Source organism: Fundulus heteroclitus, unplaced genomic scaffold, assembly GCF_011125445.2.
Source record: "Fundulus heteroclitus isolate FHET01 unplaced genomic scaffold, MU-UCD_Fhet_4.1 scaffold_134, whole genome shotgun sequence".
NCBI lineage: Eukaryota > Metazoa > Chordata > Actinopteri > Cyprinodontiformes > Fundulidae > Fundulus > Fundulus heteroclitus.
Genome location: NW_023396546.1, coordinates 359,930 through 504,108, shown reverse-complemented (window position 1 = coordinate 504,108; position 144,179 = coordinate 359,930). Strand labels below are relative to the sequence as shown.

Genomic DNA, 144,179 nt, shown 5'->3' with positions numbered 1-144,179 from the left:
TTGGTGCTCTGCACGCGAGGAATAAACAGTGGGAAAAATGGATAAATAGTTTAAACGGGTCCTTTAGAGGGAAGAGGAGGAATAATGGGTCTGAGCTGAAGCCCCTGATGTTACAAGTTCCTTAAAATGACCCTTAAAAGTCCACACCTAAATTACATTTAACGTAATTATGCTCACCTGAATTAAAGAGCAAGGCAGCATTCCACTGAAGCACCGCTGGTTCTGTGTCGTTAAAAACAAAATAGCATGAAACACAGCTACTGACTCTCCTATTGACTTTAATTGGGACATTTTGGTACGAGTGGAAGGACATTAAACGTAGTGATTCACGTTTTGAAGGCTGGCTGCTGATAAAAGCACCTGGGTCTGAGGGAAGGGAGGAGAGAGGAGCAGTAAGAGCGTTCAGGCACAGAAACACAGCGCATGTAGTTAAATAATGCAGAATTAATAAAAAACAAACTTATAAAGCAGGTGGCCTAGTATTGGAGTCAGAGCCGTGACTGTGGGAGCTGAGTTTTTTCCACAGGAGAGGAGGACTAAACGGAGCAGAGCGTTTCTGTTAGGATTATTATTCATCTGGCACAAGGGACCTTTTTAGTTTATTATTTGCTCTTTGACTGAAGCGACCACTGAGTTTGGTCTCCATATTCACAAGCATGGAAACAGGCCTGCAACGTAGGGTTAGCTTGGTGTTTGCTGGTTTTAGCTTTAATTAATAAGCATTTAAGCAAATATTATTGAACTGTGATTTTTAGATTGACATCCTGAGTGTTTTTATTTTACTGTTTTATGCAGAGAAGCACTTGTTACTTGTCTTTATTTCATTTAAAGGTCCTAAAGTAGATTTATTTTATTCACCTTTTTATCTTCCTAAATAAAAGGAAGAACATTAACACTTTATACCAGGGGTGTCATAACTTTTTTAGTGAGGGCCAAATCCAGAAAACTAAACAAAGGGCCACACTAGAGGTGCCATATTGCCACATGAATACTGTGTGTATTTCTAAGTCAGCTATAAAGTGAAGAACATTGCAGTCAGTGGGAGCAGTGATGCTGTCCTTTGATTGAAGGATGGCTGACATGTCAGCAGAAAGTTTGGTGGTTGAGACACGAAGGACTTCACAGAGATGCTCTCAGTCATTCTGCTTCTCAGTCTGCTTTTGTTCTGATTTAACAGAGAAAATCTTTGTTCACATCTGGATGTTGAGCCCAACAGGCTCATCATTGTTTCTGCGTGGCGTCTCATCAGAGGAAACTTGGCATTATCCAAACTCTGAAAGAATTCAGGGAGGGAGAGAAGCTGATGTTGACTCTGCAGAGAATCATCACATTGCATTTCAATCAGTTCTAACTGCAGACTCTCTTCCACTTCTTCTGCATCCACCAGGAAGGAGGTGGAGAACAGCTGGATTTGTTTTTCAGTGACAGAAAAGTCTTGGAGACGCTGGTTGAATTCTGTCACCAGAGATGCAATCACAGACACATATTTCTCCTTTTTAGCAGAAAGGTCAGCCTTTGGAAAAGCAGACGTGATTTCAGACAGAGCAGGGAAGTGTGCAGCATTAAAGCCTCGTAGTTGTGTCTCAAAGAGGCGGAGCTTTACCCAGAAGGCTTTCAGGTGTGCATACAGGTGTGGCACCAGCTGTTCTTTGCCTTGTAGCTTCTTGTTCAGTGTATTCAGATGATGCGTAAGATCAACTAAAGATGCCAGGTCTGCCAGCCACAGAGGGTCACTTAGTTCATGAAGAGGTGGGCCCTTCTCTTTTAAAACCTGCTCCATTTCTGATCTCAGCCAATCAGAGCGCTGCAGCACAGAGCACGTGAATTTCCCACAGCGACATGTTTTCATCATCATCATCATCATCATCATCATCATCATCATCAGAGCCCAGGTGTCTGTCTGCTCTCAGCTCTTCTTTCTTTCTCTGGATTTTTACAACAAGTGGACGTGTCCAAATGTTGGACTGGTCCTTTCTCAGTGGAGGACAATGTGTGTCTGAGAGACATGTAATGTCCATGTTTGCTGCTGAAAGAGACTGATGGTCTGACCCCCCTCCTCCTTTCAGGGTGGAGCCTGCTGGAGTCCGATGGTTGACACCAGGTCTGAGGAAGTGTAAGTGTGTTTTTCATTTGATTCATGACAACAAAGCAGCTCACATTCAACCATCTTCAAACTGTCCATCACTCATTCAGGAGTCATCATCAAAGTACCAATAAATGATCAATAACTGCAGCTGGATTGTCTTTGTTCTCTCCATCAGATTCCTGTCAACTCACAATCGACACAAACACAGTGAGCAGAAAACTCAAACTGTCTGAAGACAGCAGGAAGGTGACACTTGTGGAGAAGCTTCAGTCATATCCTGATCATCCAGACAGATTTGATTATCCTCAGCTGCTGTGTAGAACTGGTCTGACTGGTCGCTGTTACTGGGAGGTCGAGTGGAGAGGAGACGTTTATATATCAGTGAGTTACAGAAGAATCAGGAGGAAAGGAGACAGTAGAGACTGTTGGTTTGGATATAATGATCAGTCCTGGAGGCTGAGATGCTCTGATGATGGTTACTCTGTCTGTCACAATAACATAGAAACATCTATCTCCTCCTCCTCCGTCTCCAATAGAGTAGCAGTGTATGTGGACTGTCCTGCTGGTATTCTGTCCTTCTACAGAGTCTCCTCTGACTCACTGATCCACCTCCACACCTTCAACACCACATTCACTGAACCTCTGCTTCCTGGCTTTAGGTTCAGGTTCTATGGTTCCTCAGTGTTTTTGTGCTGAGTGAGTCTAAAGAGTCTCCTCCTGTCAGAGAAAGCCTCTCCCTGTCTCCATATTTAATTTCTATGAATTAAATATGGAGACAGTTAAAGGGTCCTGGCCGTGGAACACTGGACCAGCTCTATACCCTCAGCAGGATTCTGGAGGGGGCATGGGAGTTTGCCCAACCAGTCTACATGTGCTTTGTGGATCTGGAGAAGGCATTCGACCGTGTCCCCCGGGGGATCCTGTGGGGGGTACTTCGGGAGTATGGAGTACCGGACCCTTTAATAAGGGCTGTCAGGTCTCTGTACGACTGGTGTCAGAGTCTGGTCCGCATTGCCGGCAGTAAGTCAGACTCGTTTCCGGTGAGAGTTGGACTCCGCCAAGGCTGCCCTTTGTCACCGATTCTGTTCATAACTTTTATGGACAGAATTTGTAGGCGCAGCCAAGGTGTTGAGGGGATCCGCTTTGGTGGCCTTAGGATTGCGTCTCTGCTATTCGCGGATGACGTGGTCCTATTGGCTTCATCAGGGCGTGATCTACAGCTCTCACTGGAGCGGTTCGCAGCCGAGTGCGAAGCGGCCGGGATGAAAATCAGTGCCTCCAAATCAGAGACCATGGTCTTGAACCGGAAAAACATAGAGTGCCTTCTCCGGGTTGGGGAGGATGTCCTGCCCCTAGTGGAGGAGTTCAAGTATCTTGGGGTCTTGTTCACGAATGGGGGGAAGATGGAGCGGGAGATCGACAGGCGGATTGGTGCAGCGTCTGCTGTGAAGCGGGCGCTGTACCGATCCGTTGTGGTGAAGAGAGAGCTGAGCCAAAAGGCGAAGCTCTCGATTTACCAGTCGATCTACGTTCCTACCCTCATCTATGGTCACGAGCTTTGGGTCGTGACCGAAAGAACGAGATCCCGGATACAAGCGGCTGAAATGAGTTTTCTCCGTAGTGTGTCTGGGCTCTCCCTTAGAGATAGGGTGAGGAGCTCAGTCATCCGGGGAGGACTCAGAGTAGAGCCGCTGCTCGTCCACGTCGAGAGGAGCCAGTTGAGGTGGCTCGGGCATCTGGTCAGGATGCCTCCTGGACGCCTCCCTGGAGAGGTGTTCCGGGCACGTCCCACCGGGAGGAGGCCCAGGGGAAGACCCAGGACACGCTGGAGGGACTATGTCTCCCGGCTGGCCTGGAAACGCCTTGGGGTTCCTCCTGAGGAGCTGGCCCAAGTGGCTGGGGAGAGGGACGTCTGGGCCTCCCTACTGAAGCTGCTACCCCCGCGACCCGACCCCGGATAAGCGGAAGAAGACGGACGGACGGACGGACGAATTAAATATGTATTTAAACTGTTCTACCTCTGATCAATGATTCCTCACTTATTGTCAAATCTTAAACCGGGGTAAAAATGGGCCTTTAGTAGCGAAGCAGGATTAGGCCAATAATACAGAAATCACAATAATTCACATGTTAAATCTTCCTTTTGTATATTTGCTGCAGTTCTACTTCATGTGTTTTAATGAGCAATAAACAGATTTTCATCTTCTGTGTTTGATTCATTTGCTGCTCATTCTCTTCTGTTCCTCTGATCAATTTTCAATATTTCAATAAAACTCTGACACTTATTAAAGTTGCCGGAAACAGGTGCTGTGCTAAATTATGTTCCCCTGTGTCGGGAGCGCGCACTGCAGACAGGCGGGTTTTCACGGCGCTTCTGATCGATTTCTCGGTAAAACAGCTCATACAATCATGTCAAGGTTGTAACATTCAGTTTAATCGGCAGCTGTTTTCAAAATTGTAAAATAAAAAGTGTTTTTTAAAACCACTGCAGTGGTTTTAAAAAACACTTCTAAAAAACAGTTTTCTACCATTTTACCAGAACGCCAGTCAAGCTTCAGAAAATGTTACACATTTACAGACCAGCATTGTTGCCTTTATGTTGTTGATCATCACTTTTTATAGATCTGTCAGGTCTGGATGCTGCTTAGGACCCTCTTCTTAACTTCATTAACTCTTCCTCTTTTTCATTGACTCCTCCTCTTTAATCATCATATCCAACAGGTTCTTCATGTAGTACATTACAAAATTAGTCTATCGCAGAGCAGAAATAATCCAGACTTTTGCACATTTTACTGTGATATCACCAAGACCTGCTGCGCTAGAATAGCACAGGTGACAGGTGTCGTTGTGCCAAACGACTTATCCACGGCAGAATTTGTATCCCCTGCGTCGGGAGAGTGTTTGAAATCAATAAAACTTTTAACCTCCAGCATTTTATTAGAACATCACATTCTAATGAAATTAAATAGTTATTTTAAACTCCTACATTGTTCTAGCTTTAGATGTGACATATCTCATTTTCTTAATATGGTTAATATCTCTATATGGTTCTTGGTTGACTTAAAATCTTATTAAATCTGATAATTTTGGCTGTACCTTTATTCAGTGTCCATTTGATCACACGTGAAATCCGCTTTATATGATTCATTCATGCAGGTTTAGCTACCAAAAAGAAAAAACAGAACCAGCAGACAGCTGTGATGGACTCAGGAAGGAGGATTTAAGGTTTCAGCAGACATGCGACAATCTAATAACATAAAGCTGATATTTTGGTGACACATCAGGAAATGACCACAGAGCCGTTTACTTTCTCATAACGTGTTATATTGAGTGATCAATTGAGTTTTAACCGTGTTGAAGCCGTCTTGCTTCCTCCGGGTTTGTTGATTCGTTGTGCAGGATTTAAAACAATTAATCAGCCATGGACGCATAATTCAGGTTTGCCTTTGCAAAGGGAGAGATGCACCAGCCAGACTCTGCGGGCAGCAACTCTGGCTCTCTCTCCTGTTCAGGCTAGTTTTATTTCATTTTCAAAGGATAATTTCAGAGTCACACAAGCAAATGACGTATACAGTATCGGTTTCTATTCCCTAACAGCTACTTTTACCTTTTATGAATTTGTTTTTCTCTCCGTTGAAACATTCTGTTTTGCTAACTGTTGACCTGGCCTTAAAACCCTCTCTTCTGCTCACAAACAGCGCTTTTTACCCTAATCTTCTCACATTCTACTTTAAAGCATATAAACGCATATAAAAACATGTTAAACCTTCATAAAAGTGTATAAAAACGGATCAAAGTTAATACATTCCACAACTGACATAGCAATCCCTTACGATAGCACTAAGAAGTGTTACATTTTAATTTTTTTTACACTAACTGAACGATAATGTAACGACACCATTGCTATATTTCATTAAGAAAAGTAAAACATCTTCATTTCCACTCCTAATAGGTTGAAAATGAGGCGGGGTTGACTGGATTCTTCCAGCTGAATGCGCATCACATCACCTTCCTGCATTTGATCTCATGCTGTCCCTTTAGACGCCATGAAGCGCGGCTAACACCAGGCCTGAATCAGTCACCAGCTGGACGGCAATATTTCACACTCATCATGTAACAGAGGCTGAAGTTGTTAAAATAAATGAAATAATCACTCAGCCAAAGTGGTTCCTGCTTTACACTTTCAGGTCAGAGCCACAGATGTTAGCCTGAACAGGAACTAGGATCTTACTTTAATCCTGGCTGCAATAAATACAATAAAATCATCTAAAGTCCTCAGCAGTAGCTCCTCTAACTGGACCAGACGTCCTGGGTCAGCGACCAGAACCTGAGGACATTTAATTGTTAATTATAGTTTTAAACCACAACCTGAGGACGTTTAAATGTTAATTCTAGTTTTAAACCACAACCTGAGGACGTTTAAATGTTAATTCTAGTTTTAAACCACAACCTGAGGACGTTTAAATGTTAATTCTAGTTTTAAACCAGAACCTGAGGACGTTTAAGTGTTAATTCTAGTTTTAAACCAGAACCTGAGGACGTTTAAATGTTAATTATAGTTTTAAACCAGAACCAGAGGACGTTTAAAATGTTAATTGTAGTTTTAAACCACAACCTGAGGACGTTTAAATGTTAATTCTAGTTTTAAACCACAACCTGAGGACGTTTAAATGTTAATTATAGTTTTAAACCAGTTTTAATCCTCATTATTTTATTATTATTATTATCATCATATAACTAAGTAAATAAGATATCAGAGGCTGGGACCTGGACATGCAGAGCCGACCACAAGCTGCTTGGTTTCCTGCAGAAATCTGCAGCAGCAGCTGATGAAGAGGAGGAGGGACGAAGCTGCGGTTCTGACGTCAGAATGAAGGTAAACGTGGCGCCGCCTCCAGCAGGAAACCCAGCAGGTGGATTCATGTCAGGAGAAATGTGGAGCAGCTAAAACCACTGACCTGGTGAAGCCTCTTATTAATGACGACTTCTTCACCTTGTCAGCCGTCTCCTCCATGCTGTCCTCCATCAGACTGGAGTCTTGGTCTTCACCCTGCTGGACGGATGTTTTAGATATCAGGGATGACTGAGACGTCAGCAGCTACACGGCTAAAGGCGACTCCTTCCCACCTGAAGGTCTTCCAGACTGGCTTCCCAGCCGGTCAGGGAGCTGCTGCTGCTCTGCAGCGTCTTCCTGCTGCAGGAAGCAGGAGGAACGACGGGGAGGAGCCTGGAGATCACAACCTCCACCTGAAGCAAAGCCAACAAACTACCTTTCACATTTCTCTCTGTTCTATCCACCTTATTTTTGAACAAGGAAGTAACTCTGGGTCCAACTTCTGTTTTTTTTGTGCTCCACTTCCGTTTCAGCGCTTCCCTCGGCCAAATAACATCAGCTTGACTGAAATGATAAACTGTTGCAGCAACATTTCCAATAACTGCAGAGCGATGGAAGTGGCAGGTCAGCGCCGCAGCCTTAAACTATTCATGACTGAGAGGATGACATGAAGAAGTGGCCTCTTAGAACTTACCAGGACATTTTAAACCATCTTGGGTCGTCACTTGGTGCGGACGGCTCTGCTATGTGAATGTACCAAGGCGAGCCTCCACAGTGGAAAAGTTAGCACGGTGTTAATGAACAGCAACATGGATGACCTGGTATTCATGGAGGCTGATGTCCGTTCAAGCCAAAGCAAGTCCAGCGTTCACTCTGCTGGATCCTGACTACATCAAGCGGCTCTACCGAGACCTCAGAGCGCTCTGGTGCTGCGGCTCCAGGGGAAGTTCTTCAGTCATGCAGCGGTGATCTTAGGGAAGGTAGGCTGATGAATCGTCTGAGTCAAAAACATAATGGCTGTTTCCCCGTTGTGATTAGATTGCTGCTCAGTTCATTTTACAAAGACAGCAGTGCTAAATGTTTGGGAGTGAACTGATGTTCTAACTGGATATCAGAACTTAAGGCTCAACAACTTCAGGACGTTGAGGGTCTCGTCGTAGATGGAGGCACACTGGCTGACGTTGACCACCATGCAGGCCTTGCTGCTGCTGCAGAAGAAGCCCTGCAGGTAGTGGGTCAGCTTGCTCTCCCTTAATGGGACGTGCTGCAGGAGCCTGGAGGCAGCAGACAGCGGGTCACTCAGGAGGCTCCAGGGCCAGAACTGGTTCCCAGAACCATGAAGGTCCTACCTGGTGTGCTGGTTGTGCTGCAGAGCCTTGATGCATTTGCCCAGAATGAGCAGCGAGGCGTTGATGTTTCCAGCCTCCTTCAGGTCCTCTCCTTTGTTCTGGGTCCTGGAGCTGCGCTCAGAGCCTGCCAGGTGGCACAGACACAACCTGCGGGACGTTAACACCGTTAGCACAGCAGACGCTCAGAGACGCTGAGGTGGCGCCGGCTACTCACGCGCTGACGGCGTGGACTGGTGGCGGCTCGCCGTCCTCCACTCTCAGGATGCGGATGGAGAAGATGCTGTGGCTGCAGCAGAAGCTCAGACTTGGAGCCCAGCAGGACCAGAACCTGCAGCCCCATAAATACAGATAATCCCCATAAACACATTTAATTATGTAGCTTTTATTAAAACTAAATTTGTTCCATAAAGAAATGTGATTTTTAGCACTAAACTACACACAGTAACATTTGATTTTATTTTTCAGTGTAGTGACATTTATTGATGACTTTCTCAGTACTTAAAGGTTTTAGAACATAACATAAAAGTATATGGCATTTGACATTTTAAAAGTTTTAAGCCCCTCCTGAACATGAGAAAATCCTCGTTATTCGATGCATAACGCACATATTTCCTAGTTAATGGAGGAAAATAGGGAGTACCAATATGGCGGCTGGTGGCTTCACAGCAACTCGTTCTAACAGCGGCCAGCGCCATAGAGATGGAAAGAGTTGCGACACTCTTTGATGTCACCACCAGGGCAGTTACGTGGTTCGTGTAAACCGCTATAGTTCCAAAACATACGCTGGCTGTCATGTTCTTCTATGGGACAGACAGCAGCGATTGCGTAATTTAACGGTAAATATATATATAAACATACACCCTACTACTTTTTCAGCTGTTATTGCATGATTACATATTTGTTAATGTCAGTTTTCCATTTTGAGAGACAGGGTGACAACAAAAAGCTGTAAATTACTTAGATACGTTTTACATTTTTGGAGGAAAAAGCTTATGTTCATGTTCATATGGACAGGCTAGAACGGCTCTAACTTAAGTTTTCTTTTCCATATCATTCATGTGATGACAGATGTCTTATGATTTTCATTTTATCGCTAACCCTATTGATTACCGTGATTTTGCTTATAAATTCAGCCATTAGCTTACCTTCGTGGTAGCATTAGGTCTGCCGTGGTCCAATCAGCATTCGCCTAGCAGCTAGCTCACTTCTGATAAGTGGTCACCCCCAGACCACAACGTGAAACATGATCATGTTAAAACTAAGAATCTAATTTTAAGATTAAGCCATTTACATATTATCAAAAGCATTATGCTTATATGTTTGGGTCTATAGGTAAGTGCAGAGCTATTAAGATATATATATAAATTGCACTGTGCACATACAAATAAATATAAGCATATGCACCATAAAGGGCCTATTTATATAATGTACAGAGTTGACAATTCAAAAGAGGTAGCTATTTAATCAATTTACCCTGGATATAACGTTAGTGCTACCTTTACAGAGGGCAAAGTCAAGCTAACAAACTAGCAGGCAATCGGTGGTCTACCAAGATAAAACATATATATAAATACGCTGTGTACATACAAATAAAGATCAGTATATGCATCATAAAGGACTTCTGATAAAATATAGACAGTTGACAGTTCAAAATAGGTAGCTATTTAATCAATTTACCCCTGGATATAATGTTACCTTCACAGAAGGCAAGTCAAGCTAACAAACTAGCAGGCAATCGGTCGTCTACAAAGATAAGAGAAATATATATAATTATGCTGTGTACATACAACAAAAGATCAGTATATGCATCATAAAGGACCTCTGATACAATATAGACAGTTGACAATTCAAAACAGGTAGCTATTTAATCAACTTACCTCAGAAGTTACTCGACAGTCAGCAATGGAAGTGAATGATGTCCGACGCTATAGAATGGCTTTTTGGAACTATGCGAGGCTGCATACCCCGGAAGTAGGCGGCAAAAAGCGTACAACGGAGTCCAATGGGAGTGTCGCAACTCTTTCTCTCTATGGCTCTGACAGCGGCTATTAGCACTCCAGTGTATAACTTAATAGAGATCAGTGATCAAAACCGACTCATACAAAAAAAACCTGCATTGAGCAGCAGCTTTTATATTAATCTCTTTCTCTTTTTATACATTTACCCAAATCAACTGTATAGTATTTATCCTCTTTTTAATCTTAAATCAATGAACGTGAACCATTCAAATTGACAAAGTATCACATAAAGCTATAAAATTAATTTTTAAACAGCTCACACACACAAAATGGTGTATATGAATTATTTTAAATCACATTTCAATCATGTTTGTTAATCATTCATCTAATTACTGTCTCTCAATAACTCAAAAGCACACTGTTGCTTGTTTTAGCTCATAAAACCAGCTCGCTTAACTATATAGCATTAGTTGGCATATAGTAATAGTACAAATCACATGCAGCAATAGCTCAATTAACACAGATAATTTACACAAAACAGAATTTTTTACATCCTCAATTCACTCATATACCTTCATCTGTCTCCAGCTGGTTTTAAACATCGTCTCCAAGCATAACAATATAACAAAGATACTTTCTCCATGAAATCAGTGAGCAATCAGCCAGAATCAGCAGTAGTTAGCATGCTATGCTAAGCGCTAATCATCATTACTCACCGCAGTTTTCACTCGACAAAACACAACAACACGGTGATGTCCCGCAACCAGAAACCCTCCTGGCAGGTGCAGATAATCTCCTAGGATCAATAACTCAAGATATAACACAGTTTTAATCAGTATTTACTTAGTAACTAGTTATATTGACGCCTCCTGTTCTAACTCTCTCTAAACTGCAGTAACGGCATCAGCGCAAAGAGAAAAAAGACAAAAGAAGAAGCGCGTAGAGCTTGTAGTTGTGAATACGCTCCCTGCTGGCAGAAATATGGAACTACAACAGAAACAAACTATTGAATATTACAAATAATACAAAATTAATATTCTGCCTTTTTTTAGATCACAAGGGAAGTGAGGAAAGCTTTTCCAAATATTCCAGCCATCAGCTTTTCTACATCAAAAAGAAGATGGAAAAGGAAAGAGTTGCTCTGGGTGAACAAATACTGACGGCATCAGGTAGGACCAGGCAGGGATTTTAGGGCTAAATATTGCCATGTAGAGCTAATATATAGAATATGCAACTAGAGTATATTGCAAAGTGGTAAACCTTGTTTCAGTGTCTAAGCTCTGTTTAGGGAGATGCTACAAAATCTGCTGGCCACGCCCACATTAAGACATTTATGTCATGTGGAATATGAAACGCATGGAAGTGATAAAAGCCGACTATTTGATGACATTTATAGTTACATAGAGACAAAGAAAAAGAAACTTCATGTCCTGTTAAATCCCCAAAGAATGTTTTTTAGCCTGTGGAACAAGCAGTGATCAGGTAATGCTCCACAATAACCACACTAAAATGTTTTCACTTCAATTAGATTTTATTTCTATAGCGCCAGTTCACAACACGTCATCTCAAGGCTCTTTACAAAGTCACATTCAATCAGATCCTAAAAAGTAGCTCTCAGTGTTTCCAGTCCAGAGTGCATGTAGGAGGGAAACATTTGGTACTAAAACGCCTCTCACTGCATGGCAGAAATTGTGGCATTAAGCACATCTGTGGTCAGAAGCTTTGGGCATTACGCCATCCAGTTGAGTCCCAACAGAAACAGTTTATGAAATATGGAACCTGGCAACTTCTCCCCTTCATGAAACGCCTTCACTCAAGGCTTTGGATGCAAGCATAGAGACATATGCAGCAGCTTCTTATTATTATTTGATTATTATTCTGCTTCCACACAAACATGAGTGTCAGCCGCATCTTGGCTGAAGGAAGAATGATGAGGGCGGACTGCAACAAGTTTGGAGTTAACACGGTGAAATCTAGCCAGAGTTGAACTAAACTGGAGCATTAGAAGACAAAAGGGCAGCTAGAGAGAGTAACGGCAACGACATAAAGCAACTGGAATCATTCTAGAGCTCCGTATACGCATGAGGTGTTCACTGTCAACATCTGGTTGAAATCACTAAGGTAGTTGAAAAGATGGCCCAGACAAAAAAGAATTTAAAAGGTGCACCAAGAGGTAAAAAGCTGTTTATTCAAGGATTCACAGCACACCTTCATAAATATGAAACCATTTACTATTTACATAAACTGCATTTATTTCACATTTCAAACACACATCACTGTCACATTTAACTCTTCCAAAGAATGTCAAGAATCTTCTTCAAAATGAGCAGAGCTTAAAATGTTGGTCTCTATGTAGTAATAAAGATTCTGTGCATGTGTAACAAAGGCAGGTTTTTAGGTTGGCCCTGAAGTGTTAAGCTTTACTGTAAATGTCCCAGCAATAGGTTGGATGATGTGGGCAGAGAAAAACAGCGTAGCTGCATCCCTGTTGCCTTGCTGGCCACATCTAGCTTCAGCAGATCATTTGGTTTTCACAAACTCTGTCACACTTCATTGGGATTGTCTGCAAACTGCATTGCTTCATTATAAATATGATCTGGATGTTGACAGATAACAATGATCCTGTAGTTTAACACATAGCAGCAAAAGAAAAGGATGGAAGCTTGTTTTCTATGAAGATGTGGTAGTGTGACCTCTGAACATGGAGCTGATCTTAGTGGATGGAACACATGGAACCATAAAGGTGATGTTACCTATTTTCTGCCATTGTAGACTTTGATTCATGGAACAACTGCTCCTTGTGTTCTATGGTAAAAGCAGCCAGAGCCTCCAGTTACAAACTGGCTGAGTAAATGTATTGTTTGCTGCTGATTTTCTGCCGTTTAGTAACTGAATCCTCAGCATGTGGAGCATTTCATGGTGTCATAATGGACGTGTGATCATGCTATATTCAGCTAATCCTCAGCAGGATCTGCAGCATGAAAACAGTAGACGGCTTTCAGATTGTCTGCAGGTAACTAAATGCCAGCTTAATCAGCTACTAAGTCAGATGAAGGCCTGATTGCTCACTCGCATTAGCATTTGTAATTATTTAGTCATTTGTATACCTGTACCTCAGTAACAATGCTTATTCAGAACGTTGTGAATCTGTGAACTGACTTAGTTTTAGAGCATAAAGTAAAAATACAGGTCTAACAGTCACTGAGGGAAAGCAGATCATCAAGGGTTTTAAAATGAATAAATAATATTATTACCTTTAATTGGATGTTATTGGATGTACTGTTTTAGTGGAATATGTGAAATGAAGCGATTTGTGTTCACATGTTTTATGTGCCATTGTTATAGATATATCAGTATTTAGAATACACTGTAAAAAAGATAATGATGATAATGATGATGTGGTGAGGGAAAATCCCCAGGGATTACTTCAGGAAAGTTTCCTATGAACATATTACTGAGATAACTTCATCAAAGAAGCAGCTGTGACTTTTAAAAGTCATTTCTCTGTGTTCCAAAGGTAGTAAAGTGATTGGCTGTAGAAGTCAGTGTTTGGATGAAGAACATTTACCTCCACAGAAATCTAGAAAACAATACATGTGAAATTCTTTGAGTTCATTTCATTAAGCTTCCCAGTAGCTGAGCTGATGTGGCGGCCATCTTACCTGGGGCTGACTCCCAGATTTTAATCATTTATTGATTTGATAAAAACTCATTTTCTGGAACATAGCTTGACCCGTTCTGTAGTTGTTCAATAACCAAATGTGACGATGAAAAGATAGTATGAAGCCAGCAAAAGCCACCTCCTTGTCCCCTAATGTGTATATTCTGTAAGTTGTTGTGCAGATCCAGGGACACGTGTGGCAGATGGTTCCATGAGCCGTGCCTAGGCTGACAAGAAGATGTCCTGAAAGCTCTGAGGGAATCCAGCTGGAACCGTCTATTGTGTTGTTGGAACCAAAGTTCTGTGGCAGCAAACTATGGAAATGTTCTTCATCATTTCAACATTTTATACTTACCTGTTTCTATCTCAGCTTTTTCTGGACCTTGTTTTATTTTCTGTGTAATTAGTATGTACATAGTGTGGCAATGTAAACCTCAGCAGTTTTGATCAATAGAATTGTAAAGTCACATGTTGATGAGCTTTAAATGTGAAATTCCACATCATATCTTAATGAAATGTGTTGAGTAACATCTGGAGGTGTTCTCCTGTCAAGCTGAATCCAAATTGTCCACTGAACACGTACTAAAGGTTTACTAGCAACATTGACAGCAAGCTAACATGTGAACTGTGGAGCTGGAATGTTCCAGATGCTGGAAAAGTGCAGAAATCAACGTTCCAGAGCCGTTGTTCAGGAACCAGAAGCTGCTCTCAGATCAGTTTTAGTCCAGATGTTTGTGTTGCACTAAAAGCTGAAAAGATGAAAGCCATGAGTTGCTTTTAAAAGCAGAAGCTTCATGTTTCTACTGTGCTGTGTGTGATGTGTTGCCAACAATCAATGAGCTTCATGGAAGGAAAGAACGTCTGAGTCGCTGCTTTGATTTTCTTTTGCAGCTTTTCTCTGACTTCTAACTTCAGCTTTAAGCAACAGTTCTGGTTGCTGCTGAAGCTCAGAAATCTGATCCACACTTGGAGCTTTTTACTAAAAGCCATTTTCCATCAATACACACAGAACTGTTAGAGGCTTTTTCTTTGTGCTTAGAAATCAAATGGAGTTGATTCAGATCAAGTCCTGCTGGGTGCGCTCCATTGAGCCCACCTGAACACCACTGGATGGGAGGAGTGAAGATTTCAGAGCTTTCCCTCTAAAGAAGCACAGCTCTTCACAGCTCTGAGAGACATTTTCTTCACAAATCCCAGTCAGTGGCATCTGCAGACCTGATCACATCCAAACATCCCATTTTTCAGGACTCAATCATTTCATCTGTGCAATTGTTCCAGCTGCTGTGGGAAGAATCCAGCTGTGAACATCTGGAGCTTTAATGTGCCGCTTCTCTCCTCCCAAACATCCAGCCTCCACCTGTGGAGAACAGCTGGAAAACAGCTGCAGGTGGAAAGAAGGAGTTTGGACCAAGCTGCCTCCTCTCTGCTCTTTTCTCTGACTCTGACTTTAAATTCACTTTGATGGTTTGAAATGAAATCAGGGTTTCAACCTGGATCTTCAGAACATCCTCAGCTGATGCTGATTTTAACCAGAGACTGTCGACACTCTGCTCAGCAGCACTAAAATAAGGAGAAATAATTCTCTAGGAGCTCTAGTAATAATCTGCATTAGAACAACGGCTCATTTTAGCAGCAGCAGTGTGCTGATATTAAGGACTACAGTTTACTTTGTTACTTTGATGCATTTTTATCATTATTTGGTGTGAGTTTGTATTTTTAGTGGATTCTTGGTTTTTATCTTGTTTTTCTGTTTCTGTTCTGATGCCATAATTCCACCAAAGCATCAACTAATTGTTGTTTAGTGTTAAAGGGCTAAAAATGGTTAAAGTGCAGATTGTCATGTGATCAGCAGCTCCTTGCAGCTACTGAGCCTCTGACCTGCTGTGGAAGCAGAAAGGATGGACTTAGTTTTTCACTCACTGCTTCAGGGTTCTGCTTCTGGTTCTGTTCACTAAATAATGACCCAATGGAATCTGTGCTGCTGTTGTATTTCCCTCATTTTAAGAGCTGCTGAGGAACAGATGATCTTTTATTCATGTCCTGATAAATGAAAGCTTAGAACTGACTGTGGTTCTGCTCACTTTTACCATCACTGACATGTTTGGATCATTTAAAAACGCAGCAAATGGGTTTAATAATCAGACATCATGCAGTTTACATTTTTACCACCAGGGGGAGACAAATCTCCACTAAAAACATAATTAGTTGTGTTCCAGAAACATTCCTGATTGACTGATGGAAAATGTAAAAGGAAAAGTAAATTGTTGTGGAAATTTTAATGCTTACAGTCACTGTGGGGTGGAAATGAGAGGTGGTGGTAGAAATATATGATTTTAGGAACTTTAATGATGGAAGTGGTACCAGAGTTAAGATCAGAAATAGATCTGAATCAGCTGTAGACCTAAGTCTTATATCTGAAAACTTTAGCAATTAGAAAGATTTAAGAGAATCAACCATTCAAACTGATCAATATCCAATACTAAGTTAAGTGAGTTAAGAGACAGGAAGATATGATAACAAGGATCTTGATAATTTAAATGTTTATGTCTGTGAAGCCATTTTAGGTGCAGCATGACAATCTATCCAAAGAAAAAAAGGTAATATAAGAAAAAAATATTACTAGTGGACAAACAATTGTAAATTTGTAATAAAATCTTGAAATAAAGCTTTTAGATTTTAATTTTAACTCAGAATTTATTGAATATGAAAGGTTACAAGCTCTTGTTAAAAGAACTGTTAAAAGTGCCATAAAAAGGTCTATTGCCGTAATTTTTGTAATTCAGTTGGCAGAGAAACCAACATTTAAAATATCTATAGAATGTCAATTTTTATGTCAGCACGTTTTCTAAGTCTCTCCTTTTAAGCTTCTGACTTGCTGACAGCAGATGACTGTCACTGTCACAAAAAGTGAAAATATTAAAAGCTTAGCTTCCTGTTCCAACGTTACTGTTTTCAGTCTATATCTTGTGTTTTGAAGCCATAGGCTGTTATAGACTGGTCTCAAATATTGTTTATCTATTCCTGTTTTAATTCTGTTTTGCTTTTTTTCTGGGTTGTGTTCTTGACTTTTGAAATGTTAACCTTTGGACTAATTAATCTGTGTTTACATATCATCAGAACTGAGGAAAGCTCTCAGGAAAATAAAAGCATATCCAAGTAAAGATCAAATCATCTCCATTATGATCAGTCAGCTCAGTAAATCATCTAAACTGGTTTTATTGGAATAACAGAATCTGGGAAGAAGGTAATTTACCTAAAGCTTGGAAAGCAGCGATCATTGTACCAATCCTGAAAGCAGGGAAAGAGAGATCTGATCCAGGAAGTTATAGATCCATAGCTTTAACTTCTCATGTATGTGAAGTGATGGAGAGAATGATAAATGAATAAATGACAAAAGAAGATTTCAAAGCAGATTTAGAAAAGGTAGAAATACCATGAACCCTGCTCTGTTTGGAGCAGGAAATCAGAAAATCACCATCAGGAAACATTTTCAGCAGAACTTCTCTCCTTTCTCATCAAGACTTTATCAACCTGCCTCTGATATCACTGCAGACGCTCTGCTGACTGTTTTAGTCTGAAAGAAAAACTACAAACCAGGTGACCTGTGACGTCATGGCCCCGTTACATTCGTTATTTTTACTTTCAGTTTGAACGGGAGTAGGTTCTGGTTCTACGGTGGTTCTGTTTGGTCTCAGTCTGTTGTTCAGATCTTGTTCTTCAGCACTTTGGACCGTCTGAACAAACTGTAAGTTTGCTTTGTTTCCTACCAGAACTTTGTCTTGAGGAACTTTCCTCTTTGTTTCTGCTCTCTGATGTCTGGAGAACATGTTCACTTCTGATTTCAGCACAAAGTTTCATCTCTGCTGTCTGAAGACTAATCTACAGGATTATTAGATTATTGATGAACTGGAACCAAACAACATGATGAACAGCTGATGTTTCTTTGTTTTCTTCACTCAACAAACTGCTTCATGTTTTTATTTCCTGGAATCAAACTCTGGTCTCCCATTAAAGTCAGACACAACAGCTTCCTGCTGCTTCCTGTGAGTCCTTTCAAAATAAAATGACATCAATGTTAAAATGTGTTTGATTCAGTCAGATTATTAAATAGTTCAGCTTTGATGCAGCAGATAATCCACTTGTAGAGTTTGATGATTGTGAAATAAAATAGTTGCTGATGTTCAGTCAGAGTGAATCAGTGTCAGTGGATGAAATGTTGCTCCATGGCTCCATCTAGTGGACTGATAGTAGAAGTACAGCAGCTGATGGCAGCTTCCTCTGCCTCTCACTGCTGTCTGACTGCATTCAACTGACACTGATATGAAGCAGAGAAGAAGAGCCAATCAGAGGAGGAGCAGCTGATCTTTTTCCAGCACTAATGATGTAAAGGATGATCAGAGTTGATGTGCAGATGAATGATTTGTGTTTCCTCTGCAGGTGAAGGTAGAAAGTGTGTGTGAGCTGATGTGGATGTGAATTCAGCAGCATGGATCAGTGTGAGGACAGAGAGGAGGGAGTCCCTCCCTCTAAAACCACTCTGTGTGGGGAAGCTGACAGCCAGAGCCACGCTCAGAGGTGAGATCAGCATCTCTAAGTGTCCAGAGCCCTTTTCACACAGCGTTCTCACTATATCAGGCCAGAAGAGACCAAGTGGTCCTGAAGCTGCTGCTGTTCCTCTTTGCTGCTTCATCCAGACTGAACAGAGCAGCTCAGCATGGTACCAGTGGGTTCTGACAAACAGCAAGTCACTGTTGCACAACCAGCTGAGTGACACCAGCCTGTTGCTTAGAGCTCTGGGTTCCAGCAGGACACATCTGGAAAAACTCACCAACTTCCAGAACATTTCCTGGACCTTGATGACCAACATGTGTTCAACATTATTCATCCTAGAAAGAAGAACGGCTGATCAGACATTTATGGAAGAATCTTTACATTTATTTTCTGTCTGAATACGAACCAGATCTACAGAACCAGCTGGACCCTCTATGTATGTGTTAAAAATAAGTTTTCTTCTTACAGGATGCTTGACAGTATAACATATACACGTGAACCAGAACCCAGCTGTGTGTCCTTTAAGAGCGACTGGTCAAAAAGTCGTCTCATTGACTTCAGATCTTCTGGACCTGCATCCTCAGAGAGGTGAGCTGTATCTAACTGCTGTAACTGTGGAAACTGAGTCAGTCTGAAATGTTTTTATTCCAACATGTGTTTAACGTGAGCTCAGCTCTTTTTCCCACATTTCTATGTTCATATGTGAAGCGGTGTGTGTTGGATGTTCTCCAGAACCACAGCAGTGAAAGTGGAAAGAATGGATGTTGTTGGAGGCGTCCTGGATGCTGCTACATCATGTTTAACAGCTCTGATCTGTTTGCTTTTGGGCCTCATTGATTAGTCGCCATCATTAAACACTTTTCTCTGCTTAAAGTCAAAGATTTAGTTTGGACTGGAGCTCACTCTGATTGGTTCTGTTCCATGTTAATGAGCTAACTGGACTGTTTAGTCCCTCTCCCATATTCATAGTGATTGAATCAAATCCAACATGGAACCAACTGGACTTTCTTTCTTTGTTCTTGAACCGTTTTGTCATCGTATCTGAAAGTCTTCCTCAGTTTTAGTGACTGAAGAGTTTCAGTTCTTCTCAGCTGGAGCTGGAACAATCACTGGGATCAGAACCAGAGACTTGGTGTTGTTCCCTCACAGGAGTTTAGAGCTGCAGCTGTTCTTCAGCTCTTAAATATCTCAATGGATTTATTACATTTCAGTTGAGCTTCAGACAAGTTAGCAGAACTGCAGCAACTCATTAAAATGGGTCCAGAAATGCTCTGGTCTAAAAGCTTCTCTAGATTTTTCTTCAACAGCTTTATTGTTACTTTGGGAAACTAATAAAATCCTGATTTCACTGCAAGGAATCATGTTGTGATATTTTAGCCAATCACCACCCCTAGTATGGACCGGTCTCCTCAGTCGGGGTCTGAGGTTCTGGAAATGACCCGTTACATTTCTTTAAGAGCCAAGAACAGAAACCCAGTTCCTCCCAGTGAGCTCTCAGATGTTCCAGTTCTATCTGCAGACAGAGGTTTGATCCGTTATCTCCAGAAATCAGCTGCCCTGTTCTGATGAAAACACCTTCATGTCTTCATGTCTGGAGTGTTGATGCTAATCAGGAGGTTCTGCTGCTTCCTGGCTCCATGTCAGACTAACAGTGGATCACATTTCCATGACCCGCTGGGAAATAGCTGGTAGAGCCAGTCTGACCCATCAAGACTTGGTTCCTGTGTGCGTTGTGAGAGCAGTTCAGCAGGAAAGGAAAGCTTCATCATGTGGTTGGTGGAACCAAGCTGAGCTGAAGTGGACCATCAGAGGTTCTGCTAGTTCTTAGTGGATCAGCAGGAACATTAAACATCTCCAACTACCTGGATCCTCTGGTTCTCTGCTCACATCCAGATGTCCTTCATGGACCTTTACCTTCTGATTGTCTCTGTGTGGACAGATATAATGTGAGCTCACTGGCTTCCAGGGACCTACAGCATCCATTTTAAAATACTCACCATCACATCCAGGACAGAACCTTACATGGACACACAGCCACATATCTCAGACCTCCTCCACATGTTTTCGTGCTGCTGGGCGATCATAAACAGCAAAGAACAGGTTGTAGGTGAGGCCGGCAGTTCCTTGGCCTCTAGGCAGGGGGCGCTCAAGGAGCACCGCTCTGATCCTAAAACTGTAGAGTAACAGCAAGTTCTGGATTTATTATTAGCGAGTTTTGCTAAACAAGTAAAGCACTAAAAAGACTCTAAACATCCAGCTGGAACAGGACTGATGAAGGAAGGCTTTCCTCCCTGGCAGTGAGCTCCACTGAGACTGAGAGACTTTTAAAACTGAAGAAGATAAAGAGAACTTTTACCGGAAAATTATGATATTTTTGTGCAGAAAGAGCGCCGCAGGGACTTAATTTATAAGTAGAGGTAAGGCAGCGATACTTATTCATGTATTTTTGTAATAAAATGTGTGTAATGTGTGTTATATTTTTAGAATGTGTTACAAATGCAGAAATCCATCATAACTCATAAACTGTTACCAATCAAATGACAAATAATTTAGTTTTATTTTTTTTCATCAAAGAATCAATATTTTTTTCATGTCTCTTGGTGAATTTATTTGGCTCAACCAGTCTCCTTCAGCACTTTGCATTGAGTCTGCTCTGTAGAGTTTATATATTTATAAATCTGACTCTGATGACGTCAGTGCCTCACCAGCTATGAACCCTACCGCACGTCACTGATTATATGATTCATTCATGCAGGTTTATCAAGAAGGGTATAACTGCAGAGCGTAAGAACGCCCCCACTGTCGGAACGGAACGCCCACACAGCTCTGCAGTTACTCCTTATTGGGTTTATCTAGCAATAAAAATACAGGAACAAGCAGAAAGCTGTGATGGACTCAGGAAGCAGGATTCATGGTTTCAGCAGAGAGAAACGCAACAATCTAATAACACAAAGCAAATATTGTTTTTGTGAAACATCTGCAAATGATCACAGAGCCGTTTACTTTCTGAGAACAGGTTATTGTGGGATCATCAAGTTTAAAGAGAGGAGATTATCCATTAGCCAAACATCCTCGGTCTGTTCAAACAACCCTGTACTGATGTGTTAAATCTTCAGTTTTAACCACTAACTTAATGATAATGTAACAACCCTCTTCTTTTCTCAGCTAACAAAAATAATACATCTCTATTTTCACGTGTAAATGTTTGGAAATGAGACGGAGTGGACTGGGTTCACTTTCCCTGCTGCCTGCTCCCGACACGGAGGACAGAGATTCTGTTGGGGATAAAGGCCGGTTCTCACTGCAGGAATTTTAGCCTGATTTATGACCTGCTAGTCCCTTCAGAGAGGCGCTGATTATCGATGTGTCTCTTAAAATAATCTTAAGAGAATATCCTGCCATGTGTGGTGTGTTCATAGCGATCAGTCCGCTCAGCAGAACGTCAGGACCGCTCAGACCTCAAGATTTCCCGTCTGACATCTGAATGATCTTCAGCTAAACCTTTAAAACATTCATTAAACAACACAAAGAAGAGAGAAAACAGGGTTAAATCTTGAAAGGAGACCAGCAGAGAGATGAATTCCTTTACATCTCTTTCCTGTTCTGAGATCCACTCTGATGCTGCTGCTGTAGTTTTTATCATCTCAAAAAGCGAGGGGCCCTAGTTTCATTGCAGAACTTAAGGAAGGGGGAAACATATTTTAGTGTGACCTTTGACATCGTAAACTAGCAGTTTCAGGTATGCAGAACAACCTTAACAGTTAATAATTCAGTCCTCAGGAAAAGGAGTGACCACAGATGGCTGGGTGTAAGCCACAGGTAAGACGGTGCTCACAAATTTATGGTGAGGCTGTTTCTTGCCCCAGACCTCCCTCTGTAACATAGGAGAGATATCAGTCCTCTGAAAAACACTCTGATGTCTGAATAAACCCAGACCTTAAAACCTCAATAGTAATGAGTAAATACATGATAAATGCAATAAACGTAAAACATGTAGAGAATAATAAAAATAACTGTAACAGCTTGTCGTCTGACCGGACACCACACACTGTGTGACCAGGATTTTTATCGTTACGTGTGGTTTCTAATCAGCAGACTATTTTAAAATCCTGCTGTGTGAGACCCAGGACACGCTGGAGGGACTATGTCTCTCTGCTGGGCCTCCCTACTGAAGCTGCTACCCCGCGACCCGACCCCGGATAAGAGGATGAATGGATGGATGGATGGATGGATGGATGATGGATGGATGGATGGATGGATGGATGGATGGATGGATGGGAAACTGGAGTTGATTTCTGGGGTGGAGCTAATCAGACTTATTTAACTGCTTTGAGCAGCCGACACACAGTAGAACACGTGACACTGAAACCTTTGGCAGAATAAAGATTGTGTACCTTCCCTGAATGAAGATTATAATTATCATAAATACTTTTCCCTAGAGGTGTCATCAAAATGGAGGATCAATGATCAGGAACATGATGGGGGATTGGATCGGTTCTGATGGGAACCATTTAGAATATCAAGTTAGGATCTGGTTCTATTGTTTCTCACAGCTCGTTGTTTAATAATCAGTCATATTTAAAATGTATTTAAGTAAAATTCTACTAAATGTGTTGTAATAAGTTTTTTTCTGACAGGATTCCTAAGAGATGGACACGTAAACATCAACCAGAACCAGAACCCAGCTGTGTGTCCTTAAAAAGCAACAGGTCAATGGGTGCCTACGTTGACTTCAAATCTTCTGGACCTGCATCCTCAAAGAGGTGAGCTGTATCTAACTGCTGTAACTGTGGAAACTGAGTCAGTCTGAAATGTTTTTATTCCAACATGTGTTTAACGTGAGCTCAGCTCTTTTTCCCACATTTCTATGTTCATATGTGAAGCGGTGTGTGTTGGATGTTCTCCAGAACCACAGCAGTGAAAGTGGAAAGAATGGATGTTGTTGGAGGCGTCCTGGATGCTGCTACATCATGTTTAACAGCTCTGATCTGTTTGCTTTTGGGCCTCATTGATTAGTCGCCATCATTAAACACTTTTCTCTGCTTAAAGTCAAAGATTTAGTTTGGACTGGAGCTCACTCTGATTGGTTCTCTGTGGTTCTGTAGAACCCGGTCCTTTTGCTGTTTACCAGTAAAAGTCCCTAAACCTAAAGCTTTTTCATTATGATACAAAACAGTCATTATAATTTTCTCTACATTGAAGTAATTGAGTTTGGAAAATAAACCATTTATTCTACTTAGAGATCAGAGAATTGTCTTGAAGATGAACCTTTCCCTGAAACCTTTATTGTTAAACTTTTCTGTAAAATTACTAATAAAGAATTTATTTACGCATACAGAAAGAAATACACACAAATGAGATAATCCTCTTATTCTCCTTTTAACATTCTGTGCCAAAATATCTAAAATGGTCATAAAGGAAGGAGGCGTGTGCTGGAGATGATTCTCAGTCATCCAGGTTAAGATCAATCCAGAAAAAGGTTAAAAAAAAAACAACAACTGGGCTTCTATTCTGAATCCGTAGATGTTCCCATCCAGGAATCTTTATCAGTTTATTTAAACTTTATCTAAAAGTCTGGACTAGTGTTGAGTTCCATGTTTTATAGACCTGCTGGTGAGGCGTCATTAGAGCTCAGATTCACATGAGATCCTTCCTGCATGCAGCCAATCAGCTCATTGAAGAAGCTCCAGTTATACCAGCATTTAATTTCCCTTTGGAATTAAGAATGTATTTTCATTAAATGTAATAATTAAATGTAAGCAGTAAATATACATTACAGCGATTGTTATTTTCACACAATAAGTGATTAAAAACTAATCCTTAATTCAAAATGTCCCATTAAATGTGTCAAGCACAGATTTATCTGTAGCAGTTGTGGAGCTGACAGAAATTCAACATGTTACAGTTTCTGCTGTTTGCTGGTTAGAAGTTAACATTAAAGCATAATCCTGATAATAAAGTTATACCTCCAGCTATTTTACACATTAGAGTCTAACTTTACACATTTAGCATGTAAAGCTAATAATGATTCTCAGACATTCATCAGCCTAAGACAAAAGCACAGATTCTCCTCCAGACTCCCAGTGGTAGCTGGGAAGCCTTCACACAGACACCAATGAGAGCCACTACCACTATGTTTATATATGAGTGTTAAATTAGACGTAACGCTCTCCTGACAGGAATTAAATAGATCCAGACCTAGTATGGTAAAGGTTGATTTTGGGATATATCTGCTAGCACATTACTAAAAACTGTTTAAAACCACCTTAGAAGTCAGGAGGGGAAAGTCTAGGTGTCTCACATGCAGTTTGGCCAGATTGAAAAACTAGACACACTCTCCACTAGACAAAGGCTTCTCCACCCATCTAAATAGAAATCAGATGTTCTAACCATATTCATGACCACAGGTGTATAAATTCAAACATCAGGTATGCAGACTGTTTTTACAAGCTGCTTCTTATGATTTTCAGTAAAAGTTTTGAACATAAAAAGTATGGCAAAAAATATGGCAGCCTCCATTGAAGCAGTAAATGGGTTAAGGTTAGGAAAACCAGTAAATAAATATTATCTACACGTTCTGAAAGGATAATGTGAAAATATGAAGTATTGTTCTGCTACAAATGTCATCAAAGTGTAATGAATTGCAGAGCGTCTTTAAATGTTGCATTTCCCTTTATAAGTACAGCGGATGGATTAACAGTAATAGGGCATTCCTCAAATGATGTCAAATTACTAAACCTAGAACAGGCAGTGTGTCTGATTCACGGCCATGTTGTGGTCAGACAAGCTGTGCAGAGGTGAAGCAGACAGCTCTGTCCTGAATATTGCATCAGCAAATATAAACGTAACAATGAAACTGCTGCTTCAGAGTCTGCTGGAGTGACTCTCCATATGACCATGGTGACCATTTGACAGGAGTTTGTTTCATTCCCTTTCATAAAACCCGAAAGACCCTAGTAATGAGTAAATACGTGATAAATGCAATAAACGTAAAACATGTAGCGAATAATAAAAATAACTGTAACAGCTTGTCGTCTGACTGGACACCACACACTGTGTGACCAAGCATGTTTTATGTAGGATTTTTATCGTTACGTGTGGTTTCTAATCAGCAGACTATTTTAAAATCCTGCTGTGTGAGACCCAGGACACGCTGGAGGGACTATGTCTCTCTGCTGGGCCTCCCTACTGAAGCTGCTACCTGCGACCCGACCCCGGATAAGAGGAAGGATGGATGGATGGATGGCTGGATGATGGATGGATGGATGGATGGATGGATGGGAAACTGGAGTTGATTTCTGGGGTGGAGCTAATCAGACTTATTTGACTGCTTTGAGCAGCCGACACACAGTAGAACACGTGACACTGAAACCTTCGGCAGAATAAAGATTGTGTACCTTCCCTGAATGAAGATTATAATTATCATAAATACTTTTCCCCAGAGATGGCATCAAAATGGAGGACCAATGATCAGGAACATGATGGGGGATTGGATCGGTTCTGACGGGAACCATTTAGAATATAAAGTTAGGATCTGGTTCTATTGTTTCTCACAGCTCGTTGTTTAATAATCAGTCATATTTAAAATGGAGCTTAAGCTAAAATTCAAACTGAAGAAACTCTATTGCCTACCTCCATCAATCAGAGACTCATCCGCCTCCGACGCAAGCCAATCAGCTTTAAACTGCTCCTCCTAGAAGCCAATCAGCATCTTGGGTTCATCTTAAAAGAACTCCACATCCTCATCTCGGCCTTCTCCTCAGCGAGCAAGCGGTGACTGTGCGTGTCTGGTTTGGACTCTGTCGACCGGTTTCAACCCACCTCCATCCCCTTCTCCACCATCATAGCAGCTCCGCCTGGCTTTCCTACGATCCTACTTCAACCTCGTCCCTATCAGAGTGTAATTCCTCCTGGACTCTGTCACTCCTTAAAACGGTCCGGCAGAAGACCGCCATGTTGAGCCTGGTTCTGCCAGAGGTTTCTTCCCAGAGGGGAGTTTTTCCTCTCCACAGTCGCTTCATGCTTGCTCATCATGGACAGTTCATGCAAACCTGTGTTTATCCAAGTTGGACATCTAGATCAAACAGATCATCATATGGACTGAACAAACTTTATTTATCTCCACTCCACCACCAGTTTCAGGCCCGGGGGAAAATATCCCTGTTCTCATACGCCTGCTTATGCATATTGAAGTATAATTCAGCGTTAATGTTTCCTGCCGAGGTCTGAGCGCCAAACTCTTAAAATATTGTATCAATAAAATTCTTCTAATTGCCTTTTCTTTCTGTGTGAGTTTTTCAGATTGAAATGTATTTAAGTAAAATTCTACTAAATGTGTTATAATAAGTTTTTTTCTGACAGGATTCCTAAGAGATGGACACGTAAACATCAACCAGAACCAGAACCCAGCTCTGTGTCCTTTAAGAGCGACAGGTCAAAGAAAGCCATCATTAACTTCAAATCTTCAGGACTTCCATCCTCAGAGAGGTGAGCTGTATCTAACTGCTGTAACTGTGGAAACTGAGTCAGTCTGAAATGTTTTTATTCCAACATGTGTTTAACGTGAGCTCAGCTCTTTTTCCCACATTTCTATGTTCATATGTGAAGCGGTGTGTGTTGGATGTTCTCCAGAACCACAGCAGTGAAAGTGGAAAGAATGGATGTTGTTGGAGGCGTCCTGGATGCTGCTACATCATGTTTAACAGCTCTGATCTGTTTGCTTTTGGGCCTCATTGATTAGTCGCCATCATTAAACACTTTTCTCTGCTTAAAGTCAAAGATTTAATTTGGACTGGAGCTCACTCTGATTGGTTCTGTTCCATGTTAATGAGCTAACTGGACTGTTTAGTCCCTCTCCCATATTCATAGTGATTGAATCAAATCCAACATGGAACTAACTGGACTTTCTTTCTTTGTTCCTGAACCGTTTTGTCATCGTATCTGAAAGTCTTCCTCAGTTTTAGTGACTGAAGAGTTTCAGTTCTTCTCAGCTGGAGCTGGAACAATCACTGGGATCAGAACCAGAGACTTGGTGTTATTCCTCCTCAGAAACTCAGAAAGTCGCCCGTCGGGTGTTCCTCAACAGTCGGGAGCGCTTGCGGCAGTAGAACGGGAACGGGGCTTTCTCTGAGCTCAGAAAATTTATCCCCACGCACCCGCCTGACAAGAAGCTCACCAAGAACAAAATCTTGCATCTGGCCGTGAAGTACATCAACTCCCTGGTCACGCTGCTCAACGACCAGGCCCAGAACAGGAGCAGGGACTCAGCTGACGACAAAGCCGAGTACGGTGTCAGTGCGGCTCGCTTGGACGGCAACGGTCAGAGGACTCTGTTCCAGAGGGACACACCGTCTGCTACAGCCAGTCCTGCTGCCATGCCATCAGCCCACATAGATTCAACGGACTTGTCATCGCCTTGGTGAACTCTCCGGCAACCTCAAGCTGCTTCGGAGACACAGACAGTGAGGAGAGCTATAGGGCTAGGTCGTCTTTGGTAACGCATGAAATCAAGGTTAAAGGCCAGATGATTGCTGCCTCTAATAATGAGCGGTGACTGTAAGAACAAAGACAATTGCCAAAATCTTGTACAGACACTGGGAGACAAACACAATATTTGACACACCAGATGTTCCCAAAAGTGTTAGAATACTGAGTGTGGTGTTTCCTTCGATCATCAGCTTCGAAGCAGTGTGTATAAAATTTGGATTTTGGTGGCAAAAGAAAAAAAAAAAAGAACAGAAACCCAGTTCCTCCCAGTGAGCTCTCAGATGTTCCAGTTCTATTTGCAGACAGAGGTTTGATCCGTTATCTCCAGAAATCAGCTGCCCTGTTCTGATGAAAACACCTTCATGTCTTCATGTCTGGAGTGTTGATGCTGATCAGGAGGTTCTGCTGCTTCCTGGCTCCATGTCAGACTAACAGTGGATCACATTTCCACGACCCGCTGGGAAATAGCTGGTAGAGCCAGTCTGACCCATCAAGACTTGGTTCCTGTGTGCGTTGTGAGAGCAGTTCAGCAGGGAAGGAAAGCTTCATCATGTGGTTGGTGGAACCAAGCTGAGCTGAAGTGGACCATCAGAGGTTCTGCTAGTTCTTAGTGGATCAGCAGGAACATTAAACATCTCCAACTACCTGGATCCTCTGGTTCTCTGCTCACATCCAGATGTCCTTCATGGACCTTTACCTTCTGATTGTCTCTGTGTGGACAGATATAATGTGAGCTCACTGGCTTAGGGTAACATGAGCCATTCTAACTATAAGCTTTGTCAAAAAGAAAAGTTTTAAGCTTAGTCTTAAAAGTAGACAGGGTGTCTGCCTCAAGGACCAAAACTGGGAGTTGGTTCCACAGGAGAGGAGCCTGATAGCTAAAGGATCTGCCTCCCATTCTACTTTTAGAGTAATAGTAATATCATCTTTATTCTCATTGAAACATACATTACAACGAAAATTGTTCTCTGCTTTTAACCCATCACCCTTGGGGAGCAGTGGGCTGCCATGTGCGGCGCCCAGGGAGCAATCTGGGGTTAAGTGGGGACGTCGTGGCCAAGTGGTTAGAGCAGTGCGTTTGCACTCAGAGAAGGATGCAAGTACCCGGTTCGATCCCCAGCGCCGGCACTCTGGATCCCTGAGCAAAACGCTTAACCCCAGATTGCTCCCCGGGCGCCGCATAGTGGCAGCCCACTGCTCCCCAAGGGGATGGGTTAAAAGCAGAGAACACATTTTGTTGCTTTGTACTTGTGACAGTGCAATGACAAAGGGGTTGAATTCTATTCTATTAAGTCTCCCACACCGGAATTCGATCCCACGATCTTATGCATGCAAAGCGTGTACTTTGTGTCTGAGCTACTATAAAGAGACACTAGGAACCACCAGTAGACCAGCAGTCTGAAAGCGAAGTGCTCTGTTAGACACAGAAGGGGTAATTAGAGCTCTGATAGTTGAAATTATATAATATTAGGACTTTAGACATTAGAAGAAGAATTTTAAATTCTATTCTTTATTTAACAGGAAGCCAATGAAGGGAAGCTGAAATTGGAGAAATATGATCCCTCTTGTTGATTTTCATCAGAACTCTTGCCGCAGCATTTTGGATCAGCTGAAGACTTTGAACTGCATTTTGTGGACTTCCTGATAGTAAAGAATTACAATAGTCCAGCCTTAAAGTAACAAATGCATGGACTAGATTTTCAGCATCACCCCTGGACAGAATCTTTCTAATTTTGGTGATATTCCTGAGGTGAAAAAAGGAAACTCTGGAAGCCTGTTTAATATGGGATTTAAATGACATGTCTTGATTAAAAATAACACCAAGATTTTTTACTTTATTACCAGAGGCCAAGTTAATGCCATCCAGATTAAGTAATTGATTAAGAAGTTTATTGTTTGAGGTCAAGAAGTCAAAAGATTACACCTCCGTCTTTTCAGAATTTAACTGCAGGAAATTTGAAGTTATCAAGCTTTTAATGTTATCAAGACATGACTGCAGTTGAAGTAATTGATTGGATTCATCTGGATTTATGGATAAATGTAGCTGAGTGTCATCAGCGTAACAGTGGAAATTAATCCCATGCTGTCTGATAATTTTGCCGATCGGAAGCATATATATAGTAAAGAGAATTGTTCCAAGGACTGAACCCTGTGGTACTCCACAGGTGACCCTAGAGTTTGAAGAAGATTTATTATTAACATGAACAAACTGGAATCTGTCCGACAGATAAGATTTAAACCAGCCTAATGCTTTCCCCTTAATCCCTACAGTATGTTCAAGTCTTTGTAGGAGAATATTGTGATCAACTGTATCAAATGCAGCACTGAGATCTAACAGGACAAGTATAGACACAAGTCCATTATCTGAGGCCATGAGAATATCATTAGTGACCTTCACCAGAGCTGCTTCAGTGCTATGATGAGCTCTGAAGCCTGACTGAAACTCCTCAAGTAGGTCATTGCTTTGTAAATGTTCACAAAGTTGATTAGCAACTACTTTCTCAAGAATTTTAGATAAGAAAAGAAGATTAGATATAGGTCTGTAATTTATTAACTCATCTTGATCCAGAGAATGTTACTAAGGATAGATTAATCATGTCTAAAATAGTGCCATTGATCAAAGGAAATATCTCTTTAAACAACTTGGTAGGGATTGGGTCTAACATACAGGTAGAAGGTTTAGATGAAGCTAAAATTTTAGATAGCTCAGAAAGCTCTACTGCTTCTAAACAGTTCAAACATTGTGCAGGTTCTAAAGATTCCTCCAATGCTGCCTCACTTACTGAGGATGAGGTAATCATGTTTGGGAGATGCCAATTATTTTATTTTTAATGGAGTCAATTTTATTTATGAAGAATCCCATAAAATCATTACTGCTAAGAGCTAAGGGAATGGATTGATCAACAGAGCTGTGGCTCTGGGTAAGTTTGGCAACTGTACTAAAGAGAAATCTAGGATTATCTTTATTCTCCTCAATTAATGATGAAAAATATGCTGCTCTAACTCTGTGAGGGGTCTTTTTATACAACAATAGACTGTCTTTCCAGATTAGGTAGGATTCATCTTGGTGTGTAGAGCGCCATTTTGTCTCCGATTTCCTAACATTGTGCTTCAAGGAACGCAGCTCTGAATTAAACCAGGGAGTCAGCTTCCTCTGAATAATCACCTTCTTTTTAAAGGGAGCTACATTGTCTAATGCAGGACGGAATGAGGAAGTCATACCGTTAACAAAGTCATCTAACTGCAAGAGGTATGGAGTGAGAAGGACTTTCTCTACTTGAAAACGAAGCTGGCCTCTACTCATCGTAACTCTCATTACTTCAAAAGCGGAGTCACAGGAAGTGGACTGGCCATTCTTTCCAAACTCCAAATCCTTGACATATCCCTTTATCGCTACTCTTTGAACGGTTACCCTTACATGGCTCACCATGGGGACTGGTTTGGAGGCAAAGCCGTTGAAATGACCATTCTGAATCTGGCGGCCCTGACTGCAAACGTCTATGTCACACAACTGTATGCAGAATTCAGCAGAGAGAAGGAGTCTTACCTCTCCAACAGAGTGGTCCAGGCCTGGGAGCCGCAGCAGTTCATCCACCATACGTCTACAGGAGCAGATGTAGTCATTGTGGGAGGTGACATCAAGATGCGCCCTAAAGACCTCGGCTGCAGACTACTGATGTCTTACACTGGACTGAGGGACTCTTGTGTAGAAACAGCTAAATTTGATGGGTGTGAAAATGGTATGACTTTATTTGCAGATGACCTCTTCATCAGTAAAAATTAGCTCGTCCCCTTTGAGAAAGGTATTTGGATCGACTACATCTTGTTCAAGGGTTCCTCCAAAGCCGCCGTTTATTGTGATTTCATGTCCACCACCAAAGGCTCCGTTCCTGGCCATCTTCTCCCATATTCTGATCAGGAGGCTCTCACTGCCGAGTTACCGCTAGAATCTCACATTCCAGGTCAGACTGGAAGTGACAAGACTCAGGACAGTCCCGCAAAGAAGCTAGCTGAGCTGGTTGAAACTCTAACCGAGGCACGCACAGACGTCAAAATGGGCTTGCACTGCGCTGAGAGGATGCCCTACACCACTGCATGTACTGGATTGATGGGCTTGGCTCTGCTCTTCCTGGAGCTGGCCATAGCAGTGGTTCCCTGCTTCGCTCTGGGAGCCCAGCAGCCTTTCCCTCGTATATCCTTCTACCTGCTGGCCGCCCTGTGCTTCTCTACCCTGTTGATTGCCTCTCTGCTGTACATCTTTTATACCATGGATCTGAAGTCTCTCCAGGGGGCAGAAGACCAGATGAGGTTGGCTGTAGGTAGTCTGTAAGAAAAGCATAGAGGGTTCCCTGTGGCACAGCCTCACAATGTTCCACAAAGGTCCACAGAGGGACAACAGCCCAGTGCTTTGGATCCAGAGGAATAACTTCAAAGTAGAAGCTTATAGCAAAAAGGCTTTGGAGTCAGCTTTAATCTGCTCCTCTAAATTTGCTTTTGAGTTTAAGAATAAGGCCCCAGAATGAACTGTGCGTAGGAAACCTTTCTGTAGGTAGTGCAGACACACGCTTTGAAATTTTTGTACTTTTACAAAATCATCTGCAAGCTTTTTTATTTCTTCTTCCTCTTGTTGACTTCTTTGTGACTTGTTCATTTCAGTTTTTCTGTTTTAAGGACTTTTACTGTGAAGCTCTTGGTGATTTCATCTGTGAAAACTGCTGGATGAATATTTCCTTCCTTCCTAATTGTTCTGGTTCCTCCACAGAGTGGACCAGCAGAACTCAGAGGTTCCCAGAGGTCCGTCTGCCCGGCAGCATCAAACCCAGCTGGACTCCATATTTATGGTCTGTACATGTACAACAACTACTTTTCCATCGGTTCTGTTCAGTCGTCTCCATGCTGGACTTTGTGGACCAGTGGACCGTCAGTCTGTCCAACATGGTTCTGATGTTTGGATCCATGATCTCAGTCTGATGTGTCCTTCATATATTATTCTGTTCCAGCTGCTGGAGGACAACATTGTCACTTTTGTGAAGAAGGAGCTGAAGAAGATCCAGAAGGTTCTGAGTCCAGATGACCCAGACTGCTCAGAGAGTCAGAGAGATGATGAGGAGGTGTTGGAAGGTGAGGATGAAGAGCAGAGGAGGAGCAGCAGAGAGGCACTGATGAAGATCACTGTGAACTTCCTGAGGAGGATGAAGCAGGAGGAGCTGGCTGACCGTCTGCAGAGCAGTAAGAGGATTTCTACAAAGATTTAACCTGATGGATAAATCACACATTTACTGATGTCTGAAGAGATGGAATCACATTTATTCACATCATCTTCAGAAGATCATTTGGTTTCCTTCCTGATTTCACTTTTTGTGTTAATTTAGAACATCTTGCTGCAGTTTGTCAACATCAACTTAAATCTGGTCTGAAGGAGAAGTTCCAGTGTGTGTTTGAGGGGATCGCTAAAGCAGGAAGTCCAACCCTTCTGAACCAGATCTACACAGAGCTCTACATCACAGAGGGAGGGACTGGAGAGGTCAATGATGAACATGAGGTCAGACAGATTGAAACAGCATCCAGGAAACCACACAGACCAGAAACAACCATCAGACAAGAAGACATCTTTAAAGTCCCACCTGGAAGAGATCAACCAATCAGAACAGTGATGACAAAGGGAGTGGCTGGCATTGGGAAAACAGTCTTAACCCAGAAGTTCACTCTGGACTGGGCTGAAGACAAAGCCCACCAGAACATCCACTTCATATTTCCATTCACCTTCAGAGAGCTGAATGTGCTGAAAGAGAAAAAGTTCAGCTTGGTGGACCTTGTTCATCACTTCTTTACTGAAACCAAAGAAATCTGCAGCTTTGAACACTTCCAGGTTCTGTTCATCTTTGATGGTCTGGATGAGAGTCGACTTCCTCTGGACTTCCAGAACCAGGAGATCCTGACTGATGCTACAGAGTCCACCTCAGTGGATGTTCTGCTGACAAACCTCATCAGGGGGAAACTGCTTCCCTCTGCTCGCCTCTGGATAACCACACGACCTGCAGCAGCCAATCAGATCCCTCCTGAGTGTGTTGGCATGGTGACAGAGGTCAGAGGGTTCACTGACCCACAGAAGGAGGAGTACTTCAGGAAGAGATTCAGAGATGAGGAGCAGGCCAGGAGGATCATCTCCCACATGAAGACATCAAGAAGCCTCCACATCATGTGCCACATCCCAGTCTTCTGCTGGATCACTGCTACGGTTCTGGAGGACGTGTTGGAGACCAGAGAGGGAGGAGAGCTGCCCAGCACCCTGACTGAGATGTACATCCACTTCCTGGTGGTTCAGACCAAAGTGAAGAAGGTCAAGTATGATGGAGGAGCTGAAACAGATCCACACTGGAGTCCAGAGAGCAGGAAGATGATTGAGTCTCTGGGAAAACTGGCTTTTGATCAGCTGCAGAAAGGAAACCTGATCTTCTATGAATCAGACCTGACAGAGTGTGGCATCGATATCAGAGCAGCCTCAGTGTACTCAGGAGTGTTCACACAGATCTTTAGAGAGGAGAGAGGGCTGTACCAGGACAAGGTGTTCTGCTTCGTCCATCTGAGTGTTCAGGAGTTTCTGGCTGCTCTTCATGTTCATCGGACCTTCATCAACTCTGGTGTCAACCTGATGGAAGAAACACAAACATCTAAGAGGTCTTTATTTTCTAGGAAACCTAAACCAAAGTCTCTTCACCAGACAGCTGTTGATCAGGCCTTACAGAGTCCAAATGGACACCTGGACTTGTTCCTCCGGTTCCTCCTGGGACTTTCACTGCAGACCAATCAGAGACTCCTACAAGGTCTGCTGACACAGACAGGAAGTAGCTCACAGACCAATCAGGAAACAGTTCAGTACATCAAGGAGCAGATCAGTGAGAATGTGTCTGCAGAGAAAAGCATCAATCTGTTCCACTGTCTGAATGAACTGAAGGATCGTTCTCTAGTGGAGGAGATCCAACAGTCTCTGAGTTCAGGAAGTCTCTCCACAGATAAACTGTCTCCTGCTCAGTGGTCAGCTCTGATCTTCATCTTAGTGTCATCAGCAGAAGATCTGGATGTGTTTGACCTGAAGAAATACTCTGCTTCAGAGGAGGTTCTTCTGAGGCTGCTGCCAGTGGTTAAAGCCTCCAACAAAGCTCTGTAAGGACACAGATTGTTGCTGCTTTTATTTCTGATAGTGAGAAATCTGCTAATGAGGTAAATATTGATTCATGTTGCTTCAGTTTATTTATAATGAACCAGTTCACAACAAAAGGCAACATAAAGACGTGTAAAATCAGACAGATCCATCAATCTTTCCAAGGAGAACATTGGTGACTGTAAAGAAATCAACAATATTTCTGATGAATTGTTTAATAGCAGATTTTTCTCCCTGTCTCCTCAGACTGAGTGGCTGTAACCTCTCAGAGAGAAGCTGTGAAGCTCTGTCCTCAGTTCTCAGCTCCCAGTCCTCCAGTCTCAGAGAACTGGACCTGAGTAACAACAACCTGCAGGATTCAGGAGTGAAGCTTCTCTCTGCTGGACTGGAGAGTCCAAACTGCAGACTGGAAACTCTCAGGTACAAAGTTCTCCATCCTGTTGAAACCAGATTTCTGTCCATTACCTGCTAAAACATGATGGAGATGTTAGTTCACTGATAGATTTGTTAACTTTTGTCTGCTAAAAAGTTTATGTAAATATAAGTTTATTGACATTATTCATCATTCAAAAAACTGTAATTTTGACACTGTACAATATTTACAGTTTCTGTCCTGAAATATTTACACACATATTTAACAATCTATACAGCAACATATATTATATCTCTAATGTACATAACACTACTGTATATTGTACTGTATATATTTTTGATTATCTGGCATTTTGATATTAGTGCACTGGTTGGAGCTGGCTTTAATCTCGTTGTACATGTGTGGAACATGATGTACAATGACAATAATAAACATTCTGATTCTGTTATATTATTCATCTACAGACAACTATACGTTACCTCAATGCAGAGAAGCTGAAAACAACCACCTGGGCCCCCACCAGTAAGGGGACCCACTGGTTACCCAGCCATTTAACAGTACCCATTAATTATTTATGTATGTTTAAATAAAATAATTAAGATTTACAATCACAAAGGTAACAGAAAAATGTAACATAATGCATCATCAACTTCTGCTCCCCTTTCCATTTACTAAAATGTACTATTCTGTCTGAGCACATAAAGATCCCAGAATGCAGTGCGCTGATTGAGCAGCAGGAGAGATGAGAACAGAGAAAGATGAAGCAGAGCTATCAAAGCAGAGCTGGAAGCAGAAATATTGAGAGAAAAGAAAAAGCTGTTATTCTACCAAAATGGTCTGAAGCCCTGGATGTTTTCTAAACAGCCCCAGATCTCATGAAGAAAGACATTTAGATGTTTGTTAAAAAGATGGATTAAACCCAAAAATGACATTTGGATTAAGTAATTTAAAAACAATCACATTCGTTTTTATTGTATTCCATATAGTCACTACCTGCTCCACCATAATCTGACAATGAGTCAAAAGAAAAAGACAGAAAAGATTATTTGTGCACAGGCAACACCACGACTGCTCAACTACTCCCACAACCAGGACCCAGTGTTTTTGAAGGTGAAGTTGTTTGTTTGGGCTTGACTTTCTTTCTGAGAGAAATAATTTAATTATCTCTCAGTTTCCCACAATAAAGCGGAATATTAGTGGTAGATAGTTTGTCCTTTCCATGTCCCAGTTTCCTGGTCATCACGTCTGCCAGAGTTGATTCAGCACATCCCAAACACACGCAGGCCAGAGCCCAGAGTGACAGGGAAACTAGTGATGAGACAGCAAGAGAATGAGAGGCAGTAAGTGGGGAAAATATGGGAAAAAGTTTAATAAAGAGTAGAAGAAAGGGAGCGCACTGAAAGACTGGATCTGACCTCAGATGGGAGATTTCTCAAAGACATTCTGCTGATTCTGCAAGTGAGAAATATGTGTTCACCATACGCTGCTAATGCCACTGATCCAAACCACTGCTTTATTCTTTATCTCAGCTTCAATTATTGACTCCAATTAGATTAAAAAATATTAAAGCGATCTAGACACCAGAACAATGGTTCTACTGGGACAACCAGTTTATCTTTGGTATTTTAGGTCCAGTTTGAATTTCCCTTAAAGCCAGAACCTTCTGCAGAGTTTGTGTCAGTTTGCAGTTTCCAACCCAGTGAAGCTCTAGTCAGGATTAATCCGTTTAAATGTGTCAGATGTTACTTTTTATAACCTACAGAACAAAATACAGTTTGATTTCTATTTTTTGCTTATTAAAACAACATCTTGTGTTGAATTGTGTGTCTGCAGCTTGTCAGGCTGTCTGGTCTCAGAGGAAGGCTGTGTTTCTCTGAAATCAGCTCTGAGCTCCAACCCCTCCCACCTGAAAGAGTTGGACCTGAGCTACAATCATCCAGGAGACTCAGGAGTGAAGCTGCTGTCGGCTGGACTGAAGGATCCACGCTGGAGACTGGAAACTCTCAGGTATGGAGGAATAACGGTATAGAGGAACTTTTTGGCAAAGTTTGAACTGATTTTACAGATCATAAATCAAACCTCTTCAATTAAATCCCACCTATCCCTCTCCTACTCCTCTTATCACTTGCAGTTAGAATAATTGGAGTTTATTTAAATAAATCTAATGGTTAATTAGGAATAGTTTAATGCAGCGTCCCACAGTGGGAAGATTCAAGATGATGATGCAAATCCTGGCAGGCTCAGCATGATGCTCTCGTAGTGGATATTAATAATTATCAATTAAGTAAGCACACCACTAATTTTGTAATCAAGAGAAAAGATGCATCTTTGTCTTTGAATGTTATTTAATTCAAAGGCGAGAAACGTCTGAATGTTTCTGTCCCTTAATGTCTCCTAAATGCTGACAACCCAGGGTCCAGACCAGGAAGCAGAGCCGTAGTTTAACACTCCTCTCTGCAGCTTCTGTACTGTTACCCACCCATTACCCTATTGAGACGGTGTCTTTCCCATGGCCAACACTTAATAGATCAAAGGCGGATTTAAAAGCAGCAAATCATAAAAATCTAATAAACATCAATATGACTCAACTTGAACCAAAAAATAAAACAATTAAATGTGGTCTACTGAATATGAGGTCTAAAATTTTAGCTTCATCTAAACCTTCTACCTGTATGTTAGACCCAATCCCAACCAAATTGTTTAAGGACATATTCCCTTTGATCAGTGGCACTATTTTAGACAGGGGCGGTTCTAAACAGGGGCCAACAGGGGACCATGCCCCTGTAGAACTGGTCCTGGCCCCTGTTATGGCCCCTGTACTAAAGACATAACATTAAATACACTTCTAATAATTACTTACAATGGCAAAGAAACCATAACTGGTTGGTCACTTTGACCAATTTTATTTTTTACCTACACAGTTTTACTCTAAGAAGGATATACAAATTAAGATGTTTCAAGTTTAGCTTTAGCTGTATTGAGCTGGGACCAAAGTTTTCAATTGCTAGATCAAGGGTCTGAAATCTGCAGTTCCAGAGCCACAAGTGCCTCACTTAATATTATTACACAGTTAAATATTGCCATTTCATTGTTTCATTTTTTTGTTCTGTGCCCCTGTGAAAAAACACTGGCCTCACCTTGATCCCCCTGGTAAATTTGGTCTAGAACCGCCACTGATTTTAGACATGATTAATCTATCCTTAGTAAATGGATATGTACCATAGGCTTTTGAAGTAGCTGTTATTAAACCTTTACTTAAGAAACCTTCTCTTGATCAAGATGAGTTAGTAAATTACAGACCTATATCTAATCTTCTTTTCTTATCTAAAATTCTTGAGAAAATAGTTGCTAATCAACTTTGTGAACATTTACAAAGTAATGACCTACTTGAGGAGTTTCAGTCAAGCTTCAGAGCTCATCATAGCACTGAAACAGCTCTGGTGAAGGTCACTAATGATATTCTCATGGCCTCAGATAATGGACTTGTGTCTATACTTGTCCTGTTAGATCTCAGTGCTGCATTTGATACAGTTGATCACAATATTCTCCTACAAAGACTTGAGCTTACTGTAGGGATTAAGGGGAAAGCATTAGGCTGGTTTAAATCTTATCTGTCGGACAGATTCCAGTTTGTTCATGTTAATAATAAATCTTCCTCAAACTCGAGGGTCACCTGTGGAGTACCACAGGGTTCAGTCCTTGGACCAATTCTATTTACTATATATATGCTTCCGATTGGCAAAATTATCAGACAGCATGGGATTAATTTATGGTTCTGCTGGAGGTTCTCCTCCCTGTTAAAGGGGAGTTTTCCTCTCCACTGTCGCTTCATGCATGCTCAGTATGAGGGATTGCTGTAAAGCCATCAACAATGCAGACGACTGTCCACTGTGGCTCTACGCTCTTTCAGGAGGAGTGAATGCTGCTTGGAGAGACTTGATGCAACCTGCTGGGTTTCCTTAGAGAGGAAACTTTCTGACCAACCTGGAGGATCTGATGGAGTCTGACTTTGGAAAGTGCCATGAGATGACATGTTTCATGAATGGCCGCTATATAAATAAAATTTGATTGAATTAAATTAACGCAGTCAGGAAACAGAGTCAAGAGAAAAAGAAAACAATAAACTTTTACACATTCTGGGTTAACAAAGAAAGAGGGAGTAATCTTCAGAGGAGTGCAGCCACTGGTATGATCCAGTTCCTATCTAACTCAAATTCTCTCTGTGTCCTTGGATGTGGAAACACAGTAAATCTGTAAGCATGTGAGCTTCTTTATCACAAGAAAGTTATGCAGGTGCATCCAGACCAGATATGTCGGAAAGATTTAAAAATACAAAGATCACTAATCATAATCTGAGGATCTGTATGTAAATTAAACTATCTGCTATAGACGAGTGATGTTTTGAAGGCAGGACTGTGGTGCAGTTTCCAGGCTCACCACCAGGACGCGTTTTGAGTCGTGTTAGAAGAGATGTAAAAATGGTGTTTCTGGAAGCAGTGAGGATCTTTACAAGCTGAATTTTAGAAGCAGTCTATGTTGTATTTCCTGACAGCGTGTGTCCTTGAGACTGCTGAGTTTTTTTTTTTTGTCCTATCAGAATAAGTAGGTTTATTGTTCTGTATTTTTTTCTATCAGCTCATTTTAGCTGACAGCAGATATGGCTAACTAAGCTAACTTGTTCTCTTCAGTTGGTGATTCTGATCATGTAGTTGCCTTGTTTGCTTGATCTCCACATTATCAGTGATTGAAGCACAAGACTGGAAGAACATAAAACAGTTTTTATTTGTTCTCAGATCTAGTTTGGGCTCCAAATAAAGGCCTGTTAGGTTTACTAGACAGCATGTGGCTGTAATGATTTGTGTGATGTACTAATATGAGAGTTGTGATAACATCAGATTATAATTTTTGTTTTTATTAGTTTATTATAGTTTGTAGAACCACACACATACAGAGACCTAAATCTGCTTATTAAAGAAAGCAGAAAGCATCACTTGGCATGCTCATTGGATCTGGGGTCATCCAGGCATTTAACCAGAGCCCACCCTGTGATCACCACCATAGTGAGCTGGAACTTAATTTTAGAAATCATCATTACAAGTGGAGTAGAGGATCCATATTCTGAAAGTGTAAAAATGAACTAAGAAACCTGATGTTAGAACAGACACTGAGGTGGAAATGATGGTGATGGTAAGAGGACTTCCAGCCTGCAGGACTCTGAGCTCCAAAGAAAAATGTCAGAATAACCTTTAAAAGACGTAAAAAGCTGCTAAGCACTAATTATATGTGTTCCAGTGCTTTAAATTCAGTAAAACTTTTGACATGCATTATTAAAAAGTCTACAAATAATTTTCAACATGCCATTCTAATAAAATATAAATTAAATAGATTCTTAACTCCTTATACATCGTTATATCTTGAAACCTACCTGCCTCATTCCCTTCCTACTTCTTGGTTGAATGAAAATATCTTTAAATCTAGATGAGCCAGAGTAAAGAATCATTTTGGTTGTAACTTTATTCAGTTTTTATCTTATCACATTTGTGGAGCTAAATCTGGAGCTGCTGAGATTTGGTTCCTTTCTTTCCCTTTGACTCCAGACTAGATGATCCAGGTACGGAGCTGAAAGCAGCAGCTCAGAGTTCATGTGTGATTATGGAGAAAATGTCACATCATTCATGGTGACTTTTCCTCCAAGATGGCAGGAGGTTGTTGTGATAAGAGGTGAAAACGTGTTAAATGTGTTCAAAAAAAGCACAGATGGATAAAATGTATAAAAGATAAAATAAAACTGTAACTAGTTTTCTGAATAAAACTGATCTAGAATATGTAGTAATAGAGAGAATAATAAATGAGGTTAATTAATTATAGTTAACTATTATAATCCTTGTAAAAAGTTAGATCCGAATCAGTTAATGCAGATTAAAGGTGGAGATAATCAGTAATATGTGGTGACTTTAATGCACATGGAATATTATGGGGAGGAAACAGAACAGATGGAAATGGAGAAATGGTAGAAGAAAATTTAGAGGCTAATAATTAATCCTGTTGAATGATGGAAGATGGACCAGAACAGATGTTCATCCAGGAAATGGATCAGTGCTTGATTTAACACTAGTGTCCAGGAATATTTCAGCTGGGTGTGAAATGGGATTTATTAGACGACTCGTCTGCAGGCAGAGATCATTACCCAGTTTTCTGTAATATTCTCCTCACTAAGAACGGCTCACAGGGAAAATTAAAGGGCCGAGGGTCTTTAATGGTGTTGAATAGGAACTCTGAATATATTTGTGAAAGAGAAGTTCACCAGTTAGATTCACATGATGAAACCCATTTTAAATTAAATTTTATTGAGTTTTTTAATTTTCTAAACAACAAAAAGAGAAAAAGAACAACAACCAGATCATCAGTATTGGGTCAGAGCTGTGTTGTCACAAAGTCTCAGATCCTCCATCTAACAATGATCCAATTACTAATTACTACCTTTAGTTTTATTGCATCAGTAACATTACTACAGGTTCCCAACGCCTATTGAACACATTCATTTAAAGTCTGGTCAGGTTGGTTCTTCTCTCCATTTGGTACCTGGCCCAAACTTTCAGCACCACCAGTTGTAGGATGGAGGTTCTGCCTTCAACCAATCAGTTGATCTGCATTTCAAGGCTGCAGTGAGCAGCAGATTGAAGAGGTAGAACTTTGTTGGTCCCTCTGACCGTCTGAGTTGAGACCCAACAATGCAGAACTGGGTTCTGGTGATATGTTGGCTTTAAAAGCTGCTTTAAAGCCTCAGATCCATTCAGAACTCATCCAGCTTGGATCAGGACCATGTAGCCTAGATCAGTGGTTTTCAATAGGTGAGGGGCACCTCCCCTGGGGGGCGCCAAAGAGTCGCAGGAGAGGTGCTAAGAAATATAAGACAGCGCTGCCGCTCAACTCTGAGAAACCGGTCATCAGCATCTGAACGGGCTGAATGATCAGTTCTGAGAGTATTTTGGAGAGGAGCCACTGGGAAACCAGTGGGTCAGGAACCCCTTCTCTTTCCCACCCACAGTCTGCAATGAACTGAGCGTCCAAGAGGAGGAGGCTCTTGTTGAGCTCAGCTCAAATGTGGACTTAAAACAGAGACTGGTGGAAATGACGATTACGCGATTTTGGTTGAGTGTCGAGAGCGAGTTTCTCCATGTGTCCACCAAAGCCATGAGTCCTGATGCCCTTCACCTCCACTTACCTGTGTGAATGTGGGTTTTCCACTCTCACCCTGATCAAAAACTAAAACCGGTCAAGGCTACAAGTGCATGATGACTTGCTGCTGTTTCTTTCTTCTCTACAACCGAACATCGAACAGCTTTGCACATCAAAGGTGTGTCCTCATTGTTTGCATTGGGAATGCTTGACAACATGGTTGTTAAAATAGAAACAGGTTTAAATTGTGTATAATTGGCCTAAAAAGTAAATCACAATATGGAATATGTTGACGTCTGTTAAATTCAGGTTATTTTTTTATTATTATTATTTCAGTTGATGTCTGCTGTTGACGTCAGTTCAGTTTGACGTTGGCGTCTGTTTAGTTCAGTTTGTCTGCTGTTAAAAACAATCGTTTATGAATTTGCTAGTTATCTTTACCTATTCCAAGGGGAGGCTTTAGTTTATTGACCGTATTATTACACTGTTACACATTAATCTATGGGTTTGTTTATCGGTGTAGATCTATAACCTCATTGGTGAATCAGGCTGAGTTTCATCAAGCCTGTATGGTCTGACATTTTCCCCTCAGCAGGAACACTTAAAGCACTCAGGGCTTCACGCTGCGTCTTTATGCTGATCCAGCTGCTGATGTTTCCCTCTTTTCAGCTCCATGAACTTCTAGCCTGTTACAGTTTATAACCATCATCACCTTTCACAGCCACAGGTTTATCATCTCAGTCTCTTCCCTCATCTCAGTCTCTTCCCTTTAGAGGGAAGAGGAGGAATAATGGGTCTGAGCTGAAGCCCCTGATGTTACAAGTTCCTTAAAATGACCCTTAAAAGTCCACACCTAAATTACATTTAACGTAATTATGCTCACCTGAATTAAAGAGCAAGGCAGCATTCCATTGAAGCACCGCTGGTTCTATGTCGTTAAAAACAAAATAGCATGAAATACAGCTACTGACTCTCCTATTGACTTTAATTGGGACATTTTGGTACGATTGGAAGGACATTAAACGTAGTGATTCACGTTTTGAAGGCTGGCCGCTGATAAAAGCACCTGAGTCTGAGGGAAGGGAGGAGAGAGGAGCAGTAAGAGCGCTGAGGCACAGAAACACAGCACATGTAGTTAAAATAATGCAGAATTAATAAAAAACAAACTTATAAAGCAGGTGGCCTAGTATTGGAGTCAGAGCCGTGACTGTGGGAGCTGAGTTTTTTCCACAGGAGAGGAGGACTAAACGGAGCAGAGCGTTTCTGTTAGGATTATTATTCATCTGGCACAAGGGACCTTTTTAGTTTATTATTTGCTCTTTGAGTGAAGCGACCACTGAGTTTGGTCTCCATATTCACAAGCATGGAAACAGGCCTGCAACGTAGGGTTAGCTTGGTGTTTGCTGGCTTTAGCTTTAATTAATAAGCATTTAAGCAAATATTATTGAACTGGGATTTTAGATTGACACCCTGAGTGTTTTTATTTTAGTGTTTTATACAGAGAAGCACTTGTTACTTGTCTTTATTTCATTTAAAGGTCCTAAAGTAGATTTATATATTCACCTTTTTTATCTTCCTTAATAAAAGGGGGAACATTAACACTTTATACCAGGGGTGTCCAAACTTTTTTAGTGAGGGCCAAATCCAGAAAACTAACCAAAGGGCCACACTAGAGGTGCCATATTGCCACATGAATACTGTGTGTATTTCTAAGTCAGCTATAATGTGAAGAACATTGCAGTCAGTGGGAGCAGTGATGCTGTCCTTTGATTGAAGGATGGCTGACATGTCAGCAGAAAGTTTGATGGTTGAGACACGAAGGACTTCACAGAGATGCTGTCAGTCATTTTGCTTCTCAGTCTGCTTTTGTTCTGATTTAACAGAGAAAATCTTTGTTCACATCTGGATGTTGAGCCCAACAGGCTCATCATTGTTTCTGCGTGGCGTCTCATCAGAGGAAACTTGGCATTATCCAAACTCTGAAAGAATTCAGGGAGGGAGAGAAGCTGATGTTGACTCTGCAGAGAATCATCACATTGCATTTCAATCAGTTCTAACTGCAGACTCTCTTCCACTTCTTCTGCATCCACCAGGAAGGAGGTGGAGAACTGCTGGATTTGTTTTTCAATGACAGAAAAGTCTTGGAGACGCTGGTTGAATTCTGTCACCAGAGATGCAATCACAGACACATATTTCTCCTTTTTAGCAGAAAGGTCGGCCTTTGGAAAAGCAGACGTGATTTCAGACAGAGCAGGGAAGTGTGCAGCATTAAAGCCTCGTAGTTGTGTCTCAAAGAGGCGGAGCTTTACCCAGAAGGCTTTCAGGTGTGCATACAGGTGTGGCACCAGCTGTTCTTTGCCTTGTAGCTTCTTGTTCAGTGTATTCAGACGATGCGTAAGATCAACTAAAGATGCCAGGTCTGCCAGCCACAGAGGGTCACTTAGTTCATGAAGAGGTCGGCCCTTCTCTTTTAAAACCTGCTCCATTTCTGATCTCAGCCAATCAGAGCGCTGCAGCACAGAACACATGAATTTCCCACAGCGACACTAAATCCACTGCAGGTTGTAATGTTTCATCATCATCATCATCATCATCATCATCATCATCATCATCATCATCATCATCATCAGAGCCCAGTTGTCTGTCTGCTCTCAGCTCTTCTTTCTTTCTCTGGATTTTTACAACAAGTGGACGTGTCCAAATGTTGGACTGGTCCTTTCTCAGTGGAGGACAATGTGTGTCTGAGAGACATGTAATGTCCATGTTTGCTGCTGAAAGAGACTGATGGTCTGACCCCCCTCCTCCTTTCAGGGTGGAGCCTGCTGGAGTCCGATGGTTGACACCAGGTCTGAGGAAGTGTAAGTGTGTTTTTCATTTGATTCATGACAACAAAGCAGCTCACATTCAACCATCTTCAAACTGTCCATCACTCATTCAGGAGTCATCATCAAAGTGTCAATAAATGATCAATAACTGCAGCTGGATTGTCTTTGTTCTCTCCATCAGATTCCTGTCAACTCACAATCGACACAAACACAGTGAGCAGAAACCTCAAACTGTCTGAAGACAACAGGAAGGTGACACTGGAGGAGCTTCAGTCATATCCTGATCATCCAGACAGATTTAGTTATCCTCAGCTGCTGTGTAGAACTGATCTGACTGGTCGCTGTTACTGGGAGGTCGAGTGGAGAGGAGGAGTTTATATATCAGTGAGTTACAGAAGAATTAGGAGGAAAGGAAACAGTGATGACTGTTGGTTTGGAGAGAATGATTAGTCCTGGAGTCTGATCTGCTCTGATCATGGTGGTTACTCTGTCTGTCACAATAACAGAAAAACATTAATCTCCTCCTCCGTCTCCAACAGAGTAGCAGTGTATGTGGACTGTCCTGCTGGTATTCTGTCCTTCTACAGAGTCTCCTCTGACTCACTGATCCACCTCCACACCTTCAACACCACATTCACTGAACCTCTGCTTCCTGGCTTTGGGTTCTTGTGGTCCAGTTCTGGTTCCTCAGTGTTTCTGTGCTGATTGAGTCTAAAGAGTCTCCTCCTGTCAGAGAAAGCCTCTCCCTGTTGAACAGATAGTTCAGTCTGTTCATGTCTGTCTCTTTCACTCAGAAACACGTTTTCACATTCATGGATTCAATCTGTTTCTTTGTGAAACTCTTCTAAATGATTCCTTGGAAACTTCTTCCTCTTCCAGTCCTTTAAAGATGGAAGCTGGGATTATTCCAGGATCCACGTGTTGTTTTTCTGCCTGTTTCCAGTCAAAGCTTCACTCTGAATATCAGCATGTTGACTTTCTCTCTTGGTTTTTTACTTTCATTCATCAGTCAGATTTCATTGAAATGTTGGCCAGTTTTTCTCAATCTCTGGACATTATCTGTTTCTGTCAGCTCCTATTTTTCTAAACACTTTTTAGATTCAGATGTTAAATCTTCCTTTTGTAGATTTGCTGCAGTTCTACTTCATGTGTTTTAATGTGAAATCAACAGATTTTTTTATTCATTTGCTGCTCATTCTCTTCTGTTCCTCTGATCAATTTTCAGTATTTCAATAAAACTCTGACGCTTGTTTCAATAAAACAGATTTTTCTATCAACACTGACTTTCAAAATGTCCTAATTTACAGTAAAACATTTCCATCTTCTTTCTGACTTTTTTTTTATGACAGATTTTGTTCTTTAGTTAAATAAATCAGCAGCAGAAACTCAAAGCAATGATGAAATTATATTTCTGCTCCATCTTTCCAAACCTCGAAAACATGTTGAGAATGAAAGAAGAGCCGACGCTGACAGTCTGGGACTAAAATCAGCTTCTTTACTTCCAAACTGCTGACTTGGACAGACTGAAGACCAGTTTTTCATTTTCTAGCTAAACTCCTGCGGCACCAAACCAGAAGCTGAACCAACACCAACAACAGAACCACATGGAACATTTCCACATCACTTCTTCCTATTCTGGACTTTTATTTTGTCACAGGAAATGTGTGAACGCGCGTCCTGCTGCTCCTCTTAAAGGGACAGTCCCACATTTTCAACTTCAGGTCCCCCCCCCCCCCCCCAGTGTCCTTTCTAGCAATGTGGCAATAGGAATTGATTTCTCAATGCCAGATAGAGCTCGACAGATTTTGCTTTTACAAGTGCAGGGAATAGCTTTCGCCATAGTGCTCCGCTTGATTTATGCATGCAAATAGCTTTATTGTGATTTCTGCAGGGAGAATTTCAAATTATATGGACACTAAAATGGGAGAGTAAAGGAAGAACAACGAGAGAGAGAAAAAAAAAGAAAGAGAAGAGGTGAAAGAAAGAAGAGATAAAACGGAGAGTGATAAAACGTCACCCGTAATGCTGAAGCGTATCTTTACGTTATTCTCCAACCGGAATTTCAGACAATTTGTGAACCGTGTTGCTGTAGCAAAGTTAAACTGGGGTTAAGATCAATTAGTTTATTCCATTTGTGGGAATTAGACGCTTCTGTTACTCAGCATCCTGTAACGGACTTTAAAACCCAGAGAGACGACATGAAACCTGAACTAAAACCTTTAAACGTCTGAAAGCGGACCCGGCTGGACGAGTGAGACCCTGCTGACCCGTCTGGGTGGTTCATGGACCTCAGCGTTTAGTCTGGAGGAGGTTAGTAATGGATGCAGATGGTGAAGAGGAAGGCAGAGCAGCTCAGACGGCACAAAGGGCCCAGATGTGAGGGAAGTGATGCTAAAACTGCATCATGGCCGCCTCTCCATCATTCACACCACACATCAGCACTTCCTGCTTCATCGCCGTTCTCAAAGACTTCCTGAGCTCCCACATGGATGAGGCCCACTTTCACCGCCACCCTTCCTCTCCCTCATCTTCCTCATCCTGTGGTTCCGCTCGTCTCTCCTGCATTCATCCTCTGTTCCTGATCACGACGCCTCAGGACGACGGCCTGCGCTCTGCTGCAGAGATCCTCCAGCAGGTGGACGTCCAGCAGCGCCTCGTCCTGTTAGTCATCAGGATCGCTAACATGGTTCTGGATCTGGAGGACCGTTTGGGACCCATCAGGTCAGACTGTGGGAGAAAAGCTGCTGAGGGACTCTGAAGGTGGTTTTCTGGACCGGTGGACAAAGCTGGACCGGCTCTGTAATTCACTGACCATTGATCCAAAGAAGTTATTGAGGTACTGGTTGGTGAAAGAAACTAGGTGTGGACAGCGTTCTAAAGATAAATTTAAGAACCTCATTAGCTCCACCCACAGGTGATGATGGGTAAAGTTCACTGGTGAAACTATTCCATGGTGATTCGTCTGCATGGTCGACATTGAAAGAAATGTGCATCTATTAGCAAGACATTAGAGAAAGACTCAAGTATGGATTTTATTTTTTTAAATATCTGTTGATAGTGTAATTATTTATGTAATTTAGAAGATGTTGTCCATGGGTATTTTTGTCCTTTTAAGTCAGAAATGACAATTGTTGCATTCTAACTGGTATTTTTACAGGTGGATTCTGACAAATACAGGAGCATTGTGACATTTGTCAATGTCAACCAGAGTAACTAGAAGCTTCTGGTTAGTAAGCAAAAGTTTTACCTAAGAAACACATTGTGTCATTTCACAATGCTGTGATGTCAGGAACTAAATAGCTTCTTTCTATCAGTCCATAAATCAGGAGACAGAAACAGTTTGTCTGGTGGATCAAATCCGGCAGAAAAAGATGAAACTCAACTGGCTGCAGATAGATTTACGTCAGTATTTAATAGAAAGAGGACTAAAGTAGATCAAGTCAATATGTTTACAGAGCTTCACTGACAGCCAATCAGAACTGCTCTCTGACGGTCTCATCAGGTCAGGGAAGTCTGAGGCCAAAGGTCAAGGTTCAAGGTCGGGTCCAAAATCTCTTTCCATCCATCGGGTCCAGCAGGAAAAGCCCAGCCTAGAAACTAGAGACGGGCTTTTATCGGACCGCTTCCTTTAAACAAGAAATTATTTTGACAGTCAGAAACTTGATTTTAAACTAAAACGATCGTTCTTCCTGTTTTCTCCAACCGAGCAGCAACAGAATCAAACATCAAAGCTGCGTTTGGAGCTTTAATCCATCGCCAGAGAAAACTGGGATGGAGTTTAAATAGGATTTGTTCTCGTTATTATTATTATTATTATCATAACTAAGTAAATAAGTAAATCATCAGTCTCATCATTATCACTATAACTAAGTAAATACGATATCAGAGGCTGGGACCTGGACATGCAGACTTGACCACCAGCTGCTTGGTTTCCTGCAGAAATCTGCAGCAGCAGCTGATGAAGAGGAGGAGGGACGAAGCTGCGGTTCTGACGTCAGAATGAAGGTAAACGTGGCGCCGCCTCCAGCAGGAAACCCAGCAGGTGGATTCATGTCAGGAGAAATGTGGAGCAGCTAAAACCACTGACCTGGTGAAGCCTCTTATTAATGACGACTTCTTCACCTTGTCAGCCGTCTCCTCCATGCTGTCCTCCATCAGACTGGAGTCTTGGTCTTCACCCTGCTGGACGGATGTTTTAGATATCAGGGATGACTGAGACGTCAGCAGCTACACGGCTAAAGGCGACTCCTTCCCACCTGAAGGTCTTCCAGACTGGCTTCCCAGCCGCTCAGGGAGCTGCTGCTGCTCTGCAGCGTCTTCCTGCTGCAGGAAGCAGGAGGAACGACGGGGAGGAGCCTGGAGATCACAACCTCCACCTGAAACAAAGCCAACAAACTACCTTTCACATTTCTCTCTGTTCTATCCACCTTATTTTTGAACAAGGAAGTAACTCTGGGTCCAACTTCAGTTTTTTTTGTCCTCCACTTCCGTTTCAGCGCTTCCCTCGGCCAAATAACATCAGCTTGACTGAAATGATAAACTGTTGCAGCAACATTTCCAATAATTGCAGAGCGATGGAAGTGGCAGGTCAGCGCCGCAGCCTTAAACTATTCATGACTGAGAGGATGACATGAAGAAGTGGCCTCTTAGAACTTACCAGGACATTTTAAACCATCTTGGGTCGTCACTTGGTGCGGACGGCTCTGCTATGTGAATGTACCAAGGCGAGCCTCCACAGTGGAAAAGTTAGCACGGTGTTAATGAACAGCAACATGGATGACCTGGTATTCATGGAGGCTGATGTCCGTTCAAGCCAAAGCAAGTCCAGCGTTCACTCTGCTGGATCCTGACTACATCAAGCGGCTCTACCGAGACCTCAGAGCGCTCTGGTGCTGCGGCTCCAGGGGAAGTTCTTCAGTCATGCAGCGGTGATCTTAGGGAAGGTAGGCTGATGAATCGTCTGAGTCAGAAACATAATGGCTGTTTCCCCGTTGTGATTAGATTGCTGCTCAGTTCATTTTACAAAGACAGCAGTGCTAAATGTTTGGGAGTGAACTGATGTTCTAATTGGATATCAAAACTTAAGGCTCAACAACTTCAGGACGTTGAGGGTCTCGTCGTACATGGAGGCACACTGGCTGACGTTGACCACCATGCAGGCCTTGCTGCTGCTGCAGAAGAAGCCCTGCAGGTAGTGGGTCAGCTTGCTCTCCCTTAATGGGACGTGCTGCAGGAGCCTGGAGGCAGCAGACAGCGGGTCACTCAGGACGCTCCAGGACCAGAACTGGTTCCCAGAACCATGAAGGTCCTACCTGGTGTGCTGGTTGTGCTGCAGAGCCTTGATGCATTTGCCCAGAATGAGCAGCGAGGCGTTGATGTTTCCAGCCTCCTTCAGGTCCTCTCCTTTGTTCTGGGTCCTGGAGCTGCGCTCAGAGCCTGCCAGGTCGCACAGACACAACCTGCGGGACGTTAACACCGTTAGCACAGCAGACGCTCAGAGACGCTGAGGTGGCGCCGGCTACTCACGCGCTGACGGCGTGGACTGGTGGCGGCTCGCCGTCCTCCACTCTCAGGATGCGGATGGAGAAGATGCTGTGGCTGCAGCAGAAGCTCAGACTTGGAGCCCAGCAGGACCAGAACCTGCAGCCCCATAAATACAGATAATCGCCATAAACACATTTAATAATTTAGCTTTTATTAAAACTAAATTTGTTCCATAAAGAAATGTGATTTCTAGCACTAAACTACACACAATAACATTTGATTTTATTTTTCAGTGTAGTGACATTTATTAATGACTTTCTCAGTACCTGATAGTTTTAGAACATGACATAAAAGTATATGACATTTGACATTTTAAAAGTTTTAAGCCCCTCCTGAACATGAGAAAATCCTCGTTATTCGATGCTGTAGCGCACATATTCCCTAGTTACTGGAGGAAAATAGGGAGTATCAATATGGCGGCTGGTGGCTTCACAGCAACTCGTTCTAACAGCGGCCAGCGCCATAGAGAGAAACAGTTGCGACACTCTTTGATGTCACCGCCAGGGCAGTCGCGTGGTTCGTGTAAACCGCTATAGTTCCAAAACATACGCTGGCTGTCATGTTCTTCTATGGGACAGACAGCAGCGATTGCGTAATTTAACGGTAAATATATATATATATATATATATATATATAAACATACACCCTACTACTTTTTCAGCTGTTATTGCATGATTACATATTTGTTAATGTCAGTTTTCCATTTTGAGAGGCAGGGTGACAACGAAACGCTGTATATTACTTAGATACGTTTTAAATTTTTGGAGGGAAAAGCTTATGTTCATGTTCGTATGGAGAGGCTAGAACGGCTCTAACTTAAGTTTTCTTTTCCATATCATTCATGTGATGACAGATGTCTCATGATTTTCATTTTATCGCGACTGGGCTGTATTGTTGATTACTGTGATTTTGCTTATGAATTCCCATTCAGCCATTAGCTTACCTTCGTGGTAGCGTTAGGTCTGCCGTGGTCCATTCAGCATTCGCCTAGCAGCTAGCTCACTTCTGATAAGTGGTCACCCCCAGACCACAGCGTGAAACATGATCATGTTAAGACTAAGAATCTAATTTTAAGATTAAGCCATTTACATATTATCAATAGCATTATGCTTATATGTTTGGGTCTATAGGTAAGTGCAGAGCTATTAAGATATATACATATATAAATTGCACTGTGCACATACAAATAAATATAAGCATATGCACCATAAAGGGTCTGTTTATATAAAGTACAGAGTTGACAATTCAAAAGAGGTAGCTATTTAATCAATTTACGCCTGGATATGACGTTAGTGCTACCTTTACAGAGGGCGAAGTCAAGCTAACAAACTAGCAGGCAATCGGTGGTCTACCAAGATAAAACATAAACATAATTACGCTGTGTACATACAAATAAAGATCAGTATATGTATCATAAAGGACCTCTGATAAAATATAGACAGTTGACAGTTCAAAATAGGTAGCTATTTAATCAATTTACCCCTGGATATAACGTTACCTTCACAGAAGGCAAGTCAAGCTAACAAACTAGCAGGCAATCGGTCGTCTACCAAGATAAAACATATATATAAATACGCTGTGTACATACAAATAAAGATCAGTATATGTATCATAAAGGCCCTTTGATAAAATATAGACAGTTGACAGTTCAAAATAGGTAGCTATTTAATTAATTTACCTCAGAAGTTACTGGACAGTCAGCAATGGAAGTGAATGATGTCCAACGCCATAGAATGGCTTTTTGGAACTACGCGAGGCTGCATACCCCGGAAGTAGGCGGCAAACAGCGTACAACGGAGTCCAATGGGAGTGTCGCAACTCTTTCTCTCTATGGCTCCAGTGTTGCCAACTCAGCGACTTTGTCGCTATATTTAGCGACTTTTCAGACCCCTCCAGCGACTCTTTTTCAAAAAAGCGACAAATCTAGCGACTTTTGGAGACTCATACGTGAAAGCACGTATCGTTCCTACTCTTGTCCTCCAGCGGCAGGTGCTGCCGTGGGGCGCCTCCCCCGTCCCAACCCCGTTCTCCCGCTCCCGCAGGAGTCCCTCTCAGCGCTGCAGTCAGAGCAACAGCATGTTTACCCTCAGCGTCCAGACTGCAAATGAAGCGCGCATGCGCCGGGATTGACGGCGCAGGTTGATCATAAATAACTGAATTTGAAATATTTTATCCTAAATAAATACCCGGCATTTCATTCACACAACCACATGTTCGTGTTTTACCGTGATTTGTAGGCTCCTTGGTGGACCACAAGGGAAAAAAGAAAACATTAAACAAAAGTTGAACTTTTTTTTTTTGTAACTCCGCCATGGTGTCTCTTTATGGTTCATTTTGCCGGTCTCAAACCCGGGTACAGGAGGAGGGTTAGTATTGTAATAAAATAAACATCAATAAAAAATAAAAATAAATAAATAAATAAATAATAAATAAATAATCATTAATGGACAGAAAAAAGTAGCTTTATATATGTTCTGAGTGTTTTTACTCACCTTTTGTCTTTCTCTAACAACGTTATTTCTCCCACAGCGTCAATAACATGCACATCACATCATGTGGTACATTATCCAAATTAGGCGATGACGTCATTCAGCGACTTCTAGCGACTTTTAGCACAGCCAATAGCTACTTTCCTTACTGAGGAGTTGGCAACACTGTATGGCTCTGACAGCGGCTGTTAGCACTCCAGTGTATAATAGAGATCAGTGATCAAAACCGACTTATACAAAAAAAAAAAAAAAACCTGCATAGAGCAGCAGCTTTTACATTAATCCCTTTCTCTTTTTATACATTTACCCAAATCAACTGTACAGTATTTATCCTCTTTTTAATCTTAAATCAATTAATGTGAACCATTCAAATTGACAAAGTATCACACAGAGCTATAAAATTAATTTTTAAACAGCCCACACACACAAAATGGTGTATATGAATTATTTTAAATCAAATTTCAAACATGTATGTTAATCATTCATTAAATTACTGTCTCTCAATAACTCAAAAGCACACTGTTGCTTGTTTTAGCTCATAAAACCAGCTCGCTTAACTATATAGCATTAGTTGGCATATAGTAATAGTACAAATCACATGCAGCAATAGCTCAATTAACACAGATAATTTACACAAAACACAATTTTTTACATCCTCAGTTCACTCATATACCTTCATCTGTCTCCAGCTGGTTTTAAACATCGTCTCCAAGCATAACAATATAACAGATACTTTCTCCATGAAATCAGTGAGCAATCAGCCAGAATCAGCAGTAGTTAGCATGCTATGCTAAGCGCTAATCATCATTACTCACGCAGTTTTCACTCGACAAAACACAACAACACGGTGATGTCCCGCAACCAGAAACCCTCCTGGCAGGTGCAGATAATCTCCTAGGATCAATAACTCAAGATATAACACAGTTTTAATCAGTATTTACTTAGTAACTAGTTATATTGACGCCTCCTGTTCTAACTCTCTCTAAACTGCAGTAACGGCATCAGCGCAAAGAGAAAAAAGACAAAAGAAGAAGCGCGTAGAGCTTGTAGTTGTGAATACGCTCCCTGCTGGCAGAAATATGGAACTACAACAGAAACAAACTATTGAATATTACAAAGAATACAAAATTAATATTCTGCCTTTATTTAGATCACAAGGGAAGTGAGGAAAGCTTTTCCAAATATTCCAGCCATCAGCTTTTCTACATCAAAAAGAACCTGGAAAAGGAAAGAGTTGCTCTGGGTGAACAAATACTGACGGCATCAGGTAGGACCAGGCAGGGATTTTAGGGCTAAATATTGCCATGTAGAGCTAATATATAGAATATGCAACTAGAGTATATTGCAAAGTGGTAAACCTTGTTTCAGTGTCTAAGCTCTGTTTAGGGAGATGCTACAAAATCTGCTGGCCACGCCCACATTAAGACATTTATGTCATGTGGAATATGAAACGCATTGAAGTGATAAAAGCCGACTATTTGATGACATTTATAGTTACATAAAGACAATGAAAAAGAAACTTCATGTCCTGTTAAATCCCCAAAGAATGTTTTTTAGCCTGTGGAACAAGCAGTGATCAGGTAATGCTCCACAATAACCACACTAAAATGTTTTCACTTCAATTAGATTTTATTTCTATAGCGCCAGTTCACAACACGTCATCTCAAGGCTCTTTACAAAGTCACATTCAATCAGATCCTAAAAAGTAGCTCTCAGTGTTTCCAGTCCAGAGTGCATGTAGGAGGGAAACATTTGGTACTAAAACGCCTCTCACTGCATGGCAGAAATTGTGGCATTAAGCACATCTGTGGTCAGAAGCTTTGGGCATTACGCCATCCAGTTGAGTCCCAACAGAAACAGTTTATGAAATATGGAACCTGGCAACTTCTCCCCTTCATGATACGCCTTCACTCAAGGCTTTGGATGCAAGCATAGAGACATATGCAGCAGCTTCTTCTTATTATTTGATTATTATTCTGCTTCCACACAAACATGAGTGTCAGCCGCATCTTGGCTGAAGGAAGAATGATGAGGGCGGACTGCAACAAGTTTGGAGTTAACACGGTGAAATCTAGCCAGAGTTGAACTAAACTGGAGCATTAGAAGACAAAAGGGCAGCTAGAGAGAGCAACGGCAACGACATAAAGCAACTGGAATCATTCTAGAGCTCCGTATACGCATGAGGTGTTCACTGTCAACATCTGGTTGAAATCACTAAGGTAGTTGAAAAGATGGCCCAGACAAAAAAGAATTTAAAAGGTGCACCAAGAGGTAAAAAGCTATTTATTCAAGGATTCACAGCACACCTTCATAAATATGAAACCATTTACTATTTACATAAACTGCATTTATTTCACATTTCAAACACACATCACTGTCACATTTAACTCTTCCAAAGAATGTCAAGAATCTTCTTCAGAATGAGCAGAGCTTAAAATGTTGGTCTATATGTAGTAATAAAGATTCTCTGCATGTGTAACAAAGGCAGGTTTTTAGGTTGGCCCTGAAGTGTTAAGCTTTACTGTAAATGTCCCAGCAATAGGTTGGATGATGTGGGCAGAGAAAAACAGCGTAGCTGCATCCCTGTTGCCTTGCTGGCCACATCTAGCTTCAGCAGATCATTTGGTTTTCACAAACTCTGTCACACTTCATTGGGATTGTCTGCAAACTGCATTGCTTCATTATAAATATGATCTGGATGTTGACAGATAACAATGATCCTGTAGTTTAACACATAGCAGCAACAGAAAAGGATGGAAGCTTGTTTTCTATGAAGATGTGGTAGTGTGACCTCTGAACATGGAGCTGATCTTAGTGGATGGAACACATGGAACCATAAAGGTGATGTTACCTATTTTCTGCCATTGTAGACTTTGATTCATGGAACAACTGCTCCTTGTGTTCTATGGTAAAAGCAGCCAGAGCCTCCAGTTACAAACTGGCTGAGTAAATGTATTGTTTGGTGCTGATTTTCTGCCGTTTAGTAACTGAATGCTCAGCATGTGGAGCATTTCATGGTGTCATAATAGACGTGTGATCATGCTATATTCAGCTAATCCTCAGCAGGATCTGCAACATGAAAACAGTAGACGGCTTTCAGATTGTCTGCAGGTAACTAAATGCCAGCTTAGTCAGCTACTAAGTCAGATGAAGGCCTGATTGCTCACTCGCATTAGCATTTGTAATTATTTAGTCATTTGTATACCTGTACCTCAGTAACAATGCTTATTCAGAACGTTGTGAATCTGTGAACTGACTTAGTTTTAGAGCATAAAGTAAAAATACAGGTCTAACAGTCACTGAGGGAAAGCAGATCATCAAGGGTTTTAAAATGAAAAAATAATAATATTACCTTTAATTGGATGTTATTGGATGTACTGTTTTAGTGGAATATGTGAAATGAAGCGATTTGTGTTCACATGTTTTATGTGCCATTGTTATAGCTATATCAGTATTTAGAATACACTGTAAAAAAGATAATGATGATAATGATGATGTGGTGAGGGAAAATCCCCAGGGATTACTTCAGGAGAGTTTCCTATGAACATATTACTGAGATAACTTCATCAAAGAAGCAGCTGTGACTTTTAAAAGTCATTTCTCTGTGTTCCAAAGGTAGTAAAGTGATTGGCTGTAGAAGTCAGTGTTTGGATGAAGAACATTTACCTCCACAGAAATCTAGAAAACAATACATGTGAAATTCTTTGAGTTCATTTCATTAAGCTTCCCAGTAGCTGAGCTGATGTGGCGGCCATCTTACCTGGGGCTGACTCCCAGATTTTAATCATTTATTGATTTGATAAAAACTCATTTTCTGGAACATAGCTTGACCCGTTCTGTAGTTGTTCAATAACCAAATGTGACGATGAAAAGATAGTATGAAGCCAGCAAAAGCCACCTCCTTGTCCCCTAATGTGTATATTGTGTAAGTTGTTGTGCAGATCCAGGGACACGTGTGGCAGATGGTTCCATGAGCCGTGCCTAGGCTGACAAGAAGATGTCCTGAAAGCTCTGAGGGAATCCAGCTGGAACCGTCTATTGTGTTGTTGGAACCAAAGTTCTGTGGCAGCAAACTATGGAAATGTTCTTCATCATTTCAACATTTTATACTTACCTGTTTCTAGTTCAGTTTTTTTCTGGACCTTGTTTTATTTTCTGTATAATTAGTATGTACATAGTGTGGCAATGTAAACCTCAGCAGTTTTGATCAATAGAATTGTAAAGTCACATGTTGATGAGCTTTAAATGTGAAATTCCACATCATATCTTAATGAAATGTGTTGAGTAACATCTGGAGGTGTTCTCCTGTCAAGCTGAATCCAAATTGTCCACTGAACACGTACTAAAGGTTTACTAGCAACATTGACAGCAAGCTAACATGTGAACTGTGGAGCTGGAATGTTCCAGATGCTGGAAAAGTGCAGAAATCAACGTTCCAACGTTAACTTATTCTGATTAATGCTGGCATATCCATAAATATTTAATAATAATAATCTTTATTCTAACATACATTCCAATGAAATCTGTTCTCTTTATTTAATCCATCCCTTAGGGAGCAGTGAGCAGCTAGCACAGCATCCAGGGAGAAATCTGGGGTTAAGGGTCTTGCTCAGGGACCCAGAGTGGCAGTCTGTGGGAGTTGAACCCAGAACCTCCTGGACACAATGCTCTAAGCACTAGGCCACCACTCCCCCATTATAACAAAATATCCTTCAACATTTAACAGAACTACCATCCAGTGACTGAGCTCATCAACTCTGGAGGCAACAACCTTTCCAGGACATCTATTAAACAGACGCTCCACCTCCAGAACCTTTAGAACCTTTAGAACCGAGGCTCAACAACATCCTTTCTCCCACTGCTTTGACCACTAGGTGGCGTCTGTGTCACATCAGTGAGTCTCCTGCAGAAAAGTGCAGTTTGCTCTTTGTCCTTTACAAAATAAAAATAAAGCTTTCCTTTTCACATTGTCCCTGAGTCCTATTGCATTCAGAGAAATAAAAGACAGATTTGTTTTAAGCATCAGCAACGCTGTTTGAACAATAACAGCTTAAGAAAATATCATAACACACCAGAAAACAGCTGTTTGGAAAAAGTAAAGCTAATAACTTTTTCCCTATTTTAGGTAGAAAAGGAATAGGGTGTATATCCCTCTAGTTTCTAAACAAAAACAAATGACAGCCTTATTGTAAAACTATCTTCAGCAGCATGTTTAGAAAACACCTTTAAATCTTTTAGTCCTTGGCATAAATGGGTCGCCCGTTTATGGATCCTAACGGGCCGTGGTAGAAGGCCCGGTCCCCTGCCTTCCTCGCCTGAAGAATCTGGGGCCACAGTTTCTCTCTCCAGCCGCTCCTCCTTCATCAGATCTTCTGGAAAACGGACACCAGTGGACTCCCAAAGCGGAGACGTTTTAGTCATTTTCCTTTTGCCGTCTCTATGCTGCCGTTTGGTAAACTGTAGAATAATCTGGCGGGTTGGCTTCTCCTCCTTCTTCCCCAGCCCATGAACCGTATCAACGTATTCATCCATCCTCTCAGCCCATTCTGCAACAATCTTCCCCAGGAGGTGAACCACGTCCTGCTGAATGTTTTCCCCCATCGTCTCCTTCATCCCTCTGATCCTCAGCTTCCATCTTGGTTCATAACCATCCAGTTCTCTCCAGTTAACTTGGAGCTCATTGACTTCCTTTGGTAGAACTGACACCTCCGACTCCATAACAGCCATCTTCTCCTTACAATCTTTCACTTCAGCAGCATTAAACTCTAGAGCCTTGGCCAGACTACTGATCATGACCGTGTTTTGGCTCAGCTTTGTCTTCATGTCGGCCATCTTTTCATCCTGAGGGTCAAATCTCAGGTGGAAAGCTTGAATGGCTTCCAGTAGATTCTCCATCGTTGTGTTTTGTGTCGTTATTTTGTGAGCATGAGCTCCTTGGAAGGAGTTTGAATCAATTGTGCCGTATGGTGGAGAACACGATTCCCTCCTCCGCCTCTTCCAGTCTCCATGTCTGATGCATAGTCATGGTCCTTGTAGCTGAGCTTTTCTCTTTCTTTGTGTCTTCTTCTGGGCTTTGGCTCTTTTCTTGCTTTCTTTGTACCTAAGTCATGATCAGGTTAGTAAAACTTAGGTTTAGCAGAGGTGAAGAAAGTCAGACGACATTAACTAGAGGCACATTCCACAGCAGCTCTAACAAACCCTTCTGTCCAGGCGGCCATCTTGTCTCTGTCTCTGTTAGCAGACTTTCAGACTTCCAGCAGCTCATTATCTGGGTCAGGTGTTCAGCTGCAGGGAGGAGACGGGAGTGTCTGGACGCTGCTGCAGGAACAACTGAGACAGTTTGGCCAGATGTCAACGGCTCAGTTTATATAGATTCTTTAAATCTGGATCTTTAAATAGTTCATTTTTGATTGATTAGATCAAGACATCAATTATTTCTTCTTTCTTTCACAATTTCTTCTCAGCTTTTGTGTTTTTTTTGGCAGAATTGGGACATTTAGTCAAAAACAGTTCTAGTTGGAGACACCTTTGGTTCTAAACTTGTTCTGGGAGCACAGACTGCCTCTCTAATCTTTTTGGGTTCTTGCTGACCTGAAGAACAGTTCTGGACCTCATGGAGGAGTCCACTCCGTGTCTCCAGAACCGCTTCTCTTCCACTGACTGGGATGGTTTTAAACATCTCACTGTGGATCTTGGTGAAGGGACAGAAACCGGATCTGCAGACGTCTGGTTCTGTGAGGAGATGGTCTTCCTCCAGGAATCCATCCTCACTTCTCCAGATAATGAAGTTTGGCTCACCAAACGGGTCAGAACCACAATGACCAGAGAAATCTCTGTTTCATCCAGGAGGACATGACGCTCTACAGGGAACTGTGGAAATGGGCCAAAAGGAGCTTCACCTTCCAAAGTCCAGATATGAGGACAAAGCTGAGTGTTTGCTGAACACCAACAGGTCCGGTTCTGGATGGGATGGTGTGAAGAACATGATGGAGATGCAGCCAAAGAACCAGAACCACTCCTTGAATAGGAGAATCAATCTGGACCTTTCTAACGTCTTCAATGTTCAATGAATCATTTTAATGTTCATTATTCTGATGAGGAGATGTTTGTTTTCCTAAACTTTGATTTGGACCCTGAACAGAACCGGTCCATTAATAAGTGTATAGAGTTGGAACCTTTCCAAGGAGTCAAAGAAAGGAAAAGTCCTGGTCCAGATGGGACCCGAGGAAATGTGTGGAAAATGGTTCTTTGTAGCTAGCAGACATTTTTAGTTGGACCTTTCAGTCGGCTTTGCAGCAGAACCTGGTCCAGTTCAGAAGAAGAAGAAATCTTTATTTGAAGTTACAATTTTACATTACAATGAAATCTGTCTTCTGCATTTAACCATCCCTTAGGGAGCAGCGGGCAGCTTCTCCAGAACCCAGGGAACAATCGGGGGTTAAGGGTATTGCTCAGGTTTGCTCCAGGTTCTAGCAGCCTTATCAGAACCAAGAGTTCTGCTCTAACTACTGGGCCACCACTCCCCCTCAGTAATTGTTCCCTGAGCTAAGATCTAAAGCTCAGAGACACTCGCTGTCTTCAGTCCAGAACCTCTCAGCTCTCTGGTTCTGAAGGCATTAGAAAAGCTGCTGAAGGAGGACCTGATGGAACCGGGTCAGGACAGTTTGGACCTCCTGCAGTTTGCTTCCAGGACGGGTCGAGGACTGGATGGTGAGACAGGGACACTTTGAAAGCTGCTCTGAAACATCTGGAGGAAGCAGAGGACCTTGTTGGTTCCCTTTTTATGGACTTCTCTTCTGCTTTTAATCCCATCCAGCTCCACATTTTAGCAGACAGCTTCCAGAACCTCTAGAACTTGGACTCTGTTCTGATCTGGTGGCTGATGGACTTTTTAACTCTGAGACTTTTTAACAGTGGTTTCTCCTCTGTTCTTTGTTTTCTACACTAATGATGGTCAAAGCCATGGCAGAGGCTGCTACATTATTGGACCTGCAGGAGGTTCTGTCCTTGTGTCCGTTCCCAGCAGTGATCCATCAGAACCGGGTCTCCTGGTGGAGGAAGGTGTCAGATGGAGCAGTTCCTCCTTTTTAAACATCAATGTGGTGAAAACTAAAGAGCTGTGAGTGATGTGAGGAAGAAGCCGACTGTCCTCCTCTGTTTTCAGGAAGAATGCGTCTGTTGAAGGAGTGAAGCTGGAGAAACACCTCTGGACCCAGACGGACAGAACCTCTGAAGCCCACATTGGTGCTGTGTGCAGAAAGCAGCGTGCACACAAAGCATCAAGCAGAAGCTGCAGCACTCTGACTGGGAGCTGCCTTGTTTTAATGTGGACCTGATCTGAATGAATCTGCTGGAAGGTTTTCTCTGAGCTGCCGGCACGGCTCACTTCCTGTTAAACACCAGAACCAGCTGCAGGCTGAAGATGTGCAGCTAAACTACTGGATCATTCAGGACGCAGCTACACACTGCCACCATGGAGAAGCAGCCGCTTCCAGCAGCTCTCAGCGTTCTGCAGGAGAACCAGCAGATGAAGCTGGTGTTTAGTGACTGTTGTTTTCTGTCCTGATGTCTTCCTGGCAGCTGCAAACCAAACTGCTCCTTGAAGAGAAGAAAGAAACTTTGAACCTTGAAGCTTCCAGGAACTCCACTGCTGCTCCTGCTGCTGCCCCGCCCTCCTACCTGTCCCACCTCCATCACAGCTGAAGCTCCGCCTCCTTCCAGGTAGCAGCTCACCTGTGTCTCAGTGGTTCACATCTTGTTCTTCAGCACTTTGGAGCGTCTGAACAAACTGTAAGTTTGCTTTGTTTCCTACCAGAACTTTGTCTTGAGGAACTTTCCTCTTTGTTTCTGCTCTCTGATGTCTGGAGAACATGTTCACTTCTGATTTCAGCACAAAGTTTCATCTCTGCTGTCTGAAGACTAATCTACAGGATTATTAGATTATTGATGAACTGGAACCAAACAACATGATGAACAGCTGATGTTCAGATGTGATGTTTAGATGAGCAGAACTCTGTCGACCCAATCAGAGCTTCACGGCTCCAGATGATCCGTCTAAAATCTAAATATCTGGGAGCTTAAAGACAGGAACGTCCTTCATGTTGAGTTAAAACCACCTTTTAACCTCCAACCAGAAACTCTGGACTCTGAGAAAAACATGTGATCTAAAGGTTCTGCTGCTGTTCTGCTAAAGTTACAAAGGTCCACTTGAAACCTGAACCGTCTCTTTAGAGGTTCTGCAGCTCCTTAAACTTTGTGGATCGTCTTAAAATGTGTGTCTGTCCCTTTAAGAACGATGGTTGGTTTGATAAATTCAGAGTGACTGAAGCAGAACTTCTGAGGTTCTGGTTCTGATATTTCTCCAGCCTGTTGTTTATGGCAGCTGTAAAATATCTGCTGTTCAGAGAGCAGATTGAAGAACAGCTGAAGACCTGAAGGTGGGTCCAATCAGACCAGGAAATGTTAACAGCTTTAAAGTTTTCATCATCAATATTTTAGATTTGAATTCATTAAAAGTCAGATGATCCAAAAGTTTAACATTGATCTAATAAATCTATCAATAAAACAATAATATTTGCAGTAATCAGACTTAAAGGTTGATTTGCTGCTAAAAGTGATCAGTCTGTTGTTCCACAGTGTTTGACCCATGAGGGACAATTATTAGTTAGTATTTTATTTCCTAAATGAAGAGTCTGAGGAGTTTAAGAACTTGTTGGGAACATTGTTTTCCTTAAATTCATGTTTCAAACTAAAGTTTCATTAAACAAAGATCTTTGTTCATGAAACCACAGAGAATCTGGAGCTCAAACTGGTTCTGATCCAGTTAATATTAATGGTTCTGGTCCAGTTTCAGGTCCAAGGCTCTGATGTCCACCTTCTTAAACTCTGTCACCAGCTGGGATCTTCTGATGCTTTGATTTCTGCATAAAAACTAAAAGAAGTGAGTTTGCTTTTTAATGCTGTTAGTGACACAGGAAGGGATCAGCATGGAGAAATGGACCTGGAGAGGCCTGCTGCTTCACACTGAACTACCCGACCAGATCTAGTGGGTCGGTTCTGAAGCAGAGGCTGAGGCATGGTCTCATATCTGCTCTACAGCTCAACATGTTCTGGTCCTCCTTCTAGCAGAACTCTGAGAACCTGTTGATCCAAAGTTCTGAACTTCAGCTCCAGCTGATGAAGCAGAGGAGTCTGAGCTGGTGTCAACAGGAAGTAGTTCCCTTTTCTTGGTGCTGAGAGATCTTCCTGATGCTTTGGACCCAACGGTACCAGTCATGTGGACCATGGAGCTGCTGTTTATTAACACAGAAGCATCATCAGCTTTGGGACTGAGTTTAATCTGCTGTTAGAAAAACTGTGATATTACTGAGTTCTGATCATTTTAATGAGCAGAGAGAGAAACTGTGGCTAAAATCAATGATTCTGGAGGAACCGGGTCTCCTGGCTGAATGTTGCAGCTTATTTTAAACCCAGAAGTCCTTCCAGGAGTCCGGGATGCTGCTCTAGAACTATCTGGATAAAACATCCTGATTAAATGACTAAAGTTTGGACCAGAACCCAAGAAATGAAGCAGTTCATCTAGAAGTGAATGTTGACCAGTGATGAATGGCTGAATGTAGAAATGAGTGAACAGCAGCAGAGCATCAGAACCAGTTAGTTCACTGTACTGGATCATAGCTACTAGAACCTGCTGTGGTTCTGGATGTTTGGACCTTTAACAAAGGCTGACAGAAGTCCATCTACCATCTGTGGTAAACCCTGATTTAGTCTGTTTTCATCCTCATGTGCAGCTAGTTTCTAGTCTGAACATCAGAGACGGATCCAGGTCCAATCATCTGGTTCCACTTTATCTCTGTTGGACTTTGGGATTAAAAGCTGCTGACGCCTCAGAACCGAGTTCAGTGAAATAAACCATTTACTGCTCTTCCTATCTGATCCACTCTGGTTATTGTGACCTTTGACCTTTATGATCCTGCTTCAGGTGTCTCACTTTTTGCCTCCATTGTTTCAACCTCATGTTGTTTTTCTCCTGCTGCTCACAGGTCCAATAAAGCCCGGACTTCACTGTGGCTCCACTTCTCTGGCTCTGGCTCCATTTTGGTAAATGTGAGCAAATCTTCTTCTTCAGCACCAGCAGCTGATGTTTACAGTGTGAATGTATTTTATATGGGGGGTGTGCCGGGTCAGAGTCCATCTGGTTCTAACAACCAATCAGTTTGCTGCTGACTCGACAGATTACAGCTCCTTAGATCACTCAGGAGGTCCAACAGTCAAAGGTCCGATTTATTAATAGTCACAATAAAACCAGTAAAAGTGGGTCTGAGTCCTCTAGAGTTTAACCAAGCAAGGGAACCAAATATTCCACTGAATAAATAAGAATAAATCAATAAATAAAAACACATGAACATGTCAGATGTGTCAACATAATCTGATTAAGAAAAAACGTAAATGTTTATCAGAGATCTGAATGTTTCTACGTCTGAGTGGAGCAGATATGGAGATCTAAGCTTTTCTAGAGATTTGGAGCAGGAATCAAACTCTGGTCTCCCATTAAAGTCAGACACAACAGCTTCCTGCTGCTTCCTGTGAGTCCTTTCAAAATAAAATGACATCAATGTTAAAATGTGTTTGATTCAGTCAGATTATTAAATAGTTCAGCTTTGATGCAGCAGATAATCCACTTGTAGAGTTTGATGATTGTGAAATAAAATAGTTGCTGATGTTCAGTCAGAGTGAATCAGTGTCAGTGGATGAAATGTTGCTCCATGGCTCCATCTAGTGGACTGATAGTAGAAGTACAGCAGCTGATGGCAGCTTCCTCTGCCTCTCACTGCTGTCTGACTGCATTCAACTGACACTGATATGAAGCAGAGAAGAAGAGCCAATCAGAGGAGGAGCAGCTGATCTTTTTCCAGCACTAATGATGTAAAGGATGATCAGAGTTGATGTGCAGATGAATGATTTGTGTTTCCTCTGCAGGTGAAGGTAGAAAGTGTGTGTGAGCTGATGTGGATGTGAATTCAGCAGCATGGATCAGTGTGAGGACAGAGAGGAGGGAGTCCCTCCCTCTAAAACCACTCTGTGTGGGGAAGCTGAGAGCCAGAGCCACGCTCAGAGGTGAGATCAGCATCTCTAAGTGTCCAGAGCCCTTTTCACACAGCGTTCTCACTATATCAGGCCAGAAGAGACCAAGTGGTCCTGAAGCTGCTGCTGTTCCTCTTTGCTGCTTCATCCAGACTGAACAGAGCAGCTCAGCATGGTACCAGTGGGTTCTGACAAACAGCAAGTCAGTGTTGCACAACCAGCTGAGTGACACCAGCCTGTTGCTTAGAGCTCTGGGTTCCAGCAGGACACATCTGGAAAAACTCACCAACTTCCAGAACATTTCCTGGATCTTGATGACCAACATGTGTTCAACATTATTCATCCTAGAAAGAAGGACGGCTGATCAGACATTTATGGAAGAACCTTTACATTTATTTTCTGTCTGAATACGACCCAGACCAACAGAACCAGCTGGTCCCTCTATGGAGGTACTGACTGGGTCTCACATGGGTCTCAGGTATATCAGTTTAAATGTAGCAGAACCTCTGGTATAAGTCCCAGTTTATTCCAACGTTCTTCTGCATCAAACCTAAATAGACAATCATCATGGAGTCGTTATTGTTATTGTTATAATATTTCTGTCAGAATTCATCAGACTAATTTTTATAAGTTATATTTTAAGAAGTTTTTAAACAAAACTCTACAAAATGTGTTAAAATACATTTTCTTCTGATAGGATTCCTAAGACACTGACACATAAACATCAACCAGAACCACAACTCAGCTGTGTGTCCTTTAAGAGCGACTGGTCAAAGAATAATTTCATTGACTTCAAATCTTCAGGACCTGCATCCTCAGAGAGGTGAGCTGTATCTAACTGCTGTTACTACGGAAACTGAGTCAGTCTGAAATGTTTTTATTCCAACATGTGTTTAACGTGAGCTCAGCTCTTTTTCCCACATTTCTATGTTCATATGTGAAGCGGTGTGTGTTGGATGTTCTCCAGAACCACAGCAGTGAAAGTGGAAAGAATGGATGTTGTTGGAGGCGTCCTGGATGCTGCTACATCATGTTTAACAGCTCTGATCTGTTTGCTTTTGGGCCTCATTGATTAGTCGCCATCATTAAACACTTTTCTCTGCTTAAAGTCAAAGATTTAGTTTGGACTGGAGCTCACTCTGATTGGTTCTGTTCCATGTTAATGAGCTAACTGGACTCTTTAGTCCCTCTCCCATATTCATAGTGATTGAATCAAATCCAACATGGAACCAACTGGACTTTCTTTCTTTGTTCCTGAACCGTTTTGTCATCGTATCTGAAAGTCTTCCTCAGTTTTAGTGATGAAGAGTTTCAGTTCTTCTCAGCTGGAGCTGGAACAATCACTGGGATCAGAACCAGAGACTTGGTGTTGTTCCCTCACAGGAGTTTAGAGCTGCAGCTGTTCTTCAGCTCTTAAATATCTCAATGGATTTATTACATTTCAGTTGAGCTTCAGACAAGTTAGCAGAACTGCAGCAACTCATTAAAATGGGTCCAGAAATGCTCTGGTCTAAATGCTTCTCTAGATTTTTCTTCAACAGCTTTATTGTTACTTTGGGAAACTAATAAAATCCTGATTTCACTGCAAGGAATCATGTTGTGATATTTTAGCCAATCACCACCCCTAGTATGGACCGGTCTCCTCAGTCGGGGTCTGAGGTTCTGGAAATGACCCGTTACATTTCTTTAAGAGCCAAGAACAGAAACCCAGTTCCTCCCAGTGAGCTCTCAGATGTTCCAGTTCTATTTGCAGACAGAGGTTTGATCCGTTATCTCCAGAAATCAGCTGCCCTGTTCTGATGAAAACACCTTCATGTCTTCATGTCTGGAGTGTTGATGCTGATCAGGAGGTTCTGCTGCTTCCTGGCTCCATGTCAGACTAACAGTGGATCACATTTCCACGACCCGCTGGGAAATAGCTGGTAGAGCCAGTCTGACCCATCAAGACTTGGTTCCTGTGTGCGTTGTGAGAGCAGTTCAGCAGGGAAGGAAAGCTTCATCATGTGGTTGGTGGAACCAAGCTGAGCTGAAGTGGACCATCAGAGGTTCTGCTAGTTCTTAGTGGATCAGCAGGAACATTAAACATCTCCAACTACCTGGATCCTCTGGTTCTCTGCTCACATCCAGATGTCCTTCATGGACCTTTACCTTCTGATTGTCTCTGTGTGGACAGATATAATGTGAGCTCACTGGCTTCCAGGGACCTACAGGATCCATTTTAAAATACTCACCATCACATCCAGGACAGAACCTTACATGGACACACAGCCACATATCTCAGACCTCCTCCAGGTCCACACCACCTCAGATCTAGTCATCAGAACCTGCTGGATGTCCCACACACTGTCCTGAAGACCTGTGTGGACAGAACCTTCACCTCCACTGTCTCCAAGCTCTGGGTCACTGTCCCCACCAGCATCAGATCTGCTGACAGTGTGGACAGTTTGAAGTCCCAGTTCAAGACCCACTTTTTAAAATGTCTACTGGGTGGTTCTGGTCTTCATCCTTTTATCTCATCTTCCTCTTTTTAACTTATTTGTATCGTGTTCATTTGATGCTCAGTTTTTCTGTTTTAAGGACTTTTACTGTGAAGCTCTTGGTGATTTCATCTGTGAAAACTGCTGGATGAATATTTACTTCCTTCCTAATTGTTCTGGTTCCTCCACAGAGTGGACCAGCAGAACTCAGAGGTTCCCAGAGGTCCGTCTGCCCGGCAGCATCAAACCCAGCTGGACTCCATATTTATGGTCTGTACATGTACAACAACTACTTTTCCATCGGTTCTGTTCAGTCGTCTCCATGCTGGACTTTGTGGACCAGTGGACCGTCAGTCTGTCCAACATGGTTCTGATGTTTGGATCCATGATCTCAGTCTGATGTGTCCTTCATATATTATTCTGTTCCAGCTGCTGGAGGACAACATTGTCACTTTTGTGAAGAAGGAGCTGAAGAAGATCCAGAAGGTTCTGAGTCCAGATGACCCAGACTGCTCAGAGAGTCAGAGAGATGATGAGGAGGTGTTGGAAGGTGAGGATGAAGAGCAGAGGAGGAGCAGCAGAGAGGCACTGATGAAGATCACTGTGAACTTCCTGAGGAGGATGAAGCAGGAGGAGCTGGCTGACCGTCTGCAGAGCAGTAAGAGGATTTCTACAAAGATTTAACCTGATGGATAAATCACACATTTACTGATGTCTGAAGAGATGGAATCACATTTATTCACATCATCTTCAGAAGATCATTTGGTTTCCTTCCTGATTTCACTTTTTGTGTTAATTTAGAACATCTTGCTGCAGTTTGTCAACATAAACTTAAATCTGGTCTGAAGGAGAAGTTCCAGTGTGTGTTTGAGGGGATCGCTAAAGCAGGAAGTCCAACCCTTCTGAACCAGATCTACACAGAGCTCTACATCACAGAGGGAGGGACTGGAGAGGTCAATGATGAACATGAGGTCAGACAGATTGAAACAGCATCCAGGAAACCACACAGACCAGAAACAACCATCAGACAAGAAGACATCTTTAAAGTCCCACCTGGAAGAGATCAACCAATCAGAACAGTGATGACAAAGGGAGTGGCTGGCATTGGGAAAACAGTCTTAACCCAGAAGTTCACTCTGGACTGGGCTGAAGACAAAGCCCACCAGAACATCCACTTCATATTTCCATTCACCTTCAGAGAGCTGAATGTGCTGAAAGAGAAAAAGTTCAGCTTGGTGGACCTTGTTCATCACTTCTTTACTGAAACCAAAGAAATCTGCAGCTTTGAACACTTCCAGGTTCTGTTCATCTTTGATGGTCTGGATGAGAGTCGACTTCCTCTGGACTTCCAGAACCAGGAGATCCTGACTGATGCTACAGAGTCCACCTCAGTGGATGTTCTGCTGACAAACCTCATCAGGGGGAAACTGCTTCCCTCTGCTCGCCTCTGGATAACCACACGACCTGCAGCAGCCAATCAGATCCCTCCTGAGTGTGTTGGCATGGTGACAGAGGTCAGAGGGTTCACTGACCCACAGAAGGAGGAGTACTTCAGGAAGAGATTCAGAGATGAGGAGCAGGCCAGGAGGATCATCTCCCACATGAAGACATCAAGAAGCCTCCACATCATGTGCCACATCCCAGTCTTCTGCTGGATCACTGCTACGGTTCTGGAGGACGTGTTGGAGACCAGAGAGGGAGGAGAGCTGCCCAGCACCCTGACTGAGATGTACATCCACTTCCTGGTGGTTCAGACCAAAGTGAAGAAGGTCAAGTATGATGGAGGAGCTGAAACAGATCCACACTGGAGTCCAGAGAGCAGGAAGATGATTGAGTCTCTGGGAAAACTGGCTTTTGATCAGCTGCAGAAAGGAAACCTGATCTTCTATGAATCAGACCTGACAGAGTGTGGCATCGATATCAGAGCAGCCTCAGTGTACTCAGGAGTGTTCACACAGATCTTTAGAGAGGAGAGAGGGCTGTACCAGGACAAGGTGTTCTGCTTCGTCCATCTGAGTGTTCAGGAGTTTCTGGCTGCTCTTCATGTTCATCTGACCTTCATCAACTCTGGTGTCAACCTGATGGAAGAAACACAAACATCTAAGAGGACTTTACATTTTAGACCTAGTCCGAGGTCTTTTCACCAGAAAGCTGTTTATAAGGCCTTACAGAGTCCAAATGGACACCTGGACTTGTTCCTCCGGTTTCTCCTGGGACTTTCACTGCAGACCAATCAGAGACTCCTACAAGGTCTGCTGACACAGACAGGAAGTAGCTCACAGACCAATCAGAAAACAGTTCAGTACATCAAGGAGGAGATCAGTGAGAATGTGTCTGCAGAGAAAAGCATCAATCTGTTCCACTGTCTGAATGAACTGAAGGATCGTTCTCTAGTGGAGGAGATCCAACAGTCTCTGAGTTCAGGAAGTCTCTCCACAGATAAACTGTCTCCTGCTCAGTGGTCAGCTCTGATCTTCATCTTAGTGTCATCAGCAGAAGATCTGGATGTGTTTGACCTGAAGAAATACTCTGCTTCAGAGAAGGTTCTTCTGAGGCTGCTGCCAGTGGTTAAAGCCTCCAACAAAGCTCTGTAAGGACACAGATTGTTGCTGCTATTATTTCTGATAGTGAGAATTCTGCTAATGAGGTAAATATTGATTCATGTTGCTGCAGTTTATGTATAATAAACCAGTTTACAACAAAAGGTAACATAAAGATGTGTAAAATCAGACAGATCCATCAATCTTTCCAAGGAGAACATTGGTGACTGTAAAGAAATCAACAATATTTCTGATGAATTGTTTAATAGCAGATTTTTCTCCCTGTCTCCTCAGACTGAGTGGCTGTAACCTCTCAGAGAGAAGCTGTGAAGCTCTGTCCTCAGTTCTCAGCTCCCAGTCCTCCAGTCTCAGAGAACTGGACCTGAGTAACAACAACCTGCAGGATTCAGGAGTGAAGCTTCTCTCTGCTGGACTGGAGAGTCCAAACTGCAGACTGGAAACTCTCAGGTACAAAGTTCTTCATCCTGTTGAAACCAGATTTCTGTCCATTAATATGAAAAGTTCAGTGCAGTGCAAAATAATATGGTGTAAAAATGTAGTAAACATTCAGTTTTGTACTATTTAAATGGATTATAAAAGTTGGTTGTGCAAAATAATGATACAAATGTGATGCAGAGTGCAGTTTATAGTTCAACAGTTCAACAGTCTGATGGCAGCAGGGAAAAAGCTTTTGCAGAACCTGGTGGACCTGCAGTGGATGCTGCGGAACCTCTTCCCAGAGGGCAGCAGGGAGAACAGTCCATGGTGGGGGTGTGAGGGGTCCCTGATGATGTTACGGGCTTAGGACACGCAGCGCTGAGACGAAATGTACTGGGGAGAAGAGGAGCCCCGATGATTTCTTATGTTGTCCTCACCACTCTCCTCACGTTCCTCCAGTCGGAGGCACTGCAGCCTTCTGTAGAAGGTTGTGAGGATGGGCGGGGGCAGATGGGCTCTCTTCATCAACTGCAGGAAGTACAAGCGCTTCTGTGCCCTCGTCACCAGTAACGTGGTGTTCACAGACCAGCTGAGGTTGTCTGTGATGTGCACCCCCAGGAACTTGGTGCTGCTGACCACCTCCACAGCTGAGCTGTTGATGAGCAGTGCAGCGTGGTGAGGCCAGTTCTTCCCGAAGTCAACGATGATCTCCTTCGTCTATTCCACGTTCATGATCAGGCTGTTGTTTCTGCACCAGCCCACCAGTTGCTCCACCTCCTCTCTGTAGTCCTGGTCGTTGTCGTCTCTGATCAGGCCCACCACCGTTGTGTCGTCTGCAAACTTCACGATGTGATTGGTGGTGAACCTGGGAGCGCAGTCGTGTGTCATCAAAGTGAACAGCAGGGGGCTCAGGACGCAGCCCTGAGGGGAGCCCGTGCTGAGGTTGATGACATCAGAGGTGTTCTGTCCGACCCGGACTGACTGAGGTCTGTTGGTGAGGAAGTCTAGCAGCCAGATGCGAAGGGGAGTGCTGAAGCCCAGATGTTCCAGTTTTCCTACCAGATGATGTGGGATGATGGTGTTAAACGCTGAACTGAAGTCCAGGAACAGCATTTGCACGTGGGTGTTCTTCTCCTGGAGTCTGGAGATGATGTGTTCTTTTACCAGCCTTTTAAAGCACTTCATCATGATGGGAGTCAGTGCAACAGGCCGGTAGTTGTTGAAACAGGTGACTTGAGGTTTCTTTGGCACCGGAATGATGGAGGCAGACTTAAAGCATGCTGGCACTGTGTCTTGGTCCAGCAAGGTGTTAAAAATGTCTGTGAGGACACCAGCCAGCTGACTTGCACACTCCCTGAACACTTGCCCAGGTATGTTGTCTGGACCTGGGGCCTTCCGCGGGTTGACTCTCAGAGTCTTCCACACGTTGGCGGTGTCAAGGCAGAGCACCTCCTGGTGGTGCTGACGTCCTCAATGCATTTGTTGATGTAGGCTGACACGGTCATGGCGTACGCATCAATGTTGATCTTGTTGTCAAATGTTGCTGCAGCTTTGAATATGTCCCAGTCAGAGCACTCAAAACAGTCCTGGAGTGCCTCCATGGCTCCCTCAGTCCACACCCTCACCTGCCTCACTGTACGTTTAGCTCTGATCAGCGGGGGCCTGTATGCAGAAATTAGCATCACAGAAAGGTGGTCTGAAGAGCCGAGGTGGGGGTGGGGGGCTGCTCTGAATGTATCTTTAATATTTGTGTAATCCAAGGCTATGTTCACACTGCAGCCTGAAGTGACCCAATTCCGATTTTTTTGCCCATATGCGACCTGTATCTGATCTTTTTATGACAGTCTGAACGACACAGATCGGATTTTTTCAAATGCGACCCAGGTCGCTTGGATATGTGGTCCTGAATCCGATACGTATCTGATCTTTTCAAATGCGACCTGTGTGTGTACGGCCAGGTCGCATTTAACCCGACCTACACGTCACTGATACTTGACAAACGTCACTAACGGTGGACCTGGCTATGCCAAAGAGGTTGGCTATTGTGCGGTAACAAGCACCTGTTGCATGTCCGTTCAGCCCCACGGCAACGCATTTACTCACCGCTTTGGCCGAATAGGTGTGTCTTTACGTGAGAGCGCTAAAGAGATCCGTTCAGACGCACATAAAGGTTGCCTTTGTCATTCGAAAATTATGAATTAAGTCCGTATCAGTAAAGCCGCTCACGTCGCTAAAATTTGGCTCTCTTCCTCTCCTCTTCTTAAAAAGATTGCGTTGGTAAAGTGCTGGCTCCGGTTGGAGAATAACGTAAAGAAGGCAAGATACGCTTCAGCGTTACGATCCATGTTTACTTCCGCAAACAATGAGCACGCTTGCTACGCATGACGTCATCGCGTCTTCTACTGCGCATGCGGGACACTTAGGTGTATAAATGCAGTTCACACACGAAATCACATACAAGTCGCATATATTTGGAAATGTGAACGGACACGCAAAAAAATTTGATTTCACAAAAAAATCGGAATTGAGCATTAAGGGCTGCAGTGTGAACGTAGCCCAAGTCTAAAGTGTTCTCTCCCCAAGTAGCAAAATCCACGTGTTAGTAGAAATGAGGGATAACAGTTTTCATATTGGCCTGGTTAAAATCCCCAGCAATGATGAAAACACCTAACCTGACGAGCCAGATGAATTTTGTTCCACTTAGCTCCGCCTAGCTTCACTCACATCCATCTGGGACCTCTTCCATAGAGAGTGATTTCTTCAACCAATTTTACTGTCCAGCCAATCAGGACGCAGGGCTGGAGTTTCATAGATGTGACGTAGTGGAGAAGCAACCGTGAGACTGTTTTAATTTAGACAACAATGGCGGCTCGCATCGAGGAAGCAAGCGTTAACATTGATGCTGCTATTTCTTCTGTGTTGTGCTTGCATTACACTGGTTTACATCATTAGCTATGGCCTGTCTTATGTTTCACGATTTGTACTTACATCAGTGACACTTTGACGAGCTCTGGTCTCAGCTGTTGGCTTCGACAATTTAGTAGCTGGGGGAGCAGTAGGTGTTCGGGGTTGGGGACGCAATTTCGACGGTGTCGGTTCCCTGTCCCGTTTATGTGCGACAGGCGTCTTTGCACTCACTGATGTTTCTGATGAAGTTCATTGTTCAGAAAGCGGTTCCTCTTCTGCTTTTTGCCATCCTCTAAGATTTGCCAGACTATCTTCGAGTCTGCCGATCAAGCGAAAGCACCGGTTGCATATCTGACAGAGTTTCCTTTTTTCACCTCCGGAATATCGCCAAAATTAGAAACATTCTGTCCAGGGGTGATGCTGAAAAACTAGTCCATGCATTTGTTACTTCAAGGCTGGACTATTGTAATTCTTTACTATCAGGAAGTCCACAAAATGCAGGTCGAAGTCTTCAGCTGATCCAAAATGCTGCGGCAAGAGTTCTGATGAAAATCAACAAGAGGGATCATATTTCTCCAATTTTAGCTTCCCTTCATTGGCTTCCTGTTAAATCAAGAATATAATTTAAAATTCTCCTTCTAACGTATAAAGCCCTTAATAATCAAGCTCCATCATATATCAGAGCTCTAATTACCCCGTATGTTCTTAACAGAGCACTTCGCTCTCAGACTGCAGGTCTGCTGGTGGTTCCTAGAGTCTCTAAAAGTAGAATGGGAGGCAGATCCTTTAGCTATCAGGCTCCTCTCCTGTGGAACCAACTCCCAGTTTTGGTCCGTGAGGCAGACACCCTGTCTATTTTTAAGACTAATCTTAAAACTTTCCTTTTTGACAAAGCTTCTAGTCAGAGTGGCTCATGTTACCCTGAGCTATCTCTATAGTTATGCTGCTATAGGCTTAGGCTGCTGGAGGACATCAGGGTCTATTTCTCTCACTCTACTGATTTCTACTGTTCTTCAGTCTACTATTCTCCAGTTTTGCATTGTATTACATTGAAATGACTGTCGTCATTTCAGCTTTTAACTTTTTGCTCTCTCTCTTTTTCTTCATAGTAGGCACACCTGGTCTGACGTTCTGTTAAACTGTGACATCATCCAGAGAAGACGGCTCACCCGCTATTACCATCTAATGTAGAACAGATTACTGGATCAATGTGAGCTGCTGTGCTTTTTTGTCTGTCTTGTTGTGTCTCTGCTCTGTCTTCTGTTACCCCCAGTCGGTCGAGGCAGATGACCGTTCATACTGAGCCCGGTTCTGCCAGAGGTTTTTCTTTCCACTGTCGCTTCATGCTTGCTCAGTAGGAGGGATTGCTGCAAAGCCATGGACAATGCAGACGACTCTTCCTGTAGCTCTACACTTCTTCAGGAGTGAATGCTGCTTGTCGGGACTTTGAAGCAATCAACTGGTTCCCTTTATATAGGAAATTTTTGACCAATTTGTATAACCTGACTGATTTTGACTTTGTAAAGTGCCTCGAGATGACATGTTTCATGAATTGGCGCTGTATAAAAAAATTGAATTGAATTGAATTGAAATTGAATCTTACCTGAAGTTGTAACAATGTTAAACCGAGTTCTGTAAGTCGTTCATCTATACTTTTTTGGTTGGCTTCTTTGATAAAAATAAGTCTGCTGTGCACAAGGTTGCCTTTTTTCCGCACATTTTCATGGCACAGACGACATTGATCATTTACCGACATTGCGCTGATTTCACTGTTGCTATATCCAAGATGTCAGCTGTTCTGTTTTGTTTTTTCCTGCGTCGCTCTCATCAGCGTCACGGGTTGGCTTCGGTGTGAGTGGTTGAAATAGCATGTTGATAAAGATGACAGACAAGTGGCTTATCCAATCATATGCAAGGATTTTTGATAAGGCCCAGCCTTCTGAAACGCCATTCCTATGGATCAGTTCCAGATGGATAAGTGGAGCTAGGGGGAGCGAAATTCATTTGGCTAGGGCCAGGTTAAAAAAAACCCTGCGTGTGTGCAGATTTCAGCTCAGTCATAGTCCAGTAGAGAACACTCATAGCCTCTTTAGTATTAGCGCTGGGAGACACATAAACAGCAGTGATGCTAACAACAGTAAACTCTCTGGGCAGGTAGAAAGGTCTGCAGTTAACAGTCAAAAGCTTGATGTCCGGAGAGCAAACGCTAGTGACAGATCTGGCATTTTTACACCATTTGTTGTTGATGTAAACACACAGCCCTGCACCTCGGGTCTTACCGCTGAGTCCGCTGTTTCTGTCGGAGTGAAATGTAGCTAGCCCCTTCAGGCTAACGCCACGTTCCGGTATCGATGAAGTAAGCCATGTCTCCATCAGGATGAAAGCGCAGCCTATAGTTACTCATCTCCCTGTTTGCAGAGAGTTCAAGTTGTAGATGATCTATTTTGTTGTCCAGTGAGCGGACGTTGGAGAGCAAGATGAATGGAAGTGGCGGTTTGTAGGGGGTTAGCTTTTAGCTTAGCTGTTAGCCCAGATCAGCCGCGCTCCCACAGCCGGTCAAACCGCCTTCGCTCACTCCTCCTCCAGCGTGTGCTGCTCGGTCAGTCTACTTCATTGTAGGCCTCCGGGACTTGTGCCTGAAGCACTCAGAAGCTACGTAAGCAATCGAGAATAGTTGTATAGTTTGTAACGTTCTGGGCGGCATATTTTTGTAGAAATGCTCGCAGGTTCTCGGGAGCCATAGCAGCCGCAGCCGTCAGGGCGCCGCCAGAAGTATATACGTTAAGAAAGACATTTAGATGTTTGTTAAAAAGATGCATTAAGCCCCAAAATGACATTTGATTTAAGTATTTAATTTAAACACAATCAGATTAGTTTTTATTATAACACATATAGTCACTACCTACTCCACAATAATCTGACAAAGAGTCAAAAGAAAAAAAATATTTGTGCACAAGCAACACCACGACTGCTCAACTACTCCCACAACCAGGACCCACTGTTTTTGAAGGTAAAGTTACTTATTTGGGCTTGACTTTATTTCTGAGATAAATAATTTAATTATCTCTCAGTTTTCCACAATAAAGCGGAATATTAGTGGTAGATAGTTTGTCCTTTCCATGTCCCAGTTTCCTGGCCATCACATCTGGCAGAGTTGATTCATGACATCCCAAACACACGCAGGCCAGAGCCCAGAGTGACAGGGAAACTAGTGATGAGACAGCAAGAGAAGAGATTCAGTAAGTGGGGAAAATATGGGGAAAAGTTTAATAAAGAGTGGAAGAAAGAGAACGCACTGAAAGACTGGATCTGACCTCAAATGGGAGATTTCTCAAAGACATTCTGCTGATTCTGCAAGTGTGAAATATGTGCTCACCATACGCTGCTAATGCCACTGATCCAAACCACTGCTTTATTCTTTATCTCAGCTTCAATTCTTGACTCCATCAATGAGATTAAAGCGATCTAAACATCATTTTATCTTTGGTATTTTAGGTAGTTTAAATTTTGCTTAAAGACAGAACCATCTGCAGAGTTTGTCTTTTTGTACAGTTTCCAACCCAGAGAAGCTATAGTTGGGATTCATTCGTTTAAATGTGTCAGATGTTACTTTTTATTCCCTACAAAACAAAATACAGTTTGATTTCTAGTTATATTTATTAAAACCAGCTGAGCAGCAGCTTCTTGAGCTCTACGTTCTCATGTTATCATCATGTGTTGAATTGTGTGTCTGCAGCTTGTCAGGCTGTCTGGTCTCAGAGGAAGGCTGTGCTTCTCTGGCCTCAGCTCTGAGCTCCAACCCCTTCCATCTGAAAGAGTTGGACCTGAGCTACAATCATCCAGGAGACTCAGGAGTGAAGCAGCTGTCGGCTGGACTGAAGGATCCACGCTGGAGACTGGAAGCTCTCAGGTAATGATGAATAAAGGTATAGAGGTACTTCATGACAAAGTTTGGACTGATTTATAACCCCAGATCATAAATCAAAACCTCCTTGATTGAATCCCACCCATCCCTCTCCTAATAATAATAATAATAATAATAATACATTTTATTTAAAAGGCGCCTTTCTGGACACTCAAGGTCACCGTACAGAAGGGTAAAAAACAGAATGTCAGAAACAAAAATCAAAACAAAAAAACATTAAAAAAATACAGAGGCTGGGACAGGGAAATTGATAATTAAAGAGAATAGGCAGTCATAAACAGATGAGTTTTGAGTTGTGATTTAAAATGGAGAAGTGAGTCCGTGTTTCTAAGTAGGGGTGGTAGAGAGTTCCAGAGGCGGGGGGCAGAGCGGCTGAATGCTCTGCTCCCCATGGTGGTGAGACGGGCGGAAGGGACAGACAAGTGTAAAGCAGATGAGGATCTAAGAGCACGGGAGGGGGTGGGAATGTGCTCGTACCCCTCTTATCACATCATCAGTCAGAATAATTGTATAGTTTATTTAAATAAGTCTAAAGGTTAATTAGGAATAGTTTAATGCAGCGTCCCACAGTGAGAAGATTCAAGATGATGGTGCAAATCCTGGCAGGCTCAGCATGATGGTCTCGTAGTGGATATTAATAATTATCAATTAAGTAAGCACACCAATGATTTTTAACCAAGAGAAAAGAAAAGATGCATCTTTGTCTTTGTATGTTATTTAATTCAAAGGCGAGAAGCTTTTGAATGTCTCTGTCCCCTAATGTCTCCTAAATGCTGACAACCCAGGGTCCAGACCAGGAAGCAGAGCCGTAGTTTAACACTCCTCTCTGCAGCTTCTGTACTGTTACCCACCCATTACCCTATTGAGACGGTGTCTTTCCCACGGCCAACACTGAATAGATCAAAAACTGATCTAAGTGGAACAAATCATAAAAATCAATATGGCTCACCTTGAACCAAAAAATCAAACAATTAAATGTGGTCTATTAAATATAAGGTCTCTCCATTCAAAGACTTTGCTAGTTAATGAATTGATTTCTGATAATCAAATTTATTTATTTTGTATCACAGAAACCTGGCTACAAGAGGACTACGTTAGTATAAATGAGTCAACTCCCTCTAATTATTTAAATTTCCACATTCCCAGATCTGTGGGAAGAGGAGGAGGAGTGGCAACCATCTTTCAGTCTGATTTATTAATTAGCCCCAGGCCAACTAATAACTACAGTTCTTTGAACATTTAACCCTCAGTTTCCCTCATCCAAATTGCCAAGCAATAAAATCTCTTTTGATTGTTGTTTTGTATCATCCACCAGGCCCTTACACTCAGTTTTTGGATCAGTTGTCAGACTTCTTATCTGATTTGGTGTTAAACACTGACAAGGTTATTATAGTGGGGTATTTTAACATTCATGTTGACACAGAATGTGATAACCTTAGTGTAGCCTTTAAAACTATCCTAGATTCAATTGGTTTTGCTCAAAACGTGCATAAACATATGCACTCTTGGCTCCATACTTCTGACCTTGTGCAGACATATGGCATTGATTGTGAAGAATTAACAATATTTCCTCACAACTCTGTCCTATCTGATCATTTTTTATATAACATTTGAGTTAAATTTAACTGAGTTATCCACCCCCAAAAGAGGGTTCCATTATAGTAGATCTTTATCAGATAATGATCTATCAAACTTTAAAGCGTCTGCATAATCTGATTGAATTTGACTTTAGAAAGTGCCTTGAGATGTTATGTTTCATGAATTGGCGCTGTATAAATAAAACTGGATTGAATTGAATTAACACAGTCAGGAACCAGCCAAGAGAAAAATAAAACACTAAACTTTTACACATTGTGGGTTAACAAAGAAAGCGAGAGTAATCTTCAGAGGACTACAGCCACTGGTACAATCCAGTTCCTATCTAACTCAACTCCTCTCTGTGTCCTTGGATGTGGAAACACAGTAAATCTATAAGCATGTGAGCTTCTTTATCACTTGAAAGTTATGCAGGTGCAACCAGACCAGACATGATCAGAGTTAGATACATCAATAACATTTTCCACAACAGTCTGTTCCCCTAGAAATAGTGGAAAGCAGTGGGCTGACTTTGTGCAAGACTGGAGCAGAAAGACTTTAAAATACAAATGTCACTATTCATAATCTGAAAGATCTGTAAATTAAAATAGCTGCTATAGACGAGTGATGTTCTGAAGGCAGGACTGTGGTGCAGTTTCCAGGCTCACCACCACGAGGCGTTTTGAGTCATGTTAGAAGAGATGTAAAAATGGTGTTTCTGGAAGCAGTGAGGATCTTTACAAGCTGAGTTTTGGATTTTTGTTTATTGTCCAATCAGAATAATTCGTTAAGCAGGTTTATTGTTCTGGATCTTTTCTGTCAGCTCATTTTAGCTGACAGCAGATCTGGCTAACTAAACTAACTTTTTCCCTTCAGTTGGTGATTCTGATCATGTTTAGTTGCCTTGTTTGCTTGATCTCCACATTATCAGTGATTGAAGCACATGACTGGAAGAAGATAAAACAGTTTTCATTTGTTACCAGATTTGGTTTGGGCTCCAAATAAAGGCCTGTCAGGTTAACTATACAGCATGTGGCTATAATGACTTGTGTGATCTACTAATATTAGAGGTTGTGATTACATCAGATTATAATTTGTGTTTAGTTTATTTGTGTTTTAGTTTATTATAGTTTGGAGAACCACACACATAGAGAGACCTAAATCTGCTTATTAAAGAAAGGATCACTTGGTCTGGTCATTGGATCTGGGGTCATCCAGGCATTTAACCAGAGCCCACCCTGAGATCACCACCATAGTGAGTCGGACATTCATTTTATAAATTATAAATGATATATAAATATCATTACAAGTAGAGAAGATGATCTAGATTGTGGCATTGTAAAAATTAACTAAGAAACCTGATGTTAGAACAGACACTGAGGTGGAAATTATGGTGATGGTAAGAGGAAATGAAGAAATGAGAAATTAAGCTACCTGTCTTATTTTTCTCTTTAAATCTATATCGGATTATGGAGAAAATGTCACATTCATGGTGACTTTTCCTCCAAGATGGCAGTAGGTTGTTGTGATTAGAGGTGAAAACATGTTGAATGTTTTCAAAAAAGCACAGATGGTTAAAATGTGTAAAAGACAAAATAAATCTGTAACTAGTTTTCTGAATAGGTGGAGATGTTTCAGTGACAGGGAGGAAGAAACAGGAGGAGGATGTTCAACATTTAGAAATGATCATCCAACATGGAGAGAAATAAGTAGAGGAACTGATCTAGAATATGTAGTAATAGAGAGAATAATAAATGAGGTTAATTAATTATAGTTAACTATTAAAATCCTTGTAAAAAATTAGATCTGAACCAGTTAATGCAGATTAAAGGTGGAGATAATCAGTAATATGTGGTGACTTTAATGCATATGGAATATTATTGGGAGGAAACAGAACAGATGGAAATGGAGAAATGGTAGAAGAAAATTTAGAGGGTAATAATTAATCCTGTTGAATGATGGAAGATGAACCAGTCATTTCAATGTAATGCAATGCAAAACTGGAGAACAGTAGACTGGAGCACAGGAAATGGATCAGTCCTTGATTTAACTCTAGTGTCCAGGAATATTTCAGCTGGTTGTGAAATGGGATTTATTAGACGACTCGTCTGCAGGCAGAGATCATTACCCAGTTTTCTGTAATATTCTCCTCACTAAGAACGGCTCACATGGAAAATTAAAGGGCAGAGGATCTTTAATGGTGCTGAATAGGAACTCTGTTAGATTCACATGATGATACACTTTAAACTTCATTTTATTGAGTTTTTCATTTTCTAAACAACAAAAAGAGAAAAAGAACAACCAGATCATCAAACAGTCTTGGGTCAGAGCTGTGTTGTCACAAAGTCTCAGATCCTCCATCTAACAATGATCCAATTACTAATTACTACCTTTAGTTTTATTGCATCAGTAACATTACTGCAGGTTCCCAACGCCTATAGAACACATTTATTTAAAGTCTGGTCAAGTTGGTTCTATTCTCCATTTGGTACCTGGCCCAAACTTTCAGCACCACCACTTGTAGGATGGAGGTTCTGCCTTCAACTAATCAGTTGTTCTGCATTTTAAGGCTGCAGTGAGCAGCAGATTGAAGAGGTAGAACTTTGTTGGTCCCTCTGACCGTCTGAGGTGAGACCCAACAATGCAGAACTGGGTTCTGGTGATATGTTGGCTTTAAAAGCTGCTTTGAACCCTCAGATCCATCCATTCAGAACTCATCCAGCTTGGATCAGGACCATGTAGCCCAGATCAGTGGTTTTCAATAGGTGAGGCGCTCCTCCCCTGGGGGGCGCCAAAGAGTCACAGGGGAGGCGCGAAGAAATATAAGACAGCGCTGCAGCATAACTCTGTGAAGCTGGTCATCAGCATCTGAACGGGCTGCATGATCAGTTCTGAGAGTATTTTGGAGAGGAACCACTGGGAAACCAGTGGGTCAGAAACCCCTTCTCTTCCCCACCCACAGTCTGAGATAAACTGAGCATTCAAGAGGCGGAGGCTCTTGTTGAGCTCAGCTCAAATGTGGAATTAAAACAGAGACTGGTGGAAATGACGATTACGTGATTCTGGTTGACTGTTGAGAGCGAGTTTCCCCATGTGTCCACCAAAGCCATGAGTCCTGATGCCCTTCACCTCCACTTACCTGTGTGAATGTGGGTTTTCTGCTCTCACCCTGATCAAAAACTAATACCGGTCAAGGCTACAAGTGCAGGATGTTGTTGTGGTTGTTAAAATTGAAACAGGTTTAAATTGTGTATAAATGGCCTAAAAAGTAAAACACAATATGTAATATGTTGACGTCTGTTAAACTCAGGTTATCTTTTTTATTATTATTATTATTTCAGTTGACGTCTCCTGTTGACGTGAGTTCAGTTTGACGTTGGTGTCTGTTTACTTCAGTTTGTCTGCTGTTGAAAACAATTGTTTATGAATTTGCTAGTTATCTTTAACTATTCCAAGGGGACGCTTACATTCAATGAATTAGAAAACCCCTGGCCTAGTTAAATAAGAGATGTAGTAAAATGTCTATGAAGTAAACGCTAATAAGCAAGAGATAATTTAAACATGATTAATTAATTTATTCTTGCTTTATTAAAAGTGTTCATCTCTAAAATGTGTTTATATAGTGTTCAAACATCTATTTGCATAGTTGTAGTTCATTTTAATAACGGTACATGTGAGAAGTGTATTTTCCTATGCAGAGGCAGTAATTGAATGCATCATATGTTTGGGTGAGAGAGCGTAGCAGAGAAGCCGAGCGATCCGGTTCTGCGGCCATAAGTCATCATCTCCATGTTAAACTGGCTTGTCTTTGGACTATAAACAGTAATGTGTGTTGTGGTTTGTCCCCACGATGATCCACAGTGAGTTAATGTGCTTAAGTCCGAGGTAGAAGACACTGAAGTTTCTACTGGAAGCTTTTTAGACTGTGTTTAGCCGCTAGCTTAGCATAGCAACTAGCCGATGCTAACAAGCTAGCTAATGGACTCTAGGCTAACTCAGCTGGACCTAGGAGCTTGTAGAGGATCGTTATCCAACCGTACAACAAGAGACTGGACCCAGCTAGAACTCTGAGCCACCCGGAAGCATTTAGAGGACCTCTGGAAACGTTGGAGACGAGGACCAAAATGTGGTCCTAGAGTGAGAATATGTTAATTTTTGGTGGTCTGGGGGCGGGTTAAAACAGAAAGTACCCACAACTGTTAAATAATACTGAATAAAATAAAGTAGTTTTATCTTATTGACCGTATTATTACACTGTTAAACATTAATCTATAGGTTTGTTTATCAGTGTAGATCTATAACCTCATTGGTGAATCAGGCTGAGTTTCATCAAGCCTGTATGGTCTGACATTTTCCCCTCAGCAGGAACACTTAAAGCACTCAGGGGTTCACGCTGCGTCTTTATGCTGATCCAGCTGCTGATGTTTCCCTCTTTTCAGCTCCATGAACTTCTAGCCTGTTACAGTTTATAACCATCATCACCTTTCACAGCGACAGGTTTCTCCTCTCAGTCTCTGCTCTGACCAGACAAATCTCCTCTATTGCTCTCCTCAGGGCGCTCTGGTGCGTAATTACCAAGCTGAAGGCTCAGTTTGAAGTTGTTCTCTGAGCGTTTTGTTTGTGGTCAGAGCGGACGGAATAATGACTTTCTGCTTCACTTTTAGCCCACTAATAGTCTTTATTGGGGAATCCTACAGGAAATATAGCACTTTTTATGCATGGCAACCCCAGAGTTGATGAGTAAAGGTGCAGCTTTTCAAGCTCTGCGTCTCCCTGGTTCCTAAGTGACTGTAGAAAAAAACACTTTTATTGGTAACGTCTGGTATCAGCATAATTTTTACTAATGATATCAGTTTGAGGCGGTGAGGTGGGCAGATTTTAGCCCCATTGGTGCGCTGCACGCGAGGAATAAACAGTGGGAAAAATGCCTAAATAAATAGTGTAAAGGGGTCCTTTAGAGGGAAGAGGAGGAATAATGGGTCTGAGCTGAAGCCTCTGATGTTACAAGTTCCTTAAAATGACCCTTAAAAGTCCACACCTAAATTACATTTAACGTAATTATGCTCACCTGAATTAAAGAGCAAGGCAACATTCCATTGAAGCACTGCTGGTTCTGTGTGGTTAAAAACAAAATAGCATGAAACACAGGTACTGACTCTCCTATTGACTTTAATTGGGACATTTTGGTTCGAGTGGAAGGACATTAAACGTAGTGATTCACGTTTTGAAGGCTGGCCGCTGATAAAAGCACCTGGGTCTGAGGGAAGGGAGGAGAGAGGAGCAGTAAGAGCGTTGAGGCACAGAAACACAGCGCATGTAGTTAAAATAATGCAGAATTAATAAAAACCAAACTTATAAAGCAGGTGGCCTAGTATTGGAGTCAGAGCCGTGACTGTGGGAGCTGAGTTTTTTCCACAGGAGAGGAGGACTAAACGGAGCAGAGCGTTTCTGTTAGGATTATTATTCATCTGACACAAGGGACCTTTTTAGTTTATTTGCTCTTTGAGTGAAGTGACCACTGAGTTTGGTCTCCATATTCACGAGCATGGAAACAGGCCTGCAACGTAGGGTTAGCTTGGTGTTTGCTGGCTTTAGCTTTAATTAATTAGCATTTAAGCAAATATTATTGAACTGTGATTTTAGATTGACACCCTGAGTGTTTTTATTTTAGTGTTTTATGCAGAGAAGCACTTGTTACTTGTCTTTATTTCATTCAAAGGTCCTAAAGTACATTTATTTTATTCACCTTTTTATCTTCCTAAATAAAAGGGGAACATTAACACTTTATACCAGGGGTGTCCAAACTTTTTTAGTGAGGGCCAAATCCAGAAAACTAAACAAAGGGCCACACTAGAGGTGCCATATTGCCACATGAATACTGTGTGTATTTCTAAGTCAGCTATAATGTGAAGAACATTGCAGTCAGTGGGAGCAGTGATGCTGTCCTTTGATTGAAGGACGGCTGACATGTCAGCAGAAAGTTTGGTGGTTGAGACACGAAGGACTTCACAGATATGCTGTCAGTCATTCTGCTTCTCAGTCTGCTTTTGTTCTGATTTAACAGAGAAAATCTTTGTTCACATCTGGATGTTGAGCCCAACAGGCTCATCATTGTTTCTGCGTGGCGTCTCATCAGAGGAAACTTGGCATTATCCAAACTCTGACAGAGTTCAGGGAGGGAGAGAAGCTGATGTTGACTATGCAGAGAATCATCACATTGCATTTCAATCAGTTCTAACTGCAGACTCTCTTCCACTTCTTCTGCATCCACCAGGAAGGAGGTGGAGAACAGCTGGATTTGTTTTTCAATGACAGAAAAGTCTTGGAGATGCTGGTTGAATTCTGTCACCAGAGATGCAATCACAGACACATATTTCTCCTTTTTAGCAGAAAGGTCGGCCTTTGGAAAAGCAGACGTGATTTCAGACAGAGCAGGGAAGTGTGCAGCATTAAAGCCTCGTAGTTGTGTCTCAAAGAGGCGGAGCTTTACCCAGAAGGCTTTCAGGTGTGCATACAGGTGTGGCACCAGCTGTTCTTTGCCTTGTAGCTTCTTGTTCAGTGTATTCAGACGATGCGTAAGATCAACTAAAGATGCCAGGTCTGCCAGCCACAGAGGGTCACTTAGTTCATGAAGAGGTCGGCCCTTCTCTTTTAAAACCTGCTCCATTTCTGATCTCAGCCAATCAGAGCGCTGCAGCACAGAGCACGTGAATTTCCCACAGCGACACTAAATCCACCGCAGGTTGCAATGTTTCCATCATCATCATCATCATCATCATCATCATCATCATCATCATCATCATCATCATCATCATCAGAGCCCAGGTGTCTGTCTGCTCTCAGCTCTTCTTTCTTTCTCTGGGTTTTTACAACAAGTGGACGTGTCCAAATGTTGGACTGGTCCTTTCTCAGTGGAGGACAATGTGTGTCTGAGAGACATGTAATGTCCATGTTTGCTGCTGAAAGAGACTGATGGTCTGACCCCCCTCCTCCTTTCAGGGTGGAGCCTGCTGGAGTCCGATGGTTGACACCAGGTCTGAGGAAGTGTAAGTGTGTTTTTCATTTGATTCATGACAACAAAGCAGCTCACATTCAACCATCTTCAAACTGTCCATCACTCATTCAGGAGTCATCAAAGTGTCAATAAATGATCAATAACTGCAGCTGGATTGTCTTTGTTCTCTCCATCAGATTCCTGTCAACTCACAATCGACACAAACACAGTGAACAGAAAACTCAAACTGTCTGAAGACAACAGGAAGGTGACACATGTGGAGGAGCTTCAGTCATATCCTGATCATCCAGACAGATTTGGTCATCATCAGCTGCTGTGTAGAACTGGTCTGACTGGTCGCTGTTACTGGGAGGTCGAGTGGAGAGGAGAAGTTGATATATCAGTGAGTTACAGAAGAATCAGGAGGAAAGGAGACAGTAGAGACTGTTGGTTTGGATATAATGATCAGTCCTGGAGTCTGAGATGCTCTGATCGTCATGGTTACTCTGTCTGGCACAATGACAGAGAAACATTAATCTCCTCCTCCTCCGTCTCTAACAGAGCAGCAGTGTATGTGGACTGTCCTGCTGGTATTCTGTCCTTCTACAGAGTCTCCTCTGACTCACTGATCCACCTCCACACCTTCAACACCACATTCACTGAACCTCTGCTTCCTGGCTTTGGGGTCTTTAGGTCCAGGTCTGGTTCCTCAGTGTTTCTGTGCTGATTGAGTCTAAAGAGTCGTCTCCTGTCAGAGAAAGCCTCTCCCTGTTGAACAGATAGTTCAGTCTGTTCATGTCTGTCTCTTTCACTCAGAAACACGTTTTCACATTCATGGATTCAATCTGTTTCTTTGTGAAACTCTTCTAAATGATTCCTTGGAAACTTCTTCCTCTTCCAGTCCTTTAAAGATGGAAGCTGGGATTATTCCAGGATCCACATGTTGTTTTTCTGCCTGTTTCCAGTCAAAGCTTCACTCTGAATATCAGCATGTTGACTTTCTCTCTTGGTTTTTTACTTTCATTCATCAGTCAGATTTCATTGAAATGTTGGCCAGTTTTTCTCAATCTCTGGACATTATCTGTTTCTGTCCGCTCCTATTTTTCTAAACACTTTTTACATTCACATGTTAAATCTTTTTAAATATTTGCTGCAGTTCTACTTCAGGTGTTTTAATGTGAAATAAACAGATTTTCTTCTTTTGTATTTGATTCATTTGCTGCCCATTCTCTTCTGTTCCTCTTTCAATATTTCCATAAAACATTGACACTTGTTTAAATATGTAAAAAAACTGTTTTTTTTCTATCAACACTGACTTTCAAAAAGTCCTAATTTACAGTAAAACATTTCCATCTTCTTTCTGACATGTTTTTAAATGACAGATTTTGTTCTTTAGTTGAATAAATCAGCAGCAGAAACTCAAAGCAATAATGAAATTATATTTCTGCTCCATCTTTCCAAACCTTGAAAACACGTTGCGAATGAAAGAAGAGCCGACGCTGACAGTCTGGGACTAAAATCAGCTTCTTTACTTCCAAACTGCTGACTTGGACAGACTGAAGACCAGTTTTTACTTTTCTAGCTAAACTCCTGCGGCACCAAACCAGAAGCTGAACCAACACCAACAACAGAACCACATGAAACATTTCCACATCACAACTTCTTCCTATTCTGGACTTTTAGTTTTACACAGGAAACGTGTGAACGCGCACACAGAGCCGCAGCGTGCACGGTGTCCTGCTGCTCCTCTTAAAGGGACAGTCCCACATTTTCAACTTCAGGTTCCTTTTTTTTTCTCTCGGGATGGCAGGATTCTACCGTCGCTTTTGTAAAAACTTCTCAACAGTAGCAGCTCCGCTGACTGCTTTGACTAGTCCTTCAAAGCCTTTTTCTTGGTCCAAAGAATGCCAGCATGCATTTGAGAACCTTAAAGGATTGCTTTCCTGTTCACCTGTTCTTTCCGCCCCAAACCTCAGTCTGCCATTTAAGCTAGACATAGACGCAAGTGCAGTTGGGGTAGGAGCTGTTCTTCTACAGGATGATAAGGATGGTCTGGAGCATCCGGTGAGTTACTTCTCGAGAAAATTCAACTGTCATCAAAGTAAATACTCTACTATTGAGAAGGAAACCCTTGCCTTACTCTTAGCATTGCAGCATTTTGAAGTTTATCTTGGCTCGAGTGAGGAACCCATAACTATTTACACTGACCATAACCCATTGGTCTTTCTTTCCAGGATGTACAATCAAAATCAACGTCTTATGCGATGGGCCTTAATGACCCAAGAGTACAACCTAAAGATTTGTCATAAAAAAGGGTCTGAGAACGTTTTGGCGGATGCCTTGTCACGTGCGTTTTGATGTTGGATTTCCCAAAGGTTTTGGTTTGGATTTAAAAGGGTGGGGGTGTTACATGTCTTCAGGACATGTTTGTGGTGTTTCTCCCCCTCCCCCTCTTGTTTTGTTTCCTCCTCAGGTTGGGTGTACAGGCTGGAGCCACTTGCCCAAATTGGTTCATGAATCAAGGAGCCAATCAAGATTAAAGACAACCGCCATATAAGGTGTTCAGCTGAGGCCAGCTGGAGGGGCGGATGAGGGCTGACAATCAAGCAAACACACAAACTTTTGATGTTGCTTGGCTCTCGGTTGTGTGAGATGTGGTGGTGGGAGTTTAGAGACTAGGTAAGTTTGGGGACCCCATACATTTCCAGCACGTAGGTGAATCTCTGTTAGAGACACTAGGTAAGTAGGCTGGTGCCACCTATGTAAAGTTTTGTGAGCTGTTTTGTTAGTTTAGGATAGTAAGGTTTATTTTTACTTTTATTTTTGCTTAGCTTAGATGGTAGAAGGTAAGGGTTGTTTTGATTTGTTTGGCACAGTCTAATGGTCTCTTTACTCCCACCCCTTTCCCCCCTCAGTTTGTAAAACTTCTTTTGTGGGATTGTTTTTGCATAAACAATAAATCCCGTTATTTATTTTAAAACATTCACCTGGCTCCTGTCTCATATTTGTGGTTGTCGTGTTACCCTCCCTCCTTCAGTGGTGGGGGGGGGGGGGGGGGGGGGGGTCTGTAACAAGTCCCAACAGAAACAGTTTATGAAATATGGAACCTGGCAACTTCTCCCCTTCATGATACGCCTTCACTCAAGGCTTTGGATGCAAGCATAGAGACATATGCAGCAGCTTCTTCTTATTATTTGATTATTATTCTGCTTCCACACAAACATGAGTGTCAGCCGCATCTTGGCTGAAGGAAGAATGATGAGGGCGGACTGCAACAAGTTTGGAGTTAACACGGTGAAATCTAGCCAGAGTTGAACTAAACTGGAGCATTAGAAGACAAAAGGGCAGCTAGAGAGAGCAACGGCAACGACATAAAGCAACTGGAATCATTCTAGAGCTCCGTATACGCATGAGGTGTTCACTGTCAACATCTGGTTGAAATCACTAAGGTAGTTGAAAAGATGGCCCAGACAAAAAAGAATTTAAAAGGTGCACCAAGAGGTAAAAAGCCATTTATTCAAGGATTCACAGCACACCTTCATAAATATGAAACCATTTACTATTTACATAAACTGCATTTATTTCACATTTCAAACACGCATCACTGTCACATTTAACTCTTCCAAAGAATGCCAAGAATCTTCTTCAGAATGAGCAGAGCTTAAAATGTTGGTCTCTATGTAGTAATAAAGATTCTCTGCATGTGTAACAAAGGCAGGTTTTTAGGTTGGCCCTGAAGTGTTAAGCTTTACTGTAAATGTCCCAGCAATAGGTTGGATGATGTGGGCAGAGAAAAACAGCGTAGCTGCATCCCTGTTGCCTTGCTGGCCACATCTAGCTTCAGCACATCATTTGGTTTTCACAAACTCTGTCACACTTTATTGGGATTGTCTGCAAACTGCATTGCTTCATTATAAATATGATCTGGATGTTGACAGATAACAATGATCCTGTAGTTTAACACATAGCAGCGACAGAAAAGGATGGAAGCTTGTTTTCTATGAAGATGTGGTAGTGTGACCTCTGAACATGGAGCTGATCTTAGTGGATGGAACACATGGAACCATAAAGGTGATGTTACCTATTTTCTGCCATTGTAGACTTTGATTCATGGAACAACTGCTCCTTGTGTTCTATGGTAAAAGCAGCCAGAGCCTCCAGTTACAAACTGGCTGAGTAAATGTATTGTTTGCTGCTGATTTTCTGCCGTTTAGTAACTGAATCCTCAGCATGTGGAGCATTTCATGGTGTCATAATGGACGTGTGATCATGCTATATTCAGCTAATCCTCAGCAGGATCTGCAACATGAAAACAGTAGACGGCTTTCAGATTGTCTGCAGGTAACTAAATGCCAGCTTAGTCAGCTACTAAGTCAGATGAAGGCCTGATTGCTCACTCGCATTAGCATTTGTAATTATTTAGTCATTTGTATACCTGTACCTCAGTAACAATGCTTATTCAGAACGTTGTGAATCTGTGAACTGACTTAGTTTTAGAGCATTAAGTAAAAATACAGGTCTAACAGTCATTGAGGGAAAGCAGATCATCAAGGCTTTTAAAATGAAAAAATAATATTACCTTTAATTGGATGTTATTGGATGTACTGTTTTAGTGGAATATCTGAAATGAAGCGATTTGTGTTCACATGTTTTATGTGCCATTGTTACAGATATATCAGTATTAGCAATACACAAAAAAAAAAGATAATGATGATAATGATGATGTGGTGAGGGAAAATCCCCAGGGATTACTTCAGGAGAGTTTCCTATGAACATTACAATGACATTTGTCTTCTGCATTTAACCATCCCTTAGGGAGCAGCGGGCAGCTTCTCCAGAACCCAGGGAACCATCGGGGGTTAAGGGTATTGCTCAGGTTTGCTCCAGGTTCTAGCAGCCTTATCAGAACCAAGAGTTCTGCTCTAACTACTGGGCCACCACTCCCCCTCAGTAATTGTTCCCTGAGCTAAGATCTAAAGCTCAGAGACACTCGCTGTCTTCAGTCCAGAACCTCTCAGCTCTCTGGTTCTGAAGGCATTAGAAAAGCTGCTGAAGGAGGACCTGATGGAACCGGGTCAGGACAGTTTGGACCTCCTGCAGTTTGCTTCCAGGACGGGTCGAGGACTGGATGGTGAGACAGGGACACTTTGAAAGCTGCTCTGAAACATCTGGAGGAAGCAGAGGACCTTGTTGGTTCCCTTTTTATGGACTTCTCTTCTGCTTTTAATCCCATCCAGCTCCACATTTTAGCAGACAGCTTCCAGAACCTCTAGAACTTGGACTCTGTTCTGATCTGGTGGCTGATGGACTTTTTAACTCTGAGACTTTTTAACAGTGGTTTCTCCTCTGTTCTTTGTTTTCTACACTAATGATGGTCAAAGCCATGGCAGAGGCTGCTACATTATTGGACCTGCAGGAGGTTCTGTCCTTGTGTCCGCTTCCCAGCAGTGATCCATCAGAACCGGGTCTCCTGGTGGAGGAAGGTGTCAGATGGAGCAGTTCCTCCTTTTTAAACATCAATGTGGTGAAAACTAAAGAGCTGTGAGTGATGTGAGGAAGAAGCCGACTGTCCTCCTCTGTTTTCAGGAAGAATGCGTCTGTTGAAGGAGTGAAGCTGGAGAAACACCTCTGGACCCAGACGGACAGAACCTCTGAAGCCCACATTGGTGCTGTGTGCAGAAAGCAGCGTGCACACAAAGCATCAAGCAGAAGCTGCAGCACTCTGACTGGGAGCTGCCTTGTTTTAATGTGGACCTGATCTGAATGAATCTGCTGGAAGGTTTTCTCTGAGCTGCCGGCACGGCTCACTTCCTGTTAAACACCAGAACCAGCTGCAGGCTGAAGATGTGCAGCTAAACTACTGGATCATTCAGGACGCAGCTACACACTGCCACCATGGAGAAGCAGCCGCTTCCAGCAGCTCTCAGCGTTCTGCAGGAGAACCAGCAGATGAAGCTGGTGTTTAGTGACTGTTGTTTTCTGTCCTGATGTCTTCCTGGCAGCTGCAAACCAAACTGCTCCTTGAAGAGAAGAAAGAAACTTTGAACCTTGAAGCTTCCAGGAACTCCACTGCTGCTCCTGCTGCTGCCCCGCCCTCCTACCTGTCCCACCTCCATCACAGCTGAAGCTCCGCCTCCTTCCAGGTAGCAGCTCACCTGTGTCTCAGTGCTTCACATCTTGTTCTTCAGCACTTTGGAGCGTCTGAACAAACTGTAAGTTTGCTTTGTTTCCTACCAGAACTTTGTCTTGAGGAACTTTCCTCTTTGTTTCTGCTCTCTGATGTCTGGAGAACATGTTCACTTCTGATTTCAGCACAAAGTTTCATCTCTGCTGTCTGAAGACTAATCTACAGGATTATTAGATTATTGATGAACTGGAACCAAACAACATGATGAACAGCTGATGTTCAGATGTGATGTTTAGATGAGCAGAACTCTGTCGACCCAATCAGAGCTTCACGGCTCCAGATGATCCGTCTAAAATCTAAATATCTGGGAGCTTAAAGACAGGAACGTCCTTCATGTTGAGTTAAAACCACCTTTTAACCTCCAACCAGAAACTCTGGACTCTGAGAAAAACATGTGATCTAAAGGTTCTGCTGCTGTTCTGCTAAAGTTACAAAGGTCCACTTGAAACCTGAACCGTCTCTTTAGAGGTTCTGCAGCTCCTTAAACTTTGTGGATCGTCTTAAAATGTGTTTCTGTCCCTTTAAGAACGATGGTTGGTTTGATAAATTCAGAGTGACTGAAGCAGAACTTCTGAGGTTCTGGTTCTGATATTTCTCCAGCCTGTTGTTTATGGCAGCTGTAAAATATCTGCTGTTCAGAGAGCAGATTGAAGAACAGCTGAAGACCTGAAGGTGGGTCCAATCAGACCAGGAAATGTTAACAGCTTTAAAGTTTTCATCATCAATGTTTTAGATTTAAATCCAATAAAAGTCAGATGATCCAAAAGTTTAACATTGATCTAATAAATCTACCAATAAAACAATAATATTTGCAGTAATCAGACTTAAAGGTTGATTTGCTGCTAAAAGTGATCAGTCTGTTGTTCCACAGTGTTTGACCCATGAGGGACAATTATTAGTTAGTATTTTATTTCCTAAATGAAGAGTCTGAGGAGTTTAAGAACTTGTTGGGAACATTGTTTTCCTTAAATTCATGTTTCAAACTAAAGTTTCATTAAACAAAGATCTTTGTTCATGAAACCACAGAGAATCTGGAGCTCAAACTGGTTCTGATCCAGTTAATATTATTGGTTCTGGTCCAGTTTCAGGTCCAAGGCTCTGATGTCCACCTTCTTAAACTCTGTCACCAGCTGGGATCTTCTGATGCTTTGATTTCTGCATAAAAACTAAAAGAAGTGAGTTTGCTTTTTAATGCTGTTAGTGACACAGGAAGGGATCAGCATGGAGAAATGGACCTGGAGAGGCCTGCTGCTTCACACTGAACTACCCGACCAGATCTAGTGGGTCGGTTCTGAAGCAGAGGCTGAGGCATGGTCTCATATCTGCTCTACAGCTCAACATGTTCTGGTCCTCCTTCTAGCAGAACTCTGAGAACCTGTTGATCCAAAGTTCTGAACTTCAGCTCCAGCTGATGAAGCAGAGGAGTCTGAGCTGGTGTCAACAGGAAGTAGTTCCCTTTTCTTGGTGCTGAGAGATCTTCCTGATGCTTTGGACCCAACGGTACCAGTCATGTGGACCATGGAGCTGCTGTTTATTAACACAGAAGCATCATCAGCTTTGGGACTGAGTTTAATCTGCTGTTAGAAAAACTGTGATATTACTGAGTTCTGATCATTTTAATGAGCAGAGAGAGAAACTGTGGCTAAAATCAATGATTCTGGAGGAACCGGGTCTCCTGGCTGAATGTTGCAGCTTATTTTAAACCCAGAAGTCCTTCCAGGAGTCCGGGATGCTGCTCTAGAACTATCTGGATAAAACATCCTGATTAAATGACTAAAGTTTGGACCAGAACCCAAGAAATGAAGCAGTTCATCTAGAAGTGAATGTTGACCAGTGATGAATGGCTGAATGTAGAAATGAGTGAACAGCAGCAGAGCATCAGAACCAGTTAGTTCACTGTACTGGATCATAGCTACTAGAACCTGCTGTGGTTCTGGATGTTTGGACCTTTAACAAAGGCTGACAGAAGTCCATCTACCATCTGTGGTAAACCCTGATTTAGTCTGTTTTCATCCTCATGTGCAGCTAGTTTCTAGTCTGAACATCAGAGACGGATCCAGGTCCAATCATCTGGTTCCACTTTATCTCTGTTGGACTTTGGGATTAAAAGCTGCTGACGCCTCAGAACCGAGTTCAGTGAAATAAACCATTTACTGCTCTTCCTATCTGATCCACTCTGGTTATTGTGACCTTTGACCTTTATGATCCTGCTTCAGGTGTCTCACTTTTTGCCTCCATTGTTTCAACCTCATGTTGTTTTTCTCCTGCTGCTCACAGGTCCAATAAAGCCCGGACTTCACTGTGGCTCCACTTCTCTGGCTCTGGCTCCATTTTGGTAAATGTGAGCAAATCTTCTTCTTCAGCACCAGCAGCTGATGTTTACACTGTGAATGTATTTTATATGGAGGGTGTGCCGGGTCAGAGTCCATCTGGTTCTAACAACCAATCAGTTTGCTGCTGACTCGACAGATTACAGCTCCTTAGATCACTCAGGAGGTCCAACAGTCAAAGGTCCGGTTTATTAATAGTCACAATAAAACCAGTAAAAGTGGATCTGAGTCCTCTAGAGTTTAACCAAGCAAGGGAACCAAATATTCCACTGAATAAATAGGAATAAATCAATAAATAAAAACGTATGAACATGTCAGATGTGTCAACATAATCTGATTAAGAAAAACATTTAAATGTTTATCAGAGATCTGAATGTTTCTACGTCTGAGTGGAGCAGATATGGAGATCTAAGCTTTTCTAGAGATTTGGAGCAGGAATCAAACTCTGGTCTCCCATTAAAGTCAGACACAACAGCTTCCTGCTGCTTCCTGTGAGTCCTTTCAAAATAAAATGACATCAATGTTAAAATGTGTTTGATTCAGTCAGATTATTAAATAGTTCAGCTTTGATGCAGCAGATAATCCACTTGTAGAGTTTGATGATTGTGAAATAAAATAGTTGCTGATGTTCAGTCAGAGTGAATCAGTGTCAGTGGATGAAATGTTGCTCCATGGCTCCATCTAGTGGACTGATAGTAGAAGTACAGCAGCTGATGGCAGCTTCCTCTGCCTCTCACTGCTGTCTGACTGCATTCAACTGACACTGATATGAAGCAGAGAAGAAGAGCCAATCAGAGGAGGAGCAGCTGATCTTTTTCCAGCACTAATGATGTAAAGGATGATCAGAGTTGATGTGCAGATGAATGATTTGTGTTTCCTCTGCAGGTGAAGGTAGAAAGTGTGTGTGAGCTGATGTGGATGTGAATTCAGCAGCATGGATCAGTGTGAGGACAGAGAGGAGGGAGTCCCTCCCTCTAAAACCACTCTGTGTGGGGAAGCTGAGAGCCAGAGCCACGCTCAGAGGTGAGATCAGCATCTCTAAGTGTCCAGAGCCCTTTTCACACAGCGTTCTCACTATATCAGGCCAGAAGAGACCAAGTGGTCCTGAAGCTGCTGCTGTTCCTCTTTGCTGCTTCATCCAGACTGAACAGAGCAGCTCAGCATGGTACCAGTGGGTTCTGACAAACAGCAAGTCAGTGTTGCACAACCAGCTGAGTGACACCAGCCTGTTGCTTAGAGCTCTGGGTTCCAGCAGGACACATCTGGAAAAACTCACCAACTTCCAGAACATTTCCTGGATCCTTGATGACCAACATGTGTTCAACATTATTCATCCTAGAAAGAAGGACGGCTGATCAGACATTTATGGAAGAATCTTTACATTTAGTTTCTGTCTGAATACGACCCAGATCAACAGAACCAGTTTTTAATTCAAATTAAGATTAATTTCTATTGTGTGAATAAATGAAGCTGACAACTCATCACATCATGATTTTAATCAGTGATTCTGGTTAAAATGGAGAAAACTGTCAGTTCTGACTAGTGGGCATCCAGCTGCTTCACTTCATTATTGATCAGGCGTCTAGAACAACCTCTATTCTGGACTCAGCAGTGGATCAGCTTTGGTTCCACCTCAGTACGTTACAAACACAACACCAAGACTTAATGAAGCTCCATCAGAACCTCCTTGATGGTCCGAGTGAAAAGGACTCAGGATTCTTCTCCATGTCAGAGCTCAACACTAATATCACCAAACTGTCCTCTCAGTCATTTCTAACCAACATGTTTGTCTCAGAAACAGCTCTTTCTGCTCTAGAAACAAGGCTGGACTTTATTCAGGAGGATCAATGATCAGGAACATGATGGAGGATTGGATCGGTTCTGATGGGAACCATTTAGAACATCAAGTTTATGATCTGTCTGGTTCTGTTGTGTCTCACAGCTCTTTATTTAATGATCAGTCGTATTTGAAAAAAATGTTTTTTAAATCTCCAAATGTGTTAACATACTTTTTTTTTCTCACTGCAGTGTTAAGACACTGATACGTAAATTTCAACAACACCCAGAACCAGAACCCAGCTGTGTGTCCTTTAAGAGCAACAGGTCAAAGGATCATCCTTTTGACTTCAAATCTTCTGGACCTGCATCCTCAGAGAGGTGAGCTGTATCTAACTGCTGTAACTGCTGCTTCTATTCTGAATCTGTAGATGTTCCCATCCAGGAAGCTTTATCAGTTTATTTAAACTTTATCTAAAAGTCTGGACTAGTGTTCAGTTCCATGTTTTATAGACCTGCTGGTGAGGCCTTGTTAGAGCTCAGATTCACATGAGATCCTTCCTGCATGCAGCCAATCAGCTCATTGAAGAAGCTCCAGTTATACCAGCATTTAATTTCCCTTTGGAATTAAGAATGTATTTTCATTAAATGTAATAAATAAATGTAAGCAGTAAACATACATTACAGCGATTGTTATTTTCACACAATAAGTGATTAAAAATTAATCCTTAATTCAAAATGTCCCATTAAACGTATCAAGCACAGATTTATCTGTAGTAGCAGCTGTGGAGCTGACAGTAATTCCACATGTTACAGTTTCTGCTGTTTGCTGGTTTGAAGTTAACATTAAAGCATAATCCTGCTAATAAAGTTATACCTCCAGCTATTTTACACATTAGAATCTAACTTTACACATTTAGCATGTAAAGCTGGTTATGATTCTCAGACATTCATCAGCCTAAGACAAAAGCACAGATTCTCCTCCAGACTCCCAGTGGTAGCTGGGAAGCCTTCACACAGACACCAATGAGAGCCAATACCACTATGTTTATATATGAGTGTTAAATTAGACGTAACGCTCTCCTGACAGGAATTAAATAGATCCAGACCTAGTATGGTAAAGGATGATTTTGGGGTTATATCTGCTAGCACATTACTAAAAACTGTTTAAAACCACCTTAGAAGTCAAAGGGGGAAAGTCTAGGTGTCTCACATGCAACTTGGCCAGATTGAAAAACTAGACACACTCTCCACTAGACAAAGGCTTCTCCACCCATCTAAATAGAAATCAGACGTTCTAACCATATTCATGACCACAGGTGTATAAATTCAAACATCAGGTATGCAAACTGTTTCTACAAGCTTCTTCTTATGATTTTCAGTAAAAGTTTTGAAGACAAAAAAGATTGCAGCCTCCATTGAAGCAGTAAATTGGTTAAGGTTAGGAAAACCAGTAAAGAAATATTATATACACTTTATGAAAGGATAATATGAAAATATGAAGTATTGTTCTGCTACAAATGTCATCAAAGTGTAATAAATTGCAGAGTGTCTTTAAATGTTGCATTTCCCTTTATAAGTACGGCGGATGGATTAACAGTAATGGGGCATTCCTCAAATGACGTCAATTTACTAAATGTAGAACAGGCAGTGTGTCTGATTCACGGCCATGTTGTGGTCAGACAAGCTGTGTAGAGGTGAAGCAGACAGCTCTGTCCTGAATATTGCATCAGCAAATATAAATGTAACAATGAAACTCTGCTGCTTCAGAGTCTGCTGGAGTGACTCTCCATGTTACCATGGTGACCATATGACAGGAGTTTGTTTCATTCCCTTTACTAAACCCTGAAAGAATGCAGAGAAATGGTATTGTTGGATAATAATATGTAAACAGGGGGGCTTTACAGTTCAGCTGTAACTTTGTTCAGTGTTTATTTGATCACAAAGGATGTTTTATATGCAGTGACGTGCAGTCAGGGGAGGCAAGTGAGGCCAGGCCTCACCTGTCATCATGGAAAGAAAGAAAATATATAATAATGATAACATAATATATATTGTGATTCACGCAGTCATTTGTAATAAAAGTTATTTTTTTTTAATCTAATTTCCTTTTTTTTTTTTTATCATATTCTCTTTAAAACCGCAGACTTTTCGCTATTTTCCATGTAAATCCTTGGTGGCGCTTCATAATGAAGCCGGTGAGGCCGCAGCGAGCTTGGCCTCCTTTGGGATTGCGCAATCCCATGTTAACTGCGCTGGCTTCCATTCTGTGAATGCATCTTCCTGTCTCTAGATCATAAATGCAATTGTTCAAACAGTTATGAACTGATTTTCCACAATTTAATGTATGTGGATAGCTTATTGTGTCTTGGTCATTAAACTGTGTAGATAACATGTTTTTGTGCTGCTGGCCGATCATAAACAGCAAAGAGCTGGTTGTAGGTGAGGCCGGCAGTTCCTTGGCCGCTAGGCAGGGGGCGCTCAAGGAGCACCGCTCCTGATCCTTAAACTGTAGAGTAACAGCAAGTTATGGATGATTTATTAGCAGTTTTGCTAAACAAGTAAAGCACTAAAAAGACTCTAAACATCCAGCTGGAACAGGACTGATGAAGGAAGGCTTTCCTCCCTGGCAGTGAGCTCCACTGAGACTGAGAGAGTTTTAAATCTGAAGAAGATAAAGAGAACTTTTACCGGAAAATGACGATATTTTTGTTCAGAAAGAGCGCCGCATGGACTTAATTTATAAGTAGAGGTAAGGCAGCGATAATTATTCATGTTTTGTTTATGTAATAAAATGTGCGTAATGTGGGTTATAGTTTTTAAATGTGTTACAAATGCAGAAATCCATCACAACTCATAAACTGTTACCAGTCAAATGACAAATAATTTAGTTTTATTTATTTTTTCATCAAAGAATCAATATTTTTTCCATGTCTCTTGGTGAATTGATTTGGCTCAATCAGTCTCCTTCAGCACTTTGCAATGAGTCTACTCTGTAGAGTTTATATATTAGTAAATCTGACTGATGACGTCAGTGCCTCACCAGCTATGAACCCTACCGCACGTCACTGTTATATGATTCATTCATGTTGGTTTATCTAGCAATAAAAATACAGGAACAAGCAGAAAGCTGTGACGGACTCAGGAAGGAGGATTCATGGTTTCAGCAGAGAGACACGCAACAATCTAATAACACAAAGCAAATATTGTTTTTGTGAAACATCTGTAAATGATCACAGAGCCGTTTACTTTCTGAGAACAGGTTACGGGATCATCAAGTTTAAAGAGAGGAGATTATCCATTAGCCAAACATCCTCGGTCTGTTCAAACAACCCTGATGTGTTAAATCTTCAGTTTTAACCACTAACTTAATGATAATGTAACGACCCTCTTCTTTTCTCAGCTAACAAAAATAATACATCTCCATTTTCACGTGTAAATGTTTGGAAATGAGACGGAGTGGACTGGGTTGGCTCTCCCTGCTGCCTGCTCCCGACACGGAGGACAGAGATTCTGTTGGGGATGAAGGCCGGTTCTCACTGCAGGAATTTTAGCCTGATTTATGACCTGCTAGTCCCTTCAGAGAGGCGCTGATTATCGATGTGTCTCTTAAAATAATCTTAAGAGAATATCCTGCCATGTGTGGTGTGTTCAGAGCGATCAGTCCGCTCAGCAGAACGTCAGGACCGCTCAGACCTCAAGATTTCCCGTCTGACATCTGAATGATCTTCAGCTAAACCTTTAAAACATTCATTAAACAACACATAGAAGAGAGAAAACAGGATTAAATCTTGGAAGGAGACCAGCAGAGAGATGAATTCCTTTACATCTCTTTCCTGTTCTGAGATCCACTCTGCTGCTGCTGCTGCTGTACTTTTTATCATCTCAAAAAGCGAGGGGCCCTAGTTTCATTGCAGAACTTAAGGAAGGGGGAAACATACTTTAGTGTGACCTTTGACATTGTAAACTAGCAGTTTCAGGTATGCAGAACAACCTTAACAGTTAATCATTCAGTCCTCAGGAAAAGGAGTAACCACAGATGGCTGGGTGTAAGCCACAGGTAAGACGGTGCTCACAAATTTATGGTGAGGCTGTTTCTTGCCCCAGACCTCCCTCTGTAACATAGGAGAGATATCAGTCCTCTGAAAAACACTCTGATGTCTGAATAAACCCAGACCTTAAAACCTCAATAGTAATGAGTAAATACATGATAAATGCAATAAACGTAAAACATGTAGCGAATAATAAAAATAACTAACAGCTTGTCGTCTGACCAGACACCACACACTGTGTGACCAAACATGTTTTATGGAGGATTTTTATCGTTAGATGTGGTTTCTAATCAGCAGACTATTTTAAAATCCTGCTGTGTGAGACCCAGGACACGCTGGAGGGACTATGTCTCTCTGCTGGGCCTCCCTACTGAAGCTGCTACCCCCCCGACCCGACCCGGATAAGAGGATGGATGGATGGATGGATGGATGGATGGATGGATGGATGGGAAACTGGAGTTGATTTCTGGGGTGGAGCTAATCAGACTTATTTGACTGCTTTGAGCAGCCGACACACAGTAGAACACGTGACACTGAAACCTTCAGCAGAATAAAGATTGTGTACCTTCCCTGAATGAAGATTATAATTATCATGCATACTTTTCCCTAGAGGTGTCATCAAAATGGAGGATCAATGATCAGGAACATGATGGGGGATTGGATCGGTTCTGATGGGAACCATTTAGAACATAAAGTTAGGATCTGGTTCTATTGTTTCTCACAGCTCGTTGTTTAATAATCAGTCATATTTAAAATGTATTTAAGTAAAATTCTACTAAATGTGTTGTAATAAGTTTTTTCTGACAGGATTCCTAAGAGACTGACACGTAAACATCAACCAGAACCAGAACCCAGCTGTGTGTCCTTTAAGAGCGACTGGTCAAAGGGTGACATCATTGACTTCAAATCTTCAGGACCTGCATCCTCAGAGAGGTGAGCTGTATCTAACTGCTGTAACTGTGGAAACTGAGTCAGTCTGAAATGTTTTTATTCCAACATGTGTTTAACGTGAGCTCAGCTCTTTTTCCCACATTTCTATGTTCATATGTGAAGCGGTGTGTGTTGGATGTTCTCCAGAACCACAGCAGTGAAAGTGGAAAGAATGGATGTTGTTGGAGGCGTCCTGGATGCTGCTACATCATGTTTAACAGCTCTGATCTGTTTGCTTTTGGGCCTCATTGATTAGTCGCCATCATTAAACACTTTTCTCTGCTTAAAGTCAAAGATTTAGTTTGGACTGGAGCTCACTCTGATTGGTTCTGTTCCATGTTAATGAGCTAACTGGACTCTTTAGTCCCTCTCCCATATTCATAGTGATTGAATCAAATCCAACATGGAACCAACTGGACTTTCTTTCTTTGTTCCTGAACCATTTTGTCATCGTATCTGAAAGTCTTCCTCAGTTTTAGTGACTGAAGAGTTTCAGTTCTTCTCAGCTGGAGCTGGAACAATCACTGGGATCAGAACCAGAGACTTGGTGTTGTTCCTCCTCAGAAACTCAGAAAGTCTCCCGTCGGGTGTTCACCAACAGTCGGGAGCGCTGGCGGCAGCAGAACGGGAACAGGGCTTTCTCTGAGCTCAGAAAATTCATCCCCACGCACCCGCCTGACAAGAAGCTCAGCAAGAACGAATCCTGCGTCTGGCCGTGAAGTACATCAACTCCCTGGTCACGCTGCTCAACGACCAGGCCCAGAACAGGAGCAGGGACTCAGCCGACGACAAAGCCGAGCACGGTGGCAGTGCGGCTGGCTTGAACGGCAACGGTCAGAGGACTCTGTTCCAGATGTTCCCAAAAGTGTTAGAATACTGAGTGTGGTGTTTCCTTCGATCATCCGCTTCGAAGCAGTGTGTATAAAATTTGGATTTTGGTGGCAAAAAAAAAGAATAACACTAGTCTATATAAATATTCTTGCTAGCCGTCTTTACAACGTTCCAGCACATGCAGATAAACAGCTGATCGCTGCGCTGGTGGCTCCTCTGTCTGAAATCATTCCGGTGTTGGCGACACTGATGACGGGGACCTAGTTATATTTAATTACAAATATGATTTTTTCCCTTGCTCTCAGGTAAAACACTCATCAACAGAGAGGTTTGAGCTAAAACCGAAACTGAAGGGGGTGGAATGGTTCTCCAACGACAGGGCTAATGGGGCATTTACATCTGATCAGGGATTCATGAGTTGTGAAGTACTGTCGGGGGACTGGAGGCTGACGGCAATTCTCGTATCTCTGGGACTTTTAGTGTTAAAATCCGTCTGTAAGTCTATAAATCCCTGAATGGCTCAGCACCTAAATACATCACAGACTTGTTATCAGGGCATCAACCCTCCAGACCACTAAGGTCTTCTGGCTCCAGCCTGCTCTGCAGAACCAGAACCAGACATGGAGAAGCAGCATTTTGTTCCTATGCTCCACTTATCTGGAACAAACTCCCAGAAAACTGTAAAAGTGCTGAAAGCCTGAGTTCTTTTAAATCAAGATTAAAAACACACTTGTTTAAAATTGCCTTTGAATGTTCTAGTTAAACACAGAGCGCCACATGAAATCATTGCTGCCTGTGGCCATCAATCTCTACAACGCCTCCCTCAGTTATTCTAACACCCCCCCCCCCTCTCTGTAACTGTCATTTATGCATTCTCTGCACTGTTCTTGCACAAGTCACTATCACTTCACTGGGATTCCCAAGGAAAGTATTATGACTATTGTGATATGGTATTACCTTATATGGAATGTTGTAAATATATATATAACAATGTGTATTCTGGAGCATGTAACAAAAGTAATTTCCCCCTTGGGATCATTAAAGTATGGCTGAGTCTGAGTTTCCAGAGTTTCCTTTTTTCACCTCAGGAATATGGCCACAATTAGAAACATTCTGTCCAGGAGTGATGCTGAAAAACTAGTCCATGTATTTGTTACTTCAAGGCTGGACTATTGTAATTCTTTACTATCAGGAAGTCCACAAAATGCATTTCAAAGTCTTCAGCTGATCCAAAATGCTGCAGCAAGAGTTCTGATGAAAATCAACAAGCGGGATCATATTTCTCCAATTTTAGCTTCCCTTCATTGGCTTCCTGTTAAATCAACAATATAATTTAAAATTCTTCTTCTAACGTATAAAGCCCTTAATAATCAAGCTCCATCATATATCAGAGCTCTGATTACCCCGTATGTTCCTAACAGAGCACTTCGCTCTCAGACTGCAGGTCTGCTGGTGGTTCCTAGAGTCTCTAAAAGTAGAATGGGAGGCAGATCCTTTAGCTATCAGGCTCCTCTCCTGTGGAACCAACTCCCAGTTTTGGTCCGTGAGGCAGACACCCCGTCTACTTTTAAGACTAATCTTAAAACTTTCCTTTTTGACAAAGCTTATAGTTAGAGTGGCTCATGTTACCCTGAGCTATCTCTATAGTTGTGCTGCTATAGGCCTAGGCTGCTGGAGGACATCAGGGTCTAATTTTCTCACTCTACTGATTTCTACTGTTCTCCAGTCTACTGTTCTCCAGTTTTGCATTGCATTACATTGAAATGACTGTTGTCATTTCAGCTTTTAAGTTTTTGCTCTCTCTATTTTTTCTTCATAGTAGGCACACCTGGTCTGACGTTCTGTTAACTGTGACATCATCCAGAGAAGACGGCTCACCCGCTACTACCATATAATGTAGAACCGATTACTGGATCAATGTGTGCTTCTGTGCTTGTTTGTCTCTCTTGTTGTGTCTCTGCTTTGTCTTCTGTAACCCCCAGTCGGTCGAGGCAGATGACCGTTCATACTGAGCTCAGTTCTGCTGGAGGTTCTTCCTTCCCGTTAATGGGGAGTTTTTCTTTCCACCGTCGCTCCATGCTTGTTCAGTATGAGGGATTGCTGTAAAGCCATGTACAATGCAGACGACTGTCCCTGTAGCTCTACGCTTCTCCAGGAGTGAATGCTGTGTGTCAGGACTTTGAAGCAATCAACTGGTTCCCTTATATAGGACATTTTTGACCAATCTGTATAATATGATTAATTTTGACTTTGTAAAGTGCCTCGAGATGACATGTTTCATGAATTGGTGCTATATAAATAAAATTGAATTGAATTAACATGAACAAACTGGAATCTGTCCAACAGATAAGATTTAAACCAGCCTAATGCTTTCCCCTTAATCCCTACAGTATGCTCAAGTCTTTGTAGGAGAATATTGTGATCAACTGTGTCAAATGCAGCATTGAGATCTAACAGGACAAGTACAGACACAAGTCCATTATCTGAGGCCATGAGAATATCATTAGTGACCTTCACCAGAGCTGTTTCGGTGCAATGATGAGTTCTAAAGCCTGGCTAAAACTCCTCAAGTAGGTCATTACTTTGTAAATGTTCACATAGTTGATTAGCAACTACTTTCTCAAGAATTTTAGATAAGAAAAGAAGATTAGATATAGGTCTGTAATTTATTAACTCATCTTGATCAAGAAATGGTTGCTTAAGTAAAGGTTTAATAACAGCTACTTTAAAAGCCTGTGGTACATATCCATTTACTAAGGATAAATTAATCATGTCTAAAATAGTGCCACTGATCAAAGGGAATATCTCTTTAAACAACTTGGTTGGGATTAGGTCTAACATACAGGTAGAAGGTTTAGATGAAGCTAAAATTTTAGATAGCTCAGAAAACTCTACTGCTTTTAAACAGTTCAGACACTGCGCAGGTTTTAAAGATTTCTCCAACACTGCCTTACTTACTGAGGACAAGGTAATCATGTTTGGGAGGATGCCTATTAATTTAGTTTTAATGGAATCAGTTTTATTTATGAAGAATCCCATAAAGTCAGTACTGCTAAGAGCTAAGGGAATGGATGGATCAACGGAGCTATGACTCTGTGTAAATTTGGCAACTGTACTGAAGAGAAATCTAGGATTATTTTTATTCTCCACAATTAATGATGAAAGATATGCTGCTCTAACTCTGCAAAGGGTCTTTGTATACAACATTAGACTGTCCCTCTAGATTAAGAAGGATTCCTCTTGGTGTGTAGAACGCCATTTTCTCTCCAATTTCCTAACATTGTACTCCAAGGAACGCAGCTCTGAATTAAACCAGGGAGCCAGCTTCCTGTGAATAATCACCTTCTTTTTAAAGGGACCTATATTGTCTAATGCAGAAAGCAATGAGGAAGTCACACCGTTAACAAATACAATTTGTGAATGGGAAGAAAATTATTACTGCCATCTGCAGGGCATTTCTGTGATACTGAGGATATTAAAACCGGGAAAGACTCTTTAAAGTTTGATGCAGCATTGTCCGATAAATATCTACTATAATGGAACCCTCTTTTAATCTAACTGAAGAACTCAGTTAGATTAAACTGAAATGTTATTAAAAATGATCAGATAGGACAAGGTTGTGAGGAAATACTGTTACTTCTTCACAATTAATGCCATATGTCAGCACAAGATCTAAAGTATGGAGCCAAGAGTGTGTCGGTTTATGCACATTTTGAGCAAAACCACATGAATCTAGGATAGTTTTAAAGGCTACGCTAAGGTTATCACATTCTGTGTCAACATGAATGTTAAAATCACCCACTATAATAACCTTGTCAGTGTTTAACACCAAATCAGACAACTGATCTAAAAAACTGAATGTAAGGACCTGGTGGACGATACAAAACAACAAACAGAAGAGGTTTTATTACTTTGCAATTTGGATGAGGGAAACTGAGGTTTAAATGTTCAAAAGAACTGTAGGTATTAATTGGCCTGGGACTAATTAATAAATCAGACTGAAACATGCGGCTAAACATGTCATCACTGGTCAGATCAGGCAGGGGACCAGAGAAAATTACTGAGTCCGACATTTAGCAAAGTTACACACCGAAGCAACACCAACTTTAGTGACCTCCGATCGGCGTGACCGGGTGTCATTACCGCCAGTGTGATAACAATCTTACTGTATTTACGCTTATCCTTAGCCAGCAGTTCCAGGTAGGATTCAATGTCGCCCGTTCTGGCCCCTGGCAGGCATTGGAGGACCGCTACGTGAAGTTACTCTATGTGGCTCTGCGCTAGCAAAGGGGCGGCTATCAGCTGGTTTTTCAACAGCACGGAGCCTGGTCTCCAATTCTGACACCCTCACCTCCAAAGCTACAAAAACACTACATTTATTACAAGTACCATTATCACTAAAGGAGGCAGAGGAATAACTAAGTATCTGACACAGAGAGTAGGAGATAGGTGGATACTTAGACAGAGACGGAGAAGCTGAAGTAATAGTAGGAGAAGGAGCCATTGTTGAGCTAAAGCTAGGCTAGGCTAAAGCTAGGCTAGCACCCTTTTACCACGCCAAAAAGCAAACCGTGTGAAACACGAGGAGTTCCCAAGCGCGATGTGCAGCAGCAGAGAATGTTTTAAAAGGGGTTATGTGTTAGAAACAGATGTTACTGTAAAGACATTAAAGATAAAAGTGAGAGAGTCTGGAGCAACAGACCGCAATTCACACTGTGAAAATAGGAAGTGACACAATACGCCTTGCCACATACCGCAAACATCTTCCTGCTGGATGAATATTTCCTTCCTTCCTAATTGTTCTGGTTCCTCCACAGAGTGGACCAGCAGAACTCAGAGGTTCCCAGAGGTCCGTCTGCCCAGCAGCATCAAACCCAGCTGGACTCCATATTTATGGTCTGTACATGTACAACAACTACTTTTCCATCGGTTCTGTTCAGTCGTCTCCATGCTGGACTTTGTGGACCAGTGGACCGTCAGTCTGTCCAACATGGTTCTGATGTTTGGATCCATGATCTCAGTCTGATGTGTCCTTCATATATTATTCTGTTCCAGCTGCTGGAGGACAACATTGTCACTTTTGTGAAGAAGGAGCTGAAGAAGATCCAGAAGGTTCTGAGTCCAGATGACCCAGACTGCTCAGAGAGTCAGAGAGATGATAAGGAGGTGTTGGAAGGTGAGGATGAAGATCAGAGGAGGAGCAGCAGAGAGGCACTGATGAAGATCACTCTGAACTTCCTGAGGAGGATGAAGCAGAAGGAGCTGGCTGACCGTCTGGAGAGCAGTAAGAGAATTTCTACAAAGCTTTAACCTGATGGATAAATCACACATTTACTGATGTCTGAAGAGATGGAATCACATTTATTCACATCATCTTCAGAAGATCATTTGGTTTCCTTCCTGATTTCACTTTTTCTGTTCATTTAGAACATCCTGCTGCAGTTGTCAACATCAACTTAAATCTGGTTTGAAGGAGAAGTTCCAGTGTGTGTTTGAGGGGATCGCTAAAGCAGGAAGTCCAACCCTTCTGAACCAGATCTACACAGAGCTCTACATCACAGAGGGAGGGACTGGAGAGGTCAATGATGAACATGAGGTCAGACAGATTGAAACAGCATCCAGGAAACCACACAGACCAGAAACAACCATCAGACAAGAAGACATCTTTAAAGTCCCACCTGGAAGAGATCAACCAATCAGAACAGTGATGACAAAGGGAGTGGCTGGCATTGGGAAAACAGTCTTAACCCAGAAGTTCACTCTGGACTGGGCTGAAGACAAAGCCCACCAGAACATCCACTTCATATTTCCATTCACCTTCAGAGAGCTGAATGTGCTGAAAGAGAAAAAGTTCAGCTTGGTGGACCTTGTTCATCACTTCTTTACTGAAACCAAAGAAATCTGCAGCTTTGAACACTTCCAGGTTCTGTTCATCTTTGATGGTCTGGATGAGAGTCGACTTCCTCTGGACTTCCAGAACCAGGAGATCCTGACTGATGCTACAGAGTCCACCTCAGTGGATGTTCTGCTGACAAACCTCATCAGGGGGAAACTGCTTCCCTCTGCTCGCCTCTGGATAACCACACGACCTGCAGCAGCCAATCAGATCCCTCCTGAGTGTGTTGGCATGGTGACAGAGGTCAGAGGGTTCACTGACCCACAGAAGGAGGAGTACTTCAGGAAGAGATTCAGAGATGAGGAGCAGGCCAGGAGGATCATCTCCCACATGAAGACATCAAGAAGCCTCCACATCATGTGCCACATCCCAGTCTTCTGCTGGATCACTGCTACGGTTCTGGAGGACGTGTTGGAGACCAGAGAGGGAGGAGAGCTGCCCAGCACCCTGACTGAGATGTACATCCACTTCCTGGTGGTTCAGACCAAAGTGAAGAAGGTCAAGTATGATGGAGGAGCTGGAACAGATCCACACTGGAGTCCAGAGAGCAGGAAGATGATTGAGTCTCTGGGAAAACTGGCTTTTGATCAGCTGCAGAAAGGAAACCTGATCTTCTATGAATCAGACCTGACAGAGTGTGGCATCGATATCAGAGCAGCCTCAGTGTACTCAGGAGTGTTCACACAGATCTTTAGAGAGGAGAGAGGGCTGTACCAGGACAAGGTGTTCTGCTTCGTCCATCTGAGTGTTCAGGAGTTTCTGGCTGCTCTTCATGTTCATCTGACCTTCATCAACTCTGGTGTCAACCTGATGGAAGAAACACAAACATCTAAGGAGTCCTCAGTTTCTAATGACACTAAACTAAAGTATTTTTATCAGACAGCTGTTGATCAGGCCTTCCAGAGTCCAAATGGACACCTGGACTTGTTCCTCCGGTTCCTCCTGGGACTTTCACTGCAGACCAATCAGAGACTCCTACAAGGTCTGCTGACACAGACAGGAAGTAGCTCACAGACCAATCAGGAAACAGTTCAGTACATCAAGAAGAAGATCAGTGAGAATGTGTCTGCAGAGAAAAGCATCAATCTGTTCCACTGTCTGAATGAACTGAAGGATCGTTCTCTAGTGGAGGAGATCCAACAGTCTCTGAGATCAGGAAGTCTCTCCACAGATAAAATGTCTCCTGCTCAGTGGTCAGCTCTGATCTTCATCTTAGTGTCATCAGCAGAAGATCTGGATGTGTCCTCCCACCTCAAAGAACTGGACCTGAGCAACAAGCCCCTGCAGGATTCAGGAGTGAAGCTTCTCTCTGCTGGACTGGAGAATCCAAACTGGAAACTGGAAACACTCAGGTACAAAGTTCTCCATCCTGTAGAAACCAGATTTCTGTCCATTACCTGCTAAAACATGATGGAAATGTTAGTTCACTGATAGATTTGTTAACTTTTGTCTGACCTTTACTCCCTATGAATAGAAACCAGGCACAGATTCACCGTATAGGAGTGATTCTGAAAGTTTTTTTTTGTGCCCCATTAAAGAAATAAACATTTCCAGGACCTCCAACCACAAAATGTGTCAGAAATGTAACTTTTATTGTTTTCTCTTTTAATGCATTAAAGCAGTCGCTCTGAAGATTATGCAGAATTTAAAATTTAAATACACTGTAAAACAATGGTCCACGCATCGGCGTTACAGGACCCATCACTAACATTTACAAAGCAGACTAACTTGGCCTTAGAACATTAGCTAAGATTACTGTATTGACGTTGTATAATTTTCTCAGATTTACCAAGTGGTTGGGTTGCTTTAACCTGCTCATTACACAGCCTTGTGTTCTGAAAGCAGCCCAGCTTAGCGCAGGTTCTGCTACATGTTGCTGCCACTGAGAGACCTGATGTCTCCTCCACCGTCATCATCAGCCATGGCAGCTGTTGACGGCCCTGCCACAAACATTTCTGTTATTTTTGAACATTTGGCAGCAAGTGCTTGAAAAGCAATTTGTTGTTTTTATTCACACAGTTTCTCTGAGCCTCCTCACTTTTTCTCCATCTCAGCATCCTAAATTACATGTAAAGGTAGTTTATTTATAATGAACCAGTTCACAATAAAAGGGAACATAAAGACGTGTTAAATCAGAAAGATCCATCAATATTTCCAAGGAGAACATTGGTGACTGTAAAAAAATAAACAATATTTCTGATGAATTGTTTAATAGCAGATTTTTCTCCCTGTCTCCTCAGACTGAGTGACTGTGACCTCTCAGAGAGAAGCTGTGAAGCTCTGTCCTCAGTTCTCAGCTCCCAGTCCTCCAGTCTCAGAGAACTGGACCTGAGTAACAACAACCTGCAGGATTCAGGAGTGAAGCTTCTCTCTGCTGGACTGGAGAGTCCAAACTGCAGACTGGAAACTCTCAGGTACAAAGTTCTCCATCCTTTTGAAACCAGATTTCTGTCCATTACCTGCTAAAACATGATGGAAATGTTAGTTCACTGATAGATTTGTTAACTTTTGTCTGACCTTTATTCCCTATCAATAGAAACCAGGTAGAGATTCACCGTATAGGAGTGATTCTCAAAGGTTTTATTTTGTGCTCCTTTGAAGAATAGAGTGTGTTAGAATTAAGGCTGTCAGTTTTAGCATGTTATTAACACGCTACCTTTGTTAGACCATAACGCTGACAAATTTTCTTTTGTCGCAGTTAATCTCGTGTCAAAACACGCACACCGTTCCCTAATGTTTTGTAATTATGTAATTACCTGCCGTGCTTTCTGGACTGTGTTTGTTTTACCCTCGGCACTTTCCGTAGTTTCAAGGTTGCCAGAGACTGTATCAAAAGAGACCCGCTCACTGTTGCCAAGACTGCTTATTTCATGATACTTTGGGCTTCTTTTTTTCTAAAGTCACTTGTAAATTTAATGAGTCGGGGGTTGTGTGTTTTTTGGGCATGTTTCTGAAAGTGAAATCGCTTATTTGGGCTCTAAAATAAGTGACGAAACATTGGTTATTAAGAGACCTGCTTGCACTAAATATCCCTCCGCCATAGGAGCCGAGGGAGTAAACGCAGAGAGAGCAACTCTGCCCGTATTTTCTGCAGTTTACTGTTGCAATAACGTGTGATAACTGCTGAAAGTAGATTAGGCGGGGCAGAGATTGGTTCTGAAGGTAACATTGCAGAATCCTAACCCATAAACCATACTTTAAGGCTTATTAATTTGTTGTCTCTGTATTTGACAAACTAAGGCTGAATCACGGTGCCAAACGAAGTACCTGGAGTTACTAAACAGTTGCTAAACAGTCTCTTTCAAGGGTATTAAGCTCCTACACAGTTACAAGCAAAGTGTAAGATTGGAATGACCTGGAAGTTTAAAACCTTTTTCCAGGCTTAAACTGTATAAATATGGATATAAACAGCAAGCAAAAATATTCAAAGAAGTTATTGTTGTTGGTGTGAAAGCTCAGAATTAGATGTGAGAGAATGAAAAAATTAACCACAAAACTTGTGACTTTATTGAAATGTGTCATGGTTTTTATATGTTTTGCCCACATGCAGACACAATACAGAAGGCAATGCGTAGTTTAAGATGTTTTATTAAGAGTCAGACTACAGAGATCGAATCTGATGATGGAATCTGTCGAGTTCTGAACGTCAGTGCTGGAGAAACTGTGGGAAGAAAGGAGAATTGTTAACAGAGATCGAACCAGAGGGAAATCTCCAGAAGCCGAGCCGCTTACCATTTAGTTGGGCAAACCTAACCGGGGAAGTAGTGACGAGGGAACTCTGTGACCGAATGCTCACGGTGGATAGCTGGTGGTTAGCGGCTGGAGGGCGGACTGATGTTAAGTCAGCGAGGGATCCGGAGCGAGCCACGGCGGGCAGGAGTGACAGATAGAGCGACCAGAGTGCGGAGGAACCAGCAGAATCCAGGGAAGGGAACCTCAGGCCCGGCTTGGTATCACTAAGTGAGTAAGAGGGGGAACGGCAGAGCAACATCTGAGCTTCAGGGATTCTTAGGAGCTGGTTCGACGAGCGAGACGTCAAGACAGGTGAGTACTCCAAACAAAAACACGACTGGGTAAGGCTCTGGCGTCTTCCATCTGTCTGAGTCATCCTTAAGACGCCAGTGAACACTGCTCCAAACGAGCCGCAGGTGTGGGCCACGCCCCCCCAGCCAACTAGAACCACCTGTGAAGCAGAGTTAGAACATCGCCCAAAACAAAGAACCCTGACACTACCCCCCCCCCAACGGTCGCCTCCTGGCAACCCAGACGCTTACGTGGACGGGCGTGTCCAACACTCACTGAGCAGGTCATGGTTGGCCACCACCGAGCCAGAGACCCATGACCGCGTCGCAGGACCGCGACCCTCCCAATCGACTACGTACTGTTGTCCTTTACTCCGTCAAAGGCCGTCCGACGGGCATCCCAGTCAGGGCCCATCGACGGGAAGGGAGGGTGGAGGGGGTTCGGAGGGAGGGCGAAGCTCGCTCTCCAGAACAGACTTCATCTGAGACACATGGAACGTGGGGTGAACTCGGGAGTGAGGAGGCAGGCGTAGACGCATGGAGGTGGGGCTGATAATAGACTGGATCTCATACAGTCCTGTAAACCGAGGAGCAAGTTTCTTGGCCGATGGGTTAGACAGGACGTCCCTGGAGGATAACCAAACTCTCTGACCGGGGCGATACTGAGGGGCAGGTAACCAGTGCTGGTCGGCAAATCTCTTGTTCTGCTCTGCGGTGCGTGTAAGAGCAGGACAGTAGACCTCCAGGTATCCTGGCAGCGGCTGATGTAATCGTTGGCGTATGCAAAGGGTATACATTGTTCGTCAGTGGGTAGGAGGGGTGGTTGATATCCTAGAGAAATCTTGAATGGTGAATGTCCGGTGGCAGATGAAACATGAGAGTTTAATGCATACTCGACCCAGGGTAAAAATCTGTTCCAGTCTGAAGGGGAAGATGAGGGGAGACAGCGGAGGGTTGTTTCTAACTGTTGGTTCATCCTCTCTGTTTGACCGTTGGTTTGTGGGTGATATCAAGACGGGAGGGTGTAGCGGGCACCGAGAGCAGAAGAAAAGTGCCGCCAGACCTGAGAGACGAACTGCAGACCCCGGTCAGAGAGGATGTCTGTGGGTATTCCATGAAGTCTAAAAACATGACGGACAAGTGTCAGGGTTCTCTGTGTCTTGCTGCTCTAACTCTACTCCTCAGGTGTGTCTAGTTGGCTGAGGAGGCGTGGCCCACACCTGCAGCTCGTTGCAGGCGGCTTCCTCTGGCTTCTTAAGCAGAGCACTGACAGATGGAAGACGCCAGAGCCTTAACCAGTCGTGGTACGACGTGGCCTCTGTCCCAACTCTCGGAAACCAGCTTGTGAGTTTTTTGCTCTTCGTTTTTTGACCAATTTTTGGATCTCTCTGTTTTCGCCTCAGATTTTGGTGCTTGGATGCACTCACCTGTCTTGACGTCTCGTCCGAAGAAACAGACCAGCAGAACCTGTCTGCTCAGATTTTCCTCTGGCGCTCCCCTCATACTTCCTGGATGTTACCCAGCGAGGCCTGAGATCCCCTTTCCCAGGTTCTGTTGGTTCTGTGTTCACTCTGGTCAATCCATCTGTCAACCGTTGCCGATGAGGCTCGCTCAGGATCCCTCGCCAGTTACATCTGCCGTCCTCAGCCACTAGCCGCCTATCTCCAGCAGCGTAAAGTCATAGAGTCCTCCCGACGCTACTTCTTCCTGGTTAGGTCCGCCCAGCCCAATGGTAAGCAGCGCCACTTCTAGCAATTCTCCGGGTTCTCCTTTCAGAGTTACTCACTCCCTCTCTCTTGCAGACTCTCCAGCCGTGATGTTCTGACCCAGCCGAATCGCCTGTAGTTCCGTCCGTAGATCTGCCTGTTTCCAAAATAAACATCTTAAAACTGTGCATTGCCTCCCGTTCGTATCTGCATGTGGACTCGTCACTTGAAAACCATGACAACAAGTAGTTGAGCAGTCTGAAGGGCGTTGGGTAACTTGCGGAGAGGAATCAGATGGCAGGCCTTAGAAAATCTATCCACCACCGTGAGGATGGTGGACATGCCCTGGGACGGCGGGAGACACGTGACAAAGTCTAGAGTGATATGTGACCAAGGACGTCTAGGAACTGGGAGGGGGTTTAGTAAACCAGAGGGTGGCTTATAGGAAGGCTTATTCTGAGCACAAACAGGACAGGCAAAGACATATTCGCGCACATCCTTAGTCCAAGATGGCCACCAAAAGCGACGAGAAACCTCAGACTGGGTTCTAAAAATGCCTGGATGGGTGCAAAACTTCAAGTCGTGATCCCAGCGGAGAAAATCAGGTCGAAGAGATCTGGAGACATAAATAAGACCCGCAGGGCCGGTGCCAGGGTCAGGATCAAGTCTCTGAGCTTGGTTAATCCGGTCCTCTAGCTCCCAACGTAAGGCTCCCATGGTGGTAGTATGGGTGCTGGTTCCTTCTCCTCTTCCTGGGGTGCAAACTGTCGAGAAAATGCATCGGGCTTGATGTTTCTGGAGCCAGGACGGTAGGTTATGATTAAATTAAACCTGGAGAAGAACAGGGACCAACGGGCTTGACGGGGATTCAGACGTCGGGCTGACTGCAGATAAGCAAGGTTTTTATGGTCAATCCAAATGATTATGCGCTGCTCGGATCCTTCTAACCAGTGCCGCCACTCCTCTAATGCCAACTTGATGGCGAGCAGTTCCCTATCCCCTACGTCATAATTACGCTCTGCTGGAGACAACCGGCGAGATAAAAAAAGGCACACGGGTGAAGTTTATTGTCTGAGTCTGAGTGTTGTGAAAGCACTGCACCAACGCCAGTGTCTGACGCGTCTATTTCAAGAGTGAATTGTTTAGTGGGATCGGGGTCAACCAGTATGGGAGCTTGAGAAAACTTAGTCTTAAGGTTCTGAAATGTAGCTTCAGCCTTAGGACTCCAGATAAACGGGACCTCGGTGGAAGTAAGGGCGTGCAGAGAAGAAGCTAGGATTCGCCAAAAACTCTGACTAGTTTTTGGCGAATCCCAAAAATCTCTGTAGCTGCTTACGGGAATCAGGGGTAGGCCATTCAACCACTGCCTTAATCTTCTCGGGATCCGATCTCACGCGGCTGCCTTCTAGAATCAGGCCAAGGAATGAAATGAATAGGCAGTTCTCTAAGAGGCGTTGGAGAACGAGACAGACATGATGCTGATGCTGATCGGGGTTACTACAATAAATCAGGATATCATCTAAGTAGACGAATACAAAGTCATTTAAGAAATCCTGTAGGACGTCATTTACTAGAGCTTGAAAGAATGACGGAGCGTTACATAAGCCGAAAGGCATCACAAGATACTCAAAATGGCCCAGTGGGGTCTTAAAAGCGGTCTTCCACTCATCCCCCTGTCTGACCCGGACTAAATGGTAAGCATTGCGTAAGTCAAGCTTAGAAAAAATGACGGCGTGCTGGACTGGTTCTAAATCAGAAGACAAAAGAGGAAGCGGGTATTTATTCTTAACTGTGATCTGATTTAACCCCCGGTAATCGATACATGCCCGCAGGGATCCATCTTTCTTCCCCACAAAGAAAAAACCCGCACCTAGAGGGGAAGAGGAAGGCCGAATTAATCCAGCCGCAAGAGACTCACCAATATATTTCTCGAGCACCTGACGTTCAGACCTCGAGATGTTGTACAGGTGGCTGGAAGGTAGAGGAGCACCAGGTAGCAGGTCAATAGCGCAGTCATATGAGTGATGCGGAGGGAGAGAGAACGCCCGAGTCTTGCTAAAAACCAGGCGGAGATCATGATACTGTTTAGGCACGCGGGATAAATCAATCTCATCCCCCAGTTCAGGGGAAGAAGCAGGCGGATAAGAGACTGGCCGCGCTGAGAGCAAACACCGAGAGTGACAAGCGAGAGACCAAGATTCCAGCCGAGATTCAGCCCAATTTAGATGTGGGTTGTGAGCGGATAACCATGCCAAACCTAAGACCACGGTAGAGCGTTTTACCGGAAAAATTAAAAAACGATAGCTGTTCTCGGTGGTTACCGGATACTATTGTCTCCAGAGGTTCAGTTTGGTGGGTGATGAGGGTTAATTTTCCCCCATCTAGAGCAGACACCTGGAGTGGTGTGGAGAGCGGCACCCTCCAGATGCGGAGGTGATTAACTAAATCTGAGTCGATCAGGTTAAAATCAGAACCTGAGTGGATGAGGGCTGAGACATCAAAACTATCCTGACCGAAAACCAAAGTAACCGACAAACAAAGACGGGACGGAGAGGAGTTCGATACTAACTTGGGGGACAAAAAATTGCTCCGGTCCGCCGCCTTCCCCGCTACAGGCGACCCGATCTTTTGGCCGCACCGGACAATCTTTAAGAAATGACCCTCCCCACCACAGTAAAAGCACTGATCTTCAGAATACCGTTGTTGCCGCTCTTCATTAGTTAAATGAACACGACCAATCTCCATAGGTTCAGGAGGTGAAGGCGGTGAAACTAAACGCCGCTGAGCAGTGGTTCCCTGTACCGGTGGACCCACTGACCATAGGGGTCTCTCTGTTCGTCCTTGCTTCCGGCTACATAGTCGGGTATCCAGCCTGATGGCTAAAGTGACCATGTCCTCAAAAGAACTAGGTTCCTCGAGTCGGGCTAGTTCGTCTTTTAAATTATCATCTAACGCCTGGAAAAAGACTGCCTTTAACGGCTTGCCTTCCCAATCCGCCGCTGTTTCGCTGTAAAAGAGACGTGCGTTAGCCTAGGTTTTACTCGTTAAAGCGACTGCTTTTTCCAAATCTAAGACCATGGTTTTTAAACATTGTTGCTATGAAACGTGCAACAGCGATTCGAGGTACGCTGATCGGCCGCATATGAAGGATGTTTTCTTCATTACTTTCCCGAAATTCAAGAGTGCCAAGGAGAAATGTGTGCGCTGGGTACACCGGTGCGGTCGGCCTACATATGTAGCAAGCATTTTGTCGGAGGAAAGGGCACAACCGGCTTACATAGTCACCTGTTGTGAGGACAGCAGAATACTACTACTACTAATAATAATAATGATAATAATAATAATAATAATGATGATGATGATGATGATGATGATGATGATGATGATGAGAATAATAATAATAATAATACATCAAACTTATACAGTGCTTTTTGGACACTCAAAGACACTTTACAAAACAATTTTTAACTAGAAACGTTCAACTTCTGAAGAAGTTGAAGAAGGCGCCCGCCTGGTGGTGCGCGATACCGTCAAAGGCAACGCTTCCGAGTTCCTTGGTCGTAGGCTTTTATCACTTGGGGATTTTAAATCAAGTCTTCTGAGTGTGAAAAGGATTTGTCTTCGTCAAAACCAGCCGACAGGAGAAGGTCTGCATCCAAGCAGCATGGAAAATTGGTGTTATTAAAACATGATTAAATACTTCAATGTAGCATTAAAAATGAAATATGTGAATAAAAAATGTTAAAGGCATTACAAACTACTAAAGGAAGTACAAACTCTGTGAAGCAGAAGTTGGTGAGACCTTCCTAGAGCTACTTCCGGTGAGCAACATGCTAAGTGTTAGCCGCTAACATGGTTGTGTCCAGTATCACCGGGTGATTGTACTCTGTTAGTTTGGTCCAAATCCTGTACTGTGAAGTTCCTCAAAAAGGGTGCCAATACTTAATGTCACCAAAGCTCACCAAAGGCCATGTGTCAGATCGGCCTCCTTTAGTTACTAAGCCTCACCAAAGAAACCAGCCGACAGGAGAAGGTCTGCATCCAAGCAGCATGGAAAATTGGTGTTATTAAAACATGATTAAATACTTCAATGTAGCATGAAAAAATTAAATATGTGAATAAAAATGTTAAAGGCATTACAAACTACTAAAGGAAGTACAAACTCTGTGAAGCAGAAGTTGGTGAGACCTTCCTAGAGCTACTTCCGGTGAGCAACATGCTAAGTGTTAGCCGCTAACATGGTTGTGTCCAGTATTACCGGGTGATTGTACTCTGTTAGTTTGGTCCAAACCCTGTACTGTGAAGTTCCTCAAAAAGGGTGCCAATACTTAATGTCACCAAAGCTCACCAAAGGCCATGTGTCAGATCGGCCTCCTTTAGTAACTAAGCCTCACCAAAGAAACCAGCCGACAGGAGAAGGTCTGCATCCAAGCAGCATGGAAAATTGGTGTTATTAAAACATGATTAAATACTTCAATGTAGCATGAAAAAATTAAATATGTGAATAAAAATGTTAAAGGCATTACAAACTACTAAAGGAAGTACAAACTCTGTGAAGCAGAAGTTGGTGAGACCTTCCTAGAGCTACTTCCGGTGAGCAACATGCTAAGCGTTAGCCGCTAACATGGTTGTGTCCAGTATCACCGGGTGATTGTACTCTGTTAGTTTGCTCCAAATCCTGTACTGGGAAGTTCCTCAAAAAGGGTGCCAATACTTAATGTCACCAAAGCTCACCAAAGGCCATGTGTCAGATCGGCCTCCTTTAGCAACTAAGCCTCACCAAATCTGGGCCCAGAACTCAACATTTGACAAAAATGGTGTGTAGTGCCATTTCCCACAGGTGAGTGGTGCTGTATTGGCCGGGGGTAGTTCTTGCTGTTGCAATTTTTTCATCATTCATTCATTTATATCAGTTGTTCAAATTATTTGTTACTTGTAAAAAAAAAAAATATTGGGTACCCCACGGCGGGTTGCGAACCTGCGACCTTTGGTGCACCAGCCCAACACCTAAACCACTGTACCGAAAAAAAGTGCCATGCTGAGCTCTGCATTTTTGTGAGGTCAACTGTGTGTAGGAAGTGGTTTTGAGAAGTGGTTTTTGGTTAATTTTGTCACCACGGTAACTTTAAATGGCGTCAAGTACTAATAGCACACTTCGCGGCGTCGAGACGCACGTTTTGATATATAGTTTGTGGGGGTACAGCCTACGGTTCGGGCTGTATTGACGGTGACGGAAGAATAAAAAGCAACTAGAAAAATTTCTGAAGAAATTTAGCAAGGCGCCTGCCTCTTAGTGCGTACCGTACCGTCAAAAAAACTAATAGGAAGTAACACTGCAAATTTCAGGTTCCTACGGTCTTCACAGCCCTCACAGCGGCCGTTGAAAGGTGCCATGTTAAGTCAATGGATCTCCTAGGAGCCTCTTGCTAGCAGCGTTGTCATGGAGACTCACTGACAGCTGCAGCCTTCTCTCTGTCTGTAAAGGCAGAAGAACCCTGGCTAAGCAGAAGTTGGTAGGACCTTCCTAAAGCTACTTCTGGTTAGCAACATGCTAGCCATTAGCCGCTAGCATGGTTGTTTTCAGTTTCACCGGGTGATTTTACTCTGTTAGTTTGGTTGAAATCCTGTACTGAGGAGTGCCTAAAAAGGGAGAAAATCCTAAAATTCACCAAATCTGTCAAGCAGAAGTTGGTGAGACCTTCCTAGAGCTACTTCCGGTTAGCAACATGCTAACTGTTAGCCGCTAGCATGGTTGTGTTCAGTACCAGCGGGTGAATGTACTCTGTCAGTTTGGTCCAAATCCTGGACTGGGAAGTACCTCAAATAGGGGTGCCAATACTTAATGTCACCAAACGTGACCAAAGTTCATTGGTCAGATTGGCCTCCTTTAGCAACTCAGCCTCACCAATTCTGGGCCCAGACCTCAACATTTGACCAAAATGGTGTGTAGTGCCATTTCCCACATGTGGGTGGTGCTGTATTGGCCAATTGGGTCGTGTCTGGGCATTATGCCAGGTCCTGTTGGAAGCAAAGGCCCAATAGGAAAGCATGTGAAATCCCAAATGGTACAGAAAAGTGACACATGGCTGAAAGTCACATGAAAATTTTAAAATGTTAAGAGGAAGTGACTGTGCGAATTTCAGATTTCTACATTAATCACAGCCGCTGCAGTGAGCGATGAAAGTTGCCATTGTATCTCAATGGAGCTTTTTCCTCTGGCCCTCAGAGTTCCGTCGTCATGGAAACTCACTCACACACCTGCAGCGGCCGAAGTGCAGACACTTTGGTCACAATAAGTCCCATTGGATTATAATGGAGAACTTTGCCTCGAACAACGCACGATTTCTCCGGAACCGTAATTTTTTCTGTGTTTATTTCGTAACGGATAGGGGAAGAAGACTTGCTATCGGTTTTTGCTGGAAAAAGTTTAATAAAGGCGTAAAAAATTATGATATAAAGGCGATTTTTATGGATTTTCAGAAATCCTCTAAACACGGTCCCGAACAAATCGCTGTAGCTCAAAAAGTATAAGAGATATCAAAATAATTCTTTCACCATGAGTATCAGCAGGGTTTTGAGGACCATGAAGCTCATTTTTATGTTTGTACAAAAATCGGTGTAGACACAGCGACAATGTAAAAAAGTGGTTGATGTGGGAAAATGCAGCTCCAAAGCATTTTCAGGATTTTGCACATTCGCTACTCCCGAACAAATTGTTCCTGCGGAAAAACCGTAACAGTTATCCACAAAATTCCTTTTTTGTGAGTGCCAGAAGGGTTGGGACATTCATGTGTGAAAGTCCCATGTCTGTACATAAAACGGTTTAGGAGTAGCGACGATGCGAAAACATGGGATGTTTTGGATTTTCGTGCGTCATTTTTCAAAACCGCTCCATAGGAAATGAATGGGGGAGGTTTCGGGTTTGTGTCGGTCTGAGGTGATTTGCGAAAAATCTATAAATGCCACACCAATGAGGGTTACATTTCCCGAATCCTGACAAAAATACCTACGTTTTGATGTATAATTTGTCTACATAGAGGGAAAATTGAGCGAGTAAGGTCAAGTTGTTCGGAGTTTTGAAATTTTTAAAAAAGCTAGAGTGGGCCACTCTGGCAGTTGAAGAATTCCGTCATTGACTTTCATTATAAACAATGATTTCACAGATTTTCGGACATGAGCTTTGAGGAGTACTTGTGAGGAGACGATAACAGATATCCACATCCCGTTTTCACTTCTGAGTAGTTCACAGATATATCTACAAACTGGAAGTTAAACGGTGTTCATAGGTGAAAGCATGGCGACACAGTACAGCGTTGAAAATGGTCATTTTGAGGCTTTTTTGAGGCTTTCTTTCTACCCGACTCCATTCATTCCTATGGGTTTTTTGGGGGTGGTTTTTCGCTAATTTTGTTGCCATGGTAACTCGAAACCCCAATAAAAGTAGTAGCACACATCTCGTAATCGAGCCACAAGTTTTGATACCTATATCGTGGGGGTGCACGCTACGGTTCGGGCCGCATTTATCGTGATGTAAGAAAAATAAAGAATAAGAAATAAGCCGTTTAGAGGTGAATAGTAATAGGTGCCTCCATGCATTTGCATTGGAGGCAGTGCTGTGCTTCGCACAGCACTGCCTCCTCATTGCAAATGCTATGGCAGGCGCCTAATAATATTAAAGAAACCCTTATTAGGTGCATAACATAAGGCCTCCGCCATGCATTTTCAATGCATAGGCGGGCGCCTAACTAGAATCGTTCAACTTCTGAAGAAGTTGAAGAAGGCGCCCGCCTGGTGGTGGGCATGACCGTCAAAGGCAAAGCTTCCGAGTTCCTTGGTCGTAGTCTCTCATCGCTTGGGGATTTTAAATCAAACCTTCTGAGTGAAAAGGATTTGTCTTCATCAAAACCTGCCGACCGGGAAAACTCTGCGTCTGCAGAGCTGCAAACTGCGTATTTCGATCTGAGACGCAGCTAATGAGCTAATTGGCGACAGCCGACGGTCAACGTTTCCCATTCATTTGCTACGGTAGGCCACAAGCGTCATTTTGGGGGCGTCGTTTCCACCTCTTCTCTTAGAGCCGTTTTTAATAGAAAGAAGAAAAGGCAAAAACGGTCCAAACAAAAGGTTGAAACGTTTACATTTGTAACCTCTGCCTTACATAAACAGTAGCATTAAATCTTAATAAATAAAAGTATAGACAATTATTTCAGTAACTCAATTCAGTAAGTGAAATACAATATATAAAGGGGTTGGACAATGAAACTGAAACACCTCTCATTTTAGTTTGGGAGGTTTCATGGCTAAATTGGACCAGCCTGGTGGCCAATCATCATTAATTGCACATTGAACCAATAAGAGCAGAGCGTGAAGGTCCAATTAGCAGGGTAAGAGCACAGTTTTGCTCAAAATATTGCAATGCACACAACATTATGGGTGACATGGGTGAGTTCAAAGGAGGACAAATTGTTGGTGCACATCTTGCTGGATGTGTCAAAACTTTCTTCAATTGAATAAAAACAAAACTGAAGTAATAATATTTGGACCAATAGAGGAGAAATCAAAAGTTAGCACACAGCTTCAGTCGCTTCAGCTAGAAACCACTGATCAGGCCCGAAATGTGGGAGTAGTGATGGACTCAGACCTGAACCTCCAAAAGCATTTACAGACAGTGACAAGGTCGGCTTTCTATCACCTGAAGAACATTTCCAGAATTAAAGGACTGATGTCTCAGCAGGATCTGGAAAAACTAATCCATGCGTTTATATTTAGTAGAATTGATTACTGCAACGGTGTTTTCACAGGCCTGCCTAAAAAGTGGATCAGACAGCTGCAGCTGATCCAGAACGCTGCTGCCCGCGTCCTCACTAAGACTAAGAAAGTAGAGCACATAACCCCAGTTCTAAAGTCCTTACACTGGCTCCTTGTATCTCAGAGAACAGACTTTAAAATACTTCTGTTAGTCTATAAATCCCTAAATGGCTTAGCACCTAAATACATCACAGACTTGTTATCAGTGTATCAACCTTCCAGACCACTAAGGTCTTCTGGCTCCAGCCTACTCTGCATACCTAGAACCAGAACTAAACAAGGAGAAGCACCATTTAGTTCCTATGCTCCACTTATCTGGAACAAACTTCCAGAAAACTGTAAAAGTGCGGAAAGCCTGAGTTCTTTTAAATCAAGATTAAAAACACATTTGTTTAAAATTGCCTTTGACTGTTCTAGTTGAACTGTTTTACTGTTTTTAATGTTCTTCTTTGTTTCTACATTCTATCTGTACTTGCTTTTATTCTATTTTCTATCTACATTTTATTCCTACTTGCGTTTATTTTGCTATATTTTAATCATGTAAAGCACTTTGTATTGTCTATGTACTGAATTGTGCTGTATATATAAATTTCCCTTGCCTTGCCTTGCATCTGTGACCAAGACAGCAAGTGTTTGTGATGTATCAAGAGCCACGGGGTCCAGGGTAATGTGGACGAACCACATCCAACAGGATTAACTGTGGACGCACGAGAAAGCTGTCTGAAAGGGATGTTCGGGTGCTAACCCGGATTGTATCCAGAAAACAAAAAACCACACAACTCTACTTATAACTAACTTTCTGAAATACAAACTAAAGTTCACCAATCAGTTCTAAAACATCTTTAGATGAACTCTTGTTGAGACCTGGAGTATGGAGCACCAAGTCTTCCATATTTAAAAATAAATACAGAAATAAATAAATGCTCAATAACTTAATATGCATACAATTATGTGCCACCAAAAATACAATGCACAAATAAATGCAGATATAAAATGAATTATACAGTGAGACAAAATGTATATATTTCCTTTAATTAGCCACTTTATTTATTAATTACTTATTTTTTTAAGTATTTATTTATGTGCATGTTATAATGTTTTTGTCTGTTTTATTCTTTATTTGTATTTTTTGCCCTATTTATTTCTCAGATGCTATTTATTTCTGTTTGTCCTTTTTACATTTCTATTTCTCGTTTTTACATTTCTGTTTCTCGTTTTTACATTTCTGTCCTTTTTACATTTCTGTTTGTCCTTTTTACATTTCTGTTTCTCGTTTTTACATTTCTGTTTCTCGTTTTTACATTTCTGTTTCTCGTTTTTACATTTCTGTTTGTCCTTTTTACATTTCTGTTTCTCGTTTTTACATTTCTATCTGTCCTTTTTACATTTCTGTTTGCAATTTTTACATTTCTGTCTCTCCTTTTTACATTTCTGCCTGTCCTTTTTACATTTCTGTATGCATTTCTGCCTCATTATGCAAATGAGGAGCGGCTGTGTCTTAAGGGCTCAACTTCTTCCCATTGGTTGGTTAGCATTTTACTGCGTCGGTCAAATCTACATGGCTTTTCCCCGACATGAAGCATTGTTTAATAATAACTGAGCAGGCAGACGTTCAGTGTCCGACCTCTTACGGGAAGCTGCTAATAGACTGGAAGAATTAGAACGCTGTACATTTGGGATCTGAAATGTTTTTCGTTGGTTTCAGATTCGGCTTTCCAGATCAATAACTCATCGGCGGATGATTTATTCTACAAAACAGACACCTCTCCGCAACCACCGCAAGGCAGACGCTGAGCTACAACCGTAGTTTCCTCAAAACGAGTCCGTGGGCCAGAATCTGTGGGACGTCTCCTTAAGAAGTTTCGGATGAACTGTCAGACGGCAACTTTCTTGCGCTTAGATAAGTTGCTACACATAGCAGTGATCTCAAAACACCAATAATCCCACGTTTTCACTTGCACATTAATAAGTTATTGCTGATAAAAAATCTGAACTGTTGCGCTCCGGGCCGAGAGGTCACGTGATTCGATTTTTGCTGCTCAGCCAATCAGATCGCTGTATTGTCAGCTGAGTGCGTTCAATGTGTAAGGTGTTTCCAGACGAAGAAAGCGCAATAATAGCATTTTCTGGCGCCAGTTGGCAAAGATCTTAATGGCAAGGAAAAAGAAATAGCCCAGACCATCCATCATCCATTTTCTAACACGTTTATCCCTGCTGGGTTCGGACCGGTGCCGATCTCCAGCTGTCAATGGGCGAGAGGCGGGGTAGACCCTGGACAGGTCGGCAGTCCATCACAGGGCAGAAATAGCCCAGACTTTTGCTCATTTTACTGTAATATCACCAAGACCTGCTGCGCTAGGATAGCACAGCCAAACGACTTATCCCCGCCAGAATTTTTATCCCCTGCATCAGGAGAGTGTTTAAAATCAATAAAACTTTTAACCTCCAGCTTTGCGAAGTCTAAATATTTTTAAACATCACATTCTAATAAAATGAAATAGATTTTTTAAAATTCCTAATACATTGTTCTGTTTTTAAAATCGACATATCTCGTTGTTGATAAACAAAGAGCAAAAGGCTGGGGTGTTAAATGGGCACGGTGTCGTGCCAAACTAGGTATCCCCGCCAGGATTTGTATCCCCTGCGTCGGGAGCGCGCATTCAGCTTGCTGAACGCAGTAAACTCCGCCTCATTTCCAGACAATTCGGCATTAAAATCAAGATGTTTTATTTCTCTTAGCGAAATATAGGAATAGTGCCGTTACATTATCGTTCAGTTAATGGGTTAAAATTGAAAACGTAACACTTGTTAGTACGATCGTAAGGGATTGCTATGTCGGTTAAAACTAAACTGATCACTCAGTATAACACGTTCTGATAAAGTAAACGGCTCTGTGGTCATCTCCAGATGTGTCACGAAAGTATTAGCTTTATGTCATTAGATTGTTGCATGTCTGTCTGCTGAAACTAAAAACCCACCTTTTGTGCCAAAACTCAAGAATGTGGGCTACTGTTAGTCCATTTTGGAAGGTGTTACACATTGTGGCAGGCTGGACCCCATATTTTTTGTATCCCCTTGTAACTTCTTAATTTAAAGAGCTAACAGCTTCAACTTTTCTACAGTTGTTTGTGATTATAAGAGGTGTTTATGTGGCAAGACTCAAGAATGTGAGCTACTGTTAGTCCATTTTGGAAGGGGATACATATTCTGGCAGGCTGACCCCGATATTTTTTGTATCCCCTTGTAACTTCTTCATTAAAAGAGCTAACAGCTTCAAATTTTCAGCAGGTGCTTGTTGTTATAAGAGGTGTTTATATGCCAAAAATCTAGAATGTGGGATACTGCTAATCCATTTTGGAAGGGGATACATATATGCTCAGCATGATAGTCTGTTTCCAGCATACATTTCTTGGCTGACTTTGTGCAAGATGAGGACAGCATTACTTACAAATCCAAAGATTGGGCCTGCTCTGATGGTGCACGGGTATATATATATATATAAGAGGCCTTAGTCCTCAACTTAGCCTGAGGTCCTTTACCGCGTGTCTTCCTCCCTCTCATAACCCCTTTCCTGTCAGCCTACTTTAAAAAAAATTTGCCAATAGAACCTCAAAATCCCAGTAAAAATGCAAGGATCAATTCTCACAACCTAGCAGTTTAACTTATGAATATGAAGCTTCATGCATGCTCAGTATGAGGGATTGCTGCAAAGCCATCAACAATGCAGACGACTGTCCACTGTGGCTCTACGCTCTTTCAGGAGGAGTGAATGCTGCTTGGAGAGACTTGATGCAACCTGCTCGGTTTCCTTAGAGAGGAAAATTTTCAGACCAACCTGTCTGGTCAGCACATATAACAATTGGCTGCAGTGTTTGAAATCAATAAAACTTTTAATGTGAAGTCCAAATATTTTTTAAACATCCTATTCTAATAAAATTGTAATATATTTTTAAACCACTACTGATATAACACTTTTTGTATTATGTTATTACAATATATTAAAATATATATAAAATATATTACAATATTATATATTGTAATATATTTTGAAACTCCTCATACTGTTCTTTTTTTTTTAAAGCGACACATCTTGTTTTCTTAATATGGTTCTTGGCTGAATTAAAATATAATTAGATCTGATCATTTTGGCAGTAACTTTATTCTGTGTTCATTTGATCACACTTGGAATCAGCTTTATATAATCCATTCATGCGGGTCTATCCACACAAAAAAAACGAACAAGTAGACAGCTGTGATGGACTCAGGAAGGTGGGTTTTTAGTTTCAGCAGACAGACATGCAACAATCTAATGACATAATACTTTCGTGACACATCTGGAGATGACCATAGAGCCATTTACTTTATCAGAACGTGTTATACTGAGTGATCAGACTAGTTTTAACCGACATAGCAATCCCTTACGATCGTACTAACAAGTGTTACGTTTTCAATTGTAACCCATTAACTGAACAATAATCTAACGGCACTATTCCTATATTTCGCTAAGAGAAATAAAACATCTTGATTTTCACGCCGAATTGTCTGGAAATGAGGCGGAGTTTACTGCGTTCAGCAAGCTGAATGCGCGCTCCCGACGCAGGGGATACAAATCCTGGCGGGGTGTTAGCAGAGTCATTCTTTAACACAGCATACAACGTGACATCATGAGACTCACACAGGTTGTGGCTTTCGTGGTGGACCCCCTTTGTTTGAAGGACACACCCTTTATTGAACAAGAGTGTCTTAAATTAGACAGGTCACGTGATCAGACACACAATAATCCAATAATCCAATAATGATAAAAACAACAACAAATGAGAGCATAAAAACATTCATGTCAACACCCCCACTTGCTCACATTTGGGTAACTTTCTTTGACTCTTAATATTTCTACCAAAATACATTCATGTTACACCAAACATAAACATTTCATACTTACTCAACTTAATCTTTGTTGCTGGTTTAGTTAGTACATCTGCAATCATTTCATTAGTTGGACAGTACTCTAGAATGACTTTTCCTTCATTTACAACTGATCTGACAAAATGATATTTAATATCAATATGTTTACATCTTTGTCTATACACAGGATTTTTGGCTAAGGATATGGTACCCTGATTATCCTCATAAATCTTAGCTAAATAATCCTTACCGTCCATGTTGAACAACAGTTGTTTCAAGTATAAGCATTCCTGTACAGTAACAGCTAATGCCATGTACTCTGCTTCACATGTAGATAGAGATACTGTAGGCTGTCTTTTGGTCTTCCACGAGACCAACGGACCATCTCTGTTTAGACTCATACAGTAACCTGTTGTACTTCTTCGATCTGTTACATCGCCTGCCCAATCGGCATCACTGTATGCATATATAAGGTTATCACAGGCACCTTTTCTAAAACATAGTACTTTATCTTGTGTGCCTCTTAGATACCTAAAAACATGCTTTACAGTTTTCCACTGTTCTGTGGTTGGGTTTGCAAAGTACTGTGACAGCTTGCTTACAACATAGCTTAAATCTGGTCTTGTACATGTTGACAAATAGATTAAGCTTCCTACTGCCTCCCTGTATTTTCTGACATCATTCATTACTTCAGCATTATCAGCATAGTTAAGTTTCTGCTCACAAGGGGTAATTCGTGGCTTACAGTTCAGCATGTCAAACTTTTCCAATATTTTCTTCACATATTTTGACTGTGACATTTTAATACTTTCAGCATCTCTTTCAAAGTCAATGCCAAGAAAATGTGTCAAATTCTCTAAGTCCTTCATCCTAAATTTGGAATCAAGTTTTTCTTTTATATCTCTAAGGATATTCATATCACTGGCAGCAATAATCAAATCATCGACCCATATAATGATAAATACAGTTTCATTATCAGTAATCATTGTGTAAACACAATGATCAGCAGGGTTTTGAACAAACTTGATTTCACATAAATAGTCATGCAACATTCTGTTCCAGTTCCTGCCTGACTGTTTAAGTCCATAAAGAGATTTTTGCAGTTTATACACCAGTCTCTTATTTTCTTGAGATTCCTTCTTATAGCCCTCTGGTTGTTCAATATAAAGTTCACATTCAATTGGGGCATGTAAATATGCTGTCTTTACATCCATCTGGTGAACAAACATGTTCTCCTGTGCCACCTTTTGCATCAACACTCTGATGCTTGTCATGCTAGCAGTTGGTGAAAAGGTTTCATCATAGTTCATACCTTTCTTTTGACTGAATCCTCTAGCAACATATCTAGCCTTATATCTGTCTGAACCATCACTATTCTTTTTGATTGCCACTACAGTTTTACCCTCAGGTAAATTGGTCAGGGTAAAAGTAACATTGTCCTTTAATGATTTCATTTCCTCATCCATTGCCGTAACCCATTCTTTTGCATTTACAGATGTTACAGCTTCCTTATAGGTTTGAGGTACTCCACTTATCATTCTGTAACAATAATCAATGTTAGCTATCTGTTCTTCATCATCAATGCCACATACATAGTCATCTAAATAACCTGGTTTCTTTCTTTCTCTGACAGGGTATCGCCCCTCAGGTTGTTCATGTCTTGTTGTGTCACTGGTACTCGCCATTGGTTCTTCCTCTGTGCTCATTTTATGGTCAGAAATGTTTTCTGGATCAGCCTTTGAAGTTTTGGTTGCTCTGGAATTAATTCTAATCAAATCATCATCATCATCCAAAGTTACATCCTTCTCTTTTTTCTCTCTGGATACAAAATCCACAAGCCTATGTTTCTGGATTTTCCTGCTGTTTGGATAGTACACCATATAGGCTGGGACTATTCTTGTCATATCCTATAAAAATGCCTTTTTCACACCTTGAATCCAGCTTCCCTTTCTCTTGTTTGTAAGTGTAACAAACACATCCAAACTTGTGCATCCTAGAAATGTTAGGCTGTCTGCCCGTCAACATGAAATAAGGCGTTTGGTTTGTGCGATTATTAAAACATCTATTTCGCACTACAGCAGCTGTCTGAACTGCATACGGCCATAACATTTTTGGTATCTCACCATCAATTAACATACATCTAGCCATGTCAAACAAAGTTCTCCAATTTCGTTCTGCCGTGCCATTTTGATGTGGAGAATATGGTGCAGAGGTCTCATGTCTGATACCGTTTCTGCTCAGTAATGCCTGATACTCTTTTCCTGTGAATTCTGTACCATTGTCTGACCTCATACATTTTATCTTCCCATATGGAGCCATGTCAGCAATAAACTTTTCAGTAGCTTGTACTGTGTCACTCTTGTTTTTTAAAAAGTATACAAAGACTGCACTGGAATAATCATCTGAGAAGGATAATGCATATCTGTGACCATCTTTGGACATTGGATCTATAGGTCCTGCTAAATCTGTGTGGACCATTGCTAGCGGTTCTTTAGCTCTTGCATCTGGCTCCCTGTTCCTAGTTTGAACAAATTTTCCTTTTGTGCAAACTTCACAATATGGCTTCGGTTCACCTTTCCCTTTAATTTCCATGCCTTGAACAACATTTTCTAGCTTCAGTACGTCTCTGAAATTGCAATGTCCAAGAATCTCATGCCAACTTTGTAAGTCATAACATTTTTTACACTGATCACCACATTCATTGTCCATAGTTTGTAAGTAATACAATTTGTTACATACGTGAATGGGGATCTTGGTATTGCCTCTGAGAAGAACGTTCTTTCCTTCTTTGAAGATCACCGTTGCTCCGCTGGATGTTGCAGCTTTCACTGAGAAGATGTCTTGCGGATATGAAGGGATGTATAATGCGTTCCTCAGTACTGTTTTAAGACGTCGACCTCTACTGTCGATCAAACACACTTCCGCGTCTCCTCGTTGCTTAGCAACCCCAAGACACCTTGATCCATCTGCTAATTCCATGCAGTGCGTCTCGGCCTGGAAACTCCCATCAAGCTTCCGAAACTTCCTGATGTCGGTGATTATGTGCGATGTCGCACCAGCGTCCACCATCAGACCTGTCCTGTTGATGTCGTCCACTCGCGTGTCAGCGTCGCTCACCCGGAAAGCAAACTCTTTGTCGCCGCCCGTCTCTTCGGCTACTTTCCGTGCGTTGTCTCGTTGTTTTCTCCGTCTGCAGGTTGCGTTGCTGTGACTGTTATTCTTACAGTAACTGCACCATTGCTTTCGCTGGCAGGTTCTGCTTATGTGGCCTTTACTCCCACATTTAAAACACACAATGTCACAACTTCCTGCTCCAGGATCATTTGCACCTCTTGGTGCGCATTTCGTGCCAAAATGTGCCTTAGCTTTCATCACATTGTCCTCAGATACTGTGGCACGCATATTTTCAATGTCTTCAAAACTTCTGAGTTTTGTCTTAAACTCTGCAAAAGTCAAGTTCTCACCATCTTCGCTTTGAGTGATATAAATAGCAAATGGCTTAAATGTACCTGGAAGTCCTTTCAAGACCATGGCGATCAGAAGTCCATCGCTCAGCTCCTCACCTGCACTCCTTAACGCGGTGATTGCGGTCTCAGCTCTGATGATGTACTCCGTCACTGTCTCGCAGGATGATTTCTGCAATGAAGTCAGCTCGGTATACAGGTTAATCACTCTGGGCTTTCCTTTTCCGGCATAATGAGTCCGCAAGATTCTAAGCGCTGCACGTCCGTCATCTGCTGCATCATGCATGACGAGTGATAGACTTTTGTCATCCAAAAACTGAATGAGCTCTGCATACGCCTCAGCGTTTTTCTCTTCATCGTCCTCATCGGGGGTGGGTTCCTTCAAAATTGTCTCTTTCAGCCCTTGCAATCGAAGATGTCCTAAAAACTTTATCTCCCATAGTTCGTAATTTTTCTCGTCTCCATCAAAGAGAAGCCTTGACCAGCGGCTGTGCGGCAAGTCTTTTTCTCTTCTGTTCATTTTCCTTGTTTACTTACACAGCGGGTGTTCACTGTCTGTCGGGACATTTACCCGTTTCTTCATTGATCCTGGGCCCATAACCTGTTAGCAGAGTCATTCTTTAACACAGCATACAACGTGACATCATGAGACTCACACAGGTTGTGGCTTTCGTGGTGGACCCCCTTTGTTTGAAGGACACACCCTTTATTGAACAAGAGTGTCTTAAATTAGACAGGTCACGTGATCAGACACACAATAATCCAATAATGATAAAAACAACAACAAATGAGAGCATAAAAACATTCATGTCAACACGGGGATACCTAGTTTGGCACAACAACTGTCGCCAGCTTACCTCAAGTTCTTTCTGTAAAACTGGCAGACCGTAGTAGTCATGTTTCCTCAGCCATGTCTTTCTCCAAATACGTCGTCGCCTTTTCTTTTTAGGGCTTTCTGCACACAAAATTGCACATATTGCCAAAGCAGCACGTTTCTCTCCGGTAATGTTTACAGTAGCCATCGACACTTCCGTCTTCTTCTTCTTCTTCTTCTTCTTCTTCTACAGTATGAGCACTCCGGTCGCGTCCGAGCGTTGCGCCCATAGACATAATATAAGAGTAGACGCGTCGTTGGGCGGGTTCTGCCTATGCTGCGATGCGTCAGAGCGTCCGCCATCTTAAATGTGGCAAATCTGCAGTTACTCAGTCACTTAAACAGTATCAGAGGGACTTGAATCTCTGAATATACTTTGTATTCATAGTATTTTTTTTTTGTAATATTACAAGTTTATTTTCGTATCCCTTTAGCTTCATTCTCCTGAATTTATTCTCCTAAAAAATAAAAATATTTAAAATAATCTAACCTGGCCCTATTACTCCAGGAGTAAAATAATTCTGCAAACTGTGTGTATTCTGGAAATGTTCCCCCTTAATTCTCATGATATGATGTTTTTATCATAACATTATCACTTTTGTGTTTGTTTGTTTATTTTTACTTTATTGACCTAGGACTTTTTTCTCTCATTTCATTAATTTTACCTCTTTAATACTCACCCAAAAAGTATGTTCCTAAAGGTTCACAAGTGACACGGTTTTATGAAATAATGAAGACAACAATGTTTAGATTTAACAAATCGATCCTCATAACATATACACACACAAATATATATATATATATATATATATATATATATATATATATATATATATATATATATATGTGTGTGTGTGTGTGTGTGTGTGTGTGTGTGTGTGTGTGTATTTATTGCAGCACAGGAATGAGGCATCTTCTCTGATCCACGTTCACAATAACAGAACTCAACTTTTTTCTGCCACATATATATGGCGGTGGCCGTCGCACAGTTTGAGACGATATAAGTACCACGACTGAAAAACTTGTACAGTGTATGCCCGGCTTAACACACTTACCATAACAGCTCCGCATCACCGTTTATGACCACTTCTTCTTCTTCTGTTTTAAAAGCGGTGCGCCCTTCTTCTTCTTCGTGTTTTAATGGGTGCTGACCACATCCAAAAGGATTATTAGCGCCCCTCTAGTGGTGCGCTGTGTTCCTCATCTTTATATTATCAGCAGCGCAACCAGCTACCGTAACACCTGTTAAATGTATCACTGTTATAGCTCCGAAGGTCCAGAAACTCATGTGTGCTATAGCGCAGCAACGCGGTGCAGTTTTGAAAGAAAAGATAGCCAGTGTGGTGTTAGCTTTAGCCTAGCACGCACCACCCTCCGCGGTTCACAGGCTTTGTTTATGCCGGCTGAGTTGCACTTCCGCCCGGCCGGGAGAAGTCGGCAGGTTCCAGTGTTCTGAAGAACTATAGGATGACGGGAATATCGGCGATAAATGTATCACTGTTATAGCTCCGAAGGTCCAGAAATTCATGTGTGCTATTGCGCAGCAACGCGGTGCAGTTTTGGAAGAAAAAGTCCGGTGAAAAATAGATAAAAAAAAACTTCAGGAAAACTGTTGTTTTTTTTATGTGAGACGGTGCAGAGCTGAAAAGTCCATATTGCGCCTGCTAATGAGCAGTAGTTCTTGCTGTTGCAATTTTTCCATCATTCATTCATTTATATCAGTTGTTCAAATTATTTATTTGTTACATGTAAAAAAAATAAAAATATTGGGTACCCCCCGGCGGGTTGCGAACCTGCGACCTTTGGTGCACCAGCCCAACACCTAAACCACTGTACCGAAAAAAAGTGCCATGCTGAGCTCTGCATTTTTGTGAGGTCAACTGTGTGTAGGAAGTGGTTTTGAGAAGTGGTTTTTGGTTAATTTTGTCACCACGGTAACTTTAAATGGCGTCAAGTACAAATAGCACACTTCGCACCGTCGAGACGCACGTTTTGATATATAGTTTGTGGGGGTACAGCCTACGGTTCGGGCTGTATTCACGGTGACGGAAGAATAAAAAGCTATAATATTATTATTAAAGGAACCCTTATTAGGTGCATAACATAAGGCCTCCGCCATGCATTTTCAATGCATAGGCGGGCGCCTAACTAGAAACGTTCAACTTCTGAAGAAGTTGAAGAAGGCGCCCGCCTGGTGGTGCGCGTAACCGTCAAAGGCAAAGCTTCCGAGTTCCTTGGTCGTAGGCTTTTATCGCTTGGGGATTTTAAATCAAATCTTCTGAGTGTGAAAAGGATTTGTCTTCGTCAAAATCAGCCAACAGGAGAAGGTCTGCATCCAAGCAGCATGGAAAAATGGTGTTATTAAAACATGATTAAATACTTCAATGTAACATGAAAAAATGAAATATGTGAATAAAAATGTTAAAGGCATTACAAACTACTAAAGGAAGTACAAACTCTGTGAAGCAGAAGTTGGTGAGACCTTCCTAGAGCTACTTCCGGTTAGCAACATGCTAAGCGTTAGCCGCTAACATGGTTGTGTCCATAGACATAATATAAGAGTAGACCCCGCATTGACTGTCGCTGCGCAGGAATTACGGGCGCCACCTTGGGGCGGTCGACTTGATACCTAATCCTGCTGATTCAAGCTGACACACTAATGATGCCTCAGCACTGTGCGGCTCATTTTTGTTTAAATCGAGGGATTATTTATGTCAGGGCTCGAGGGATAACTTTTCACAAGCAAGATGAAAAGACATTGTTTATATTTTTGATCAGAATGTAAGTTTTCTAATACTAGGAGATACAAAGTTGTTGTTAGACATTAGTGAATAAACAGCATATATATATATATATATATATATATATATATATATATATATATATATATATATATATATATATATAGTGAACCCTCGCTATATTGCGGTTCACCTTTCACGGTCTCGCTGCTTCACGGATTTGCATTGATGAGCCGTTCATTACAGTTCTCATCAGGTGGCGTGTCGGTTTATAAGAATCTTTTTTGAAAAAAGAGTGACAACTACCGATAAAAATGTGTTCTTCCCCCCCAAAAAAAACTCACCTGCACCGCGGGCTTTAGAAGAAAAAAACGCTACAGAGCGGAGTCACGGATGCAGCGCCTCAGTCAAAAGAGCAGTGAAATACACACGAGTCACTATTTGTCCTACTGTACTTTGTATTTTTTTTATAATAATTTTTAATTTTCTCCCGTTCTAATCCAATGACTCGGGTCGCGGTGGGCCACGCTGATCTCAGTCAATATATTCATAGTTGAACAATATTTCCCACTTCATGCATAAAGCCAATAAAAAGTGGAATGGTCCTTCAGCCTAATTAAAGGTTTAGCTTAGGTGGACAAAGGAACGTTTTAGGAGATCGTTCCTTACAGTGTTGTTATACTTTATAGGCTGACCAGTGTGATTTATTTTTTGCAGTTTTTCTGTTATTGATTTTAGTTTGGGTATGTTTTCTGCGTTATATAAGCCTGTATACTTTAATTGCCCTTTTGTTAGGTGCAGACACCCCCAAATCTCCCTATTGTAGAGCAATAAAGGTTTGCTATTCTAATTAATTCAGAGGAGTAATGAACTATGACTACTAAGATCAACTATAACCAAGTTATTTTTTGAAAATGTTATAAACATTATACTCTCGAAGAAGAATAAACCCTTCTGATTAGGAAAAATAGACTTTATGAAAACAGTGGAACATTCTAATAAATGAAATGCCTTTTTTGGCAATGTCACTTGACATTGCTATCTAAAGTAAAGTTCTTTAAATGAGACAAATTAAATCGCAATATCTATTTAGGAATAAAGTACAAAACAATATAACACACATTTTACAATAGCAGCTAAAACAACTTGCATGATAAAAGAAAAATATAAAATTAATAACTGCTTTCTTGAGAAAAGTGTTGAGACCAAAAGGTAGATCTGACCACATCTTTTTACACAAATGAGGAACATCATTAAGGACGCCAGCCATCCTGCACAGAGACTGTTTCAGCCTCTCCCCTCAGTCAGGAAACTAAAAAAAAACAAACAAAAACATGTGTCCCAAGAGATCTTTGCCAATAAGCAGGAATATATAAATCATTTTATAAGAATGCTGTAGGGGGGGAGGCTCGGTAGATGACACAACTTCATAGTAATGTTACTGATTTATCAGTAGAAATATATTAAAAAGACTTACGTTTTTTCCAGTGACGGCAATAACATATGATTTACCGTAGCACTTTATTTTGAAGCGGCGGGCTGGTATGACGTCATCGGTTGAAATTAAAATTCATAATATCTCCGAAACCAAAGCAGCACAAACGATAATTTTAACGGCACAAACCTGCACAAACGAAGCACTAAAAAAAGTAGCCCAGTTTGATCGGATTCGAAGCAAAATGGGGAGATGGTGAATTCTGGATGACCTTAACAAATATTCTTTAATATCTTCAAAACCAAAACAGCACAAACGCTAATTTTAACGGCACAAACCTGTACAAGCGAAGCACTAACCATTCCGTCTATTTAACGGAGTTTTTTCTGTGGGTGGGGTGTCAGCTTCATGCAGCTCTTCCATCCCTCAGTGCCGTGTAGCCTAGCCACCGCATTTCTACCATAATATAAAACCGACATTAAATAAACGACTCACCGTTACGTAGTTGCAAGGAAAACACCCAATGGAACACCCTTCGTCTGGGTAAATTGGACTTCATTCAACAATATCCTTCAGTAATTTAGGAAAAACGGCAGCACAGCACAGCACAGCAAGCCACAAGATGGAGGAGTTCACCTCTGACCCGGAACTCAAAGAGTACTGCTTGTCTGCTCTAAATAATACACAGCGCCCCTCGAATTACGGCCGCCATCTTGGGGCGGTCCACCTTCTACCCTAACCTGCTGATTCAAGCTGAACACACTAACCATACCCCGGCACTGTGCGGCGTATTTTGTTTAAATCGACGGACTATTGACGTCAGGGCTCGAGGGATAACTTTTCATATGTAAGATTAAAGAGATTGTGATGAATTTGAATACGGCCGCCATCTTGGGGCGGTCGACCTGCTACCCTAATCTGCTGATTCAAGCTGAACACACTAACGATACCCCAGCACTGTGCGGCGTATTTTTGTTTAAATCGACGGACTATTGACGTCAGGGCTCGAGGGATAACTTTTCATATGTAAGATTAAAGAGATTGTGATGAATTTGATTGTTTTATTGTACTATTTGGTATATTTAAGATATATGCTGGATAAATTAATCTGGCTATTGATTTAAATGAAAAAAATCGTTTTTTAAAGCCAAAGGGAAATGAAATATTGTATTTGGTATATTTAAGATATATGCTGGATAAATTAATCTGGCTATTGATTTAAATGAAAAAATCGTTTTTTAAAGCCAAAGGGAAATGAAATATTGTATTTGGTATATTTAAGATATATGCTGAATAAATTAATCTGGCTAATGATTTAAATGAAAAAATCGTTTTTTAAAGCCAAAGGGAAATGAAATATTGGGTGAAAATGTAATTCTCTGAAATTGGCACAGCTTGGAGTCGAACCTACGATCTTCTGCTTTGCAGCCCGACACCTAACCCACTCGACCAAAACACCAGTGTCGTGCTCAGCCGAGCAATATTGAGAGGTGTGTGTGTGTGGTATGAGAACGCAGCGCGGAGTAGAGGCACGTTACTGCTTAAGACAAAGCTTTGCCGTTTGTAAAACTCATGTCGGCTGGCACGGTTTATTGTTCTGTGTGAATGACAACAGACCACAACAAATGAGGCTGCTAATGAGCCAACAGCCAACAGGAGAAGGTCTGCATCGAAGCAGCATGGAAAATTGGTGTTATTAAAACATGATTAAATACTTCAATGTAGCATGAAAAAATAAAATATGTGAATAAAAAAGTTAAAGGCATGAGGTGAACTGTATTGATTTAAATTGAAAAATCGTTTTTTAAAGCCAAAGGGAAATGAAATATTGGGTGAAAATGTAATTCTCTAAAATTGGCACAGCTTGGATTTGAACTTTCGATCTTCTGCTTTGCAGCCCGACACCTAACCCACTCGACCAAAACACCGGTGTCGTGCTCAGCCGAGCTTTATTGAGAGGTCAATTGTGTTAAGAAGTGTTTTTTGCGAATTTTGTTCCAACTGTAAGTCGAAACGGCGTCAAGTACAAAAAGCCCTGATCGCGGCGTCGAGACGCACGTTTTGATATATAGTTTGTGGGGGTACAGCCTACGGTTCGGGCTGTATTAACGGTACTATAATAATAATAATAATAATAATAAAGAAACCCTTATTAGGTGCATAGCATAAGGCCTCCGCCATGCATTTTCAATGCATAGGCGGGCGCCTAATAATAAAGAAACCCTTATTAGGTGCATAACATAAGGCCTCCGCCATGCATTTTCAATGCATAGGCGGGCGCCTAATAAAGAAACCCTTATTAGGTGCATAGCATAAGGCCTCCGCCATGCATTTTCAATGCATAGGCGGGCGCCTAATAATAAAATTAAAGAAACCCTTATTAGGTGCATAACATAAGGCCTCCGCCATGCATTTTCAATGCATAGGCGGGCGCCTAAAAACACAGAAATATACGAAAATCATTCTGCAGCAAATCAAGTTTAAATAAGTGGGATTTGTAGTTCTGTAATGAATCTGAGTTACTGATGGTTTGGGGCGGCTACAGCGAAGTTTTGGTCCCCTAAAGCCGTTGATCTGATGATTACTCAGAATCCATTTAAAATTGAAATACGTTATATTAAATGGTTTCCAGCAGATGTAATCTTTCATTACTGCCACACTTTTTAACTTTATAATATAAACAACAAAATAAAAGTTGTCGTACCTGCAGTTAAAACAAAGGCTGAAACTAAAATGTTCACTGCCTGCAGACACAGCTCCTTCTCTCTCTAGAAAGATGGCACAAGTTAGTTTTAACTTCATGAACCTCATCATCAATAAAATTCAGAGACCCAGAATAGACGAGCTGAAAATAAGGCAAAAATAATATCAAGCCATCAATATTAAAGACAAACTTCAGTTACATTAGGTTTTATACTTTTTTAGGAGTTTATTAACATTATGATGTGTTCTGAAAGCAGCCCAGCTTAGCGCAGGTTCTGCTACATGTTGCTGCCACTGAGAGACCTGATGTCACCGCCACCGTCATCATCAGCCACGGCAGCTGTTGACGGCCCTGCCACAAACATTTCTGATATTTTTGAACATTTGGCAGCAAGTGCTTGAAAAGCAAGTTGTTGTTTTTATTCACATGGTTTCTCTGATCCTCCTCACTTTTTCTCCATCTCAGCATCATAAATTATACCTAAAGGGAGTTTATTTATAATGAACCAGTTCACAACAAAAGGCAACATAAAGACGTGTAAAATCAGACAGATCCATCAATATTTCCAAGGAGAACATTGGTGACTGTAAAGAAATCAACAATATTTCTGATGAATTGTTTAATAGCAGATTTTTCTCCCTGTCTCCTCAGACTGAGTGGCTGTAACCTCTCAGAGAGAAGCTGTGAAGCTCTGTCCTCAGTTCTCAGCTCCCAGTCCTCCAGTCTCAGAGAACTGGACCTGAGTAACAACAACCTGCAGGATTCAGGAGTGAAGCTTCTCTCTGCTGGACTGGAGAGTCCAAACTGCAGACTGGAAACTCTCAGGTACAAAGTTCTCCATCCTGTTGAAACCAGATTTCTGTCCATTACCTGCTAAAACATGATGGAAATGTTAGTTCACTGATAGATTTGTTAACTTTTGTCTGACCTTTATTCCCTATGAATACAAACCAGACACAGTATAGGACACACCGTATAGGAATGATTCTCAAAGGTTTTGAGAATGAAATATATTCAGGACGGCCATCCCAACAGAATGTGTTAGAATTAAGGCTGTCAGTTTTAGCACGTTATTAACACGTTGACTTCGTTAGACCATAACGCTGACAAATTTTCTTTTGTTGCCGTTAATCTCGTGTCAAAACACGTACACCGTTCCCTAATGTTTTGTAATTATGTAATTACCCGCCGCGCTCTCCGGACTGTGTTTGTTTTACCCTCGGCGCTTTCCGTAGTTTCAAGGTCGCTAGAGACTGTAGCAAAACAGACCTGCTCACTGTTGCCAAGACTGCTTATTTCATGATACTTTGGGCTTCTTTTTTCTAAAGTCACTTGTAATTTTAATGAGTCGGGTTGTGCGTTTTTTGGGCATGTTTCTGAAAGTGAAATCGCTTATTCGGGCTCTAAAATAAGTGAGGAAACATTGGTTATTAATAGACCTGCTTGCACGAAATATCCCTCCGCCATAGAAGCAGAGAGAGCAACTCTGCCTGTATTTTCTGCAGTTTACTGCTGCAATAATGTGAGATAACTGCTGAAAGTAGATTAGGGGGTGCAGAGATTGGTTCTGAAGGTAACATTGCAGAAACCCAACCCATAAACCATACTTTAATGCTTATTAATTAGTTGTCTCTGTATTTGGCAAACTAAGGCTGAACCACAGTGCCAAACGAAGTACCTGGAGTTACTAAACAGTTGCTAAACAGTCTCTTTCAAGGGTATTAAGCTCCTGCACAGTTACAAGCAAAGTGTAAGACTGGAATGACCTGGAAGTTTAAAACCGTTTTCCAGGCTTAAACTGTATGAATATGTATATAAACAGCAAGCAAAAATATTCTAAGAAGTTATTGTTGGTGTGAAAGCTCAGAATTAGATGCGTGAGTGAATTTTTTTTTTTACAAAAAAAAAAAACTTATGACTTTATTGAAATGTACATTTTTTATTAAATTTTTTTGTATATGCATAATACCATGTCTATCTTTGTTGAAAAGGCGAAAAAATATATCGGCATGAAAACAGGTATTTATTTACACATTAGTTTATACATTGTGTAAAAATCAGCGTCATGACAAGTGATTTAGCCATTATAGGCCAGAGTTTAACATATTATATACCCCAGAAGATGGCATCGAGTCATTTACCCCGTTTACACTACCCCTTTTTAACCGTGCCGAGACCAGTCAGAGCTCAGTTACCGAGATAACTATGGAGTGTAAATGGAACACAAACTGAACTGAACCAAGCTAGACACAACCGGACCGAGCTAAATGCAGACCGGTTCCATGTGTGAGCTCGGCCCGGTTTTTTTCTGGCCCGGTTCTCTAGTACCAAAGAGCGCATGACCAGACCGCGTCATCTCCGTGCGATCAGCTGACAAGCCGACTCTGTCAAGTAAATTCACCAAAAGTTGCTGTCTTCGCCTGACTCTCCGCTAACAACGACGTTTCACCAAGCATAACTGCCTGAATGTTACGGGCGCCGCCATTTTTATTTGCTTGATTCCCTCCTTCAAACCGAGAGAGCAGGAGTACCACAGATCGCCACTAGGAGGTGAGGAAACCAAGGAACCGAGATAGCGTGATGTGTAAAGGGTCGTCAAAACCAAGCTTGCCTTGGTTAACTGATCCAAGCTCGGACCGAGCTCAGCATGGATCGGTTTAACAAGGGTAGTGGAAATGGAGTTTATGGCACTAGGATGTTTTCATTCCAATACTGAAAAGTGGCCAGGTATCGGGTATCGGGGCAAAAAAATGTCATTGGCGCAACATTAATAATAATAATAATAATAATAATAATGCATCAAACTTATATTGTTCTTTTTGGACACACAAAGTCGCTTTGAAAAACAATTTTTAAAAACACAGAAATATACAAAAAGTATACTACAAAAAGCATGTTTAAATATGTGGGATTTGTAGTTCTGTAATGAGTCTGAGTTCTTGATGGTTTGGGGCAGCAGCAGCAAAATTCTGGTCCCCAAAAGCCGTTGATCTGATGATTACTCAGAATCCATTTAAAATTTAAATACATTATATTAAATGAACAATATTTCTGATGAATTGTTTAATAGCAGATTTTTCTCCCCGTCTCCTCAGACTGAGTGGCTGTAACCTCTCAGAGAGAAGCTGTGAAGCTCTGTCCTCAGTTCTCAGCTCCCAGTCCTCCAGTCTCAGAGAACTGGACCTGAGTAACAACAACCTGCAGGATTCAGGAGTGAAGCTTCTCTCTGCTGGACTGGAGAGTCCAAACTGCAGACTGGAAACTCTCAGGTACAAAGTTCTCCATCCTGTAGAAACCAGATTTCTGTCCATTACCTGCTAAAAACATGATGGAGATGTTAGTTTAAAGATAGATTTGTTAACTTTTGTCTGCTAAAAAGTTTATGTAAATATAAGTTTATTGACATTATTCATCATTCTAAAAAACTGCAATTTTGACACTGTACAATATTTACAGTTTCTGTCCTGAAATATTTACACACATATTTAACAATCTATACAGCAACATATATTATATCTCTAATGTACATAACACTACGGTATATTGTACTGTATATATTTTTGATTGTCTGACATTTTGATATGAGTGCACTGGTTGGAGCTGGCTTTAATCTCATTGTACATGTGTGGAACATGATGTACAATGACAATAATAAACATTCTGATTCTGTTATATTATTCATCTACAGACAACTATACGTTACCTCAATGCAGAGAAGCTGAAAACAACCACCTGGGCCCCACCAGTAAGGGGACCCACTGGTTACCCAGCCATTTAACACTACCCATTAATTATTTATGTATCTTTAAATAAAATAATTAAGATTTACAATCACAAAGGTAACAGAAAAATGTAACATAATGCATCATCAACTTCTGCTCCCCTTTCCATTTACTAAAATGGACTATTCTGTCTCAGCACATAAAGATCCCAGAATGCAGTGTGCTGATTGAGCAGCAGGAGAGATAAGAACAGAGAAAGATGAAGCAGAGCTATCAAAGCAGAGCGGGAAGCAGAACAACTGAGAGAAAAGAAAAAGCTGTTATTCTACCAAAATGGTATGAAGCCCTGGATGTTTTCTAAACAGCCCCGGATCTCATGAAGAAAGAAATTTAGATGTTTGTTAAAAAGATGCATTAAGCCACAACAGACATCTGGGTTAAATATTTAGTTTAAAACATTCAGATTAGTTTTTATTGTATTGCATATAGTCACTACCTGCTCCACCATAACCTGACAATGAGTCAAAAGAAAAAGAAGACAGAAAAGATTATTTGTGCACTGGCAACACCACGACTGCTCAACTACTCCCACAACCAGGACCCAGTGTTTTTGAAGGTGAAGTTGTTTGTTTGGGCTTGACTTTCTTTCTGAGAGAAATAATTTAATTATCTCTCTGTTTCCCACAATAAAGCAGAATATTAGTAGTAGATAGTTTGTCCTTTCCATGTCCCAGTTTCCTGGTCATCACACCCACCAGAGTTGACTCAGCACATCCCAAACACACACAGGTCAGAGCCCAGAGTGACAGGGAAACTAGTGATGAGACAGCAAGAGAATGAGAAGCAGTAAGTGGGAAAAATATGGGAAAAAGTTTAATAAAGAGTAGAAGATAGGGAGCACACTGAAAGACTGGATCTGACCTCAGATGGGAGATTTCTCAAAGACATTCTGCTGATTCTGCAAGTGTGAAATATGTGTTCACCATATGCTGCTAATGCCACTGATCCAAACCACTGCTTTATTCTTTATCTCAGCTTCAATTATTAAATCCAATTAGAATAAAAAATATTAAAACGATCTAGACACCAGAACAATGGTTCTACTGGGACCACCAGTTTATCTTTGGTATTTTAGGTCCAGTTTGAATTTCCCTTAAAGCTAGAACCTTCTGCAGAGTTTGTGTCAGTTTGCAGTTTCCAACCCAGTGAAGCTCTAGTTGGGATTCATCCGTTTAAATGTGTCAGATGTAACTTTTTATTACCTACAGAACAAAATGCAGTTTGATTTCTATTTTTTGCTTATTAAAACAACATCTTGTGTTGAATTGTGTGTCTGCAGCTTGTCAGGATGTCTGGTCTCAG

The 144,179-nt window shown here is 42.0% G+C and overlaps 5 long non-coding RNA genes and 1 pseudogene across 10 annotated transcripts; 4 read left to right on the top strand and 2 right to left on the bottom strand.

Moving 5' to 3' along the window:
- Nucleotides 1–6,800: 6,800 nt before the first annotated feature.
- On the bottom strand, nt 6,801–10,998 carry LOC118558612. 2 transcript variants are annotated; one of them, XR_004928375.1, is made up of 5 exons: nt 10,800–10,836; nt 8,484–8,597; nt 8,270–8,416; nt 7,214–7,333; nt 6,801–7,136 (listed from the first exon to the last, which is right to left on the bottom strand). It is a non-coding gene; the product is annotated as an uncharacterized LOC118558612 (long non-coding RNA). The 2 variants fall into 2 exon arrangements; XR_004928374.1 differs by lacking the exon at nt 10,800–10,836 and adding an exon at nt 10,944–10,998 and having other exon boundaries at nt 6,802–7,136.
- A 15,814-nt stretch (nt 10,999–26,812) lies between these two features.
- On the top strand, nt 26,813–32,529 carry LOC105925160 (annotated as a pseudogene).
- A 16,834-nt stretch (nt 32,530–49,363) lies between these two features.
- On the bottom strand, nt 49,364–54,202 carry LOC118558613. 5 transcript variants are annotated; one of them, XR_004928378.1, is made up of 6 exons: nt 54,171–54,202; nt 50,991–51,104; nt 50,777–50,923; nt 50,122–50,701; nt 49,721–49,840; nt 49,365–49,643 (listed from the first exon to the last, which is right to left on the bottom strand). It is a non-coding gene; the product is annotated as an uncharacterized LOC118558613 (long non-coding RNA). The 5 variants fall into 5 exon arrangements; XR_004928379.1 differs by having other exon boundaries at nt 49,364–49,646; nt 49,721–50,701; XR_004928376.1 differs by having other exon boundaries at nt 49,364–49,643; nt 49,721–50,701.
- A 7,847-nt stretch (nt 54,203–62,049) lies between these two features.
- LOC118558615 lies at nt 62,050–65,528 on the top strand. Its single transcript, XR_004928382.1, has 4 exons — nt 62,050–62,287; nt 62,388–62,597; nt 64,540–64,603; nt 65,477–65,528. It is a non-coding gene; the product is annotated as an uncharacterized LOC118558615 (long non-coding RNA).
- A 54-nt stretch (nt 65,529–65,582) lies between these two features.
- Nucleotides 65,583–107,392, top strand: LOC118558617. Its single transcript, XR_004928384.1, has 4 exons — nt 65,583–65,614; nt 66,279–66,404; nt 101,590–101,715; nt 107,361–107,392. It is a non-coding gene; the product is annotated as an uncharacterized LOC118558617 (long non-coding RNA).
- On the top strand, nt 92,412–95,891 carry LOC118558614. The gene is made up of 4 exons (XR_004928381.1): nt 92,412–92,649; nt 92,750–92,959; nt 94,902–94,965; nt 95,840–95,891. It is a non-coding gene; the product is annotated as an uncharacterized LOC118558614 (long non-coding RNA).
- Nucleotides 107,393–144,179: the final 36,787 nt, after the last annotated feature.